Source organism: Parambassis ranga, chromosome 24 (assembly GCF_900634625.1).
Source record: "Parambassis ranga chromosome 24, fParRan2.1, whole genome shotgun sequence".
In the NCBI taxonomy this organism is placed as follows: Eukaryota; Metazoa; Chordata; class Actinopteri; family Ambassidae; genus Parambassis; species Parambassis ranga.
In genome coordinates, this window is record NC_041043.1 from 13,111,845 (window position 1) to 13,216,402 (window position 104,558).

The 104,558-nt window shown below is 39.6% G+C and overlaps 11 protein-coding genes across 11 annotated transcripts; all 11 read left to right on the top strand.

Moving 5' to 3' along the window:
• Positions 1 to 518: 518 nt before the first annotated feature.
• LOC114429093 (trace amine-associated receptor 1-like) lies at positions 519 to 1,493 on the top strand. The gene has a single exon (XM_028397941.1). It carries the CDS (start codon positions 519 to 521, stop codon positions 1,491 to 1,493), a length of 975 nt encoding a protein of 324 aa, XP_028253742.1.
• A 2,867-nt stretch (positions 1,494 to 4,360) lies between these two features.
• Positions 4,361 to 5,227, top strand: LOC114429094 (trace amine-associated receptor 1-like). The gene has a single exon (XM_028397942.1). It carries the CDS (start codon positions 4,361 to 4,363, stop codon positions 5,225 to 5,227), a length of 867 nt encoding a protein of 288 aa, XP_028253743.1.
• A 4,773-nt stretch (positions 5,228 to 10,000) lies between these two features.
• LOC114429095 (trace amine-associated receptor 1-like) lies at positions 10,001 to 11,834 on the top strand. Its single transcript, XM_028397943.1, has 3 exons — positions 10,001 to 10,051; positions 10,188 to 11,145; positions 11,773 to 11,834. The coding sequence occupies exons 1-3, from the start codon at positions 10,001 to 10,003 to the stop codon at positions 11,832 to 11,834; spliced, it is 1,071 nt and encodes a 356-aa protein (XP_028253744.1).
• A 1,413-nt stretch (positions 11,835 to 13,247) lies between these two features.
• On the top strand, positions 13,248 to 14,075 carry LOC114429096 (trace amine-associated receptor 1-like). The gene has a single exon (XM_028397944.1). The coding sequence runs from the start codon at positions 13,248 to 13,250 to the stop codon at positions 14,073 to 14,075; it is 828 nt and encodes a 275-aa protein (XP_028253745.1).
• Positions 14,076 to 18,038: 3,963 nt separating this feature from the next.
• Positions 18,039 to 19,231, top strand: LOC114429097 (trace amine-associated receptor 1-like). The gene is made up of 3 exons (XM_028397945.1): positions 18,039 to 18,089; positions 18,242 to 18,569; positions 18,642 to 19,231. The coding sequence occupies exons 1-3, from the start codon at positions 18,039 to 18,041 to the stop codon at positions 19,229 to 19,231; spliced, it is 969 nt and encodes a 322-aa protein (XP_028253746.1).
• A 4,903-nt stretch (positions 19,232 to 24,134) lies between these two features.
• Positions 24,135 to 25,109, top strand: LOC114428379 (trace amine-associated receptor 1-like). Its single transcript, XM_028396732.1, has one exon. The coding sequence runs from the start codon at positions 24,135 to 24,137 to the stop codon at positions 25,107 to 25,109; it is 975 nt and encodes a 324-aa protein (XP_028252533.1).
• Positions 25,110 to 28,526: 3,417 nt separating this feature from the next.
• On the top strand, positions 28,527 to 29,504 carry LOC114428378 (trace amine-associated receptor 1-like). The gene has a single exon (XM_028396731.1). The coding sequence runs from the start codon at positions 28,527 to 28,529 to the stop codon at positions 29,502 to 29,504; it is 978 nt and encodes a 325-aa protein (XP_028252532.1).
• A 2,557-nt stretch (positions 29,505 to 32,061) lies between these two features.
• Positions 32,062 to 33,060, top strand: LOC114429099 (trace amine-associated receptor 1-like). The gene is made up of 2 exons (XM_028397946.1): positions 32,062 to 32,386; positions 32,459 to 33,060. Exons 1-2 carry the CDS (start codon positions 32,062 to 32,064, stop codon positions 33,058 to 33,060), a joined length of 927 nt encoding a protein of 308 aa, XP_028253747.1.
• Positions 33,061 to 35,539: 2,479 nt separating this feature from the next.
• On the top strand, positions 35,540 to 36,541 carry LOC114429100 (trace amine-associated receptor 1-like). The gene is made up of 2 exons (XM_028397947.1): positions 35,540 to 35,864; positions 35,937 to 36,541. The coding sequence occupies exons 1-2, from the start codon at positions 35,540 to 35,542 to the stop codon at positions 36,539 to 36,541; spliced, it is 930 nt and encodes a 309-aa protein (XP_028253748.1).
• Positions 36,542 to 39,749: 3,208 nt separating this feature from the next.
• LOC114429101 (trace amine-associated receptor 1-like) lies at positions 39,750 to 57,444 on the top strand. The gene is made up of 5 exons (XM_028397948.1): positions 39,750 to 40,074; positions 40,147 to 40,719; positions 56,626 to 56,814; positions 56,916 to 57,100; positions 57,178 to 57,444. Exons 1-5 carry the CDS (start codon positions 39,750 to 39,752, stop codon positions 57,442 to 57,444), a joined length of 1,539 nt encoding a protein of 512 aa, XP_028253749.1.
• Positions 57,445 to 58,034: 590 nt separating this feature from the next.
• On the top strand, positions 58,035 to 58,868 carry LOC114428380 (platelet glycoprotein V-like). Its single transcript, XM_028396733.1, has 3 exons — positions 58,035 to 58,163; positions 58,331 to 58,466; positions 58,574 to 58,868. The coding sequence occupies exons 1-3, from the start codon at positions 58,092 to 58,094 to the stop codon at positions 58,762 to 58,764; spliced, it is 399 nt and encodes a 132-aa protein (XP_028252534.1). The 5' UTR covers positions 58,035 to 58,091; the 3' UTR covers positions 58,765 to 58,868.
• The last annotated feature ends 45,690 nt before the right edge of the window (positions 58,869 to 104,558 follow it).

Below are 104,558 nucleotides of genomic sequence, written 5' to 3' on the forward strand. Positions count from 1 at the left end.
AACTCTTAAGAGATGGTTGTGTAATCTGTTTCAGCCTGGTGAGCAGGAACAGCAGTTTTTAGGAGGTCCTCAGGAATGCTTATGATGCAGCAAAACAAGCCTAAGCCATGATACTAACAAAATCTAATACTGCTCTGCAAGTATAAGACTAACTTGTAAATTACATTTATTTGGGGGAGACTTTACACACACAGACTAATGCATAACGTACAGCATTGTTCTAGGTGTTGACCATGAAAAAAGTTTGTGCATTATTAGTCAGTAATGTCCCATCTGACCGGACGAGGGGTGTTTCTAATAATTCTGGGTGGGGTTTCTTCTTTAAAATTCTGAATGTTCCGCACAGTGAGGCCAGATGTCAATACTGACGACCCCAAACATATGGTATGACACTGGATATGAATGAACATGGTTACTGCTGTTGTTGCACATCCTGTATTTACATGACATATATATTGGTGTATGTATCTTGTGTTATAATGTAATGTTTAATTACTTGATTGCAGGAATCTACAGGCATGGAGTCAACTCTCAACAGGACTAACACTGACTTACATCCCTGTTATGAACTTCAGGATTTAACCTACATATTTACAAACAGCCCTTCTTTAATATGTGTATTATTATATATTTTCCTGGGCCTATTGGCTGTTATCACAACATGTGGAAACCTTCTTGTGATAATCTCCATCATTTACTTCAAACAGCTGCACACTCCTACTAACTACCTCATCCTCTCTCTAGGTGTGGCTGACCTGCTGGTTGGAGTTTTCATTTTTCCTTTCAGCATGACATTTACTGTGACCTCTTGTTGGTTTTATGAAAACTTGTTTTGCAAAGTACGAGGCAGCTTTGATGCCACACTGAGCACAGCTTCCATTCTGAACTTATGTTGCATTTCCATTGACAGATACCATGCAGTGTGTCAGCCTCTGACATACAGAACTAAGATAAATGACCGTGTGACAGGGATGATGATCCTGGTGATCTGGGGTTTCTCTGCTTTTATCGGAATTAGCATCGTAGTTGCAGGTTTTAATCAGGGAAAATGTGAAGAAAGCTGTTTGATTGATGCTTCAATATCAACAACGCTAGCATGTATTTTCGCCTTCTATATTCCAGTCCTAATTATGCTTAGCATCTACCTGAAGATTTTCCTTGTTGCACAGAAACAAGTAAAATGCATCCAGTGCTCAACAAAGAGTGGAGCAGCTGTCAGTAAGATGGAGAGGAAGGCCACCAAAACTCTGGCTATAGTAATGGGAGTGTTTCTCTTCTGCTGGACTCCTTACTTTCTTTGCATCAACTTCCAGCCGTTAATATACGATGTAACACCTATTGCTATAATAGAAACACTTAACTGGCTGGCTCTGTCAAATTCAATGCTGAATCCATTTATTTATGCTTTCTTCTACAGCTGGTTCAGATCAGCTTTCAGGATGATCATTACAGGGAAAATATTTCAAGGTGACTTTACAAATTCAAAATTATAAATCACCTGCTGATGTGCCATGTCTGTGACTTGTGGCACGGCTCATGTACATACTGAAATATCCCTTGTATATACAAACTGTGTAATATCATCTTTAAACATCTTTGTACAAGTTTTCTGTTAGATGAATTCACAATAAAATGTTCTGCAGTACACAAGCATTGCTTATTGTCCCTCTACACACACTTGTTGTGTTGTCAGCCTATACAAATCCACTAAAAAACTACAATCATGGTACATATTTGTCATATTGTGTCATACAAACGTAACTTTAGGATCACAATGATCCATTTATGTCTGGTGCAAAAACAAAACTAAATGTATTTTTAGATGAATTTCAGTAATTTTGTAAAACATTTATCATATGTAAATGAGATTCAGACAAGATACTAAAAATTAGATGAGCTCATGTCATTAATTAGTATATTACAAATGTACAGTTTCTGTCGAGCTGCTAAAGTGAGTCTGGACCTTGTGTTCTTAAAACAACTTCAAATGGCTGGTTCAAATAAAAAAAGAATGTTTCATAACTCATAAATGATAACATAGATTGAAAAAGATAAGCTCTTGTCTATGACATGTGCATATACATAACTCCACCGAGTAAAAGACTGAGATGTCAAACTGCCAAAAGCATGAGGCCTGTGCTTATTAGTAATACACCCCTTAACTCAACTAATTATTTTAAAAAAAAACATACACACACAAAGTACCGTACAACTTCAAATTATAGCCTAGTCCCAAAATGACATCAGGCCCGCTGGCAGGCCCAGTCTGATTATTGATTTGGACATATAAATGCTGGCCTGCCTGCTTGACAACCCTTCATTTGTTCAATTTAATGCCCCACACAATACCATCAAAGCCAAATGTGCGTTTTCTTCCATTAAAATATTCTCTGACACTGCTTGCTTATGTTATGCTGTCAGCAACAACAGAAAAACAGTTCATGACATCCCTTTGTTTAGTCTTTACCTCTTCTCAGAAGGCAAAGGCCACCATGGCTACAAAGAGAAACAAGTATGATTTGAAACCTAAACTATCAGTTGTCAAATATGCCCAAGAAAATTCAGGAGAAGCAGCAGCAAGATGTTTTTTTTTTTTTGATTGATGCAAAGAGGGTGAGTGGAAAGTCTGTCAGATAGGAGGAGGGCCAGACTGTGTGTGAGGAGGTAAAAGCAATGCGCCACTTCCAAAAATGGTTGGATGAATAAGGATCTAACCACAGACTGGCTGCAAAAGGTAGTGGGAAAACCAGGCGGCAACCTTCGGGGCTCAAACTTGAAGCGCATGCAGAAGTGTCAAAACTTGTAATTCATGCCGCAACCACTGGGGGCTGGCTCCAAAAGCGAGTCATTTCCCATAGACTGCCATGTTAACATGGCCGACTTCACAGCAGAAATGAACATGTTTACAGCCTGGTACACAAAAACATTCTGGTCTCAAATGATAGGTTCCCTTCTAGTTATTATATAATTAAGGGCGTTGCCTCTTGAACGACAGACGGCTGACGTATCACAGCGCGAGTTTCCTGCTTCCGATCGCCCGCCCCCCCCTAAACTCCGCTCATGCTCCCCCCTCTTTGTCCATATTTGGAGTTTTGGCGGACGTGATGCTGCCAACAGTGGCGGTCAGAGCGTCCCGGAGCCTCCCACCGAGCCTCAGAATGGCTCTTCAGAAACAAACGGGTGATGTTACACAAGCTCTGTCCATAGTTTTTACTGTCAAAGGGGAAAACTCAACTTTGTGCCATGTCTCCTAGCCTGGGAATTGTGTAGTTGTCACATTAGCACAGCAACCAAAGCTGAGCTCAAAAGAGGCCACAACATAACCATGTGCAGTGAGAGAAAACACAGACTTCGGGCTACATCTCTGCTTAAACTGTGCGATTCTCTCTCTTGAGGAGCAACAAAATTGCCAAAAACAAAAAACACCAGAAATTCAACTGATCATTCGATGGCCATTCATGCGATGTTAATCACCTCTCATGAGCCAGTGTACACTGCATGATTAAAGATGCACGATTAAGCTGCATTTCTTCACATAAGTAAAACATACATGTGTGTGGTCGCATTCATGACTCATTCGGGGAGCCAGCCCTCACATGGACACTTATGGAACAGCAGCTTTCTCCTGGTTTCAGTTTTTGGGTTTATGTGTGCTGTCATTAAAATCATATTTTGACAATTACATTGGGTCTCTTGTGGGGCATATGATTTAGTGATGGCCAGATCTCGGAGCCATAAAAAATGAATATGAATTGAAACTGGATAATGCAAACTGAGCACTACACCAACATTCATAATGTGTTATTTCACCCACCCAATCTGCAGGTTAACTGCCTGATCTGTAGAATAACTATGGGGCCTGTGTGTGTAGCCACTAATACCTGGTTGCCTTTGTTATTACCAGACAATTAAAAAATAATCAACACTAACTTCTAATTTCCTTTGTCATAGTCACTCCCACCATGAATATTCATCACTCTTCGGTATACATAAATATTCATCATATCAATTATGCCAGTTTCTCCATTTCTGATTGGTCAACAGCTTTGTAGTGTGATAGATATGTGAGCACAAAAGCTTACCAACCACACTATTGCAAGATGTATGAGTGCCTCATACTACGAATGGTAAGATGCTGCAAGTTCATTTAGGATGAGGTAAAATGTTCTTCACAAAAGTAATGCTGTTTGATATGTGCAATTCTGCTGAACTAACAAAATATTTGTTATTATATTTCATCATAAAGGAAAGTCTTTGTAAGAGAATGGATCCTGAATCAGCTGTTTACATTGGCATTTACATGCACACTTGCTACAAAATTCAAAATGTTTCAAACATACTGACAAAGACTCCTAATGCAATGTGTGTTTTATTGTACATGTTCCTTGGCTTGCTATCTGTTGTCATGGTATGTGGAAACCTACTTGTTATGATCTCCATCATTTACTTCAAACAGCTGCAGACTCCCACTAACTACCTTGTTCTCTCTCTGGCTGTGGCCGACCTGCTGGTCGGGACTCTCGTCTTTCCCTCTAGCATGGTGTTTTCTTTCAGCTCATGTATGAGTTATAAAAATGTATTCTGCAAAGTACGTGACAGTTTTAGCCTGATTCTGTCCACATCTTCTCTCATGAACTTGTGTTGTATTTCCATTGACAGGTATCATGCTGTGTGTGTGCCCCTGACATACAGAACTAAAATGAATCATCATGTTGTTGTGGTCATGATCCTGGTGAGCTGGACTGCTGCTCTTGTAGTAGGACTTGCCTTCTCTCTTTCAGAACAGGGAACATGTGTTGAAAACTGTATATCTGCTTTTGTAATTGCAAATGCTATGGGTATTATTTTTTACTTCCCAGTGATCACAATGCTGTGCATGTACCTAAAGATTTTCCTTGTTGCACAGAGACAGGCCCGCAGAATCCACAACATGACAAAGTGTGGAGCAGCTGTCAGTAGGATGGAGGGGAAGGCCACCAAAACTCTGGCTATAGTGATGGGAGTGTTTCTTTTCTGCTGGTCTCCTTTCTTTTTTTGTATCACTATTGTTTCCTTTCTCATTTCAGTGCCTGGCTCTGTGTTAGAAACACTGAACTGGCTCGTCTTGATTAATTCACTGCTCAATCCATTTATTTATGCTTTCTTCTACAGCTGGTTCAGATCAGCTTTCAGAATGATAATTTCTGGGAAAATATTTAAAGGTGATTTTACAAATTCAAAATTATAAATTACTTTCTGATGTGCCATGTCTGTGACTTGTGGCACGGCTCATGTACACACTGAAATAATCCCTTGTATATAAAAACTGTGTACTATCCTCTTTAAAAATCTTTGTACAAGTCTACTGTTAGGTGAATTCACAATAAAATGTTCTGAAGTACACAAGCAATGCTCATAATCCCTCTACACAAACTTGCTGTGTTGTCAGCTTATACAAATCCAAACAAACTTAACTTTAGGATCACAACGATGTTGTGCAAAAACAAAACTAAAGATATTTAGGGCCCGAGCACCGAATGGTGCAAGAGCCCTATTGAAACCCTTAGGATTATTATTTTTTTTTTTTTTTTTTTTTTTTTTTTCCCCCTCCGAGATCGCATTTTTGGAGGCCTTAACATGCCCAAAAACTCACCAAACTTGGTAGAAAAATTCATTCGCCCGAAAAATTTTGAAATTTGCTGACTTTTGAAATGCACATATAAAAATGGCTCTATAGCGCCCCCAACGCGTAGCCCCTCTGGCCGGTTTGACACAGGATTATGAAAATTGGCACACATATGTATCACCTCAAGACGCACAAAAAAGTCTCTTGGACCCCCCCTCCAAACCCAACAGGAAGTCCGCCATTTGAAGGTTTGTGGCCATTTTTGGCGATGTGTGACCCTGCTGCCAAACTTTTCACGCCTCGCATACTTCAACGGATTGAGCTGAAATTCGCCGTGTCCACTCAGGACACCATAGGGAATAGACGCATTCCAAAACTCTTACAAAAGTCTGACGGTGTGGCCGTTTGACCATTTCTGAGGACACAGAAAGTCTCTATAACTTCGTTTTCTGTCCGATCTGTACGAAATGTCACATGTATGATCAGAGTCTGACCCTAAACACATCTATACAACAATATTGAGGCTTTGACAGAGCGCCACCTACTGGCTACACAAAATGTTGTGTTTTCATAGGTTTTTCTGCCTGCCCCCCTGGCCTGTTTTGAGTAGGGTCATGAAAATTGGTACACATGTGTATCACCCCAAGATGCACAAAAAAGTCTCTTGGACCCCCCCTCCAAACCCAACAGGAAGTCCGCAATTTTGAAATTTCTGTTAATTTTTGGCGATTTGTGACCCTCCTACAAAACTTTTCACGCCTCGCATACTTCATCCAAATGAGCTAAAACTCACTGTGTCCACTCAGGACACCATAGGGAATAGACGCATTCAAAAACTCTTACAAAAGTCTGACGGTGTGGCGGGGGCGTGGCCTCAAAGTTGACCATTCGCCATTACAAAGGAACTCACTGTATTTATTGCCCTAATGCGTAGCCCCGCTGGCCAGTTTGACACAGGATCATGAGAATTAGCACACATGTGTATCACCCCAAGACGCACAAAAAAGTCTCTTGGACCCCCCCTCCAAACCCAACAGGAAGTCCACCACTTTGACTTTTGTGGCCATTTTTTGCCTATTTGTGACCCTGCTTCAAAACTTTTCACGCCTCACATACTTCATGCAATTGAGCTGAAATTCACTGTGTCCACTCAGGACACCATAGGGAATAGACGCATTCCAAAACTCTTTCAAAAGTATTACCGTGTGGCGGGGGAGTGGCCTCAAAGTTGACCATTCGCCATTACAAAGGAACTCGCTGTGTTTTATGCAGTACTACCCATATACTTTATGCAATGTGGACAAAATCTTACAGTACTGCCATGGAGCCGAGTCTAAACAGATATATATGCTAATAGGATGATACGGTCATAGCGCCACCTACTGGTAGCAGGAAAGTTTGGTTGTAAACATGTGTTTGTTGTATATCTGTGGAAATGAGAGGAGGAGAGCATAGCACAGGAGAATATAGGAGACGCGAGCATAGCAGAGAAGACTGCGATGACCCCACGGATCGCAAGGTGCGCGAGGGCCCGCAATGCTGCTTGCAGCTTTAATTTTTAGATGAATTTCAGTCATATTATAAAACACAAGATATTAAAAATGAGATCAGCTCATGTTATGAATGTACAAATGTAAAAATGTTTCTGTCAAGCAACCTCTTGAGCTGAAATTTGACGGTCATGCTGAAGTGAGTGTGGAACTTGTATTCTTAAAACAATTTCAAAGGGCTTTCATCACCCATAAATGATAACATAGATTGAAAAAGAACAGCTCTTGTCTATTACATGTGCATCATCATCCAACTGAACCCCTTTTATTTAAACCTGGGAGTCAGATATATATATTCTCCACTGTGTAGAGGACTGAGATGTAAAAAAAAGTTCCAGAAAAGCGTGAGGCCTGTGCTTATTAGCAATATACTCTTTAACTCAAGTAATAATTAAAACACACACACAGTACCGTAAAATTATAGCCTAGTCCCAAATTGATGTCAGGCCTGCTTGCAGGCCCAGTCTGATTATAGATTTGGAAATATACAGTGCATCCAGAAAGTATTCACAGCACTTCACTTCTGGCTCGATGAAGCCAACAGGACAACATCATCTGCAAAAAGTAGAGATGAAATCCTGTGGTTCCCGAACCAGATCCCCTCCGGTCCCTCGCTGCGCCTAGAAATTCTGTCCATAAAAGTTATGAACAGAACCGGTGACAAAGGGCAGCCCTGCCGGAGTCCAACATGCACCGGGAACAGGTCTGACTTACTGCCGACAATGCGAACCAAACTCCTGCTCCGGCCATACAGGGACCTAACAGCCCTCAGCAGAGGGCCACGGACCCCATACTCTCAGAGCACCTCCCACAAGATGCCACGAGGGACACGGTCGAACGCCTTCTCCAAATCCACAAAACACATGTGGAGTGGTTGGGCGAACTCCCACGAACCCTCCAGCACCCTGCGGAGGGTATAGAGCTGGTCCAGCGTTCCGCGGCCAGGACGAAAACCACATTGCTCTTCCTGAATCCGAGGTTCAACTACACGACGTTGCAGAGGCATGTCAGCCAAGACAGCCCCACAACATCCAGAGACTTAAGGTACCCGGGGCGAATCTCATCCAGCCCCGGTGCCTTGCCGCCGGGGAGCTTTTTGACTACCTCAGCAACTTCAGCACAGGTGATAAACAAGTCCACCACTGAGTCCTCAGCCTCGGCTTCCATAATGGAAGGCGTGTTGGTGGGATTGAGGAGACCCTCAAAGTACTCTTTCCACCATCCAACCACCCCCTCAGTTGAGGTCAACAGCTCCCCACCTCCACTGAATACAGTGTTGGCAGAGTACTGCTTCCCCCTCCTGAAGCGCCAGACGGTTTGCCAGAATCTCTTTGAGGCTGACCGATAGTCCTCCTCCATGGCCTCCCCGAACTCCTCCCAGGCCCAAGTTTTTGGCTCTCTTGTGTGGCATATGATTTAAAGATGGCCAGATCTCGGAGCCTTAAAAAAAACTGAAACTGGATAATGCAAACTGAGCACTACACCAGCATTCATAATGTGTTATTTCACCCACCCAATCTGCAGGTTAACTGCCTCTGTAGAATAACTATGGGGCTGTCAGCAATGGCTCCCTATGGAAGAGAAATGTCACATATCTGAGAAAGGAAATCATTTCTTTACACAAAAAGGTTAGGGGTTCCAGGAAGATCAGCAAAGCTTTACATATCAGTCAAAATACTGTAGCAAAGCCATCCAAAAATTTAAAAAAAGATGGAAGTGCAACCATCTTACAGAGACACCCAGGCCGTCCATGGAAGTTGAAGAGAAGGGTTGAAGAAAATCGCCATGCAAGGTTACTGCAGTTGGCTAAAGCAGTAGAAAGCCAAACTAGAGTGACCATTTCCTGTGACACCATACGGCGCACACTGCAGAGGAATGGTATGCATGGGTATCGTCCACAAAGGAAGCCTCTCCTAAAGCCCATGCACAAAAAAATCATGCCTAGAAGTTGCTAGGGCCTTTGCTGAAAAAGATGAAGACTACTGGGACTCTGTACTCTGGAGTGACGAGACAAAGATCACTGTTTATGGAACTAATGGTTTTAAACTGTATGGCTGCATTTTATTGATGGTATCACAAACCCAACAATGTACTGCTCTATACTGAAGGAGACGATGCTGCTATCACTCCGTGCACCAGGTCATCATGCACTTTTCAACACGACAATGATCCAAAACACACATCTAAAGCTACTGTTGCATTTCTGGAGAAAAACAGGGTGAAGCTGATTGAATTGCCAAGTATGTCTCCTGATCTGAACCCAATCGAACACCTGCAGGGAATTTTGAAGCGTCAAGTTGAGCTTCACTCTCCATCCAGCATCCAGGCTCTAAAAGAGGTTATTCTTGAAGAATGGAAAGATAGATGTTGCAATATGTCGCCAACTTGTTCCATGCCTAGAAGACTTGGTGCTGTCCTTAAAAATCACGGTGTTCATACAAAATACTAGATGTAGTAGTTTTTGTTGTGGGGTGTAATCATTGTTGCTTCAACGATTTTGAGTATAAATGAAGATTTTGTGATCTAAATTAAAATTATTAACCTTAATTTCATGTTATGGAGTAAGTGTTCAATAAAACTCAGCCTTGTGAAAAGTTTGGAAATTGTTCTTATATTCATTGAGCTACTGATTAAATGCGTACTATTTAAAGGGTGTGTACTTATTTACAATGAGCACTGTATATGCTAGAGACTTTAAACACACAGACCAATGCATAATGTACAGCATTGTTCTAGGTGCTGACCATGAAAAAAGTTTGTGCATTATTAGTCAGTAATGTCCCATCTGACCGGACGAGGGGTGTTTCTAATGATTCTGGGTGGGGTTTCTTCTTTAAAAGTCAGAATGTTCCGCACAGTGAGGCCAGATGTCAATACTGACGACCCCAAACATATGGTATGACACTGTAGGTATCCTTCATATTATTAACTGTTTTAATAGATAATGAACACTGTTACTGCTGTTGTTGTACATCCTGTATTTACATGACATATATCCATATTGGTGTATGTATCTTGTGTTATAATTGCAGGAATCTACAGGCTTGGAGTCAACTCTCAACAGGACTAACACTGACTTACATCTCTGTTACGAACTTCAGGATTTAACCTACGTATTTTCAAACAGCCCTTCTTTAATATGTGTATTATTATATATTTTCCTGGGCTTATTGGCTGTTATCACAACATGTGGAAACCTTCTTGTGATAATCTCCATTATTTACTTCAAACAGCTGCACACTCCTACTAACTACCTCATCCTCTCTCTAGGTGTGGCTGACCTGCTGGTTGGAGTTTTCATTTTTCCTTTCAGCATGACATTTACTGTGACCTCTTGTTGGTTTTATGAAAACTTGTTTTGCAAAGTACGAGGCAGCTTTGATGCCACACTGAGCACAGCTTCCATTCTGAACTTATGTTGCATTTCCATTGACAGATACTATGCAGTGTGTCAGCCTCTGAAATACAGAACTAAGATAAATGACCGTGTGACAGGGATGATGATCCTGGTGATCTGGGGTGTCTCTGCTTTCATTGGAATTACCATCATAGTTGCAGGTTTTAATCAGGGAAAATGTGAAGAAAGTTGTTTGATTGATGCTTCAATATCAACAACGCTAGCATGTATTTTTTCCTTCTATATTCCAGTCCTAATTATGCTTAGCATCTACCTGAAGATTTTCCTTGTTGCACAGAAACAAGTAAACAGCATCCACTGCTCAACAAAGAGTGGAGCAGCTGTCAGTAAGATGGAGAGGAAGGCCACCAAAACTCTGGCTATAGTAATGGGAGTGTTTCTCTTCTGCTGGACTCCTTACTTTCTTTGCATCAACTTCCAGCCTTTAATATACGATGTAACACCTATTGCTATAATAGAAACACTTAACTGGCTGGCTCTGTCAAATTCAATGCTGAATCCATTTATTTATGCTTTCTTCTACAGCTGGTTCAGATCAGCTTTCAGAATGATAATTTCTGGGAAAATATTTCAAGGTGATTTTACAAATTCAAAATTATAAATTACTTTCTGATGTGCTGTGTCTGTGACTTGTGGCACGGCTCATGTACACACTGAAATACTCCCTTGTATATAAAAACTGTGTACTATCTACTATCTACTATCTGTACTAATAAGTTTACTGTTAGGTGAATTCACAATAAAATGTTCTGAAGTACACAAGCAATGCTCATAATCCCTTTACACAAACTTGCTGTGTTGTCAGCCTATACAAATCCAAACAAACTTAACTTTAGGATCACAACGATGTCGTGCAAAAACAAAACTAAAGATATTTTTTAGATGAATTTCAGCCATATTATAAAACACAAGATATTAAAAATGAGATCAGCTCATGTTATGAATGTACAAATGTAAAAATGTTTCTGTCAAGCAACATCTTGAGCTGAAATTTGACGGTCATGCTGAAGTGAGTGTGGAACTTGCATTCTTAAAACAATTTCAGAGGGCTTTCATCACCCATAAATGATGACATAGATTGAAAAAGAACAGCTCTTGTCTATTACATGTGCATCATCAATCAACCAAACCCCTTTTATTTAAACCTGGGAGTCAGATATATATATTCTCCACTGTGTAGAGGACTGAGATGTCAAAGTGCCAGAAAAGCATGAGGCCTGTGCTTATTAGCAATATACTCTTTAACTCAACTAATGATTAAAACACACACACACACACACAAAGTACTGTAAAATTAACATAAGTATTCACAGCCTTTGCTTAATACTTTGTTGATCCACCTTTGGCAGCAATTACAGCCTCAAGTCTTTTTGAATAGGATGCCACAAGCTTAGCACACCTATCTTTAGGCAGTTTTTCCCATTCGTCTTTGCAGTAATTCTCACACTCCATCAGGTTACAAAGCTTTTTGTAACATTGTCCTAATGGGGTATTGTGTGTAGAATTTTGAGGTAAGAAATGAATTTTTTACAATTTGGTATGAGGCTGTAACATGACAAAATGTGGAAAAAGTGAAGCGCTGTGCACTGTAAATGCCGGTCTGCTTGCTTTACAACTCTTCAGAATTCATTTGTACAATTTAATGTCCCACACAATACCATCAAAGCCCAATATGCATTTTCTTCAATTAAAATATTCTGACACTGCTTGTTTGTTATGCTGTCAGCAACAACAACAACAATGGTTCACAACGTCCCTTTGTGTAATCTTTACCTCTTCTCAGAGGGCAAACTTAAATCAGTTCATCAAATACGCCCAAGAAAATTCAGGAGAAGCAGCAGCAAGACATTTTTTTTGGTTGATGGAAAGAGGGTGAGAGAATGGAGAACAATTGTCTTTGTTGTTTCAGTTTTTGGATTTATTTGTGTCATTATTAATATCATATTTTGACAATTACACTGGCTCTCTTGTGTGGCATATGATTTAGTGATAGCCACATCTCGGAGCCTTAAAACTGAAACTGGATAATTCAAATTGAGCACTACACCAACATTCATAATGTGTTATTTCACCCACCCAATCTGCAGGTTAACTGCCTGATCTGTAGATTAACTATAGGCCCTGTGTGTGTAGCCAGTGCTACCTGGTTGCCTTTGTTATTACCAGACAATTAAAAACTAATCAACACTTCAACTTCAATACATTTCCTTTGTCATAGTGACTCCCACCATGAATATCCATCACTCTTCAGTATACATAAATATTCATCATATCAATTATTCCAGTTTCTCCATTTCTGATTGGTCAACAGCTTTGTAGTGTGATAGATATGTGAGCGTAAAAGCTTACCAACCACACTATTGCAAGATGTATGAGTGCCTCATACTACGAATGGTAAGATGCTGCAAGTTCATTTAGGATGAGGTAAAAACTGTCTTCTTTACAAAAGTAATGCTTTAATATGTGCAATTCTGCTGAACTAACAAAATATTTGTTATTATATTTCATTATAAAGGAAAGTCTTTGTAAGAGAATGGATCCTGAATCAGCTGTTTACATTGGCATTTACATGCACACTTGCTACAAAATTCAAAATGTTTCAAACATACTGACAAAAACTCCGAATGCAATGTGTGTTTTATTGTACATGTTCCTTGGCTTGCTATCTGTTGTCATGGTATGTGGAAACCTACTTGTAATGATCTCCATCATTTACTTCAAACAGCTGCAGACTCCCACTAACTACCTTGTTCTCTCTCTGGCTGTGGCCGACCTGCTGGTCGGGACTCTCGTCTTTCCCTCTAGCATGGTGTTTTCTTTCAGCTCATGTATGAGTTATAAAAATGTATTCTGTAAAGTACGAAACAGTTTGGATATGATTCTGTGCACATCTTCTCTCATGAACTTGTGTTGTATTTCCATTGACAGGTATCACGCTGTGTGTGTGCCCCTGACATACAGAACTAAAATTAATCATCATGTTGTTGTGGTCATGATCCTGGTGAGCTGGACTGTTGCCGTTATAGTTGGACTTGCCTTCTCTCTTTCAGAACAGGGAACATGTGTTGAAAACTGTATATCTGCTTTTGTAATTGCAAATGCTGTAGGTACTGTTGTTTCTTTTTACCTCCCTGTGATCATAATGTTGTGTATCTACCTAAAGATTTTCCTTGTTGCACAGAAACAGGTGCGCAGCATCCACAACATGTCGAAATGTGGAGCAGCTGTCAGTAAGATGGAGAGGAAAGCCACCAAAACTCTGGCTATAGTGATGGGAGTGTTTCTTTTCTGCTGGTTACCTTTCTTTTTTTGTATCACTTTTGTTTCATCTATCATTTCAGTGCCAATGTCTGTGTTAGAAACATTGAACTGGCTCGTCTTGATGAATTCACTGCTGAACCCATTTATTTATGCTTTCTTCTACAGCTGGTTCAGATCAGCTTTCAGAATGATCATTTCTGGGAAAATATTTCAAGGAGATTTTACAAATTCAAAATTATAAATTAGTCTCATGTGCTGTGCCTGTGACATGTGGCACAGCTCACATACACACTGAAATACTCCCTTGTATATACAAGATGTGTAATATTGTTAAAAATTGTTGTACAAGTTTTCTTTAAATTCACAATAAAATGTTCTGAAGTACACAAGCATTGCTTATTATCCCTCTACACACACTAGTTGTGTTGTCAGCCTATACAAATCCACTAAAAAACTACAGTCATGGTACATATTTGTCATATTAAGACAGTACAAACCTAACTTTAGGATCGCAATGATCCATCTGGTGCAAAAATAAAGATATTTTTTAGATTCATCATATGTCAGACAAAATACTAAAAAATTAGTTTCATCAGCCATAATTGGTAACATAGATGACAAAACAGCTCGTCTATGTCATGTGCATCGTCATCCAACCAAACTCATTTTTTTATTTTTATTTTTTAAACCTGGGAGTCAGATATATAGTCCGCAAAATATTTTCCCAGCAGCCCTGTGGTTTGTCCACATGTTCCTTGTGGAGAGCAGTGACTTTCTCCTTGCAGTTCTGCCATCCACACCATGGTTGTTCAGTGTTCTACTGATGGTGGATTAGAGGTTACCCTTTGTGACCTTGCAGCCTGTTACATAGACCACTCCTGGGGAGGGTGACATCTCTATTTGTACAGATTATGTCTGTCTTTGGATTTGTGGGGCTCAAACTCTTGAGAGATAGTTGTGTAATCTTTTTTTTAGCCTGGTGAGCAGCAACAACAGTTTTTAGGAGGTCCTCAGGAATGCTTATGATGCAGCAAAACAAGCCTAAGCCATGATACTAACAAAATCTAATACTGGTCTGCAAGTATCAGACTAACTTGTAAATTATATTTACAGTGCTCAGCATAAATGAGTACACCCCACTACATTTGTCAGACAAAATACTCCCACAAATGCAGGCCATTGATTGAAAACAGGTCTTGGAGGGAGGGGAGAGGGAGCAGCCTCTCAGCTGCTCTCACTATGCGATGAAGCGTCTTCCTGCAGGTGGCGGTGCAGGCTCTGTACCACACAGTGATGCAGCTGGACAGGATGCTCTCAACAGCCCCTCTGTAGAAGGTGCACAGGATGGAGGGAGGGGCTCTGGCTCTTTTAAGCTTGCGGAGGAAGTAGAGGCGCTGCTGTGCCTTCTTGGTCAGGGATGCAGTGTTGTTAGTCCAGGAGAGGTCCTCAGTGATGTGCACACCCAGGAACTTAGTGCTGCTCACCTGCTCCACAGCAGCACCGTCGATGGTCAGAGGGGTGTGCCGACTGTGTTCTCTCCTGTAGTCCACAACCATCTCCTTTGTTTTCTCCACATTCAGGGAGAGGTTGTGGTCTCTGCACCACTCGGCCAGAAGGTGCACCTCATTCCTGTAGTTTGTTTCATCCCCACTGGAGATGAGACCCACCACAGTTGTGTCGTCCGCAAACTTCACAAAGATGTTGGAGTTGTGTGTTGGCATGCAGTCATGGGTCAGCAGAGTGAAGAGGAGGGGGCTCAGCACACATCCTTGGGGAGCCCCGGTGTTCATTGTGATGGTGCTGGATGAGGTCTCCCGGTGAGGAAGTCCAGCAGCCAGTTGCACAGCAAGGAGTTCAACCCCAGCTGGTCCAGTTTGTTGATGAGCTGCTGTGGGATAATGGTGTTGAATGCTGAGCTGAAGTCTATGAACAGCATTCGAACATATGAGTCTTTATTTTCCAGGTGGGTGAGAGCTGTGTGGGGTGCTGTGGAAACAGCATCACTGGTTGACTGGTTGGGCCGATATGCAAACTGGAATGGGTCCAGGGAGGGAGGGCCGTCCTGATGTGTTTCATGACTAACCGTTCAAAGCACTTCATGATGATGGGTGTGAGTGCTACTGGACGGTATTCACTGAAGCAGGCGGGGGTGGACTTCTTTGACACAGGGATGATCGTGGTGGCTTTGAAGCAGGTGGGGACAACCTGCCTGGCTCAGTGAAATGTTGAAGATGTCTGTAAACACTTCAGTGAGCTCCTCAGCACAGTCTCTGGGCACACGGCCAGGTATGTTTTCAGGACCAGGAGCTTTGCGTGCGTTGATCTGGCTGAGAGATGTCTTCATGCTGGCTCGGGACTGGGAAAATACCTGGTCAGTGGGAGAGGATGTGATTTTTTGTGCAGGAGTGCTGTTTAGTGCTTCAAAGCGTCCAAAGAAGTCATTCAGCTGGTTCAGCAGAGAGCTGTTGCTGCCACAGGTCTGTGATGGTCTGTATCCCCCGCCACAGGCTCCGGGTGTCCCTGCTGTCGCTGAAATGGTGGGCAACCCTCCTGATGCCACGGGACAGGTTGGCTCTGGCTAACCTTAGGCTGGTCTCATCGCCTCTTCTGAAGGCCCTCAGCAGCCAATAGACCTCCCCTGTCAGCCATGGTTTCTGACTGGCTCGAATGCTGACAGTCCTGGTTTCAGTTACATCATCAATACATTTGGTGATGTATGCAGTGACAGTCTCTGAGTACTCCTGGAGGTCAGTGCAGTTGTTGTGGGTTGCAGCCTGCTTAAACACATCCCAGTCTGTTGTGCTGAAACAGTCCTGTAAAGCTCCTGTGGCTCCCTCCGGCCACACTCACTTCTTTTCGGACCGGTTTGGCAACTTTTACCAGGGGTCTGTATGCTGGCATTAGCATAACAGTGATGTGAGGGGGAGGGCTTTGTAAGCGCATCTCTGGGTGGTGTGAACATTGTCCAGTGTGTTGTTACCACAAGTTGGAAAGTCTATGTGTTTGTGAAGTTTTGGAAACACATGGTTGAAATCACCCGCCAGGATGAGAAAAGCATCCGGGTGGGCTGTCTGCTGCTCACTGACCTGCAGGTAGAGCTCATTGAGTGCGTCGCTCCTGTTGTTGTTGCTGGAGCACGGCGGGATGTACGCAGCTACAAGCAGTATAGCTGTAAACTCCCGTGGCAGGTAAAATGGCCGGCACTTTATAATCATAAGCTCCGCAAGTGGCGAGCAGTGTTTGGAGACCACAGCAGCGTCCCGACACCAAGAGTCATTGATGTAAACACAGAGCCCGCCGCCGCGGGTCTTACCTCCTTCAACCAAGGCTCTGTCCCCTCTGAAACACGTTAGGCGGTCGAGCTGAATGGCGGAGTCTGGGATGCTGTCATTCAGCCATGTTTCCGTAAACACAAACACACAACACTCCCTTATAGTCCTCTGTGTAGCGCGAAGTAGCCGAATATAGTCCATTTTATTTTCCAAAGAGCGTACGCTGGCCAGTACGATGCTAGGGATGGCCGACTTATGTGGGTTAGCCGCTAGCCCGGTCCGTATCCCTCCGCACTTGCCCCTCTTCTGCTTCCTTTCACACTGTCTGTGGCGCTTCCACTACGGGCGAGATGGTGTTGCAGGGGCCGGTAGACGTGCCGGCAGGCGGAGTAGTCCACAGTCCCATAGCTCTTCAGCGAGTGCAGGGTCTAACTCAACAATTACACTTCTGCTGATGTTAAAAAGTAGCTCACGGCTGTATGTGCGCTTCCTGACAAACACGGCGATGACTTACTATAAGTCTGCGACACGTGCAACATAGAACAAGAAAACAACAAAGAATCGGGAGAGAGAGAAGCCGCTGCACGTGTCTGCGCCGCCATCTTGTGATCTAAATTAAAATTATTAACCTTAATTTCATGTTATGGAGTAACTGTTCAATAAAACTCAGCCTTGTGAAAAGTTTGGAAATTGTTCTCTTATTCATTGAGCTACTGATTAAATGCGTACTTTTTAAAGGGTGTGTACTTATTTACAATGAGCACTGTATATGCTAGAGACTTTAAACACACAGACCAATGCATAATGTACAGCATTGTTCTAGGTGCTGACCATGAAAAAAGTTTGTGCATTATTAGTCAGTAATGTCCCATCTGACCGGACGAGGGGTGTTTCTAATAATTCTGGGTGGAGTTTCTTTTTTAAAAGTCAGAATGTTCCGCACAGTGAGGTCAGATGTCAATACTGACGACCCCAAACATATGGTAAGACACTGGATATTCTACATATGTTTAACTGTTTTAATAGATAATGAACACTGTCACTGCTGTTGTTGTACATCCTGTATTTACATGACATATCCATATTGGTGTATGTATCTTGTGTTATAATGTAATGTTTAATTACTTAATTGCAGGAATTTACAAGCATGGAGTCAACTCTCAACAGGACTAACACTGACTTACATCCCTGTTACGAACTTCAGGATTTAACCTACATATTTATAAACAGCCCTTCTTTAATATGTGTATTATTATATATTTTCCTGGGCCTATTGGCTGTTATCACAACATGTGGAAACCTTCTTGTGATAATCTCCATCATTTACTTCAAACAGCTGCACACTCCTACTAACTACCTCATCCTCTCTCTAGGTGTGGCTGACCTGCTGGTTGGAGTGTTTGTTTTTCCTTTCAGCATGAGATTTACTGTGACTTCTTGTTGGTTTTATGAAAACTTGTTTTGCAAAGTACGAGGCAGCTTTGATGCCACACTGAGCACAGCTTCCATTCTGAACTTATGTTGCATTTCCATTGACAGATACTATGCAGTGTGTCAGCCTCTGAAATACAGAACTAAGATAAATGACCGTGTGACAGGGATGATGATCCTGGTGATCTGGGGTGTCTCTGCTTTCATTGGAATTACCATCATAGTTGCAGGTTTTAATCAGGGAAAATGTGAAGAAAGCTGTTTGCTTGATGCTGTAATATCAACAACGCTATCATGTATTTTTTCCTTCTATATCCCAGTCCTAATTATGCTTAGCATCTACCTGAAGATTTTCCTTGTTGCACAGAAACAAGTAAACAGCATCCAGTGCTCAACAAAGTGTGGAGCAGCTGTCAGTAAGATGGAGAGGAAGGCCACCAAAACTCTGGCTATAGTAATGGGAGTGTTTCTCTTCTGCTGGACTCCTTTCTTTCTTTGCATCGCCTTTCTGCCTCTTACTGGTGATTCAGTACCAGTCTCTGTGATAGAAGCAATTAACTGGCTGGCTCTCTCTAATTCAATGCTGAATCCATTTATTTATGCTTTCTTCTATAGCTGGTTCAGATCAGCTTTCAGAATGATCATTTCTGGGAAAATTTTTCAAGGTGATTTTGTTAACTGTAAACTGCACTAAATGAAGTGCAGAAATAAGTGCATTGAATAGACACAGGGCATGACAAACACATTGTTGCATGTTGAAAAGTATAATTCTTTCCAAAGGACACAAAGTTATGTTAGGTAAAAATGTCTGGTTCCAAAATTACTCCTTACTGTCTTTGTATCAACTTTCAGCCTTTAACAAGATGTAACATCTTTTGCTATAGAAACACTTAACTGGCTGGCTCTCTCAAATTCAATGCTGAATCCATTGATTTATGCTTTCTTCTACAGCTGGTTCAGATCAGCTTTCAGGATGATCATTTCTGGGAAAATATTTCAAGGTGATTTTACAAATTCAAAATTATAAATTACTTTCTGATGTGCTGTGTCTGTGACTTGTGGCACGGCTCATGTACACACTGAAATACTCCCTCGTATATACAAACTGTGTACTATCCTCATTAAAAATCTTTGTACAAGTTTTCTTTAAATTCACAATAAAATGTTCTGAAGTACACAAGCATTGCTTATTATCCCTCTACACACACTTGATGTGTTGTCAGCCTATACAAATCCACTGAAAAACTACAATCATGGTGCATATTTGTCATATTATGACAGTACAAACTTAACTTTAGGATCGCAATGATCCATTTATATCTGGAGCAAAAATAAAGATATTTTTTAGATTCATCGTATGTCAGACAAAATACTAAAAATTTGTTTCATCACCCATAATTTGTAACATAGATCAGTGGTCCCCAACCACCGGGCCGGGGACCGGTACCATTCCGGTCATTTGGTACCGGGCCGCACAGAACGACTGAGCAAAAAATATATTATTCATTATCTGAGTCTGAAAGCTGTTTCATTTATAAATCGATCAGATTCATCCGCTTGTGCCTTTAAGCACCTGCCCAGACGCTTGTCTCGGTCACAGGAGATAACCCCAAAATGAAGCCTAAAAGCTAGCAAAAATGAATAAAAAACAAACGTCTTTGGAGAGCTTCTTCGGAAAGGGGAAAAGGCCTAACGAGGAGACAGAAGAAGAGGAGCCTACCCCTTCAAAGAAAAAGAAACCTCCATTTAAAAGACTATATCAGGAGTCCTATACAGATTTATTGCAACAGGTGATTCTCACACAACAAGTCCGCTCTGAGTGATATGTGGCGAAGCCTTCAAAACTGCTTTGGCACTTAAGACCAAGCACCCTGCATTAAAAGACAAGCCATGGAGTTTTTTGAAAGAAGAAAACATGAACAAGAAGGACAGAAGCAATTAATGACGGCCAAAACAAAATTACGGAGTGGACAGGACATAAGAAACACGCTTCGGGTGTCATTGTCTCCCATTATCCCCAGATGGGACCGCCTCATTGCTGAGAAAGCTCAAAGGCCCCCACTAATTAAGCATAAGAGTAAGTTGTCATTGTATGCACTTTGTTTTTATTTTATATATTCTTTTCTGTGCCGGTCCGTAAAAATATTGTTTTACATGATACCGGTCCGTGGTGCAAAAAAGGTTGGGGACCGCTGACATAGATGACAAAACAGCTCTTGTCTATGTCATGTGCATCGTCATCCAACCAAACTCATTTTCATACTTTCCCAGCAGCCCTGTGGTTTGTCCACATGTTCCTTGTGGAGAGCAGTGACTTTCTCCTTGCAGTTCTGCCATCCACACCATGGTTGTTCAGTGATCTACTGATGGTGGATTAGAGGTAGGAATGTCCCGATCAGGTTTTTTTGCCTTTGAGTCCGAGTCCGAGTCATTTGATTTTGAGTATCTGCCGATACCGAGTCCCGATCCGATACTTTCAAGATTCTCCATAAGATCAATAAACTTTAATTTCTAAAGAACATTTAACACTGGAAAGGCCCCCAATCATCAACATTATTATTATTATTGTTATTATTAATGATATTAATATTAATGTTGATATTATTATTATTATGAGTAGTGGTAGGCCTATTACCATAGCTTATCTGAGCATAGTCAATGAAGTTAAGTCAAACCAACTAGCACGTCATGAGCAACAGAGAGCCAAACATCACGCACTTTCTGGGAGTGGGCTCACCTGTATGCACATGTGCTTGTGTGCGCACGCGTTTGCATGTGTGTATGCGCATCAGGCCACTGCAGTGAATTTTACAAACGCCACCATGTAGACAGAAACATGTAGAAACTGATAGCAGAGATGGCACAAGAGGACTGGGCAAGAGAACTAGAATGGGTGGCGCTGCAGCGAGTGCCGCCAGTGAGAAGGCAGAGAACTTCACTCGTACAACGCGGACTCTCTCTGATAGCAGGTTCTATACATGAGCATGTTTAGTGTCGTGGTGAATTGTGGCAAAGTGTTGAAACGGTGTTGAGCAGCTTCACAGCTCTCTGTGTTGCTGTAACGTCCAAGCCCTGCAGTGCTGTGACGCACCATGGCGACGCAGACAGCGAGCTGACCGTGGTCTGCTCAGAACATCCCGTAAACGTTACACAATGAGTTAAAAAAATAAGAACTACCTGTTGATTTGACACATTTTAAGACAGAAGCCGCGGGCCATATAAAGTCCGGCGGCCTTTATACGCTACGACGCACCGGAGTGACGCCTTTTGTCATCCAGTCTCTTTGGCAGCGAGAGGGAGAGAGAAAGAGAGGAACACAAACCAGCATGCAAATGTAATTTATCGCGGCCGAAAAACTTATCGACCCCATTTAATGTATCGTGCAATTAATTGATTTATTGTTTATCGCGACAGACCTAGTCATACCCCTACACTACAGGACACAGAGCCACCCTGCACAGAAGGCGTTAACTTTGAGAGCCCTAATAAATATATATCCGAGTCCTGATCGAGAGGTAACATCCAATTCCGATCGAGTCTGAAATCACGTAATCTGGCCCGATTTCCGATCACGTGATCGGATCGGGACATCCCTAATTAGAGGTTACCCTTTGTGACCTTGCGGCCTGTTACATAGACCACTCCTGGGGAGGGTGACAATTGACTTTCTCTATTTGTACAGATTATGTGTGTCTTTGGATTTGTGGGGCTCAAACTCTTGAGAGATAGTTGTGTAATATTTTGTCAGCCTGGTGAGCAGCAAGGAGGTCCTCGGGAATGCTTATGATGCAGCAAAACAAGCCTAAGCCATGATACTAACAAAATCTAATACTGGTCTGCAAAAATAAGGTTAACTTGTAAATTATATTTTCAGTGCTCAGCATAAATGAGTACACCCCACTAGATTTATCAGAAAACCTTGAGTTTCCTTTCAGGATCAACATTTTCTGAGAGGCTGTACTACAAAATACTCCCACAAATGCAGGCCATTGATTGAAAACAAGATTTGTTAATTTGCACACAAAAAAGGCAACAGGCAACTAATTAACAGGCATTCAACCACAGGTGAGTCTAATGATTCATTTTGGAGGTGTCCAGCAGACAGGTGACTATAAAAGGGCATTACTTAACAAAGAAAACCCCTTCTTATTTCATGCTGTCAGCAATGGCTCCCCATGGAAGAGAAATGTCACAAAATCTGAGAAAGGAAATCATTTCTTTACACAAAAAGGTTAGGGGTTCCAGGAAGATCAGCAAAGCTTTACATATCAGTCAAAATACTGTAGCAAAAGCGATCCAAAAATTTAAAAAAGATGGAAGTGCAACCATCTTATAGAGACGCCCAGGCCGTCCATGGAAGTTGAAGAGAAGGGTTGAAGAAAATCGCCATACAAGTTCACTGCAGTTGGCTAAAGCAGTAGAAAGCCAAACTAGAGTGACCATTTCCCGTGACACCATACGGCGCACACTGCAGAGGAATGGTATGCATTGGTATCGTTCACAAAGGAAGCCTCTCCTAAAGCCAATGCACAAAAAGCATGCCTAGAAGTTGCTAGGGCCTATGCTGAAAAAGATGAAGACTACTGGGACTGTATGGCTGCATTTTATTGATGGTATCACAAACTCAACAATGTACTGCTCTATACTGAAGGAGACGATGCTGCTATCACTCTGTGCACCAGGCCATCATGCACTTTTCAACACGACAATGATCAAAAACACACATCTAAAGCTACTGTTGCATTTCTGGAGAAAAACAGGGTGAAGCTGATTGAATGGCCATGTTTCCTGATCTGAACCCAATCGAACACCTGCAGGGAATTCTGAAGCAACAAGTTGAGCTTCACTCTCCATCCAGCATCCAGGCTCTAAAAGAGGTTATTCTTGAAGAATGGAAAGATGAAAGATAGATGTTGCAATATGTTGCCAACTTGTTCATTCCATGCCTAGAAGACTTGGTGCTGTCCTTAAAAATCACGGTGTTCATATAAAATACTATATGTAGTAGTTTTTGTTGTGGGGTGTAATCATTGTTGCTTCAATGATTTTGAGTATAAATGAAGATTTTGTGATCTAAATTAAAATTATTAACCTTAATTTCATGTTATGGAGTAAGTGTTCAATAAAAATGTGGAAATTGTTCTCTTATTCATTGAGCTACTGATTAAATGCGTACTTTTTAAAGGGTGTGTACTTATTTACAATGAGCACTGTATATGCTAGAGACTTTAAACACACAGACCAATGCATAATGTACAGCATTGTTCTAGGTGTTGACCATGAAAAAAGGTTTGTGCATTATTAGTCAGTAATGTCCCATCTGACCAGATGAGGGGTGTTTCTAATAATTCTGGGTGGAGTTTCTTTTTTAAAAGTCAGAATGTTCCGCACAGTGAGGCCAGATGTCAATACTGACGACCCCAAACATATGGTAAGACACTGGATATTCTACATATGTTTAACTGTTTTAATAGATAATGAACACTGTTACTGCTGTTGTTGTACATCCTGTATTTACATGAAATATATCCATATTGGTGTATGTATCTTGTTTTATAATGTAATGTTTAATTACTTGATTACAGGAATCTACAGGCATGGAGTCAACTCTCAACAGGACTAACACTGACTTACATCCCTGTTATGAACTTCAGGATTTAACCTACATATTTATAAACAGCCCTTCTTTAATATGTGTATTATTATATATTTTCCTGGCCTTATTGTCTGTTATCACAACATGTGGAAACCTGCTTGTGATAATCTCCATTATTTACTTTAAACAGCTGCACACTCCTACTAACTACCTCATCCTCTCTCTAGGTGTGGCTGACCTGCTGGTTGGAGTTTTAGTTTTTCCTTTCAACATGGCATTTACTGTGACTTCTTGTTGGTTTTATGAAAACTTGTTTTGCAAAGTACGAGGCAGCTTTGATGTCACACTGAGCACAGCTTCCATTCTGAACTTATGTTGCATTTCCATTGACAGATACTATGCAGTGTGTCAGCCTCTGACATACAGAACTAAGATAAATGACCGTGTGACATGTGTGATGATCCTGGTGATCTGGGGTGTCTCTGCTTTCATTGGAATTGGCATCGTAGTTGCAGGTTTTAATCAGGGAAAATGTGAAGAAAGCTGTTTACTTGATGCTTTAATATCAACAACGCTAGCATGTATTTTCGCCTTCTATATTCCAGTCCTAATTATGCTTAGCATCTACCTGAAGATTTTCCTTGTTGCACAGAAACAAGTAAAATGCATCCAGTGCTCAACAAAGAGTGGAGCAGCTGTCAGTAAGATGGAGAGGAAGGCCACCAAAACTCTGGCTATAGTAATGGGAGTGTTTCTCTTCTGCTGGACTCCTTACTTTCTTTGTATCGTCTTCCAGCCTTTAACATACGATGTAACACCAGTTGTTGTAATAGAAACACTTAACTGGCTGGCTCTCTCAAATTCAATGCTGAATCCATTGATTTATGCTTTCTTCTACAGCTGGTTCAGATCAGCTTTCAGGATGATCATTACAGGGAAAATATTTCAAGGTAATTTTACAAATTCAAAATTATAAATTACTTTCTGATGTGCTGTGTCTGTGACTTGTGGCACGGCTCATGTACACACTGAAATACTCCCTCGTATATACAAACTGTGTACTATCCTCATTAAAAATCTTTGTACAAGTTTTCTTTAAATTCACAATAAAATGTTCTGAAGTACACAAGCATTGCTTATTATCCCTCTACACACATTTGTTGTGTTGTCAGCCTATACAAATCCACTGAAAAACTACAATCATGGTGCATATTTTCATTTTTAAAGTCTAACACTGCTTACTAAAGTAAATAAAGCTTCTGATTTTAGAAGAAACACACATGAAATGTGCAACAGTTACTTGTTTGTAATTTTACAAAAGGAGTTGGTTTTATCAGTTTAAATGGCTGAGATATGAAATTGTACTATCCCACTTTAGAGTTTTAGACTTAAACACAAACACATAAACTTGTCTGTACACAACATTAACCAACTTTTAACCTGCTGGGTCCCAAATAATTAGTGCAGACCTGATTCTTACTAGCCTATGCATGTGCCTCTGTGCGCCGACAGCAGTGTCAACACACAACCATGCAGAGACATAAATGACATGCTGTCATGCAAATAAGATAAATAACATGAGGATATTTAGTTTGTTAATAAAAGAACATGGTGTAGACCTGTTCTATAAGAAGGGTTATCTCAAATGGATTCTGGTATAATCTGGCGCTATATATAGAAAATATAAAAAAATAAAATTGACTTGACCTTATTATATAATGATAGGGGAAACACTAAACTGATTCTTAAATATAGTGAATGTTGGATAATTAGGGTATGCAATGTATGCTCATCTATGTTATTTCCAGAGTGTTAAAAATAGAAAAAAACCTCAACAATGTAAACCCAACCGAACCGAAAACGGAACCGAAGTTACAGCTGCGACAGCTACTGTGAAACGCTACCATTTTAGTCAATGAGAGAATTTACACCACACACATAGCAGTGCTTCCCAGAACCATCCCAGAAGTGTTGCCCTGCGTTACTGTGCAAGAGATACGCACCGGTTCTATTTCGGTGCTGTGTCGCAGCAAAGACGCGTCAATTTGCACCAACCTCAACGAGCAGACAGTAGGTCAGTCACGAGAACAGAAGTGAGTTTCCAGTAGATCGTTCAAATAAAACACTGTGAGACTAAACTCTCGCTTGTTTAACAATGCAATCGGCAGAGAAACGCAGACACAGCCATGTACAAGCAGTGTTGGGAAGGATACTTTTAAAAAGTATTCAGTTACAGAATACAGATTACATGTCCTTAAATGTAATTTGTAATGTAGAGAAACAGAACATAATGATGTCAAAATAATATATTTTCCTTTAAACAATGCAACCTAAGGTCATTTTACACACAGAAACAATGTTTGAGTCTGAGTCTTGCTCTGTGTCCCATGCATCTCACAGCGCCACGGTTGTGGTGTCCCGCAGGTTGTTCAATGCCCTGCGCTGGTGGAGGGACCCGTCAAACATCAGGCAGAGCGATTAGGCTGACGGACCAGCTTTTTGTCTGCTTTGCCGCCGGAGGTCTGGGCCGGCCGCTGTCTAAGACCGGCTGTCCCACTGAATTTTGGACACTATCGAGGAGGCCTACACTCGCTCAGGGGTGCCTATTCCCCCTGGCCTCCGAGCTCACTCCACCCGGGAGGTTGCCTCTGCGTTATGCGGGGCCCTTTTGGACCCTCTAGTCAGCTTAGCGTCTTGCGGGCTGCTCGGGATTGGCCCTCTACTCCCCAGGCAGGTTTTGCGTCTGGCGGACATCGGCCTGGCGAGCCTGTATATAGGTTTTGGGTTGCACCGTCTCCTTGTGGGGTGTCTTAAAGAGCTACCCTGTACATATGGAATATGTAACGGAATGGAGAGATAGTCTCGAGACGATAGAGAACACTCGGATAATAGTATAACCAAGCGGCAACATTTGGGGCTCAAACTTGAAGCCCATGCGGAAGTGTCAAAACCTGTATGCCGCAACCGCTGGGGGCTAGCTCCAGAAGCGAGTCATTTCCCATAGAATGCCAACATGGCAGCGGTCAGAACATCCCAGGGCCTCCCACCGAGCCTCAAAACAGCTATTCAGAAACAGGGTGATGTCACAGAAGCTCTGTCCATAGATTTTACTGTCAATGTCAATGGGTATAACGGGTATAATGGGTATAACAATGGGTATAACCCTGGTTCTCTGAGTGAAGAGACTATCTCTCCAGCTCTGAGGCATTCGGAGACAAGTGTCGATCAAACTATCACTGATTGATGATGATGATGATGTCATTTTATAAAACATTTATCATATGTAAATGAGATTCAGACAAGATATTAAAAATTACAAATACGCTGAAATATGATGCTTATGCTGAAGTGAGTCTGGACTTTGTATTCTTAAAACAACTCCAAAAGGGCTGGTTCAAATCCAACAAAAGAAATTTTTATCACCCATAAACGATAACATAGATTGACAAAACAGCCGTTGTCTATGACATGTGCATCATCATCCAACCAAACTCCTATTATTAGCGTACCATGCGCCTTATAACACAGTGCACCTTATGTATGTGTCGAATACAGAAATATACCCTGTAATTGAGCCTTATAATGCGGTGCACCTTATGGTCGTGAAAATACAGTATTTAAACCTGGAAGGCAGCTCTGCCATCCTCACCATGGTTGTTCATTGTACTACTGATGGTGGATTCAGAAACAACATTAATGAATGTGAGAGATGTCTTTAGCTGGTTAGAGGTTACCCTTTGTGACCTTGCGGCCTGTCACATAGACCACTCCTTGGGAGGGTGATAATGGACTTTCTCCATTTGTACAGAATCTCTCTGTCTTGATTTGTGGATCTCTAACCCTTAAGAGATTGTTGTGTAATCTTTTTCAGCCTGTTGAGCAGCAACAGCAGTTTTTATGCTCAGGAATACTTATTCTGCAGCAAAAAAACCTAAGCCATGATACTAACAAAATCTGAATTGAGCCTCCTCCACTGGTCTGCAAGTATAAGACTAACTTATAAATTATATTTATTTAGTGGAGACATTACACATAGACCAATGCATAATGTACAGCATTGTTCCAGGTGTTGACCATGAAAAAAGGTTTGTGCATTATTAATCAGTAGTGTCCCATCTGACCGGACAAGGGGTGTTTGTAATAATTCTGGGTGGAGTTTCTTCTTTAAAAGTCCGAATGTTCCGCACAGTGAGGTCAGATGTCAATACTGACGACCCCAAACGTATGGTAAAACACTGGATATTCTACATATGTTTAACTGTTTTAATAGATAATGAACACTGTTACTGCTGTTGTTGTACATCCTGTATTTACATGACATATATCCATATTGGTGTATGTATCTTGTGTTATAATGTAATGTTTAATTACTTGATTACAGGAATCTACAGGCATGGAGTCAACTCTCAACAGGACTACCACTGACTTACATCCCTGTTACGAACTTCAGGATTTAACCTACGTATTTTCAAACAGCCCTTCTTTAATATGTGTATTATTATATATTTTCCTGGGCCTATTGGCTGTTATCACAACATGTGGAAACCTGCTTGTGATAATCTCCATTATTTACTTTAAACAGCTGCACACTCCTACTAACTACCTCATCCTCTCTCTAGGTGTGGCTGACCTGCTGGTTGGAGTTTTAGTTTTTCCTTTCAACATGGCATTTACTGTGACTTCTTGTTGGTTTTATGAAAACTTGTTTTGCAAAGTACGAGGCAGCTTTGATGTCACACTGAGCACAGCTTCCATTCTGAACTTATGTTGCATTTCCATTGACAGATACTATGCAGTGTGTCAGCCTCTGACATACAGAGCTAAGATAAATGACCGTGTGACAGGGATGATGATCCTGGTGATCTGGGGTGTCTCTGCTTTCATTGGAATTACCATCATAGTTGCAGGTTTTAATCAGGGAAAATGTGAAGAAAGCTGTTTACTTGATGCTTTAATATCAACAACGCTAGCATGTATTTTTTCCTTCTATATTCCAGTCCTAATTATGCTTAGCATCTACCTGAAGATTTTCCTTGTTGCACAGAAACAAGTAAACAGCATCCAGTGCTCAACAAAGAGTGGAGCAGCTGTCAGTAAGATGGAGAGGAAGGCCACCAAAACTCTGGCTATAGTAATGGGAGTGTTTCTCTTCTGCTGGACTCCTTACTTTCTTTGTATCATCTTCCAGCCTTTAACATACGATGTAACACCAGTTCTTGTAATAGAAACACTTAATTGGCTGACTCTCTCAAATTCAATGCTGAATCCATTTATTTATGCTTTCTTCTACAGCTGGTTTAGATCAGCTTTTAGAATGATCATTACAGGGAAAATATTTCGAGGGGATTTTGCCAACACAAAACTTGTCTGACATTTCTTTCTGACAGTCTAATACTGCTTACTAAAGTAAATAAAACTTCTGATTTTAGAACAAACACATGTGAAATGTGCAACAGTTACTTGTTTGTAATTTTACAAAAGGAGCTGGTTTTATCAGTTTAAATGGCTGAGATATGAAATTGATATGAAATCCCACTTTAGAGTTTTAGACTGTTACACTCTGGACACTGCATGGCTTTTTATGTAAACACAAACACACATAACTTGTCTGTACACAACATTAACCAACTTTTAACCTGCTGGGTACCAAATAACTAGTGCAGACCTGATTCTTACTAGAATCACTGCATCATGTTTGCAAAAAGTACTGTGCAGTAAGAATGAGTAGCGTAGCCAATAGAGTTCAGTCTATCCAACTAGCATGTCATGAGCAACGGTGGGCAAAACAACTCGTGCACTGTTGGAACAAGTATGTGTACACACGTTTGTCTATGCATGTGCCTCTGTGAGCCGACAGTGGTGTCAACACACAACCATGCAGAGACATAAATGACATGCTGTCATGCAAATAAGATAAATAACATGAGGCTATTTAGTTTGTTAATAAAAGAACATGGTGTAGATCTGTTCTATAAGAAGGGTTATCTCAAATGGCTTCTGTTACGATCTGGTGCTATATATAGAAAATATAAAAAAATAAAATTGACTTAATGATAGGGGAAACACTAAACTGATTCTTAAATATAGTGAATGTTGGATAATTAGGGTATGCAATTTATGCTCATCTATGTTATTTCCAGATTGTTAAAAGTAGAAAAAAACCTCAACAATGTAAACCGAACCGAAAACGGAACCGAAGTTACAGCTGCGACAGCTACTGTGAAACGCTAACATTTTAATAAATGAGAGAATTTACACCACACACATAGCAGTGCGTCCCAGAACCATCCCAGAAGTGTTGCCCTGCGCTACTGTGCAAGAGATACGCACCGGTTCTATTTCGGTGCTGTGTCGCACCAAAGACGCGTCAATTTGCACCAACCTCAACGAGCAGACAGTAGGTCAGTCACAAGAACACAAGTGAGTTTCCAGTAGATCATTCAAATAAAACACTGTGAGACTAAACTCTCGCATGTTTAACAATGCAATCGGCAGAGAAACACAGACACAGCCATGTACAAGCAGTGTTGGGAAGGATACTTTTAAAAAGTACAGATACAGTTACAGAATACAGATTACATGTCCTTAAATGTAATTTGTAATGTATACCATAACATACCTGAGTAACATTCTGAATACTTGGATTACACATTGAATACTGAATGCAGCCATCTCGCCCTGCTTACCACAAAGGACGGTATGAGACAATCAATAACAACTGTCCAGATTGTTCGGGCTGACTGCGTTCACATCAATGTTATTCTGTTTAGAGAAACAGAACATAATGATGTCAAAACAATTTTTTTTTTTAAACAATGCAACCAAAGGTCATGTTACACACAGAAACAATGTTTGAATCCCTACATGAAACAGAGGTTCTTCATTTTACCGTATAAAATTACCTGAGTGCAAGCAACATGTTCCTACTTAAATGTTAATCAGCCTCAGTTTTGGATAGAGTTAGCTAGCAGCTAATAGCTAACTAGTTCACTCATTCAAGTGATGCTAACAGTGTACCGGCATCATAAATGAGGAGCATTATATGCACGCAACCACTCTTCATCCTCATCCTCAGACTCTGAACCCCATCAGTCCCACACTATGCAGCTGTTTGTCTAGTTTGCTGACATTTGCTGGCCTTTAGCTTTGATCAAAGATTATGTGTTGATGGTAAGAACTCTTACTCCGATGACCATTTACTATCATACACATGTACATTACCACACAATGAGAGAAGCAATCAGGAGAAAGTCTGACATCTGCTGTAAACAAAACCTTTGTTGCAACAAAGACAATGATTTTAATGTGACTTGTTTCATCCAGCATGAATAAACACGTAAAAGTAACGTTGTGTAATCCACTGAGTTCAACAATGTAACTGTATTCTGATTACCATCTCTTTACACTAATTACGTAGTGTCGGTACATTTAATCCATTATTCCCCAACACTGTGTACAAGGAGAGGTTCACTTCATACCAGAAAACATGCTTTTTTATTCAGACAACATAAGAAAGGAAAAGGTAGGGAGAGAAGCAGAAACTGCTCTGTGTGTATGTGTTGAGGGAGGAAACAGAGGTTTGAGTAATGCTCTGTAACTACCCACCAACTTTCACAAAGGTTAAAAACTTTATTATTTCTTCTCTTTTTTTTGGCTATCCACTGCATCACACACACACACATCATCCAAACCCACATCCGATTGGATGAGCAGAGCTTGTGCTAATTATTGTTTATTACAATAATTATTTATTTATACAGTAAGGATATATATACATGCTTTATACACAGAGGTGCTCTAAGGACAGACAACATTGCTCTTGCGTGGACTGTAGGTAAGGAAAACAGTGTGCATTGACTTTGTACATTGACTACAAGCTAATGTACTTGAACTTTTTTTGAAGTTGCAGATTGATCACAGAACTCTAGATGGATTTGGAGACGACTGTCAACAGCAGCTATGTTACCAACATACATCCCTGCTATGATTTAGACAATGCGACTTACATATTTACCACTAACCCTTCAATAATATGTACAGTGTTATATATTTTCCTTGCTTTGTTGTCTGTTGTCACAATCTGTGGAAACCTTCTTGTGATAATCTTCATCATTTACTTCAAACAGCTGCACACTCCTACCAACTACTTTGTCCTATCTTTGGCTGTGGCTGACCTGCTGATTGGAGTTATAGTGTACCCTTTTAGCATGGCATTCACTTTGACCTCCTGTCTCTATCATGAAAACCTATTCTGTAAAATTCGTGACACCTTTGACGTAACACTGTGCACAGCCTCTATATTGAACTTGTGCTGTATCTCCATTGATCGATATTATGCAGTGTGTCAGCCTCTGACATACAGAACTAAGATAAACACACAAGTCACTGTGATTATGATCCTAGTGTGCTGGGGTGTTTCTGCTCTGATAGGAATCGGTATCACAACAGCAGGATACAGCCAAGGAACATGTGAAGGCATGTGCTCAGTTGATGTGGCGTTAGCAAACACTATGGGACCTGTTTTTGCTTTTTACTTTCCAGCTATCGTAATGCTCTGTATTTACTTGAAGATTTTCCTTGTTGCACAGAAACAAGTAAACAGCATCCAGAGCACAAACTGTCAGAGGGCAAAGTCTGGAGCAGCTCTCAGTAAGGTGGAGAGGAAGGCCACAAAAACTCTGGCTATAGTGATGGGAGTTTTCCTTTTATGCTTGATGCCATATTTTCTTTGTGTTGTCTTTCAGCCTTTAGCTTCTAACCCTCCTCCAGTCCCTTTGATTGAAGCACTCAACTGGCTAACTTTGTCAAATTCAATGCTGAATCCATTGATTTATGCTTTCTTCTACAGCTGGTTCAGATCAGCTTTCAGGATGATCATTTCTGGGAAAATATTTCAAGGTGATTCTGCAAATTCTAAATTGTTTTGATTAGCCACTGATAACCTTTCAAAACTGGCTTGTAAGTAGGTGTATTTTCAGAGAAACATGTTTACAAGAACTGATGCCTCCTCACTTTTCACAAGCCACTTTACAAGCACATAGCATGGCAACAAGGATTTGTGACCCAGCTGTCTCACTTGGTGACAGAAATCATGAGGCTCAGTAAACTAATCAAGTAAACTAAAGTGGTGGCATGGGTAGACTTTTTTCCAACCTTAGTCTGACAGGAGGCCCACAGTTTCTGACAAACTTTAGACTGACAGAAAAGCATATAATGAGTAATGAAGCTTTGCATTATTTTACTGCAAAAATTATCTCTCTATCCATCTGAAATCTGAAACATGACATTTTTCCCCTGGGTGACATGCTCCCTCATCACCATTGCAACAGCCAAGTATGAGCCAAGAACTACATGTATCAGAAACAGCTGGAGTAAAATGAACAATTCACCCTACAATCTAACACAAAACCAACAATGCTGTCAATTCAAAGGAAGAAATCAAGAATTCCAGGAGAGTCACAAGCAACATGTCATATGTATCACATGCAAAACATGACTTATATGCTTATAATGCTGTATCTATGTGTCCTCTACTCTAGTGCTTCCCAACTTTTAAACCACTGCACATATTTTACACTTAAAAAAACCCCACAGCATGATTTTGTCATCCTCTTTTGACACATGTACCAGCATATTTTTAAAAGGCAGGGAACATGACTGCTTTGTTTCTCCTGTATGTGGGCAGGACAGGGTCAACCAACACAACTGCTGAGGCCATTCAAGTCAGTAACAGCTAGACCTAATACTCATGGCCTTTACCTTTGATCAAAGATTTTATGTTGACGGTGAGAGCTCTCCCTTCAATGACTATTTGCTATCATACACATGTACATAACCACACAATGAGAGAAGCGATCAGGAGAAAGTCTGACATCTGCTGTAAACAAGACCTTTGTTGCAACAAAGACAATGATTGTAATGTGACTTTTATCCACCAGAGTGAATAAACATGTGAAAGTACTGTCGTGTAATCGATTGATTTCATCAATGTAACCTATTCTAATTACCATCTCTTTACACTAATTACATGACATCGGCACATGTAATCGGTTATTCCACAACACTGTGTATGAGGAGAGGTTCATTTTATACCAGAAAACATGCTTTTTATTCAGACAACATTAAAAAGGAAAAGGCAGGGTGAGAAGCAGCAACTGTTTTGAGAAGCTGCCCTGTGTGTACATGTGTTGATGGAGTAAACAGAGGTTTTAGTAAAATGCTCTGTAACCCAGCCTGATAAACATAGGGAGGACATTAGCCATCAGGTTAACAAGCGCATGTGTATAAATTACTGATTAATTCATTAATCGTTAGTTGAATGACCTTATCGATCAATTAACGATAAATTGATAAGCGGCGTTCCTTTTCCCTCAGTTTAACTAAGATTAAAAGCATTCTGATTAAAAAGAAAGAAAGAAATTCCAAGTATTTCATGAGACCTGCGTATTCACAGCGAGCACAAATGGAAATGCTGATTATCACGCGGCAATCTCCTAGTTTGATCTATTTTGGAACTATATTCTGACGGAGAACTGCTACATGCGCACAGAGATCACGCAGCACCTGAAAACAAATACCGTCAACATACCAGCAGCTAGGCTGCTAATAGCTTTCCAACAGAAAGCGCGTCACTTGAAACCATTTTCAATGCGCGCTCTCGGTCCGCTGGTGGGAGTGTGCTCACATGTGTGCGCGCACGCCTGTGTTTGTGTGTTGGGGCGGAACTCCTCTGTGCACAGTACAGAGAGCAGCAGAAAAATGCGCGAGCATGTAGAGACAGAAACGACACGCCAAGCAGAACTGAGGCTGCCACTCGTCGTAGCGTCTTCAAAAAAATCCAAAACTAAAATACTACCGGGGCAATTAATCGACAACTAATTTAATTCAATCGATCAAATTCTTATCGACAATTAATCTAAAGTCGATTAACGGTTTACATCCCTAATGTGTACTATGTTAGTTTGTGAATTGTGCGGGAGCTTGTAACATATGGAAACACTACACTTCAGAGTCTGGTGGGAATTGATGTCACTCTGGAGACGCGATAATAGTGATGTGCAACAGCAAATCCAGTACATTGTGTTTAGGGCTTCTTTTTAGTGTTTATTCATATAAAATACTTACAAAGGTTAAAAAAATCATTTTTTCTATTTTTTGGCTATCCACTAAATTCTCACACACACACATGATCCAAACCCACATCTGATTGGATGACCAGAGCTTGTGCTAATTTTAGTGATGCAGTAAGGATATATATACATGCTGTATACACAGAGGTGCTCTAAGGACAGACAAGATTGCCCTTGCATGGACTGTAGGTAAAGAAAACAGTGTGCATTGACTTTGTACATTGACTACAAGCTAATGTACTTGAACTTTTGTTGCAGATTGATCACAGAACTCTAGATGGATTTGGAGACGACTGTCAACAGCAGCTATGTTACCAACATACATCCCTGCTATGAGTTAGACAATGCGACTTACATATTTACCACTAACCCTTCAATAATATGTACAGTGTTATATATTTTCCTTGCTTTGTTGTCTGTTGTCACAATCTGTGGAAACCTTCTTGTGATAATCTCCATCATTTACTTCAAACAGCTGCACACTCCTACCAACTACCTTGTCCTCTCTCTGGCTGTAGCTGACCTGCTGATTGGAGTTATAGTGTACCCTTTTAGCATGGCATTCACTTTGACCTCCTGTCTCTATCATGAAAACCTATTCTGTAAAATTCGTGACACCTTTGACGTAACACTGTGCACAGCCTCTATATTGAACTTGTGCTGTATCTCCATTGATCGATATTATGCAGTGTGTCAGCCTCTGACATACAGAACTAAGATAAACACACAAGTCACTGTGATTATGATGCTAGTGTGCTGGGGTGTTTCTGCTCTGATAGGAATCGGTATCACAACAGCAGGATACAGCCAAGGAACATGTGAAGGCATGTGCTCAGTTGATGTGGCGTTAGCAAACACTATGGGACCTGTTTTCGGTTTTTACTTTCCAGCAATCGTAATGCTCTGTATTTACTTGAAGATTTTCCTTGTTGCACAGAAACAAGTAAACAGCATCCAGAGCACAAACTGTCAGAGGACAAAGTCTGGAGCAGCTCTCAGTAAGGTGGAGAGGAAGGCCACAAAAACTCTGGCTATAGTGATGGGAGTTTTCCTTTTATGCTTGATGCCATATTTCCTTTGTGTCGTCTTTCAGCCTTTAGCTTCTAACCCTCCTCCAGTCCCTTTGATTGAAGCACTCAACTGGCTAACTTTGTCAAATTCAATGCTGAATCCATTGATTTATGCTTTCTTCTACAGCTGGTTCAGATCAGCTTCCAGGATGATCATTTCTGGGAAAATATTTCAGGTGATTTTGCCAATTCTAAATTGTTTTGATTAGCCACTGATAACCTTTCAAAACTGGCTTGTAAGTAGGTGTATTTTCAGAGAAACATGTTTACAAGAACACATGCATCCTCACGTTACTTTTTCACAAGGCACCTTACAAGCACATACTTAGCATGGCAACAAGGACTTGTGTATATTTGTGACCCAGCTGCCTCACTTGGTGACAGAAATCATGAGGCTCAGGAAACCTAATCAAGTAAACTAAAGTTGGGTGCAATGGATAGACATTTTTCTAACCTTAGTCTGACAGGAGGCCCACAGTCTCTGACAAACTTTAGACTGACAGAAAGGCATATAACAAACAATGAAGCTTTGCATTATTTTACTGCAAAATTATCTCTCTATCCGTCTGATGTGTGAAACATGACATTTTTCCCCTGGGTGACATGCTCCCTCATCGCCATTGTGACAGCCAAGTATGAGCCAAGAACTACATGTATCAGAAACAGCTGGAGTAAAATGAACAATTCACCCTACAATCTAACACAAAACCAACAATGCTGTCAATTCTTAGAGCAAAGAAGGAAGAAGCAACAAGCAACAGGTCATATGTATCACATGTAAAACATGACTTATATGCTTATAATGCTGTATCTATGTGTCCTCTAGTCCAGTGGAGGCCATTCAAGTAGGGCTGGGCGATATGGCCAAAAAATGTATCACGATAATTTCTTTCCATATCAGTCGATATTGAAAATTACATAATATGTAAAATCTATATTTATTTAGATTTTATAGAGAAGAACAGTTAATTGCCATCTCAAGCTTCTCTTTATTTGTCAAAACATGACATGACCAATTCTTCAAAAAACAAGTATCTCAAAACCAAGGTCTATATCTCTTTATAAAATCTCCATAAAATCAATATTACAATATATCTTTGTACTAAAATGTACAACCATAACCCCCTCAAGTCTAAGGGTGTTTTTGGGGATTTTCCTCGCCTGGCATTCTTTGTGAATTTTTGCTCATAAAACACTCATATTGTAATGCACCATCAGGTAATATACATCTTTTTTTTCCCAGGAGAACCTGGGTTTTCATAATATCCAGGCTATAGAGGTGTCATATGACTGTACTAAAAATTCTAGCACCAGAAAAAGAAAGGGAAAAAAAAAGCAAAAAATAACCTTCATACATATCTATTAAAAACACACAGAAAACTGTAATAACTTCTCAGACATTATGAACATGTAGTTAAGGGTGTTAGGGATAAGTGTGTAAAAAAATAAAGGGTCTAGCTATAGTACAAATGTAATTTATTACACTATAAGTGAAAAAAGTGCCATTCGCTCTATTGACTTTGATGCCACTGCCTCACAGCTGGGCTGTCAGCCACTCTAGAAATATGCAGTGTGTCATTTGAGCTTTATTATCTTGACATTTTCTTGATATTTTTCTTCAACTTTGTCATTTGTCACTGCAATATTTGAAAAATGAATATGCGCTACATCAAAGGAGCGCCGTTTACTCTGAGCGTCTGAGAAAGATATCTCCCCATGTTCACCTGGAACGTCTTTGACATAACTTCCAGGTTAGCGTAACAAAACGTAGTTACGCAAATAAGTCAAATAAAACGTTTCCAGTAAGAAATAACAGTCTAACAGAGGTATACAGAACGACGCACATTCCAGCTGAGAAAACGGTCCGCTAAGCGTCTATTATTGCATTCAGAGCCGCTTTTCAGCCATGTAGATGACGCAGCTAGTCAGGGGTGATACGTCTCTTGTCTAATCAACCATCTTTGATATACCACAATTGGATTTTGAGCACTTGTGATCGTGTTTGATTGTCCGATTGGACACTGACTTTCCCATATATACTATGTCTGTGCCCTTCTTACTGCTCTGGGTTGCTGCCGCAGCATTTACTTCATTGCTTCTCTGTCCATTCATTTTTCTCTCACTACTCCTACAAGCCTCAGCTCCTCACAGTGACGGTACAGCTCCACATGAAGCACTTGAGACCCTGGCATGCAATGCGCATGTGCAGCGTCACACAACGCGTACACGTTCATTAAGCATTATCGAACTTTTGTCATGTTTTTATTGAAAAAAGTTATACCGCGATAATTATTGTTATCGTCTTTATCGCCCAGCTCTACATTCAAGTCAGTAACAGCTAATCCTATTACTCTTCTTAAACTTGTTGACACTCTGTGGGTCATGAAACTGACCATTATCATGCTACCAAGTCATGTCAATTCTGTGGTTAGTCAGCTGTTTTTGTTTTGTTTCAAATTCAGGAAAGTTTACACATGTAAACATTACATGTAAACAAACTTTTAATATTACTCATTAAAGTGATGATAACAGTGTAGCAGTGATACTCTTCATCATCATCCTCAGACTCTGAACCCCATCAGTCCCGCAATGATTTTATGTTGACGGTAGGAGCTCTCCCTTCAATGACTATTCGCTATTATACTCATGTGCATAACACAATGAGAGAAGCGATCAGGAGTAAGCGTGACATCTGCTGTAAACACGATCTTTGTTGTAAGAAGACAATAATTGTAATGTGACTTATTTTATCCACCAGAGTGAATAAACATGTGAAATTACTGTTGTGTAATCGACTGATTTCATCAATGTAACCTATTCTAATTAACATCTCTTTAAACTAATTACATGACATCGGTACATGTAATCGGTTATTCCACAACACTGTGTATGAGGTAAGGTTAATTTGTACTATGCGCGTTTGTGAATCTTGCGGGAGCTTGTAACGTATGGAAACACTACACTTCAGAGTCTGGTGGGAATTGATGTCGCTCTGGAGACAAAATCCAGTACATCGTGTTTAGGGCTACTTTTTAGTATTTATTCATATAAAATATTTTGCCAGATCATCTGGCTGTTGATGAGATGTATCACTGTCATCATTTTGCAATAATACCGACTTTCACAAAGGTTAAAAAAAACAAAACAATCACTTTTCTTTTTTTTTGGCTATTCACTACATCTCACACGCATCATCCAAACCCACATCTGATTGGATGACGAGAGCTTGTGCTGATTATAGTGATGCAGTAAGGATATATATACATGCTTTATACACAGAGGTGCTCTAAGGACAGACAACATTGCTCTTGCATGGACTGTAGGTAAGGAAAACAGTGTGCATTGACTTTGTACATTGACTACAAGCTAATGTACTTGAACTTTTTTTAAAATTGCAGATTGATCGCAGAACTCTAGATGGATTTGGAGACGAATGTCAACAGCAGCTATGTCACCAACATACATCCCTGCTATGAGTTAGACAATGCAACTTACATATTTACCACTAACCCTTCAATAATATGTACAGTGTTATATATTTTCCTTGCTTTGTTGTCTGTTGTCACAATCTGTGGAAACCTTCTTGTGATAATCTCCATCATTTACTTCAAACAGCTGCACACTCCTACCAACTACCTTGTCCTCTCTCTGGCTGTGGCTGACCTGCTGATTGGAGTTATAGTGTACCCTTTTAGCATGGCATTCACTTTGACCTCCTGTCTCTATCATGAAAACCTATTCTGTAAAATTCGTGACAGCTTTGACGTAACACTGTGCACATCCTCTATATTGAACTTGTGCTGTATCTCTATTGATCGATATTATGCAGTGTGTCAGCCTCTGACATACAGAACTAAGATAAACACACAAGCCACTGTGATTATGATCCTAGTGTGCTGGGGTGTTTCTGCTCTGATAGGAATCGGTATCATAACAGCAGGATTCAGTCAAGGAACATGTGAAGACATGTGCTCAGTTGATGTGGCATTAGCAAACACTATGGGACCTGTTTTCTCTTTTTACTTTCCAGCAATCGTAATGCTCTGTATTTACTTGAAGATTTTCCTTGTTGCACAGAAACAAGTAAACAGCATCCAGAGCACAAACTGTCAGAGGACAAAGTCTGGAGCAGCTCTCAGTAAGGTGGAGAGGAAGGCCACAAAAACTTTGGCTATAGTGATGGGAGTTTTCCTTTTATGCTTGATGCCATATTTCCTTTGTGTTGTCTTTCAGCCTTTAGCTTCTAACCCTCCTCCAGTCCCTTTGATTGAAGCACTCAACTGGCTAACTTTGTCAAATTCAATGCTGAATCCATTGATTTATGCTTTCTTCTACAGCTGGTTCAGATCAGCTTCCAGGATGATCATTTCTGGGAAAATATTTCAAGGTGATTTTGCCAATTCTAAACTGTTTTGATTATTTTATAGAATACTATAATACAGACGTGCAGTTTTAGGGCAACAGACAGGGTTTTGTGTGCACTTATTCTTAAGCTTTGTAATACTTTAGACCAGAGGATTCCTGTCATCGATGGGCTGCATCGGTATTATGTATTTAGAGTTATATTATGGTTTTGGATAATATTATATCTTTGTTTACTGGTCTCATACGGTTTGTTATATAAAACAAGCCACCGAGGATCTTTCAAAACTGGCTTGTAAGTAGGTGTATTTTCAGGGAAACATATGTGTACAAGAACTGATGCCTCCTCATGTTACTTTTTCAAAAGGCACTTTACAAACACAAACTTAGCATGGCAACAAGCATTTGTGTATATTTGTGACCCAGCTGCCTCACTTGGTAACAGAAATCATGAGGCTCAGGAAAAGTAATCGAGTAAAGTGGGGTGGCATGGGTAGACTTTTTCCTAACCTTAGTCTGACAGGAGGCCCACGGTCTCTGACGAACTTTAGACTGACAGAAAAGCATATAAGTAATGAAGCTTTGCATTATTTTACTGCAAAATTGTGTGTATATCTGTCTGAAACGCAACATTTTCCCTTTGGTGACATCAAGAAGTCCAGGAGAGTCACAAGCAACAGGTCATATGTATCACATGTAAAATATGATTTATATGCTGCACATATTTCACACTTACACAAAAACTCCCACAGCATGATTTTGTCATCCTCTTTTGACACATGTACCAGCATGTTATCAAAAGGCAGGGAACATGACTGCTTTGTTTCTCCTGTATGTGGGCAGGACAGGGTCAACCAACACAACAGTGGAGGCCATTCAAGTCACTAACAGCTAGACCTAATACTGTTCTTAAACTTGTTGACACTTTGTGGGTCATGAAACTGACCATTATCCTACTACCATGTCATGTCAATTCTGTAGTTAGTCAGCTGTTTCCACATGTAAACATTACATAATTGCCCAGTGATAGGTAGACAAAGCTCGCTCATAGCAGCACCTTAGCGAGAAAGCAGAGCACCTCAGGGAGCTTTCACACCTTTAATGAGAGAGGTGTTGGGTTGCATAATATGATTGCATCATAGTTGTGTAAGGTTTATTGTTTAAGGTGATTTAAAAAAAAATGTTAGGTAAATATCATGGTTGGCATGTCTAGAATTTGAAATTATGAAAATTGTGCAACAAAACCATGTAATGACACAATAGGCCATCTTCCAGTGAATTCCAGAGTAACATATTACAGTTCACATGTCCCGTGCAGCTGTTGGCCAATAGGTTTTACAAGTCAAGTTTTGTGTTTTTTTTCTACTCCTTGTAAAAATTAAAAATACCTAACAAACAAACCAAAACAAATAAATCAATAAAATGTACCACTGATTAGGGGCGACAAAGATAGAGATGATCGAACTGATCTAAGATGTTATAGCCACTGTGCCAATGGAAAAATACCTCAGTGTCAAACAGGCAGCATTCAAGATTCTCTCAACAGTCAGGGCAGCATACGTATGTGAGTCTGTGTTTTCCACCTTGAAGCTTGTGAAATTAGCACAACAGTAAAAGTTTTGGTTCTTAGAACATGAAAGTTTGGCTAGTAACAAAAGTAAATAAAATGAATAAGCGTAGTCCAAACTCTAATTCCAAAGGTTGGAATTCAACTATCGTTTGTATCCATTTGTTCCACATCGTTTGTTCCTGACTTACTGTTTGTTTAGGTTTATGGAACCTTTTACTCTGGGAAGATAAATCTTGTACTCCATAAACTGCTGTACCTGATATTTTGACTGACTGTGACTTCTGTACATAATAATAAAAAACATTAACATGATTGTTAGCCTCCATCCTGGTCTTTCAGTCAGTGCTGTAAATGAACTGCAGTATAAGGCTACAATACATAATACAATGCATATAAACAGTTCTACATGATATGAGCTGACAAACTGAATTAGACACAGAAACAACCCATATAAAGTTCTTTGTCCCCTCAGTATAGGAAAGAAACGGTGGATATTAAGGTCTAAATACACAGTATTACTTTGAACATCAACATTAGGCTATAGTATTTAAAATATGTTTGGACCTCACATACTTCATATTAGCTGAGAAAAACGTGTGAAAAAAAAACTGCTGGCCCACTGTTGAGGCACACTGATACATGTCTTTGTGGAGCATTAGGCCTTTCACCTCCACAGGAAGGTGGATGCAGCCATTCCTATGCTTCAACATGAAGAAAAATAAGAAAATACGATAAAAAATAAAATAGAGTAAGGTATCCAAATGAGTATTGTAATCATCATATTATCAGCATGAAATAAGAACAGAATAAAGGCAGGAGACTCTGTTCAACCTGGGTGGAAATATGTTCACAATTTCACAGAACCCCTGAACCTCAACAACAAACAGGGGTCAGATACATAAAGTAGGGCATCCCTTTTCAAGAAACAGCATTGCTTCACCTCTTCCAGAGATGCAAAGTAGAAGAAGCAACACATTTTAATATGAAAGCTATGCACATAGTACTATATCCTTACTAAAATATTTTGATATTGTATGCATACAGTGTGAGAAACATGCTGGTTATCAGTGACAAGATTATGATACTAGTTCTGTATATGCACAGAATCCAAACATCTCAAACTGTAAATGTGCTGGAAAGTCATGTTTTTCATAGCAGCCATCACACGCAGTTCACAGCAGCCTATTGAAGATTAAAATTCAATGAAATGATACAAAACCATCTTTACACTGTCTTCTAAAAATATTTTTTTTGCCATCCCAATGTCAGCAAATTAAGAACCTTGACCACACATATGCTGCTAATACTGAAAACACAACCTAATAGCGCAGTTTTTTCAGCCATCGTAGTATTCCATCTTCTGGGAAAAAGTTAAATTACACCATTCTATTCCTGTAAGCCTTCAATTTTTAAATGCTGCTTAATGGTCATGTGACAAGGCCCTGACCAGAGAGTGACTGATGGTGATTCTTAAAGAAGCCTACTGTAGTTGTGATACCAGTAGCACAAGTACCATGGAGGGTAGCCTGGTTTAACCTGATCCTTCAGAACAGGAGACAAAAGGATGAGTGCCATAGTTTGTAAACTTTTTACTGGCAACTCATTCCAAATGGTTTCTAACAAGAAGCCGACAATTACAGTTTAGGGGTCAGTTATAGTAGGAGGGATTATGAAGGAGTTGAGTCTGCTGTGGATGACATGATGCCTTTGAGAACTGACACTGGAAGTGCACTGTGTAAGCATGTAAACTTCATTAACTCAAGTGTTTCACAACTACAAAGGAATATTTTGTGTATCTCCTTGTAGTTATACTCAATTTCTTAGTGCTTGGTATTGACAGAGGGTCTCTGCTGGCCTGTTGAGGCCCAGTGTTGTATGTTTTCGGGAAACTAGGCCAGTCATCTCAGAATGAATGTGATGCAGCTCAAATATCAGGATGACCTAATACAGTGATCATGCCAACCTGTCATGCCAATTATTTGGTTAATCAGGTGCTCTTGTTTTGTTTGAAATGGTAACTTGGTAACATTCTCCATGTAAACATTACATAATTGCCCAGTGGCATGTGAGCAAAGTTTGCTCATCGCAGGACCATGGGGAGCAGTACAGCATCTCAGGGAGCATTCACACCTTTAATGGCAGAGGTGTTAGAAGCATAATATTATTGCATCAGTCCGTAAACAGAAAGCCAAACTGAACATACTGATTTTTATTTCTATATATTACGTTTACTATTACACAGTTAAAGATTAATCTATAGATTAAGAGAAAATACTGTCCCTAAAAAGCCTTCAATATGCAACCTCAATATGTACAGGCCAATAGCCCTAACATCCATAGCCATGTCAAGTCTCCTCCATTCTACCTTTGACCCTCAGTTTGTTTATAGAATAGAATAGAAATACTTTATTTATCTGAAGCTGGGCAATTTCGCAAAATTTATAATATAGAGCAGCAGAAGACGCCATCCCCACTTTCCTCCACTCAGCCCTAAACCACCTTGAACATCAAGGCAATTATGTCATGAGTTTCTTGACTGCCCTTCAGCATTTAACTCATTACTCAGAGATAGGCTTGAGCAAAATCATATCGTGTGCAATTAATCGTCAGAAAAACTGTCACTGATTAATATTTGCAATTGCGGCGATAAGTGCCTCGTCATGATGACGCATTTTTGTGTGCGACATACTCTTACCATCACCCGCAAGCGCGCACATGTGAGCCCCCAATAACAATAATGGTGGTATTCAATTAAAGGAAGTGGAGCAGCACATTCCTAAAAGAGGGTAAACACCTGTCACCGTAAGCCGGAGTACGAAGAAAGCTGAAGAAACCGCAATGAGGCCACAGCGGCAGCTACACAATGTACACAAAAAATTTCACTCAGCCGAGAATCCACGATACATTTAGTCATTGTGCTCCTTATGATGGTAAAGTAAGCGCTGGAAGAACGTAACGCAGGTTGATATGCACAGACATACATTTAAATGTGAAATTGTCCGGTTTGTTTGTAATGTTTTTTCTGCTGTTGTTCTACAGTATGAGTGAAAACATGCACTAGTGTGTGACATATTCCAGTCACAGCTTAATTTGCACAGACATTTTCTTTAAATAAAAATAATCACTGATGTGACTATTTTCTGAACATATTTGTCCTGTTTAATTTTAATGTTGATATGCACTCCTTTGTCATGTCCATTTGAAGGACAAAGTTTACATTTTTGCTTCATTATTATTTTGAAGCAGTTTGTGCATCGGTTATCAATACATATTTCAAACATGGCTGGTTGGTGACTAATCACTACTTACCAGTTTAACCTGTTAGAATGAAGTAGTTAGCTTGACTGATGATTTGTCAGTATCATTTTACAACAATGTGGCGATTTAGAGTCAAAAACATGGAAGTGCAATTGTTTTCAATGAATCGTTATCGGCTAAATACCATAAATAATCGTAATAAATAATTTTTGGCAATATCGCCCATGCTCACATGGCATATTCACAGCCTGATACAAAAACAGCCTGGGGGCAAATTATTGCCTGAACTGAATCATTTTAATTAGAATGTATTATTAAATGACAGCTAGGTCTTGTCTCAAATTGCAAGACATCCACCCACCTTTATTTGCCGTCCACCTCTTTTTTAGGCCAACATGATGATAGTCAGAACCTCTCACACAGACTAAAACTTATTGCCTATGGCATAGTTATATTCCCATCTAAGGCCAAACCAACACTTTCAGGTGACACATTCTCTGATAAACCTATATATATTGCTGACATTGTGAAACATTGTAATTAGCAAAACATTTCTCCCAGCATTCAACCCTTTCAGGGTAGAAACCAAAGCCTCAGATCTGGAGGTGCTAATATAGCGATTGGGGTGTTTCTTATATGCTGGCCTCGTTTCTTTCTTTGCATTACAGTAAACCCTGTAAGCAATTACACAGTATCTGTTGCTGTTGTGGAAACATTCAAGTGGGTCAGCTTTGATAATGATGGGAAAATGTTTAAACTTACTATAATGTTTGGCAGTGTTGTATGTATAACACATAATAATATACATCTCTCCAAGCTGTCACTGTACAGCATTTTTAATGCTATCTTAGTGACCCCTAGTGGCAAGCATGTGATGTTTAATGTCTGTAAATATATATGAAGATTTATAAATTGTGCCACACAGAGATGAAGCACACAGGCTGAGTGTGTGGTATGCAAATTTCTGTGTATGCCATCTGTAGACATCAAAAAGACCAAGGAGCTCTTTAGATTTACATGTGACAAGAACAAGCTACAGCCAGATGAAATAAAGGGAGGAGGAGAAGAGGGTATCCAGCTTTAAGTTCTAGGGTGGCCATATCAGAACCTCCAGTAGACTGTCATCTCTTTGACAATGCTAAGGATCTCTCTCTCTGCCTCTGCAAAACTGTTGGAGTCCTTCTACCACTGTTCAGCAGAAAGCACAGTTTTGTAGAAACTGCTCTGCAGATGACAGAGCACCTCTACAGAGAATCATATATACATCTCTTTGAACTCACAATAAGACATCTACAGGTCCGGTTGTCACACAAGGATCCATAACATTGTGAAGGACAATCATCATCATCCCTTTCATAACCATTTCCTACAACTGCCGAGCAATGACAATGAAAGCATAAGCTCTCCTTTTGCATTGAGGTTAACATTTAGACAGGTCACAAAACTAATGGTGGGCATCTGATTGATTAAGACAACTTTAGATATTAAACACAAATTTATCTGTGAAGCTTTGACTATTAAGTCATTTTCTGAATGACCTATCAATAATGATTTTAGCGATTAACAGATGGACAGACTGATCATAAAAGAGCTCAGGGCAAAGACAGTGCAAACCTGTAGGCTAACTGAACCAGCAAACACAGTTTCCCTTATCTCACTGAACCCTTGCCACAATACTATTACTTGAGGCTAAAGCAGTGATCTTTATCTTCACACACATACACAACTTTCTTGTTTTCGGTAGAAATATTTAACAACCACAAACCTTTGAAGTCAACAGAAAAAACATGTCTGAAGGCCCCTATAAATATTATATCCTCCCTGTGCATGCAGGGCAGAGTAGATCCTAGGTCAGATCCTCCTGATCACAGTGTTACTGATGATTTATGCATAGAGAATTCTTTGTCAACAAGACAGAGAACAAACATTTCTGTAATGAATCATAAATAAACCGGTTGGGCCTTTCAGCACAATACTGACTATCAGGTCATGCTGGTATCGAAAAGATCTACTCTACAAGGTACGGGGCAGCTTTGACATGCTGCTGTGTACTTTCTCCATTTTGAACTTGTTTCATAATCTCTGTTGACAGGTATTCTGACATACAGAAATAAAATGAACGTCCGTATCATGATCCTGGTAGACTGGATTGGTATCTGTGTGCATGTTGATAAGTTCTCATTATTGTGCATATGGTTTAATCAGAAAAGAACAAAATTAACTTATGGAGCTCTGTCATAGTTTGCCTGACCCACGAAAGATGATTTTGGTGATTTACAGATGGACAGATTGATTATAAAGGGCTCAAACACATATGTAGGTCGACTGGACGAGAAAACACAGTTTTCTTTTTTTCCATAGTCTACAATAAACCCTCGGCAAAACGACACTACTTCAGGCCAAGGCAACAATTTCCCCTTTACACACATCCAATCCTCTGCAAAAAAATAAATAAAAATCAGTAAGGCCCAACTACTACTACATTCTCCTTATAAGGTAACATAGTTACATAACATAATTGTGACCTCAGTAGGCACAAATATATAGTGTTGCTCGATGTAAAACCCTGTAGACGTTTGGGAGTTTTGTTTAATTTGTTTGATTGGGTTCCGTTTTCCACTCTCAGTACTTCCTTAAAAATATATAAAATCCCACAGAGTTTACAAACTTTTGAGCAGCACTGTATGTAGAATTTCTTCACGCAAGTATAAAATATACTATAATAATAAGGTGTTTCCAACTACAATGTACAGGGTTCTGCTTGCTTTATGTTCATTTGTGGCAGGATTGGTTTGATTACTCTGTTTTGTGTGGTTTCTTTCAAAAAGTGTGCAGCCTGCCATCTGAAGGTCAAATGAGATGCTGCAGGGACCACACCCACCCAAATAAATTAAAACCTTGATGTGATGTCACAAGATGCAAGATATATGTGTAAGAAGACTGTACACAGTCAACTTAAAGTCTGGAGCAGCAAAGACCCAGGCTGCCTCTTGACATCCAAAGAGAAAGAGTGGAGATCAGAAAAAGAAACAGCATGAACTACAATGCCTCAGTTAAAAAAGTAACACAAGTAACTCTAACTGTTGGTCTGACCAACTTGTACATTGTGTAGTGCAGTCTTTCCTGCCCTCTAGTGGACTTTGTTGGTACAAAGTGTATCAGTGGAAACACAGACATCTTTTTAAATCCCTTTATGTCTGATCCCAATCATCAATATTATTATTATTATTATTATTATCATCATACTGGTGAAACAGTATTAAAGTAATGAAGAAGATAAACACAAGAAACAACACAGGAAAAACAAGTTCATACCGTATACAAAAAAAATATTCTAAAACAAAGATCACTGAATTCTCTCTTCTTTGACATTGTATATTCCATCTGAACCATTAACGACAATATTGAGTAGCCCAGCTTTGACACCCCAATTATTACTTCAGCACAGACACTCTGAGTCGGACTCAGGACGAAGAAAGGAGCTAGGAAGATTTTTTTTTTGTCATCAGTCATGCATGCTCTAAATATGTCAGGTAAATGGGACAGTTTATGGTGCTTATGCAAATAGAAGAGAATATCCAATTACCTCCTGAGGACAGAGGTGCTGCCTCAGGTAAACTATCAATTTGTTCCCATGGCAATGCACATTAACTGGGACTGACAGGCTGCACGGCACACACACATGTACCCTAATCTTCCCTGCACAAAGCCTGAGAATTTTTTTTGTTTTTGAATTAATACAGCCAGATTATTCGGCAAAGGTCAGCGCAAGTCTCATTATGCAGCACAATAGTCACTTTAATCAGACATCAAAGAGAAGCTGCACTACCACTGCTGCTACTGAGCCTGCTTCTGCCTGTGTTTGTAGTTTATCAGAACATTCAGGTTAAGGTCTGTGAATATTTTTGAGAGAGCGTGGGGAGAGAGATAGATGGCTGGTGGGGTGGGTATGACAAGGCTAATTGATTTTGAAGTCCCTTTGAAGTCAGAATGTGTGAAGCTTAAAATTGCTTGGCGATTTATTTTTTTGTATTCACACACACAAACTAGCACAGTTTCATTTCACCCAGTCAGTCCAACAGAACACAGGTTTGCTTCACAGGCTTTTTGACATTGTATCTAAATTTGCCCTTCGAATACCTGCCAAAGTGAAACAGCACAAAGGAAAGCAGTTCTCTGCTATATACAATACAACCCAAATTGCCAACTATTATATATGTGTATAACAACACTTAACACTTTCTGGTTAGTGCACTGTAGTGTTACTAAAAAACAGTGCAATTATGCAGTGGAAGTGACATCAAATCAAAATAAGTCACAAATACCCCAGTATATTTCAAATTTGTCAGCTTAATGTACACAGAGTTTGAAAAGTTTTTAACAGGCCAGAACTATCATTCTGATCGGAATACTACATTAGCATTTAACTCAAAGCACTGCCGTCTCAAAGAGCTGCTGGTAGGGCTGAAACTTTTAAACGTTTTTAACCTTTTTAGGGTTTAAACTGTCTCTTGCAAATACTTATTAAGACTTATATATAAATGTAATGTTGGATATATTGACTCTATAAATCCTTCCTGCTCCACACTGATCAACAAAGCCACAATGCTGCTAACAGGTCAACAAGGCAAAACTTTCATCAGCACCTGTGCAAACATTTTAAAAAGATGAGCTTTAGCAATTGTTCGGCAGCAAGATGAGTCAGTAGGCAGACTGAGGCCAAGTCAGCATTCAGCTCACAGATGTGTGCATGGCTTTCTTTTACTGACATGCACTGCAAGCAAACAGCTTAGACAGGATGCAAAAAGGTCTTTCCGGGTTTTAAACACACACGCGCACACACACACAGATACAGTCAATTGCATACACACAGACTCACCTCATGCACATTCAGTCCTGTAGCAGATGGCACAATCAGCCTTGCTAGTCACTAGCACTTTTTGAACATATGAGGTGTCAGCACGATAGATTGTGCTGAATAATTTCACAGCAATGATTCATACAATAATGAGGTGTTTGATGGGCACATTTGGTACATTAGATGAAATATGACCTGATTTTCCTTCTTTTTTTTTTATTCGAGAGAATACCTGCTATGTGAGCAAGTAGCAACCATACAGAGACTAATAATAAAATAATAATAATCCTTCAAATCCCTGTGAATTATTCTTTCAAATTTTCAGTGGTCAGCCGAAACCCCAGCGGAGACTGTGATTAGCACAACAACTATATCTTCTACTGTGTTTTTATTATTGTATTGTAACATAATTGTTACATTATTAACTGTAATTATTAATTGTTAAATTAGTTGCTTCTTTTCTTATTTTAAGCACTAAGCTGCTTCACAAATCAAATAATTTTCTGGTCTTTAACATTAAGAATAAATATATTTTTTTTTAACAATGGTTAATTACTTGTAGTATAGTTATGAGCATTGCATATTCAGTTAATTGTCATAATAAAAAGGTCATATATGTGAGCAAATGCCCCATATTACAAGCATTGCAAGCATCGTTCAACACTTGGAGGAGCACCAAACATCTTTTACCAGTAGGTGATGCTGGAGAACCATGTTGAACAGAGTACTTTCCATTACCATGGTAATGATGTGTATTCATTGTGGTCCCCTACAGACTCACAGTTCCCATACTTAACCTGGGGCAGAGGAGGACAGAGCAAGGAGGTCTAAGATGTGATGAGCCACTGACCTGCAGGGAGCAATCAAAGTCCTTCTCTAAATGGACAATGGTTGATTTGACTCAGCCTGCTTGAACTGGTACATGTGGGGGGTGGGAGGTAGATAGGTGCTTGGTTCGGCCACGCTTCTCTGAGCATCATTACAGACGACATCTGTCCACCGAAAACCAGACCAGAAGGGCTGTTGTTAGTACCCAAAGCATCTTATATTATATAGCTCCAAAACCTTGAAGAATTTCAGGTGTAAAACATAATGCCATTTCAGGATAAAGGCCAAAAACCTCTTGTCCTCATACTCTACAGGTTCTTTTTATCGTTCACAGTGAAGAAGAGGTTATGAAATCATGGTGAATCTACAGATAAATAGCAGCAAATCCAATGAGCTCTGACCTCTTGCAATTCATGATTCGCCTGATAATGAATCTGAAGTGTTTTCAAACAGAAGTAGCACAAATAGCTCAAAAACTAAATTTCAAGAAAATTAGAATAAAAACCTATTTAAAAATTAATTCAAAAAAGCTGGTAGTAGGAAATGTACACTGCAGAAAAGAAGCGTGCAATTAAATAAGGAACAGTCAAATAACTGGTTTCCCTGCACAATTATATTCTTACTTTGCTGCTCACAATGCTCACGAATGCCAGGTAAGGTACCACAAAAATAGAATAATTTACAAAAAGAGCAATTTGAAGTGCAAAAATGCAAATAAGTACACATAAAACAAATATAAACTATGGAAGTAAGTGGAGCTATCTACATATAAATGTGTGCTACATCAGCTGTTATGCAAATTGAGCAGAGAATGAATCATTGTGCAAAACTGTCAGAAGGTAAACGGCATGGTACATGTGCAGTTAATGGATTGAATATTAAGATGCATAGAACTATAAATAAATAAACAACACTGCAGTTACTGTGTTACTGCATGTAAACAGTCAGTATGGCCAGGGTACAGTCCAATGTTACAGACTCCTGTCCGCTGTACAGAGTCTGATGGTGGAGGAAAAGAAAGACTTCCTGAGTCTGCTGGTTCACAATAGTGATACAAATAAAAGAATGGCTAAAAGTGTCACCTTGACCACTAGCCAGTTGCTATTTTTTACTTCCATTCATCACGGGGCAGAACAGTAGTGATTATCCTGAAGCTTGAAATATTGATTAAAGTTGATTATAGGCTTACACCTTCCCTTATATCCTATGACAACATGCTTTCCTTTTCCTTTTCCCTCTGTTTCTATCTTACCGTATGCTGTTCTGTCTCTTTGAGCCCTCAATTGCTGACTTCTTGCATTATCCATTAATCTCAGTGCCAGTCCTGACCTTGCTGCATATTCTATGAATATACTGGTTTAAAAAAACAAACAAAAAAGGGACTGATATATGACTACAGAACGTTTTAAATCTTGTACAGTCCTGGTAAACAGTCACATAAACAGTCACAGTCACATCATTTACAATACTGCCTTGGTTTTCAGACACCTGAGCGTTAACTTCTGAATTCATAAACTACACCTCTTTGAAGCTGAGGAGTGCACTCTAGTGCACCAGAAGGCAATTACTTACTGTCACCATTTGCAATGTATTGACTTCCTGTAAAGTCAAGTCTTTTCATCAATAAGCACTTGGTACATACATCCCTCTTATAGCAGCCATTTATTGACAGTCGGGCTTTTGGGAGACACCGCAAATGACGGTCTCTTCCATAAAAATGCCATCTGATCACTATTAGCTTTGATCTGATGGCATCGGGCCATTGTTAACAAAGGCTTCCATTGGAAGCGCGCCATACAAAATGAATAGCCATCTGCTGTGGACTGAGTGGCTGTAAACAGCTTCAGATGGCTGTGTAGAGAGAGAGAGAGAGAGAGAGGGAGGCATTTATCAGCCAGTCATCATCAGTTCTGTTCACTCTTCCCTATAGTTCTGTAAAGTGAGCTGGTTCAATCTCAAACCGAGCAACTCAAAAATTGCTATCAGCTAGCCAGGGCATTCTCTTCCTGTTTACTTTCTTGCTTTGGTCAAGTTCTGTCAAAAGGCATTGTTTTGGATTTCCAGTGCAGTTGGTTCTGATGCTAATGTTTGCAACAGACAGACAGAACGGACAGACAGACCTGTTTTAATTGTCTTCTCTCATCTGTTTTCCTATCTCTCTCTTCTAGTCTATCTCTGTGTAGGCTGGCTAATGACTCTTCCAGATGACTTGCCCACTGTGTGTATGTGTGTGCGCTCATGTGTGTGTGTGTGTGTGTTTGTTGGCCAGGTTTAAAAAGGATCTTTCATCTTCTTCCTCTGACAAAAGAATCAGTCCAGTCAGCACAGCTGTCTATCTGCCGCCTCTTTTTCCAAGCACGTCTCGATTAATCCCAACGTTGTGTTGCACAGCTCAGTCTTGGCCTGCGCTCTCCCCCACCACCACTGTTTATTTTTGCTTTCTGAACCTATCTTTCTCTTGCACCGTTTCTCACAGTCACATTCTCTTCTCCGTTCTCCTCCCACTCCATTTCTGGCTTGCTCTCTTGCCTCCAAATCCCCACCCTTCTGCTCCACCATTGTTTTCTAACATTTTTTTTTATCCTTCCCTCCTCAGCTTCTATCCGTCTCTCTCCTTCTCTGTCACTCCTCACCCCCTTCTCTCTTCTACCCTTTTCATTGATGTGTAACAGAGTGACATATTTGGCAGTTCCTTTGCTCTCTCTTCTCATAAGGAATTACTGTCCTGACCCACTTCCACATGCACCCACTTGTTATTTCTTTAATGGCAGTTATGTGTGCAGCACTTCACTCCAAGATAAAATTTCATATTCAGTCACTACTTACTACTAAGACCTGCGTTATACCAGATCCATAGGCAGTTCAAATACCATAACCGAAACCGGCAGGTACCCAAAAGCATAAACATTAACCTTAAGATATCCTAGTCACACTCACTGTACAAGTAGAAAGATGTAAACAGAAGCCAGATGAAGATGTTGGAAATTTCATTACTGCATATCTGATTTGTGACCCTTGGCAGCATTACATCTTTAACTGTGATGAAAACCAGAAAAGACCCTTGTGGCTACAGTTATTAAAATATTTCAATTACCTTTCTCATTACTCATACAGAGTACTTCATTATAGAGTGATCGTGTAACTCATTTATATGGTGATGAATGGAACTTTTTAATTAGTTTTTGCCATTGCCTTGAAGACAAAGCACAGCTGAAAAGCTTCTCGTGACCACTGCAAACAAATTGATGATTTTTCTTCACCCTGATATGGATATAATAAGACATGTTATTATACCAAACATTCATATAATTATCAGGTAGATCAATAATTATTTCTAAAGTTTATGTGTTATTATAAGTTATAGGTGTTATTACTGAGGGTGTAGAAGCTTACGAAGAAGGCACGGCTCACCCTCAGCTTTCTTAGCAGAACTGAGAAAGCCACTCAGGGGAGTGATGAAATTAAAAAAAAAAAATATATATATATCCATGAGTCCAGGTGCCTCAATTTAAACTCTTGGACACAACTGTTAGAGGCTATACAATAATATAACACTGAGGGTATACAACGGTATATATACCACAGATATATATTAACGTGTTTCTCTATGTTTACTGTATGTAATTGTGATATATTGAGGGGTTATAACTGAGGGTGTAAAATGGTATGTAAGTGTTACACAATCAACATCTGTCATAGCTTGATATCACAATCAGAATCGGGGATAAATAAAGGTATTTATCCCCCGAGGGGAAATTTTTTTTTTTGTTACAGACAAATAGAAATCAAAGATGAAATTGAAATATATAATAAATATCTAAATACCTAGATAGCATTTAAATCCCTGAGTTGTATTCAAAGAAGAAGAACATATTTACTATTGTATAAAAACCTTTACATAGTAAAGAGCATGACATGAATGTACATATAACTACTTTTCATTGAAATGAGATCAAACAAGTTTTATATTTGGGCTATATAACTGAGAAGATTAAACAGTACTTATTATTACTGAGGGTATATAAAAATATTTGTTTTTTGAGGAGTATATAACAGAGTAAAAAACGGTTTTAACTGTGATTTACCAAGGGTATATAATTGTATAATATATATGGAGTGAGTTTGTACCAAGGAAAGTTTTTAGTAAAGAAGAAGTGTTATTGAAATTGTATAACTAAAAGTATGTAACATGGTATAGAACAGCCTAAAACGTTTTACTTATGAAGCGTAAATGATGGTATATAAACTCCCATGTAATGCTTTGTTAGTGTATTGCATTTTCTTTGGACATTGTCATGTTTTTCCTCAGTTTACAAAGATGTCCTCACTTTTAATGTCAATAGTTTTTTCCCCCCCATAAAGACACACACACACTACAGACCAGGCTGTGTAAAATGGATTGGTGCCATAATCTGTGCATGCCACATTTCTCTGAGCCCTGTGACATTGCAGAACTTGCGGCTTCAGGAGTTTCACACCCTGCTTTCACTGTCTGCTGAGGCTCAGGTTGTGTTCTCACACTGCCACACTGGCAACTATTTCATAGCTGCTTTTATATCTGGGTTGACTGAGTATTTCATTTGCTGCATAGTTTCGTGTACCTGTTTTAGAGCACAGGGAGGGCTGAGAATTCTGCAATGGTCTCTCTGATGAAATTACAAGTATAATTTGTGGAAAATCAGATTTTAAAGCCCAGTGGAAGACAGGCAGCAGAGACCTAGGGTAATTCTTACTAGCTGGTAGTCAGGGCATTCAGAACAACTGAGGCTTTTAAGGGGAAATTATTCTGTTAGAGAGGTGAAGACAAAGTGGACATCTGCTGAATTGAGTGCTGTTTAGAAGGGATGACAGCCTGTACAGGTAAGTGGCATCCAGCAGGATTAAATCAGCGACTTTGTTGTTAATCCTGCTGTTCAAAGAGATTCTTTTCCAGTGTGGATCCACTTTCAAGTTTCGGTGGGTCAAACTCACCTCTGCCAGTTATTTTAAGTGATGATAATCAGACATTAATGTTCTTTTGGTGATGGAAAGCTGCTCTTTGCTGCAATGTGTTGGTTCTATGTATGGGTTCTATGTATGGGTTTACTTTTAATGATGTTTAAATGTTGCATAAAGTGAACTTAAAATGCTATTAGTCTTAGTTAACAAAATCATCCAGGGGTATAACTATACTAGTATGGATGATCAGTAGAATAGTTAACATTTCACAGGAGCAAGTCAGGCATCAACTGACATGGAATAAAATTAGCTACAAAATTAAACAAAGCTCAAAGCAGTTCAGCATCAAGAACAGTTGCACTCTGTGCCAGTTTCATCTGGTATTATTTCTTTTCTGTATAATCATTATATTGATATGTCACTGTTCACACTGGAAAACTTATACCTTAAATAAATGTTTCACATCCTCCCTTTTGCAGGGAAGATGCAGCAGATAGCATGGTTTATGCTGGCAATGCTATGGATTGTTCAATGTGTGCTGGGCTGCCCTGATACTTGTAAATGCTCAAGGAAGTCAGGGCCAGAAAAGTCAGAAGTCAACTGTCATAAGAAGGGGCTTCGTGCCTTTCCATCCCAACTACCATCAGATGCTTGGATCATTAAGCTGGGTAATGTTTTGGTTAATTCAACATTACGGTCTGTAATAGCATGTAATAACACTGTAGAACATCACTGTGTGCCAATAACCTAAATTTTTTTTACAAAAAAGGTGAGAATGGTATTACAGACCTGAAGGCCAACATGCTGAGATCAATTCCAAGGATTGAGAGCATCAATCTGGAGCGTAATGCCATCAAATCCATTCACCCCCAGGCCTTCTCTGGAGCAAAGCAACTAATGCTTCTCAATCTTTACGGCAACCACATCGTTAGCCTTCCACCAAGGGGCTTCCAGGTAAAGAGCTTTAAAAGACATGCGCTGCAACCCTATTGCAATAATCTGAGTACAAAACATTGTTATTTTCCTCATAGGACCTCCTGAACCTTCGCTTTCTCATGCTTGGGCGGAACCAAATTGGAATCCTGAAACCTGAGATGTTTGCCGGCATGAGGAACCTGTCAGATCTGGACCTTCCACTCAATGCACTGACAATGCTCCCCTCTAATGCCTTTAAACCTCTGATCGCCCTAAAAGTTTTGGACCTTTCTTTGAACCGCATCCAAAGGATCTCTCCTAAGGCCTTCACTGGACTCAGACAACTTTTGTTCCTCAACTTAGGCAATAACAGGTCACAATGAGATTCTCAATGATCCTAGTCAAGTGATATCTATGATTTAAGGAAGGGTACTGGCTGTGTTAGTTTCTTGAATAGATTTTGCCACTTCTGTAGGTGGCTTCTTCAGTTCCAACTATAAGGCTCAGAGATTTTGAATGGAGGAACAGCTTTAGCATATAGGTTTTGAAAGGATTCACAAAGAGGAGCAGCCATTGGTTACAAAACTAGTGCGACTACCAAGAAAGGTACCAAATTAATTTGGTTCCTCTGATGGATCTATTGTTAAATGTGAGATCAGCAATACATTACTGCCATAGGTGCCTCTACTTAGATCCATTTAATTTAAAATGCATGGATAGCAAGTATTTAATGAGAGAACACTGACAGCATAATGTATAAGATAAGATAGCATAAAATACTCTACCTAACACACAAGTACTGGATTTTCATGGTCTCTAAAAAGGCAGTAGAATGCCCTTGGATGAGATGATTTAAATGCCAGGAGAGTATGAGTCTGATATGACATCCACATACAAAAAGGACAGCCTAGGCCTTTTTGTAAATAACTATAATATCTATAATAAATAAAAAATTCTAATTAACTGTCTCTCCAAATCCAGTCTAAAAACTGTTCCTGCTGGAGCACTCAGGCCGCTGCGTTCTCTGGAGATGCTGGTTTTGGACAACAACCTTTTATCTGCACTGAGTTTGTCTGCATTGGAAGGCCTGGGCAACTTGCAGGTGACACCATGTTCCTGAATCATTTTTATTTCATGTTTAATTTGAAAAACTGGTTATGTGGCCTACTAAGGCTAAATGCCTATTTTTTATTCACATGAATGTTTTGATACAATGCACTGCACTTCTTGTGACTAAACCAGCATTAAAATATGCCAATGTTTCATTAGGAACTCTACCTGAGGAATAATGAGCTAGAGCAGCTCCCTTCTGATGTGTTCAGCAACATGCCCAAGCTTTCTCAGCTGGCACTCAGTGGAAACCGCTTAAAGATGGTGGATGGAAACATGTTCAACCATATGCCTGGTAAGATGATCACCTGCTTCCCCATAATAAGACAATTCTGACAAAAAAGATGGGGGATTCAGGAGGGTTGACTTTCAGTCCTAATCTTTCTTTTCTGGCTGTCTCAGAGTTAAAGAAGCTGTACCTCCACGACAACCCATGGCAGTGTGATTGCAACATTATCTCCCTGGTGCAGTGGATGGGACAAACCAAAGCTACCCTGTCGCCTCGGGATTCACTGAAGTGTGAGGGCCCTCCAGAGCTCCGAAAGAAAATCCTGAGCAGGCTCCTAGCTGAAAATCTGCCCTGTCGTGCCTAATGCATGAAAATCCAGAGAAAGTTTATAGCATGTGTTTCACCTCAGAGATGATATACTTTTGGATAAAGTAAATCTTTTTTTGCTCTGTAGATTGAGCCAGTGTATGTAGGATACCTAATATCACCTTTAGACACTTTTCTAGAACCCACACTGGAGCAAGAAACATTTATAGACCACATGATGATTATCAAAGCTGCTGTTTTTTTAGACAGATTGTGTAAATCACTGTATTTTCCACCAGCAAAGAACAAGCACTGTCCCTTATCTCCCAATTCAACACTGAGATTAACATTTATAATCTCATATTGCTTGTCAAAAGGAGACTATGCAGGTTTGGAGAGTGATGGATTACATGTAATGGGATTACATTAATCCGATTCCAGGAAGGGTTTCTTTAATCTTGTATAGTTAATGTAAAAAATAAATATATAATAAAATAAATCAAGGCGTGGATAGCAAGATGATAGACGGTGCCAAGATACAGCACAGCTGAAACTAAAAGTGCAAACAGCAGTACTGTAGATTATGTTAAGTCATTGAATTTGTCTTTTTAAAATATCATTAAACTGAAATGAAACAGTGTTGCCTCACATTATAGTAGTACAACAGTGACCAATAATATGTGAATAATTGGTATTTTTATACCACTTTCCATGCAGCCATTAAAGTCTCATATCTAACAGTTTATAGTCAGCATTCCAGTTCATCCTGTGCAAGGCTGAGGTCAGTTACGGTGGCTATGGTATGGTTTAATATTATTAATTTGTGTGTTTTAAGACATCTAACCTTACCCTTTTTATTGCCTAATCCTAATCAGTAATCTTTAATGCCTAGTTTTAACCTTAAGTGAAAACAAAACAGTTTGCAGTGTCAGGCAACACAAAGCCCAAACTCCAGAGTAATGGTCTTATCAAATGACATCAGGCATTATGATCATGTGTTCCGTTCTGTCCTCCCCAACTTTGGGGAAGCTACGCTGGTTCATCAGAAGAAATTTTACGTTTTTCTTTTGTTAAGGTTTTGTTTTCTTACCTCTTATTATCAAATCAGTGTGTTCCCTTCTTCAGTTATTACTGCAATATTTTATTATAATCCACTCTTATTTTTTCTTTTCTGTATAGTTATTGGTGAATGTACCTAGCAGTCACTAGATTTCGATTTTGTGAGAGCCTTCCAGGTCATGACCAAAAAAAGAGAGAAACACAATGCTAAGTATGTTTTTTAGACACCCAGAGCTACAGAAAATGGTGGCCAGATATTATAGGATGTACTTACTGTAAGTCATTGATAGTGTGTCAGGGGCTATTGACAATTAGGCTTCCAAATTAAGTGATTAAAAAAACACCAAAATACCTTGGTTGTATAGGTGGGATAAGAGTTTGGTTAGATAAAGGGACTGAAACAGACCACACTGTCCTGCAGTTTCTCTTTCCACTACCATCTGCCCATCAGTTCACCTGCCTCTTACTTCCCACTATCATTTTAACTTGTTGGGGAATTCAACCTTCCCTGTCACTGCTGCTGTCAACCTCCAGGTTCCATCGACAGAAGAGAGAGAAACAGAGCAGGCAGGGACAATGACAGTTCATAAACAAAAGAATATGAGAGATAGGTTGGTGAGGTTGAGGTCTGGTATGGAGGGGTGGTGTTAGCAGACCATCATATTCTGCCCTCAGCTTTCAGTAATTGACAAGGTGACTCTCATCGACCCCCTCGCACAATGACTTTGACATGAAAATGCCAGCATCTCGCACTGCAGAGGGGGAGATAATCGCCATAATTTCCATCTGCATTAAACCTGTTATTATAGAAGAGTGGCAAAGAACAATGTAATAGCTAGGCTTTGTTCAGAGCCAAAGTCAAATAGATTTTCCCCATCAGTGTTTCTTTTGCTGTGTGCTTCTTTTAATTGGCTGCTGCTAAACCTATCATCTTTAAAGAAGGATCACTTTGATCACTGCAAGCATACAACAACATCTCTCACAAAAAGGAAATATTTCACTCTTATATTTCTGATGATGTGATTTTTAGATCGGAGTGTAAAATTATAGCAGGAAGCGCCTGCTGCCTGTTTGTATAATTGTGGATGTATCCATTAATTATTAGTAATTAGTTTTCACATTCAGTTTTCAACCATGTCTGTCCAGAGTCATAATAGATGTAGGCTTTCAAGCAAATAAATATATTCAGTGTATTTTTTTGTAAGTATTTCTGATTATTATGATGGAATGCAATCATATGCAAAATTATGGCAAGCAATAAAATCTAGTGGCGGTCAAGGGCACAGTAATCTTGGCAAATAATAATAATAACTGTGTGAATGTTTCAAAAGGAAAATCTTTAGGCATTTGTGGTATAAAACCAGAGTCAAGTGTCTATGTTCTACGTTTCTTCCACGACAAAGCTGTATACATTCCGTGTGTTCTCAATCCTTTGTGAGATGCATTAAATAATATATTATAATAATGTGCATAGTTACCACATACAAGCCATGCTGTCTTTCCTTTAATTATTGAAGCATTTACACATGTTAGACTTGTATACATCTATGATAATGTAGCTACAGGCTGTTAACCCCTTAGACCTACTTTACATGTACGCTCCTGACTTAAAATGCCAGATGGTTTGTTATACAGAGCCATCCAGGAGGTAAATGTTATAGGATGTTTAAAAAGATAAGAGGCAATAGAATGAAACAAATCAAGCAAGTAGTCAAATACTACCTATACTATTTAATTACTGGTTGAAATTGTAGATATAAATCAGGAATCAGAGTCACTTTGCTAAATGTGTATACCTTCCCACACATGCAACTGTTAAGAGCCAGAGAAAATTGACATTGATAGGGGATGACCTGGGCAGAAAGCCATTTTAACACAAAGAATGAAAGAAAATTACTCTTTCACTCTCTTTCACACCTCACCTCATACCAACAGGGATACAATTCCCAACAGGTAGATTTTCTCCCCTGACCCAATTTTGTGCACAAAATATGCTTCTTTGTCTATAAGCGATACAAAACTGACAAGATAAGGATTTAGAGAATAATAGCACAGTTATAGATTTATTCATGATCTGTCTGACTAGTGTGTAGTGTGGAACACTTTCCAAAAGTATTGTGCTTTGTGTTTAGTCTGCTGAGTCTGTCCACAAAAATATCTCCTCAGCTGCTTAGTGGATCAACTATCTGGGACACTCAGTGGGACCTTTGTGGGACAAAGCAGCTTTCTTCTTGACCCAGAAAACAAGACACTTACAAGACTCATTTTGTGTTTTTTGCTAGCAAACTGATGACTTTCATGTTTTCGCAAAGCATTTTTTTTAATAAATCATTCCATGTTGGCTGACAAAGGATGATCTTTACAATCAAAAACTTAGATCCACTCTTGGCCCCATTAGCTGGTTTATTTGTTAAGCTCTGCAAGGCTAAAGGGCAACTTGAGTGGTGGTAACTGAGGACCAATTTATAAAAAAAAGGTTTAATGAACTATCCTGTGACTGCCCACAGTTTCTAAACAGGTCAGTACCAGGAATATTCTATAACCTCAATTTCTGGCCTTATTTCACAGTTATCAGACCAAAACAGTTGTGTTCTAGTGTTTCCAAGGTCAACTCTACATAAGGGGCAGAGATAATGGATCTATGTACTATATTACAGGGATGGTCTTGTTTGAGGTGGCAATTAGTCATGTGGTTAATGAGGTATTTTGATTTAGTTTAGATAATCACAGAAAGCTAAATTTATTAGTGTCTTGCAAATATTTAACTTTTTTTTTTAAAGATCTGGCAGCATAGGGGGACAGTGTGTACAGAGAGATGTGTTGTACAAATAATGTTTAGAATTTAGACAACACTGCATCAGTGACGTAAAGAGAGAGAATTTTCACTCAAGGACAAATAAAAAAAAAATCTGTGAATCCAGCAAGAAAGATGAGTTTCATCAACCCTGCTCTCAGAGTTTAGGTAAGTCTTTATCAGCGTCAGAGAGGAGTAGGTGGATGAGGATTAAGAGGGGGTCAGAAGGTGGTGAATAGCTTTCCTAGCGTTGGAGAAAAAGAATGGGATTTGAAGTGATAGGGGTTATTTTTGGCAGCTGAACTGGTGGATAAACTTAGGGCTCCACAATGCTGTTTATCAGAGATTAATCCCCTCTCCATTTCCCACATTTCCTAGAACATATATTTATTTTCTACTGGCCATGGTAGTGATAAAGCATTACTACATAATGTATATATCAACCTGTTCAGTGCCAGAGTGACTGACCATGCAACAAAGTGTGAGATGCATCGCGCTGCACTACCTGTCAGACTGCAGAGAAGAGTCCACAGTGGTGGGCCAACGTCTGGTCAGGAATTCCAGCACTGCGGTTTAGCACCATCATGCTGCTGTGGTACGGCTACAGTCAATCACTGCAGTCTGCGTTTGCATTCATCTCTCAGTCTGCATGCCTGTGGGTTAAGCCATACAAGAAATACATTTCAGTTGAAGTCACAGGCTGTTATGTGATCATACTTGGTATGTCTGAATTAGAATGCAAATATAAGCAACGAGAACTTATGGCCACAGCTCTAGAATTTTCAGTGGACTCCTGAACCATCGAAGAAATCCACCTTTATATTGGTTTTAAATTTCACCAGTAGCAGGATGTTAGATTTATTTATGAACTGAAGGACTTTCTAAGCAAAAGGATCACGCAGGCGTCACAACTGACCTCACAGTCAAAAGATAATAGTTGGTGGCTCTATTGGAAATTGACCGACTGGTTCTGCAGCTAACTTTGCTGGACTGGCCCCAGCCCACATGTTCCTTCAATGCGGCCTGTGGACCGGTCCAGCCTGTAAATGACTATCCATATAAAAATTAATAAAAGGCAGCAAAATTCAGCTGTTGAGCATGACACCCTCCCAACCCTCCCTGCCTCTTCCTTGCGGCAGTACTGCAGGCATACCATCTACTCGTCGGAAAGACAGTTGCACCGTTTGCTCATTAAAAATGCACTGAAATGTATGGTAAAACATGCAGAAACTCCACAGCAAATTCAGGTGTGACCACAGTATAAAAAAAAAGGTAAATAAATCAGTGGCCCTACTAGGTGACTGTCTAAACAAGCAGGTAATGATTTTAAACTTTAAACCTTAAAATAGGTGGCCTTCATAGAGGAGTCCATCCAGTGGCCATTCACAGAACTAAAAAGAACTACTTCTTTACACATTCACTTTCTGACAACAACAACAGAGGTTGATTCTTTACACACAGTCCACATGAATCTATGATACATGCTGCTAAAGCTCATGCTACACATATCTGTTATAGTGTGCGGCAACGACAAAGTGACAGATGACTTTGAGCAGGCTCAAAGACTAGTTGTGCCAGCTCACTACCACTACCTGCCCGCTGTTGCCATGGTAACCTCTTGCTAATGTTATATTCCCACAAATGTGTATATGCCTTCTTTATGTGTTTCCCACCAAGCTGGCAATCATATGCTTCACTGTTAATGTACACCAACAAAAAAACAAATCATTGTTTCATTGAAAGCAGAGCTCCAGAGCAGGTTGCTGTTATTGGACGTACACACACTGTAGCCTCCTTCATTTTTGTGTACATCTGTAAGGGGTCTTTCCCAATTTTATGAAACTAGGCAGCATCAACAAAATGATATCACCACCACAGAGCAGTCACACACAGAGACACCAGGGACTTTCACCCATGCCCACACAGCAGTTCACACCTTTGGCAGCTGCAGCATTACACCTGCTGGATGCTGACGGGCTGCGACTGAGGCAGAGGGGAAAACTCATAAGAGGCAATAAACAAACTAACTCGATCAGAGGGAAGCTGCAGATGTCCAGGATTCAATTTGTGGACATCAGTTGACGGTATGTGGGCACTTACAGCGGATGTGGTGATGCATACACATGCACATGCACACACATGATTTTGCCACCACCCTCGCAGCTGGTTTATGAATAACAGTAAGGTCAGGGTGTTGGAGAAATAACATCAACGTGCCATTTAACAGTTCCAGTACACTGGGTCTCTGTACAGATCAGGAAGTTTACTGTTGTAATGTCTGTGGGTCATGGTGCGATGATGTCAGGGATGTTTATTTGCCGACCTTTAGATCCTACTCTTTCACTCTCATTAGCTGTCTCTCTATAGGGTTTGTCCAGGAGCTACTACGGGAGCAAATCGGATTATTAAAAACTGATTGTGGACGGAGACACCCTGCATCTTGCCAAGCACTTAATACCAAGCTGAAGGCATAGTCAAGTCTATGTGTCCAAATGTAGCTAGATGGCTAAACACCTAGTAGTTAGTTCTAGTTTTTGTGTTGCCTATTACATTTAATTACACATATGAATGTATGCATATGTAGGCACCCTCCCAAGGTATTACCTTGTGTTCTTTTATCTTTGGCTCTCTGTTATGTGACCTTTCCTCTGTTTTTGTTCATAAATAGTTTCTTTCACATTCACTTAGCATTTGCATTAATGCTCTTCCCCTAAGGGCTTAGTTTTAATGACCGCAACAACAAAAACATGAATTAATGATCTTTAATGAGTAAGGGTTCTCCTGTCGTGAGGCACCCTTGCTTGAACAGCAATGTCCTGCACCATGCTGATACTTTTCACCCTAAGGTAGCTGAAACCATATGCTGCACTATTTGGTATGGTACAAGTAGACCAATAACATTCTCACTGTCTCTTCAAGGGTAACCTATCTCATCCTAGTTTTTACTCCTTGAACCAAAAATAAACCAACATAAGTTTAAGTGCATCAGAACTGTGAGGTCATACATTAAGCTGTAATAAAAGTTGATAGTTCTTTTATATCTTCATTTTATCTAGTATAGAAATCATCTAACTACGATGTATGTATGATTGAATGAGGTACATCACCCCTTGACTGATGCTCTCCTATTCTCTAGCCTTGCGACTAGCCTACTGATATTGTGGACTAGGAATGCTACTCACCTTCATTCCTAAGAGGTGGTGACTAACCTTAGTAGATATAACAATGATGTTATACTTTATTGTTGTATATGCTGTCAAGTCTACATGGTAGAAACGCTACTTTGATATATAGGATGCTGACAAAGTGCACCTAATTGACAAGCAAAACAAGCTACAACCAAATGGTCTTGAAAAATAAGGGAAAGGGCTACAACCAAAATAAAGTGGGGACTTGCAAGACAAACTAAAGTGTCATCTCAATTATTTTCCAAAAGACGTTATATATATAACATTTTTGATCAGCTGAAGCAGCAACGTGTCCAAAGCCTTTTGGTTGGCCTGTGCATCTTAACACTGCAAGCTATAGACAAATTCAGAAGTGATAAAAAAAAAAGAAGTAAAGCTTCTTTTTGCCCACTCTGCCTGTGACTTCTGTCCTTAGATTTGGCCACAGAGCAGCTTTCTGCTTGCCATGTGGCTGGGCTGTAGAGGAGTGAGCCAAACAATGTGGGCCAAAGGGATTGGGGCTGGAGTAGGGAGTTGAAACGGTTCCACAATCAATACTCTGAGCACCGATAATGAGCTTCTACAGGCACTAGGGAGAGCTGCTAATGAGAGAGAGAGAAAGAGGGGTGGATAGTGAGGTTAAGAATGATGCTTTTATTAAATAAGGCTGACAGCAGCAAAGTTTTGGAATTTAAACCATGAGGTCTAACATATGGGTCATCTAAACTCCTGCAAACTTGGGTAAATTGTTTACCTTATTTGCTTGCATCTCTTTGGAGACCATAGAGTCCTGATAGTTTTTAAGCAGGGCCTCACTTGCTGTATCTATATATTACTACTTCTACTCAACACAACATTTCAAAGGAAAAAAGTAAAAAAAAAAAATATTGACTGTAACAGTCAATAATAAAGTATTTTTGAAACAAGCTTTGCAATCAACATATAACTTATTTCAGCTGATATTATGGACTGAATTTGAGTAATTGGTCTGTGATGCATCCTGTTGATGAGAAGCATGAAGTCTTACTTGTTACCAGTAAAACACAGAATTAGTTGATTCCTAAACTCAGGATTACATCTGCCCAAGCTGTTCATCTATCATAAAGATACTCACTCATCACAGACATCATCTCATCTGCTTTCACATGTGTTATAAACTAACATTTAACTTAGGAAATGCTCTTGTAAAACTGGGACTTTTGAGGGGGAAATGGAAAGCAATGTTAATGAGGTGGGGAGAATTTTGGTCTCAAAGCTAACTATTAGCCATATCAGCCGTTGTCAGCAGTTTCCAGGCCTTATCTTTGACTAGGTTTTCTGGAGCAACACTGAAGTAATTAACACTATCTGGAGGTTATCCACAGAGGAGGACTCACAAGGAAAATGAGGAGCAAAACATACTTTGTGATGTTGCTGTTGTTGAGCCATGAAAATGTTACAAAACTGCACACATCAACAAAACTACCAGTTAGACTGTATAACATACTTAATGTACTGACCAAACATGTTTAAGTCTCATGATATTTACGTGTTTAAATGCTTTTTTATCCATTAGGCTGTACAGCCTGCATGCATGTGTTAATGTTTTTAGAATCAGCTGCCCAGAATGTCACTGATGTGCAATGAGTGTCTTAACTGTCTGGCTACAAAGGATTTAGGCATGTACTGTGAACTGTGCGTAGAAAAACCAAAGACAAATAAAGTATACTATGTATTACACTAGAGCCAAAACACAGCTATCATGAGTAAATTTTTTTCTAGCATTAATTCCCAAAATATCTTTTAGTTTAATGAGTTTAACAGTTACGTACGTCTGGTGTTGTTTTTCCCAACATAAAGGTACGTAAGGTTTTGTAGTGCTCGGCAATAAAAAAAAAAGGTTCTTAAGACTCCTGTGGAGCCTCAGTGAAGACCGAGTAAGATGGAGTGGGTTATTTTGCTTAGATGGAACGATCTTTATCTCCACTTAGGCTGCACAGCATTTCACTACATGCTGAGGTATCACATATTCCCTTGATTTTTTTACCACAGAGATGCCTGTGTGCTTGACTTGTTTTAAAAATATGTCATCAAGATATTCCAGCAGGGGATATTTGCTCTTTTAGTTTCTCTAAGTGACTGGTTGGCCAGTGGGATTTTTCACAAGGAAAAGCCATTTCAGAGACATGCCTGTCAGCACAAATAAGAGTAGGAAAGGAAGAATTTAAAGGATGGAGGGGCTAGGCATACGATGGTAAGAAGGTTGGAGGAAATAACTGACAAGCAGCGATGGTGCGTGAGGTTCTGATGGAAGAATGAGGAGGCAGTGGAGTGAGACATGGACACATTTACAAGACAGGCAGGACAGACAGACAGAGGCAGAGCAGAGGAGGAAAGGCAAACGATGGAAAACACTGGTGGAATGCCTCTTATAATGACACAAGTGGGAGGTGATTACAGGGTAGGAAATAAAGTACAGGTGTCTCCTGCTGATCATTAGAGTCTTGTCCAGGTCAAACATTAAATTCCTATGTGCTCCATTAGTGAGGATCCACATTTCTTTGCAATTAATACACTAATATATTCCATTTGTTCCGAAATAACTAAGTTGTTTGGAAACCACTGAGTTTTGCACACTATTCATCATCAAGAGCTGAAAAGACAGAGACCTTGAGGTGGGGGCCTCAGTGAGGGAAAACAGACAAGCTGTTTTTAGATCCTTAAGCTGAAGTGACAGCCCCCTTCTTCCAAGGGTCCACTTGTGAATGATGTACAGCCACACTATAGTCCTGTGATAACTGAAAAACAGAATAAGCTAATAAGCTGAAGGCAGACCAGACACTAGAAAGAAAAGGTAAAGGCAGAGAATGGAGTAAAGAGAATATAGATAGATGATTTGAAAAATGAAAGCTACTGTTTATTTCTGCTCACAAACCATTTAGATTTTACCTCATATGTCCCCACTAAATGGCTTTCTCCCTTTGTTCCAGTAGATTCTATCTGATATAGCTCAGAAGGGTATTAGCCAGTAACTTCAAATGCTGGCAATTACAAAGTTTCAATAGTTTTACACCTTTCTATAAGAACAATATTCCCAATGGAGAGCAATCTCCTTGCAAAATAGACAGTAACTGAACTAGGGCTTTAATCTCCCAGTCGACTGGTCGATTTATTAGTCGACACATTCTGACTCAACCAAGATTCTGATTGGTCGTTTTTTTTGCAGCGTTAATTTCATCAGGAGGAAAGTACTAAGTGAGTACCAGGCCCGGTGATTTTCTGAATATTTATTTAGTTTTGACCGTGTCATTTACAGTCAGTCCTCCTCTACCATGTCAAAGACATCTGCAGTGTGGCAGCATTTCATGAAAACAGATATCGGAAAAAGTCTAACAGAACAAAAGTCTAAGTTTGTACAGTACACTCCTCAGTTTAAGTCTAAAGCAAACAGTGTATCTTTTATTAGGGTGAATATATGTCAGGTGTTAGGCTCTCCGATTGCCTTTGCCCATAAGTTCTCTTAATAGGCCTGCATTCATTAATCAGATTTTGATCAATGCAACAGCATGTCTTGTTAACTGCAATTACTGCTCTTTTCACAGAGGATATAAAATCTTTATCCATTCAGCAAAACCAACAAATGGAGGAACACCAAGTGGAGAAAAAGCTGCCTTGAACGTTCCTGTTCACCATCTCCACATTACTTCTGTACTTAAATCACGTGGGAACAAATGTCAGAATAACTTGACAGATTAAAGCTAAGACTTGAACGTTGACGATTTGTTTGATCACCCAACAGCGTCTTTAAAGTTTTCTGTGCTCTTTGATTGCTTTTGATCAGTGTTTTCACCCTTAATATGGGCACTCGTGGAGGAGTCATTGTTTACAAATGAGATGATGATGACCACAATAAATCTATGCAGCAGGTAGCCGTCGTTGGAATTAGCAGCGTTTGCGTCTTTTATATGAATTATCCAACTGCTAACCGGTAAATGACCTGAGAAGCCAAATATCAATTCATTCCGAGTTATTTTATCACTGACAGTCATAGCTTGATGAAAGATCTTGATAAGGGTAGCATCAGTATAATACAAAGCAATTCGAATTAAATCCTCCTTTCTAAATTTATCAAGAACTTTTATCGAAGGAGCAACAAAGAAATGCTCTAGCTCAGTTGTGGCCATTTTCTCAGCAAAGTTTATCAGTTGCACCTGCACTCACTCAACTCACGCTCCCGCTCTCATTCATTCATTCATTCAATTATCCAATTATCTTACAAGAAAACAGGAAAAATGGAAATTGAGTATAGCCAACAATTGCTTTAGCTTAACTTTTACTGTTTCAGAAAAAAAAATGTGTGTTTTTTTTTTTTTTTTTTTTTTTTTTTTTTTTTATATATAAGGGAACAATACTCCAAAATTAATACTCCAAGATTAATTATCCCGGACGAGCCCCCATTAATGTTACGTCCCCAGCTCTCTAGGGGTTGAGGAAGGACGTAAACATTAGGTTAAAGATAAAATAAAGCAAAGGAAGGCCAAACTCAAATGTCTATTTCTTTACTGGCAGATTCAAACTACAAACGAAGCACACAGGTTTTCAACAAAACCTCACAACGGTTTCATAAAATGAGAACAATAGTATAAAAAAAATAAGATACAAGCAGGAACCCTGCTGGGGATTATCGAGACAGCGAAGTATAAAAAGAAAACTAAAGCCACTGCTTCTACTGCAGTAGTAAAACAACAAATAACCCAAAACAACTCTAGGAGCGAAAAACACACAGGTCAAACAACGAAATTAAATCTACTCAAAACTGAGCGAAACTCACCCTCACACACACAGGAGGAACAGCACACAAAATCCCAACAACGAAAGAAAACCCAAATTTTCACAGACACAGTCGTTGCAAGTTTGTTAACCCCTTCACATCTACCTATTTTTTGCTATCCTCGCCTAATTTGCATACCCAAAAGAAAAACCTTATAACAGGAGAACTGTAAGACCAATCTGCCTGTGAGAGACATCTTTTGAAAGATAATTCATTCTAGTTTCTGACAAAAATAATTATAAAAGTGTGAGTAGAGCACATCTTAAACTGCATCTGTTCAAAAAGTGATATTTTTTCATTTTTTGGTGCTCGAAAATAATGTAATATATTTGAAAAAGCCTGACAAAGACATGCTTGACAGTTGTCAGTTGAAATTATACACAGGTCTTCTACATCTTGTCAACCACACCTGTACAAAATTTCACACCTCTAAACCAAACTGTATGGAAGCTGTGGGCTGTTTTGTCTGTGGTGTCACTGGCGTCTCCAAAATGTGTCCAAATGGCCAAATTGTGCCAAATGCGGTTTCTCACTTCTATGACCCTGAAACTCACAATGAAGCATTTTGATTACTAAAAAAACCTTGCATTGGCTTTTTTTCCTCATATGTCTATATCAAGCTTGACCGCTGTGGTCACCATACATTTACCGGGTGGTCAATTTAGGCACATATAACATGTATAATATTTGAAAGAACATGGAAAAACAGTTTTCATATAAATTTCAAATATGTTTTTTTATTACAAAGCAAAACTATCTGTCTGAAATGAGCAATTAGCAACAAATAAAAAGTGCAACTTTAGTGCTTTGTACTGTTCTTTGAGTCACGGTCATCATGGAGCCCGCGGAGCCCGTCAGCAAACATTTCTTTTCTGTCCGAGTCATATTCGCTGTCATCACTGTCCTAAAATGAGCTCCAAAGCCTCTGCAGTCGAATATGTCGTCATTTTTGCAGCTAACATGATTCTTTTAGCACCTGGCATTATCAAAGTCTGGCTGAGTGACAAAGACGGCAAGTGAACGCGAGTTTCACCTCTCGCTTCGTGCGTAACAAAGACGGAGGGGGGTTGCTTCTTCTCTTTATGCTTTGAAATGTGCTACCATTGCTACAAACAAACATTGCATGCATACCCTCTTTTGAAAGCTAATGTGATTGGCTACACGCTGACGAACCCTCATATCGTTGGCCAATAACAGCAGCCGTTACTAGTGCAGGGAATCTCACGAGGTTATACACAAATCTCGTTTCGAATTGGGGGCGCTTGTTATGTTTCAGGGGGTGTCCTGAAGTCAAACCTGAACAGAAAACATTGCGAAAGGTTTTGTTTTACAGGTAACAAAGTTATAAAAACGAACGCACCCAACACAGACCTAAACATACGCTGGAAAATAGCGGCTATATGCTAATAGCTCAGTGATGTTTGGACGATCAAAATTTTTATGCCGCAAAAATATGATTATTACAACAATATTTTCATAACGTGGAATACTTTTATGGAAACAAGCTTTTATTTTCTTTATCTGTGGATTCATACGATGAAAAGGAATATAAATAGTTGTGGATTGGATTCATAATAAGACTTCAGGACCTCTCCAAAGGTAGGAATGCAATATTATTATTAATATTAATACGTATGAATATTACTGAATTATGTTTTAGTGCTCATTGTGTGCACATAATGAGCTTAATAGTTGAATTCTAGATAAACTAAGCTTTCTAGCAATGTATAACATGCCTATAGTGACAAAGATATAACAGAGGTATATGTTGTGCACACTGACAAGAACTCTGTAAAAGTGTGACCAGAGCGTCGGCGCTCCGGTCGTTGAGAACAGGTTAACACAGAGAAACCTCTCTAACTCACAGCACACGGACGCTACAATATTAAATAGTAGCGCGGGGAGAACTGAAGCCACACAGTTGTGCTCTCTCACGCAGTCTCCCAAAGAATTTCAGCCGGCGCGGGCCTTTTACGTCATCACGGTCCAGGAGAGGAGAACCCCCATTGGTGCAGGCATTTCAACGTGCCACTCCTGATGAAGCTCCGGAGGTGTGGCAATCTGCATACCTAATCCGTCCCATTCATAGGATAACCTCATTCACACACACAGGCTCGGGGAGAACGTCACTCTCTCCCATACGGACCTCGGGGGCCGTAACAAGGTTATCCAGCTGTTTGACAGTCTAATTTATAAAGACGATAGTGCACCTTCTTTGCAAAACTCTTTTTCTAGGTACCACATCATCTGCACACCTTAGCTTTAAATAATGGCTTATTAGCTATAACTGAATTGCTGTCCACATTTTTGCACCTACAGATAAAACATATGCCTTTAATCCTCTGTGCTCTTAAGCAATCAGATCATAAAGCTGCTGTCTTTTGAAGAGCAGGTAAGGGGAGAAACCCTGTGCATTCTCATGGGAATGTATAGACTCACGAACACAATGCAACTGCCTCCGGTTCCCCGACGGCTGCCTTCATGGCCCAAATAAGTAAAAGATTTTTTCCAGTGTACTTATGTCTTCATCTTTCATTCTACGCCTCTTCTTGTCCACCATCTTTCCTTCCATCCCTCTGTCTCGTTCACTTCATCAGTACTCTACCTCTCTTTGTTCTCTTTGCTCACCCCTGTGGCCGTGCTTTGAGGACAGCACATCAAACACATCAAAAGGTATTGTAGCATGAGCTTCTCTGTATGCACATGTGTGTGCTTCTGTCATGCCATCCATGTATACCGATATGGGCTCTCCCTCATATACAGAGCTTGTTATTCTCTTCGTATCCGTTTGTTGGAAGCTATTCCCCTGAGGACACCATCCTGTAGCACATCCATGCCTCTCTCTACATTAAGAGGGGTCAGCATGCAATATTCCCAGTGTGCACAGTACCCAGAGTGTATTTCTAATGGTCCCAACATATGCTCATGATGCTGTGGCCTCGCTTGTTATGCCTTTTGGCTGTTTCCAGTCTTTCCCTTTGTTTCTCTCTCTCTCTCTCATGCTCATGTGTCCATATCTCTTTCTGTCGTTTGCTCTCATGCTGTCGTTCCCAATCTCTGTCTTTGTTTGTTCTTGGTAGCTTTGTTCCCCCGGTGCGAACACATGTATCCGAGTTGCAGAGCTCCTCACAGAGGCAGTGGGGTAATTTGACATCGCTGTAGGTGGTTGTTTGCATCTGGCACACTTTCTCTGGGTGCATTTGCTTCTTTGTCTTCCTCTATCAATCTGTTTTGTTAACTGTGTTATTGGCACAGTACGCTTCTCGGTTTCTTTTAGTAGTAATGGCTCTTTGCGACTTCAAAACCTACTTCTAAACTTTAAGTTTGAGAGTTTGTGAGTTTGTCACACATCTTTCATAAAAGCTAACTTTTCACTTTTCACTTTGTTGGTTAGGATAAGATCATGATGGGTTAAAACAGAATCTTTAACAGCCTGAAACAAAAGCTAACACGATCTGCACAAAACAAGATACTTGACAAGACATATAGAATAAGACCATAGGAGGGCCCTAATGGTTAGTACAATCCAAGTCATTGTCATATTGTAAGAGAAAACAACAGCCAAGACCTGATTATGATCAGTCCTCTTTGTTACATTTTTTAATTTTCTTTCACCCTGATTCCTGATTCCCAGCAGCTGATGCCCCACACTATTTTACTGCCACCATGTTTGACTCTGGAACTTGTATTCTTTGGGTTACACTTCTCTCCTTTCTTTCTCCAAACAAAGGCAAAATCTCTATAATGAAAGAGCTGAGTGTCTTTTCTGCAGAAGTGGAGTTTTTGTTGGTCTGCTGCCTCACAGCCCTTTCCTGTGCAGAACTCTAATGCCTATCTTCTCTGACACTTCAATTCCAGACTTGGCTAAAATCATTCACCAGTGTCTTGGCAGTTGCTCCAGGGTCATGCTTTGACAAACTTGACAAACTTTGATATCTTTTCTTTGTCTTTGTAGGCATGAACAATCCTTTGTTGTCTTCAGGCAAAACATTACAGTTGTTATACGATATGTGTAGCACGATATACTGATTTACTTTTTCAAGTGCAAATCAAATGTTTACAATAGGACATTTTTCAGCACCAAACCAACAAGCAAAACTTTAACTGCTATATAGCTCATTAGTGAATGATCTGTGTTGGTTATTTAAGATAAGCTGCCAAGGCTCCTGGTGTCAACATTGGCCATTTGCGATCTTTTCTTACATGGTCCTTTCATGTTTTCCATCATGTACGCTGTCTATCATAGCATCTTCCTTCACATTAATATTTACCATCCAAACTCCCCACTGTACTGGCTGTCCTAGCTGGCAGGGCTAGCAGATTTAAAAATGCTCTTTCTGAATAGTGTATAAGATTATTTCCACAGTGATCCTCAGCCAGCCTGTCCTTAATCCTTTGCTTACTGGTTTACCTTACAACAGCACAGTCCATCCCAATCACTGTGCATAGAATATAATATTTCAAAGAAAAACAAAGAAAAACAAAAAAACAAGTACTTTAAGAACCTAAAATAATTTTTGGCACTGGTAGAAATCTAACACGGACCTAAAAGAAGGTATAAACAGGTTGTACATTTATCCTTTTTCCTACGGTTTTAGTTACTAATAGTTCTGCAAAAGGGTGAGGGTTGCACTGGTAACTGTAAACTTTTGATCAAGAATGAACCTGGGTAGATTGATTCTGTTATGAAATAGCACGAATTGCCAACTGACTGGTTAATATTCTTCCAAAATGTCCACCCTTTATAAGCAGATCTGTTCGCTGTGCAGTGATGAATTATAAAAGCAACTGCCTCATAAAAATGAAGCACTGCAGGTGCGCTTAATTCATGTACAATTATGAAATACAACATGACAACAAGGTACACAGCACCTTGGAAAACAACATGTGCTGGGACTGCATTACAGGCAGTGATCACAGCTGCTCAATTATGCTCATCCTAAAGCTTCTTTCAGTCTTCTGCCTCATGCTGTCTCACCTACCATCTCATTATCCCATCATCTGTCTTATTGCTGTCTTGTTAAAGGCAGATCATACCAATGAGCAGGAGTGATACATTTTTCTCAGTGTGGGCAGGAGCCAGATGCATGTGCATGGTGAAGATGCACAGAAAATGGTAGGTTCTATATAAAATATCACTGAGGAGTAAGCCAAATTACACTCTCATGCAAATGGTGTTAACTCCTGTCCACTGCTGACACAAGTCATTAACATCCTGTAAGCATTTAGAATTAATCCCAGGCTGCCTCTCCTTTCTGGCCACGTCTCATTCTCTGGTACCAATGGTTGGGTCCACAAGCTCAACACCTTATATTCCCATTTCCCCCTCTCACTCTATGTGTAGTTATTCACCTTTAGGCAGCCATTATTCAAGTGACAGAAGCAATGCTATCCTGAGAAGTCCCCACCTAATGTACTGCATACATATATGCTATACCTATGTATTCATTCATTTATGACAATTTATGATAATTTGTGCTTCTTAATTTACATTTGGTGTCAGGGTGTCACTGTTAGAGTAACATCAGCAATTTCACACAGACTGAGTACAACAGAAAAGTGCATTTGAGGACAGATCTGCATGGCAGCTGGATGACAGGTTGAGTCAGACACACTACATAAGATCGTAAGAGCTCAAGTGACTCCACTGTACCCTAAATTCAGGTTATATACTACACCACTGTTTGGCTCATTTAAAGAGGTCAGGGCTGAGACAATTTTGATGTTTGACACAAAATGCCCCTAATATCTTTGTATTTTTGAAAAGCTTCCTTTGCACCTTCCCTCCAAACCATGGTAAAACCGGGGAACATGTGCGCCCCCACAACTTCTTTTGAGTTCCTTGTGTGGGATCTCCACTTGCTCCCACAAATGGTACATTCACCCAGGCCCAATCAGTTGGCCAGATACCATTTCCACCATAGCAACAAAATCACGGAAAACGCAAACAAAACAAGAGAAAAGACACAAACACAGCTTTACTCCAGATGTACAGGGGCATGTACAACAAAGCATGTTCCACAAAATCTCACAGGGAACCTGGTAATCTCTCTCCAAGTCAAATGTTTGGTACTTAATTATCATTATTATTATTGCTAAACACAGTAGTTAAATTGCATTTATACTTAGTTCAGTAAGGTATAGTATACTTTGGGAAAATGTTACACCCAGTATTGATCTGGTCTTCTAAAAAAAAAAAAAAAAAGCCAGTGACCTTTCTTTTATCCTCAGAAGGTCAGAAACTCTTTGACAACAATGGGGAGGCTGTCTGTTTGCTGCTCTGAAGCTAAATCGTAGATCATCCACTGTAAGTTACGTGTAGAATCACTTTTAGGAGTCTGCTGTGGTATTTTGTCATAAAAAGTGTGTCATACAGCGTAGATTTACATGAAGCAGGTTGCTTTTCAGGCAGATTGTTTCATTAACTTGACTGAGTCCATAAGCGAAAAAGCCTCATTAGATTTGTTCATTAGCCTCTCACTGTGTTCATGTCACCAGCAAATAATTAGAGCGGAGCTCAGTTGCATCTAAAGTAATTTGAAGATAGTTAGAAAATTCTTAAGTGGTTCTGTAAGAGTTTCAAGTTACCAGTTAAATATCAGAGGCCCTTAATTCACTTCTATGTTAGAATATTTAGTCTTTAGTTGATCATGACTTACATTCTCAGTGATACTGCAGTACATTCATAAAAGATAGGGTTTTTATTTTTATGAATGATCATTTTCCTTTTGATTTCCATCATTTATAAAAACACCTGGAAGTGTTTTACAGTGCTACATTATGTGAAACAAATGAATTTACGTTCACATATTTTGTAGAACCAAATGTTATTTTTACTTTATATTCTGCAGCTAGAAATAAAGAATCAGTGTCATGCTTAGGTAATTGGCCCTTAAGTCACACACAAGAAAGAACTAAGTAAAGAAAGGTAAAATCAGACAGTATTTACATGTAATAATCCTAAATACCAGTTTCAAGACAAACTTCCGTCTCATCTACAACAAGCTTCTCTGCCATTTTCATGACCACTTCCACCCTGACGAGCAAATGCGCATGCCGTTATACACCAGTCTTCCTAATCCTGTTAAAATCTTCACCACTCCTGCTGTTTGTTTCTGATGAGGACAGAGTTGTTTCATTACTGCACAACCTGATTAAAAATGAAGCTGACCTATTGACCAGAAACAAGTCTGTAAATACATGTAGCTAGGCTTTGAAAACTGACCTTTCAGATCCATCTGACCTTTTAAAGGGTGCTAAATCTGTGTGAATGAAGCTCTATAAACTGATCCTGGTGACTTTCACTTGCAATTGAACAAGCAAACAAAAAAGAAGAAAATCACACATTTAAAAGGACCAACCTTGGCAGTTTCTTTGCCTCACAACCAGGCTGCCGTTATCTCCGTTTTACATACATTTATCTATAGAATGGTAAACTGAGGGTTACAGAGATACACTGGAAACTCAGTTCCTTGAAATTAGACACCAGATCAAACCTTCAAACCCTATAATAAGAATCTCAGGAACCTGAGAGCAGTGGTCAGAGTGAACATACATTGATGGTAAGCAAACAAGTAACATAATACTAAAGCTAAAAGCAGCAGGCTGATGCAATGCACTGTTTATCAAGGTCAACTGGACCAACCAACAAAAAAGAGCAGCTTGAGAAGATTGCTATAGAAGTGGGCATGGAACTAAAATCACTGGATCAAATTTGTCAAATCAGTACTAGACTACTAGATTTTAATCATGAAAAAAAAAGTTGTTGGGAGCACTGTATGGCACTGCTAATCTATGCTACTGTGGTTAGGTGAGAACAAAGTGGAAACCATTTGGGAATCCCAGTGATAGAAAATAAGACATGAGACAGGAATCACTGATAAAAAATAAATGATAAAATTGTCAAAAAAAAGACCATATTATAGAATGCAATGCACAAGGATTACTACATTTAATCAACACTGAAATTATGCAATAAATTCATTTTTTTTTCTCCAGTAAAAGACTATTACATTGTCATCCCTGTGACAGTTACTTATCAAATCGAGGCTTCATTCTGCATAAAGGTCCACTTTTCTGGGTTATATTTTGGGTTCTGAGGAGAAATTTTTTAATTTACCTAGCAACCGTGTCCCTAGGTGTCCCCACCACTTGGATGCACAGGTTGCCTGCTTGTTTGGGAGCGAACAGTGAGCCTACAAATCCTCATATGCACACGGAGGGATGGAAATCACAAGAGTATATACACCAAGTACAAAAAGCAACTCGGGTATCTGCATACACACCTGCAGCAAACTGTCACAGAGCCCTCTGACCTTGCTTTTTGTTGTGCTTCCAGATGGCTGCTGACTTGCGGACACCCCTCCCCTCCTTTGCCCACAATACTTCCTGTTTAGATTTAAAATGCCGCCTGCTGACTTTTTCTGTAAAATTTCCGTTATCTCCAGAAAGCAGAGCAGCAGTGGAGTGACTTATTTTTTCTGCATCAGTGTAAAGCTGTGCAGCTTGTTGATCTCAGTCTGACTAAAAGAAACCTCTTCATCCAAACTTATGAAGTTTGAAATGCTCGTCTGGCTCTAGCAGCTGCATGAACTTCTCCCCTGGACCCCCTCTTGGCTCAGCTAAGCCTGGGAAATTAGAAAAGTGTAAAAGAGGAAAAAAGAAACACATCAAGCCACAGTCAGCTGCCAGAAGAAATGATGGGATAATTTCATATGGAAATGAGAATGCTCATCCAAGGAAGAAAATTTGAAAACAGCACCAAAGGGTCCACAGTAATTGAATGTCAGTCACAGAAGCTGGTGTGGTTTGACTCACAGTATAATTGCACCATGGGGTGTTCACATCTTTCTCAGAGAAATTACTAGAGCAGAAGCCAGTAACTTTGTGCTGAGTCACGTCCTGTGGGATAGGACTCCTGACTTCTCTCACTTTGTCACCCACTGCTGCGTCACGCAAGTTGGAATGCCAGCCAGTAGTTCCCTTTGGTCTGTTAACTGCAGTTGGCAGCAAGTTTGTCCATGTCATTTTGACATCAACCTTTTTTTAACAATAAATGAAACAGTCATTAAAACAAAGAATAAGCTGCATATTGCAGGAACATATGGGGCCAGTGTCAGTCAATAAGGATTGTCAGTCAGGTTTTTTTTTTTGGCCACAATTCGACGCAATCAGCTTGGAGCTTGAAGATGGATCATCATGTGATCTTCTGAATGTTGTAAAAATCCAGCCGCTTCAATGGCACAAATGAAATGAAGTAGCGCCACCAAAAGGATCACATCTGAATAATAGTCAATACTGTCTTTTCCAAATTTCATAGAGGTTGCAAGAAAAGTTGCTAATGCTTAGGTGACACTAACTAAGGCCCTTTTAATCCTGGCAGGGATATATGCACCTTAGGTAAATCACAAGCAGACAAGCAGACATATTCAAGAATACTGCTTCACACCTAGAAGTTCTCCACATGCCTCCTAAGTGATCACTCAGACCATTACAAAAATATATGTAACATAATTTACCTCAGTTCATGAAATGCATGATGGCTTGCCTGTCTGAAGTGACAAGTTTATGATTTCCTGATTAATCCTTTCTCCATGTCTAGAACTATTTTATTATTTAAGTAATTTGTACAGTAAAAACATGACCATTCAGTAGAGACAAACTGCAGCTTACTTGAGAAGCATTCAGTCGAAGCTGAGAATAAATACCATTTCCAACTCTCATACCAATTCTAAAATTCTAAAAAATTACAAAATTCAAACCCTCTTTGGTACACAATGTAACTTTCAGTCATGTAATGTCTTATTTTATGTTTTTTTTTTAAAGTTTTATAAATATTTTATTTTATACAAGTCTTATTTTACATGATAGTATAAGGCATCACTGTGATACAAACAGTGTACCCTAGGTATTACAGGATCATTGGAAATGCCCATCATTTATACATTATGTGTGCATCTACACATAGGGATATTTCATTAGATGAATATTATATGACATCCTATTAACATTAGATACAGCCATGTTTTTTAAACTGGGTTTCTACATCATCCGGTCGATGGTGGTGGTGAGATGATCCATGTCCGACTCCGGCACATTTGTGAACATTGGGATCATTCAGATAACCTGTGGCTATATTCTGTAAGAGCAGCTCATGGCACATAGCTATACTGAACTTTTCAGCTATAGGAATTATTTTAATCCTATTATAGCATAATGTCAGGATGCAGAGTTAAACTGTTCTGTCAAATGTGCTCCATGAATAGCCACAATATGGGTCATGTTAGCTTAGTAAGAGCCCTGGGGGTGGATATAGTTGTTTTTCTTTTGTCAGAATAATAAAGTTTTTGTCATTTCATCAACTTGCATCTGATGTGATTAGTCCGATTATATCAAATTCCCAACTGTTGGAATAGACTGCTACTACTAGTCTACAGAGCACTAGGTGTCCTGTCTGTCTACGCCCTCTTACACACCCAGTAAACCATGGCTTTATGCAGTGTTGTGTAATGTTGTGTTCCAATATTGCTAGCCTCCATTCTGCAATTTGTTTTGTTTTTTTCTTATCCTCTCCTCGCAGACCAATAAAACTTTATTGATATTTTCAGGCATGGGGACATGTTCCTCTTGGGCTCTCTGAATACACAGAGCTGAGAACACAAGTTAATTAGGCCAGAGGATAGGTGTGTAAAGCAGAGGGACGAGGATTTGTGAAGTGCAAATCATTGTGCAGTAAAAATAAAAAAGAACTGTACAGTGTGTAGTCTGCAAATAAAAATGGTGCCTGTTAAAAAATTAGTTAGTAGGAGAATCTACTATTATTAACATGTTCACAAGTAGAATGCATTACTGGTCAACAGGGACTTATTTTTGCATATTAAGGATACATAAAACATAACATCCCCACATTTTTAAGCCCTTGGCGCTTGATAAGAACTGACACGTATTGACAAGGATTATGTTGTCAGCTAAACTTTTTGCTCATTCACACATAAGCCCCCTTTTTAAACTAGCAAAGCACTTAGAACTCATGATCCTCACCATTTTGTGTTTTATCAACTCCCCTATATACTCTTTGAAAAGTTACTTACACTGCATTTGGCTATGGTGCATACATTTTATATTACATGAAATGCTGAGTTGTGCTGCCAACTCTTCTCTGCATTAGTAGCTATTTTCTGCTAAAAAAAAAAATCACTAGATGTCTCCAGATGATACAATTTTCACATCTACAAGTTAATATTTGCTTCAGCCTGCACATATCATTAGGCAATACTGTGTGGGGCAGCCTTCATTTCATTAAATTATTTTGTTTTTCAAAGCATCTTCAGCAGTGACTTAATTGCTTTGGCAGGGGGAAAAAGCAAAAATAAAAATAATAAAAATAAAATAAAAAATACTACTACTACAAACAGGAAAACCAGAATTTCTTGGATTCTTTTCGGGACTAAATCCAAATCCTTGAAAAGAACAAAACTAGAAAAACAGCATATTGTCCTGGAATATAATTTTTAACATTCTTAAATTGTAAGTTCCATACATTCACAGCCTAGAAGCATTTAAAAAAAAAACATATACATCATCAGTCTTTTACGATAAAAGCAGAATATGCATGCATTTCTCGCATGTCAACATATGGATAGGAACAAAAAAAAACATTGGCTTGTAGACACAATCATTGGCAACCCTGGCCCATGCCTGCCTCCTCCCTCCATAAACAAATATAATAGTGGCAACAATGAACCAAAACAAGTCGCAGGGATGGTGACTTAACATATAACACCCAAGAGACAGTGCAGAATTAGCTGTTTGTAATCACTGCCAAGACTGCCATCACTGCTATCACATTGTCAGTGGACACCGTTATATTAAACGGTGCCAATGTAATTGTGAGAAGAGAACAGCAAATCAAAACATATTAGTTCTTCTTTAAAAAACACTTTTACACTTGTCTCAGTGGCTGAGGATTATACAAGTATGAAAGTGAACCAACTCAATGATGGTCAAGCTGCAGACCTAAACCTTTTTTAATCAGATACTCCTGTCAACATTGAGTATTCCTTGAGATCATTCACCAATGTAACAGGCAACACTGTAGTGTACCACTTACAAGCATTAAATGCAGTGTTAAAGCCTACATGTCAGAAAGGTGCTGGTTTACACTAACACTAGTCATTTTTTACTCTGGAATTAGGGTTTACACTAAAAAAAACAACCATACACCATACTGTTAAGGTGTATGTTTTTTGTCTTTTTTATTATTATTAAATTATTCTTTCTGGCACAAGACAAAAATTACAAATTTGACCTCTTCTGCTACAATTAATCCCATCTGGACAGGCCTTTATATAACCCTTGGTATTTCACAGAGTCATTCATTGCTCAGGGCTGTAGTGTAAATGTCAAACTAGCCGTAAGCGAAGCAGTTTTATGCACACTTTGCCATGCAATTCAATATCTTACACCTACTCTCATTAGATCTAACTTTGTTTTGTCCAGAAAGGTGAACTCTCAATCATAATACTGGACCATGTTCTATATACATTTTTTGTCTGCTTGCAAAATACTTTTCCATCACCTAAACTGAAGATAAGGATCAAACCCTAATACAGAATCTGCCCAACAATAACTTAACATTCAGAGGGGGGTGGCTATTGTTACGGCCCCCGGGCCGTATGTGTGATTTATGGACTGTATGTGTGGGTGAACTTATTAATGGACACTGATCAGGCTGAGCCGGAGCTGCAGCGATTGGCGGACCGAAGACCAGCCGCTGCGTGATTGGTTCGCTCCTCAGCCAATCACCTTCAGGAAGCCCATTGAAAAGGCGAAGGCCAACTACAACCAGACAGGAAAGACTTGTAGCCATGTGTGGCGTGAACTCTCTCCCCCTCTCTCTGGCTTGTGAAGGAACTTGTTTGTGGTTTGCCCCGTGTTTAAATTGAATGTTCATTTGTAACCCGTACTGTGAGAACCGCCCTGTGTGATCCTTTGGTAAGCGGTCTTTTGCGTTTGTTAGTGAGAAACCATAGTAGTTAGACTCCAACCTCGTGGTTGTGATCCTTAGTTCCCTTTTTATTTCTTTGGAGTACGGTTGTACTATTTGAGTTCATTTATCTCCACGGCCTTGTTGGACTGTATTTAATTTATCCTTTGCTCGGCCGATTATTAGTGGCCTGTTTTGAGTTACACCTGTTGCCGTAATAATACTTCTAGTGACGCTGCGTCAAGCACGTCTTTTGTTTGTTTTCCGCATACGGTTTTGGCAGGGTTCCTGTTCACTTTTCGTTTCCTTTTCGTTTTAAATTGTTGTAAAGCTTTGGTTCTTGGTTGTTGTAATCACCTGCTGATCAATCAGTAAAATAACTTCAACCCAATCTCTTTTGTTCAGATTGGTCAATGTTCTCAACCTTCTCCCCCCCAGTGGAGGGTTGTAACACTATAAATATTGTTACTATTTTTTATTTTTTATTTTTTTTTTAAAGGAGATATTTCACCTAGCTATTAATTATTCTGCAATACATAACTGTGCCAGCTATGCCATATGCACACTGACAAACTTGATATAAGCCTTTATAGAATGCCTGTGCTGTAACTAAAACCTGTCTGACAGAGCAGTTCCTCAAGCACACAATCTGTTGACTGCCAGATTCTTATTACTGTAACGCACGATATAAGAGAAGACAGCAATCATTTCAGAAATCAAATAGGACACCTGGTCTAAATGTTCTCCAAGCTAAGTGATCACTGCTTTCAGACAGATGCTAAATGTTGCTGCTGCAGGCAAAAACATGCTGACAGACACAGACAACAATAACGACAAGATATAGCTCAGAAAAATGCATCCGCATAACTAACTAAATGGAAGCAAGCAAGACACAAGACAGGAAATGCACACACCCGCACTATATGATAATTATCATAATTGACACTGCACTTTTGTAGCTGAGAAGCACAACATTACATCCAAGTATAAACATAGTCTAACTTGAGCAAAAATAGGGGAAAAAAATCATAATACTTGTATTTTCCACTATAATACAGCTTTTACTGCCAAAACATTGGTTATGAGCTAGCAGTGTGTGATGCTCATTGTATAAGTAGCTGATACAAGGATGGTGGGCATGGGTATCACTACTGCAGGACAACATGGGGTATGTACAAACAACAGTTATTTAACAATACATTTACTAAAGGACTTTCATCTTACTTTTATCCCAATAGATCCCCATCATCTTTCCATGACTAGGCTGGAGTCTAGCTCATTTAAGCGTTCCATTTGATGAAAGTCTTACGCAAGGTATCACAATGCATTGTGTGGAAGGGCACCTCAAGAACGTATTCAGAGTGTTAGGAAGGAGATAGTTACATGAATAACAAATACAGCCATGAGGGACATTACAGTTACGATTCATGAGCTGCATGGCACCCATACCTCTTTGTGCATCGATAATTCCTCTCTTTGACAGAAATGACATCACATCAAAATCTACATTTAATCTCCAGGCACTCCCCAACTTTTAGGTTTGTGTGAGAAATACTTTGTCAAACTTGCTGTTGAAGGTTGCTTCTCTCAAGGGCAAAACTAAATAGAAAAGGAGGGACTTCCTGATGGGCTGTGTTCCTGCTTCAATGCTCAACTCAATTATTCTAAAAGGAAGATCCCCTCATTCATTAAAGCTGCTTCGGCGATCACTTCACATAATTAGGCCACCACAGCGAAACATTTAAACGATACCTGTTCACTAATGATAGATACTCAAGCAATGGAAATAATGAACTGAACAAAGAATTTGGCGAGAAAGTACAGCAGTTATGCATGATTGTCTAGATTTATTCTGGAGTCCATGTTTTACAGAGCTTGAGCATAGTAAGATCAAAGCAGCAATTGGTCAAAGACCTCAACGTATTTATCCACAAAGGGTTTCTATGAAGACAAGTGAACTGGTCAAGCAACAAACTCCTGGGGTAAGAAATTTGTTCCCTATGTGGTCTATGGAGGTTGGCTCCAAAAGAAAGTCATTACCCATAAACCTCTGTGCTACAATGTCCAACTTACATCATTACAGTCTTGTACAAGGGCAGTCTACTTCCTCAATCAGACTGTTTGCCATGGTCATTTTTCTCTTAATAATTATATAAGGCGAGAAGAGATAGAAACCCGTTTGTTTTCTGGGTTTCTATGGTTTCGCACATTAAATTGGTTAGTCGAATGTACTACAGTAATGACAGAAACATCTTACAGAAATTAAGTGTCTTTGCGTTGAGTTTGAGTTAAACTGCAACCACCAACTTAAAATACTACCACACAAGGACTGGCCACTATGTCATATCCTTCCATTCTGAAGCCTGGGATGAGAGCCAATCCAACTTTTCAGTTATGGTATTTAAACAAAACGTGATTGACCTTGATGATCTGGATGCCAAGCTGAAGACAAGGGGTGATTCCAGTCTCTGTCAGGGTGTATTGATTACTTGTGTATTATCACTCAGGATAAAAAAAAGAGGGCATGCGTAAATGTAACATTTGTTTTACTTCCCCGGATATGAGTAATGTGCAACATGCATGCAAAAATGACCTTATAGAATTCATTCTATTTTTAGGTGTATGTTCCCTTTATTATCATAAAACCTCTATGAATTCCAAGGCTCTCACCTCAGGGGGGTCTTATTTAAAAAAAAATACCAGTGACGCACCTTATGACTCAGACTTAATTGTTATTCTCACTATAAAAATACCACACACAATGGACCCTGGAGTTGATATTTTGTTAGAAAGGTCAGTCTTTGATATGCTTTTGGAGACCTTGACTTACTGAGTGAAAGCTAATGGTATAGTACAACGTAAGCCCCATGCTCAGACTGTGCAGACACTAAACAGATACTAAAATTTGCTTATTACAATGTGTACCTATGATTTAAAATTACCATCTCATTCAATGACACCACTTGAAAACTGAACAACAAGGCACCAATCATTTGTCTCATTTAGCTTATGGATAATAAAAAGGGACTGAAAGCACGTTAATTCTAAAGACAAACTATTGCCCTTTTAAGCTTTAGAAAGCAATATATTCTCAGCAGCAAACATCTGTTAATACAACCAGAACAGTGCTCATTAACCTGGCAGCATTTAATCAAAAGACTCATCAGCAAAACACAAATTTTGCTTGCTGAAACATGTCACTCAATATTATGAGCAAAGGAGGCCCTCTGATAACTAAATAATAAATAACTGGGATAAATTAAACCCTTCACTTCCTCTTTTCCTTCCTAATCATGTATCATCCTTTCATCACTTACTTCCTTTCCCCCTGCTAATTTACAATATGCGATGACTGATGGTTTATTATTATTATGGTTTAACAAAGCATTCTGAAATAAAGACCCTCCTGACATTCCTGAAGTATAACTTGCATCTCCTCTGTGTTGAACTCCCCTCACTTATTTCTCATGCCTGTCATCCATTTATTCTATGTCATTACAGCTCCTGATCGCCTCTTAAATTGCACACTACTATGCTGTTCCTTTTCAGTGAGTCAACACTCTCTGACCTTGAGGTGGGCATGAGGACATACAGTGTAGAAGTAGCTATACACACACACACACACACTTCCTGACCAGTGAGGTAGATGATCACCCTTGAGAGGTCAGTATTGGCAAGCTTATGCTTGGCTACACTCTTGGCATTAGTAATACAAAAGCCAGTGATGTACAGTAGGGTCACATGTCTCAAATGGGAATCACAGCTGGCTGCGAAGATGAAACTGCACCACTGTGTGACTCAGATCATTTTTTTTCTTCTATGGTCAATATGTATTACAAAGAGGAGGAAATAAATGGAAGAAGGGTAAGACTAAAAGCTAAATGCAAGACAAAAAAGATTTATTTTTGATCTAATCTTTTTTTTTTTTTTTAAAATACAATAAAGTAAAAACTATGATGGTAGTTACATTGTCCTTTTTACTTGCTTTTTGCATTTTATTACAGCATTTTCTACACTTTCAATTGGCCAGACGCCTACTACAATATGGTAGCAGCTGTGACACATTTCACAAACCAGTATGTAGTACCCATGTGTCGTATTATTAGAGCAAAAATGCATAACGCATTTATTAGAACTGAAAAACAAAGGTCAAAACCAGGTTGTAATTTCTGTTTCTCACCCTCCTTCTATTTTTTCCTCATAAACTCACCCACCCCTTTTTTTTTCTCCCCTCCTCAATCTCTGCCTGTTTTCCAGTCATCTTTGAAATGAGGACAGATACTATAGAGCATAGAGATGCACCAGTGAGCTCCATAGAAAATGCATTTGCAGCTCTAATGTTGACCAGCCAAAACCATGATTGCTTAAGCACTTTTTCATGGTGAGATGTCAAATGGATGGGTCATGCTTGATGAAAATAATTTATACTCAGTTTCCCATCACTCACTGTTCCTGTTACCAGCTGTGTGTAAGTTACTAAGCCATCTGTGTTTCTATGACAAATATTGTTGTATACTCGTGACTGGGTGCCTTGAATCTAATCACACTTAACTGTGTGACATTTGTGTAACCTAGTAACCATCAAACATTGGAATGTGCCACAGTTTCACATTCACCAACAAGGAACCACCAAGCAAATAGGGGACATTTTACATTTGTACTTCCACTACATGATGCCATCTACCACACACTACAAACATCTAATGTATAGGGGTGGGATGGTCCAGGAAATAAATCTGAACCGTTCGGTACACGTGTTTCGGTTCGGGGCGCATGTGCATCAATTAATACAGGGAGGAGTTTTTACCACAGAATATAGACGAGTGTTGGCAACTTGGCGTCTCTCTTGCTACATTTGGCGGCTTTACAAACCTTTTTTAATCTAAAGCAACTAGTGACTCTCCTTTTGGAGACTGACGTGAAATCATTCTGCAGTCAGGCTACTGTCCTCGACAAGCAACGCCCGTGAGCTCCTCCCCCGCCTCAACACATTCACAGCCGGTCACTCTCACTGTAGCTTCACGCAGCAGGTTCAGCTGCAGGCAGAGCAGAGAGACCCACACGACTCTGCGTCCAACCGTGGGCAAAAGCTGCCGAAGGTCCCGTCATGGTTTACAGAGAGGGATATAAATGGCATATTCCATTGACAAAAATAAAATAAAAACACGGACATCAGCACCGTTAGCTTAACCTAGCGTAGTCATAGAGTTCAGTCTATCCAACTAGCATGTAATGAGCAACGGTGGACAAAGCAACACACGTTCTCGGTCTGACGGTGTGTGTCTGTGTTGTGTGTGTGTGTTTGTCTGTACACACACATCGTGCCTCTGTGCGCAGACGGCAGCAGAGAGGAAAATGTCATGCTGCCCCACAAATAAGATTTGTTTAATAAAAGGAACAAGGTGTAGACCTGTTGTATAGGAAAGGTTATCTTAAATGGCTTCTGTTATGATCTGGATATAGAAATGAAAAAGAAATAAAATTGACTTGACCTGATATAATGATATGGGAAACACTGAACTGATTCTTAAATATGTTGAATGTTGGATAAATACAGTGCCTTGCGAAAGTATTTGGCCCCCTTGAACTTTGTGACCTTTTGCCACATTTCAGGCTTCAAACATAAAGATATAAAACTGTAATTTTTTGTGAAGAATCAACAACAAGTGGGACACAATCATGAAGTGGAACGAAATTTATTGGATATTTCAAACCTTTTTAACAAATAAAAAACAGAAAAGTTGGGCGTGCAAAATTATTCAGCCCCCTTAAGTTGCCTTAAGGCAAAAGGTCACAAAGTTCAAGGGGGCCAAATACTTTCGCAAGGCACTGTAGGCTATGTATTTTATGCTCATCTGGTATTTCCAGAGTGTTAAAAGTAGAAAATACCTCAACAATGTAAACCGAACCGAAAACCGTGACCTCAGAACCGTGATACGAACCGAACCGTGGATTTAGTGAACCGTTCCACCCCTACTAATGTATCATGCTTACATACATACACACTTTGACAGAGTATTACAGCCTAACACAACTAATAGGAACACCTACACATCTGAAAGCAAAGTGCAATATTGCCTCTCCTAGTAGGGATGCATAGAGTGAATTCATAGAGTAATTCAGAATCTTTTGTGACAAGAACTATGTAACAAAACAATAACATAAAGTAAAAATGCGATTGTTTCCTGTTTGACTGGAATACATTGGTTAGGGTTACTATGGCAATCGAAGAAAAAAATTAAATGTGTCCAATTTTCAGTTGCTTATACGTAATGACCAAAAACTGTGGTCCACTCTAGGCTGTATCAATATAATGGCCCTCTGACAGTTAAGTAGGTTTGTGTGTGTGTGGGGGGGATTGCAGAGGGCAGCTCTCCTCCATTTCTCTCTAATGAACTGTGAAAAGTCCACAAATGATTTCAACAGACATAGTTAGAGAAGAGTGTAAAATTAGCTGTATTTCTTAGCAAGTGTAAAAAAAAAAAAAAAAGAGGCACAGGGTAGCCAGTGATAAGAACAACTGTTATATGATCATTAACTCTAGCAGAAGCATGGTGAAAGTAGATTTAATGACCATGTTGGTAGTTCCTGCAGCTACTATGCCACCAGCTGAGCTGACGTAAACAGTAGTGTGCCAATATTTTGGAGTGCCACTCATATCAGATCATTATTGTTTTTAACAAAAAACTGACTAAAAGTCATTACATAAAGTGTTGTTTCTATTGTGTGTCTTTGGGTAATTCTTTGATGAAAACATCCATTTACACGTATTTGCAAATTACTTTGGCTACAGATTAAATCGAAGTAGCAGGCAAACATGAGCTAATTGGCTAAATTGACCTCAGACAAACCTTTTCACAGTAGCCTGTAGCTTCTGGACCACCCGAGTAGCTACCTCTCACTTAGGTTTAACGCTCTCTGCTACTGTGATTATATGCTTTGGGTATGACATGTGCATCATATCCGATAAGAGAAAAGAAACTGATTTTTTTTTCTTTATATCATTAGCACTTTTGTGCATGCTTCTATGCCATTGTTATACATTTAATAAATAAAGTCATTCATACACAACTTAAAATATTTCTGCACATCTATCCTCAATATGTATGTTAAATAATTAACATAATGAATTTGGCTTTATTCTTGCTTAACTCAGCCTAATGCCTGCAGGTAGTGAGCTCATATTCAACTAAAAAAAAAAGAAATTAAAAAACAGATGTCAGTGTCAAGAATATTATCAAAGTGAAAAAGACTATGCAGTAGAAACATGTGTGAAATGTAGCTGTATCTTTGTAACTGTAGCTCTGTATTCATGCTGCCTCACTGCCTCAGCAGTCTGCTATTAGAGCCGTGAGTCACTGGATGGAGACTGAGACTGAGGGACACACACACACACACACAAATCCTCTTGATAAGAGTATGCAAAAATAGCATCTATCCTCTTCCTTTTCCTTATTTTGTGTGTCACTTCATGCCTTCTTTGACAAATGACAGTGCAGAGAAGCTTAAGGAAGAGAAGGGGAGCCAGATGATATTTGATGGAGATCCTGAGACACTGTGACATGCTGTGATTGCATCATGTGTTTCCTGTCCTAACTCAGCCACCAGGAGGACCATGTTTTCTCAGGTCAAGTGAAGAAATTACTGGATTGTATTGAAGTTGTGAACTGAACTGTGTGTGTCACTCTTCCCTTCAGTGTTTCCCCTACAATTATTTAAGAGGGTCATAGACTTCAGTCATGTAGCCCCTGTTTATTAATGTTCTTGGTGGAGAGAGTGACATCATATCAGTGTTAATTTTGGCAGCAATTTTTGATTTAGTTTTTATTTTAGTCTTGTGACTAAAATGTCATTTGATTTTAGTCACATTTTAGTCATCAACATTTTTGAACTTTTAGTCTAGTTTTAGTCGACTAAATATCAAAGAATTTTAGTCGACTAAATCTGCCATGGATTTAGTCGACTAAAATTCTATGATATATATTTTTTAATGAAATAATTAAGGTTTTATTGTGCAATAAAACAGGCACAGCTTTAACGTTATTTGAAACAAACACCTCTTTATTTAATTGCTATGATATTTTCACAAAAGAACCAGTGAACAGTGAGCTGCTCTCCCTGAATACACTGTTCAGTCATGACCTTCTTCATGAATACTCCATAACTACAGCAAAACACTTCAGTGACAACTTAGAAACAGGTCGCATGCTGTGAAACCATCAGCAGCGGTGTCTTCATTTATAGATTTTGTCACGTGCATCTCTGAACGAAAGTTAAGACGACTCGTCTGCAAATGTCGCTTCAGGTTTGTTGTGTTTTTACCGCTGATAGTCGCTCCGCACGGTTTGGACCATCTTGTTTGTCTTGACATCAAACGTGTCTGTGTGTCTGTTCTTCTCCTGTGTTGTGTTACCATGCACGAGTACGCCTTCTTCCAGCATCGTGGGGTAACGTCCTTACACAGAGAGACCACTTCTGATTGGCTCTCTGCCGCCGTCTCCTGATTCGTCCCTCCCTTCCACAAACAAAATTTGCTCTGACTGGATCTCGTCTCCATCAATAATTTCGTCTCGTTTTTATTCGTTGACGGAAAAGTCAATACATTTTGTCTTCGTTTTGGAACCGTGCGTTTTTATTTAGTTATCGTCTCATTTTTATCAGGAAAAAAAGGTCGTTAACGAAAACTATGACGAAAATGATTCGTCAACAAAATTAACACTGCATCATATGTAAAATCTGCTTGTGTCCTATTGCTGCTCCAAAGAGAGCATACTGACTTACAGCACGTGTGTGATTTGCCAGCTGCCCAGTGGCAGAGAAAGGTGCTCCAGAGTATTGGACAATAAAGACTCGTACGTTCTGATAGTTAGTAAGCCAATATCAAAAACCAATACAGCATTTCAACTGAGAGACTAGGATGTGAATAACATTTATTAGTTCAGTATTTTAAAAGACATATGTACATGTAAGTTGAACCTGACTTTTTTCTCCTGTGTCATATCGCATTTAATCTTCAAGGATTTCTGGCAAGTGAACTGATCTGACTTTTCACAAAACACTTGACATCCCCCTCGTGTTTTTGAACAAATTCATACAGTAAAGAGGGGTCTGCAGCATCTTGTTCTTGATTGACTGGTGTTTCGGGTACCTCTTTAATTGGTTGCATTTGCTCTTGGTTCTGAGCCCTATTCTTCCACCCACAGCTTTTCTAAATGTAGGTTGCCTGGCTCCAAACACATGCTACGATGATGGTAATTATTTAGACTAACTTTTGTAACTTTGCCTTAGAAATGTCACAGCGCTCACTTTATATTTTATTTGCATGTGACTTGCATTAAAAATTGGACATAAGGCAGCATAGCCTGATCCTAATATCTGTATTCTAAATCTAATAAATTAAGATCTTTAAATAATGAACATCTTTATATTTGAACAAAAGTCCCACTGACCATAAAAGCGGCTCTTGCTATTAACAGCAAGGCCATTAAATCAATGTATGATGTGATCAAACCTCCATTAATCTCTGTCTTTGGAGTATAGCTGTTGAGGATAGAGGTGAAATTAATGCCCGAGTGGGCTTAAAAGTAAGGCACTAAATCCTTGAATAGACGCAGAGATTCACCACAGACGAGGAGGAAAATGCCTTTGATCTGCAGTAAATGGATTTCCATTCTTTTATTTCCACCAGGACGTAATTGGACTGCTGGTTTGCTGTGGTTTAACTTTCAGCTAATGGTTTAATAACCGTTTTTTATAAACAGGATTTTTTTCCCTTATGGGTTAGCACCTCATGCTAATAAAAATCTTAATTCCTGATCCAAATGTAAACAAAATACATTTACCTTTAAAATGAACATAAACAGAGAAGGACCATGCACTGCCAAAAAGACCTAACCTCGTTCTGCACTTGGCAACAATTTGCACTCATAGGCCCCGTTCACACTGGAGAAAGTCATTCCAGCTAGAGTAGGATTGAGCCCAGACAGCCTTTAAGCTGGATGCGTTCAGACCTATTTTCAAATCTGGCTAGCACACAGTTGTGTCCGCACTCAATCCGGCTTCATCCAGCGTGTTTGCTGTTCTCCAAACCACTAGGTGGCGCCTCGTAATATGGCTAATAATGTGGCTAGCCACATTTGCGTTCACACCTGAGCCACATTTGAGCCAATCCTGCTAGATCCACCTCTCGAGGGTGGATCTAGCCGGCTTGAAATCAAACTGGATTCAGCCGGATTGGAGGTGTTCACACTCGGAAAAAAACACATCTGGATTGATCTGGATGTGGCCAAATCCTGCTTAAGCCACATTTTTTTCCCCAGTGTGAACGGGGCCTTAGAGCCATTGACTCTTCTGTCTATCAGCATATTTGATATACAAAGGACATTGATAAGTGCATATAGTTTCATCTGTAGAAAAAAATCAGTATACTTTTGTTAAGAGTGGGCTGAAAATGTATAGTAGTAACCTGGATACAGTATACTGGTATACTTTAAATAAAATTAAATATAACACAGTGGTAATCTGTTACTGTCTATCTGCCAATATTCCCATCTAAATTTTAGGGCCAATGTTTGCCAACACTGATGTCTTGATGATGATATCATGCATCCCTAAAACTATACTCTTTGTAATAGAGAACAAAATCCAGAAAAGCTAACCTTTCAAATGGCTGCAACCATAACCATACAATCGCACAAAAACACTCACACTACCACACACTTCAGGAACAAAAGTCCCTTCCGGGCAAACTGAATTACAACCAGCTTCTAATCTTGCCATCACCCTTGATTTGAATTCATCATCCAAGCGACTATGATTAATTTCTAGAGGGACTACCTCGCCCTGTGTACTGATAACGCTGCAGCGATATTCACAGGCATCTGCTCTGGCCTTATCTTATTTAGCTAGAGGCCGTATGACACACAGACTTTCGGAAAAAGAACACAGCCAATATGAAAAGCCTTTAGTGCATCATTTAAAATGCAGCAGATGGTGCATGGTGATGCAACAGCAGCTGAGCTGAAGGTGTAAAGGGGCTTTGGAACTGACTAGATGTTCCAGTGATGCATCCTTGCTGCCATGAAGATCGCATAGAAACAGATTCCTGTCTGGCTACTAAAAAGTTAATCCAAACCTCATCTGCTGATCAAACAGAAGAAAAAAAATAAATTATAATAACAGTCTTCATGAAAACACAGTGCCTGTGTATGTCAGTCACACTGCTCATGCTGAGGTTGTTAATATTTACGAGCTGAAACCATGGGGCGCCGGTTTAAAGCAAATCTAAAGGTCTTCCTGCAGCACCGGAGATGCACACCAGGAGAAAAATGAAAAACATGCTGAGACATATACAGTACACACTCACACGGGGACACATACACATATTTTATTATCCCAGTGGATGTGAGGTAACAGCTACTAAATAGGAGTCATGTGGAGTTGTTGGGAAAAGAACCTTTGCCTCGAATGATCCGTTTAGAGGTAGAAGTAAACAGTCTCTGTAGTGTTTAGTGTTTTGGTCCTTGGGTGCATTCAGTCCCCTATTGTATTTATTTCCTAATATGTGACGCATATGTCTCAGATTACTTGCCTTTAGGATTACAAGGCATGAACTTTGAATATGTAATTACATATTCGTTGCAGGCACACACACACACACAATCCTAGATCCCAGAGGGAAGGTTAAGAATATAACAGAGTAGCTAGAATGTTAAAATTATAAAAGGGATCCAGGACACACAATGCATATTTTCATTTTCTGTCAGTCGCAGAGAATTAATGACCAATAACAGATATTTAGTCTAGGCGTTAAATGATCTTATTAATGTAAATTGTAAACAAATAGTTGGTCTTCACAGATGCATGTTGATTATGTGCCAAGCTGCTTTTAACAGAACACTTAATCATGTAAGTATTTTTCTTCCTTCTTAGGTCCTCCATGATTGTCTGTTTTCCGCTGCTTTTAGTGAATACATACTATCATGTAATGCTGATATAATGGTCAATAATCTACATGGGTTTTTATGTGACTGGAAGCATTACTGAGTGTATGTTCATGGGTTTGCTTTTTAGTGTGTTTCTTCTAAACTAAAATCAAATGCGTAATAGTAGGATAAGGAGGCTTGAAGAAAGGACTCCCACCTCTTATCTCACATCTGTGACAGAATGTGGACATACTGTGATTCATTTATTGTACCTCTGGCAATGTGTCATTTTTCACGTATGCTGTTGAGCAAGTGCACCAAGCTTGACATTTCCAATACCTGCATAGCAACACCTGCATTAGCCCAGCTTGGCTACCTAATCTCCTCCCTAAACTAGCACTAGCCTTTGGTTATTAATATAACTATAATACATTTTACATACACCGGGGAGTTGACACGAACATCTCAACCTTATGGCCACTGAGCAGCTTAACTTGAGGTTAAAAGTCAGTCTCTGCAGCTGTTAAGGAACAACCAAATACTACTCATTAACCCTGCCCGCCTAGGTTATTAATAGGGCTGTTAGGATATATTATCTCCCTTACAGCTGAAGAAACTCTCATTACTAAAGAGTAATTCCACCATCGCAACAATGCTTTGTTTAATTGAACGTGTCAGAGGATGGAGTCACAAGTGAGCGATTAGGGAGTGCTGGGCAATGCGATAGCTTCCAGTAAAGCGTTTGGTCGAGCAGCAGAAGAAGAGAGGTTTCTGACTGTGATGCATTACCCCAACACAAAGACACTATTCAATACTAGAGAGCAGAGAAATTGATCTGCAACTCTCTCTGCAGAGCCATTGTTGCTGCCTTCCTTGTATTAAATGACAGAGAAAATGGGAAGATGGGATGGGGATGGGGATGGGAGGGGCGAATAAGGGAGGAAATTTGAAAGCAGAGGGAGATAAGGAAAAAAATAGGAAAGAGAACATGCTTGAGGTTGGAGAAATAAGAAGATGCTCAGATCTAAGCAAGATGAGCACAGGATGAGGTGAGAACTGTACAAAGCACTGTACATTCAAATTGGTTCTTGCAGTAGTGTTTTATGCTGCTTATAAGACCAACACACCTGTTACAGGTCTTGAAATGCAGGCACATCTATATTGTATGTCCTCAGCATTGCAATGGTGTCTTGGACCAAAAGTATTTGGTAACGTTTTATTATGCAATATTATGTCACCTATTTACCCAGCATGCTACAGCACAGTCATGTAAGCAGAGGTAGCAAACAGAAGGTGATACTGTGCTGAGCGTCACCTCAAATCAGCTGAGCTTGCACACTGCCATCACCATTTGGGTGGCCCCATTTAAGCCGTCGAACACATTTGCTCATTATGTGCTGCTGCCTATGCATTTCTCACCTCATCATCACCACATCTACTTGTTCCCTGTGGCGAAATAAATTCATAACCATCAGTAATGAATTATAGAGGAAGAGATGCAAAAGCTAGATGCAACAAAGACAAAAAAAAATAGTAATTTACCAATTAATTGCAGCAACTGTGCCTCTAGATGGAACCTCAGGTGTGTTTGTTAGCTCCATGTAAGGTTGAGCAAATTGCAAAAAACATTCCTGCCACTTGGCTAAAGTGCTATGGTTAAACACTGTTTGTGTTTGGCCTCTACTACAGTCTAGGATCAAAGATAACAGTTATAAGAATTCATCAGTTATGCAGGTAGGCTGTACACAAAGACACAATGACACTCCTTGGTAATACAAGTCCACCAACGCACACACATGGAAATGACACAATGCAGTCTAAGCAGTTTCTTCCCAAAGAGCTGTCCAGGCTTTGTTGTCACCCAGCTATTTCTGTACATGCGTTTGTGTGTGTGTGTGTGTGTGTGTGTGTACAGACAGTACAAGTCTGGATGTTCTTGTTATCTTAGTCTTCCCGGAGGCAAAGTACTTCACACTCTGCCCAACATAGTAGCATGCACACTGTAGATGTACACACACTTGCGATGTGTATACCAGTAGAGAACTACACGCACATCACACATAAAGACACAATGTAAATATTGAGTTTCCTTGTCTTCTCTGGATCTGAGCCAAACAATAACTCAATAAATTCAGTGATCCCTGATGTTTCAGCAAACAATACTCTGGGAACCCAGCAGCAAATCTTCAATGCAAACATCACAGCTATACAAAATGTAGCTAATAAACACTGTCACACAAGAAGCACACTTCTAATAATAAATCCACTCCTCATGGTAATTCATGGCCTCCTTCATGCGTGTGGGTGAATGTCTATGACTGTGTTTAACTTTAATTAAACATTACCAAAGTAAATGTATCTATTGCAACTGAAAACTTTTATTCAAAATGTATTTAACGGGATATTGTTGTGTTAACATGAATCACATTGATTACCATTTAAATATATGTAGAATCACAATTGTATATCCCACTTTAAATTTTATTGTAGGGCTGTAATCAATCTTCAATCAATCTGTCTCTAGTGGGTCGGGCTAAACCAAAGTAGTGAAAACAAGGGGGGCGTTCAAAGATTGTTACCTGTGAAACAGGTGGGCTGAAAACACCGCCTTTAGCACAACAGGTTAGCAGACATTCAGTAGCTGTTGTTGTTGTTGTATTGTCTTCCTCATTACACCTTGCTGTAAAGCAATCAGATATTAGAAGGTGAGAAAGGCTGTGACTAAATATTTGCAATCAAAAATGTGATGAACTGCAATGAGATATTCGAACAGTACAAATAGGTGATATTTACTGTGTTAAGCAAGCAGCAAGCACACAAGGGCTAGAAAACATCTGTATTTAGATTACTGTATTCCCTCATGAAAGACTACAAGATACACACTGCAGGAATGCTGAAATCTGGCTTGCGATGTAAACATTCAGTAAAAGTCATTCAGTCATTATACACACAGATCCAAATCCATCAAATATAGGTTACCTAAGAACAGATGCAAAGCTCAAAGGAAACACTTTTGCCACTGACGATTTCCTCCCGAGACTGTGTGTTTGCATGTTTATTTCACTATGCACGCATGCATGTAAATGTGCCTGTGTGTGTCTATGTCATATACTAGATTTTTATTAGTTATGGTGTCCTTATCCTGCATATAAACAGATGAAGGGCTGGCATGCTAGGCACACAGCCAGTGAGGGATCAGGAATTCATGTGTGAATGCAAGTTTAAAAGAGTGAAGAATTAACAAGTGATACTGAAATATTGGTTTCAATCCTTTCAATAATCATATTTATGTTCTAGGAACCTATTACAATACATCAATCCCGAAGGGGGTGCAGGTTGATCACGTGTCATTCAGAAAATGTTAGTGCTCCAAAGATCTTTTATGACACAGATGCTCCCATTTTCTCCTGAGGAGCGTGAAAAATCAAAAGGAGAGTTCTTACCGTTAATACAAGATTGTTAAACACAAGTTTTTGGGCCATGTCAACAAACCGGACAGACAGCTGAATGCTGCAGGCCGACAGAGAGGATGTCGGTGCAATGGCTCGTTAGTTAGCAAACTAGTTAGCTACCGTCTGCTAACATAAGTCTATCCATCAATGATGGGCTGGTTAACATTAAACAAGAATACTTTGCTTGCTGTCAGCTAGTTTTATGAGTTCAAATGGCTAATGCCACAGCCTGCCCCATGACACACAGACTTGACTAGTAAGAAACATTTGAAACAAATGGAAAGCACCAACAGAGACAAAAATACAGTGGGGGAGGGAGGTTAGAAAATGCTTGGCCTGGTGGTAAATTTGGCATGTCTGTGTTCACACAATTCAACGCTCTAGATATTTGAATAAGCTATGTCTGCATCAATGCGTTTTCTGGGTTCATGGGGTTGAATATCGCACTACTCAACACATTGTTGTATAATGTGTTGGTATATAATAACTGAACATAGTCCAGAGTTTTTTTAGTTCTTGGGCCTGATGTTCTAAGGCCTTCAAGGCCCGTAACATTGTAAACTACAGCAGTCTACCTCTGTGTATCCACCTCATCGGCTCTGCAGGAAACACACAGGCACCAGAACATACATGCACATGCGCACACACACACACACAAAAAGGAGGTGCTGTTACAGTCTGAGTTGTAGATTCTATTTTAGGAACCCTGCTGTCTGATTCAGCCCCAGGACTCTTTGTTAACAAGTAAACACAACCTACACAACACTCCTGCCCAGGTCCACAGTCATCTATGTGAAAGAAGGAGAGAGGGAGGGAGAGAGAGAGAGAGAGAGAGAGAGACAAGTGAAGTTTTAGCATAGCTTTATATTTTTCAAAGTAAACTTTTGGGAGGAAAAGGTTATGCATCCTTCATTATCACTACTGCCAAAAAGAGTGGCAAGAAAAACATTACTGGACATTTGCCAAGATAATAGATAAGAATGCAAAAGCCTTTCATATTATATCATACACCACATTCTGTGCAGTGCTGAATTGTGTTAGTGTTTTTTGTCTGAGATATTTTTCTTTTATGACCCCATATTGAATAACGGAATTACTAGTTAGGTTTTACTACCTCAGAGACCGGGATTAGACGTAAGAAGAAGTTTTAAAGGGTGCATCTGAACCATCTGATGCAGAAATATAAACCAAACTAAAAATTAAAGAATTTCAGTCCACTTAAGACAGACCTGAAGAATGTGTATTTTGTACCTTTTTATACTACGCATTTCATAACAGCGATCAGCTAATAGGCATATGTCATGATTAGCATTGTTCACAATTTGCATTTACCATTTTATTTTTCACCCATTTTCTCCACAAGTCCACATTCATCTTTTAGCCTTAAAAAAAGATGGAGTGGAAGGACCTCATGACTAAAGCTGTTTCTATGTTAAAGGCCATGGGCATCTCTATAGTGGGAGTGTATCAGAATTTCTCAGCAGAGAGAGAGAGAGAGAGAGTGTGCAAGCTTGTGTGAGCTCCACCAGCCTTGTGGTTAATGCAACAGTGTTGAAGGTCAGCACAGCGTCAAGGAGAGGAACATATCTTTGGTAATTAGCACTCCCACAGAGAGCCCAGCATCTGTGTCTCACTGAGCTACATGAACCATCATGGGCACAGCTCATACTCACTACACACATTAGGCTAGTAGAGGTTTCATTGGGTGTTCAAGTCAAACGTTATCACTATGATTATATTTCTAGAGGAGGTAAAACAAGAAGAAGAAGAAGTGGAAACTAGAAACGCTGGAAAGCAGTGTTTCTTTGCCATATAATACCATGAAACACTGTCAAGAAGACCTTAACACCCTTAGTGTTAAGTAAACAAATAGGGTCCTAGTACTTCCCTCTTTAGGGAACAGATGGAGCACCACTGTCCCTGATGGAAAACTGTGGTCAATCCAAGATGTTCCACACATTTCAATGTTTTAGTTCTAAGAATCTCTTCAGGGAGAAAGGAGAGGATTCGTACAAATGGCAGTAAAGGCTGATTTTTCTGTATCACTGGAGTCTTTGCCAGAGGCTGCAAAGGTACAAGTGATCTTTAAAGATGGGTTCATTCCTTCTCTAACATTACAGCGGAAAAAGCTATAAACATTAACTGGCCTTATATCACTGTGTTATTCTTATGTAATATTCAGTATATGCATACTAATACCGTAGTGTGGTGTAAATCTAATAGAGTAAAAGTTGAAAAGAGAGGACAGGTGCTTCAAAATAATACATAGTAGGTGATAGAAGAAACCATATATACCTGACATGATTACAAAAGAAGAAACACAATGACCATCTATGAATCTATTACGAATGTGTAGTCTCTGTTAGGAAAGCATGCATGTGCTTCTCACCACTTATAAGGAGCCATCGTCACACCTAAAACCCACCAGTACTTGCTGCAAGCATGTAGCTAGAAACTGCAGGGCTCTAGAATGCGACCATTTTGGTCGCACGCGTAACCTAATTTCTCAATGGTGCAACCAAAAAATATCAGAGGACACACATTAGGCCCATATCGTGGTCTAAACCAGAGACAGTGAAGGGCGGGACCCTTGTGTGTGTATGTTTGAAATTGTGTCTGCTGCAGTCAGCCCGAGACCGCAGGAAATTCAGAAGAAGAAGACGAATCTGCGCAGAGCTGATGCTGTGTGCTAAAGCTTGTTCCATACGCCACGAGAACAGAGAAATCAGTCCATGTTCCCGAGGTGGTGAGAACAAGAACAAAGTTCGTTTTGGCTTTTTTGATACTTCACAAGAAGTGTGTGTGTGTACGGCCCTCTCACTGCAGCGCGCACACAGACGGACAGAACAGCAGAAACCACAGTTTACGAGGGTTTGTTGCTACTATGCGGGTTTTGCCAATTTGCTGTTTACCTGAATGACGCACGATAACGAGCTGGTAATGTTCAGGGAGGGGGCGTGACATGCTTGTAGCATTATAATAAAGTGAACAGCAGGTCTGACAGTATTATTTGACCTGTGAGGTTCTATCCATGAAGGCTGATTAACTCTGACAGCAGTCAGCTAGTTTTAAGGAGTTATACCATTTAAAAAGTATTGTTATTACCCTGCTATAGCGGACCATTGTCTGCATAAAAGTGTTTCTCCTGTAACAGACAGAATGAAAAGTCTGTCAGCTGGAGCTCAGCTTTAGAAAGAGAGGAGAGATGAGAAGAGAATACTGTAGCTACACTAGAAACGTGTTGAAGAAAACAAAATATATATCTTAGTCACAAGTACTAAATAAATAATGGTGTATATGATTTTAATATTTTTTTAAGTCACATCGGCAGATAGATAAGTGAGGAGCGACAGCCAGAAAATACAGAGAAAGCAAACAGGGAAATGAAGAACGCTGTATTAACTTTGAATCTTCTAAATTATATATGAAATTGATATGGAGATCAATTTTTGGACCTCAGTATTTCTAAAACTTTGACTACAGCCCTGCGAGGCCCGTCGAGTAAACAGTATAGCTGTAGATGATGAGAGAAGATGTCAAGTGAAGGCCTGATTTGTACAAAAATATATGGACAGCGATTGAAAAACAAACTACGATATTGAGTGTGATGCGGTGCACCAAATGTGTGCCGGTGCACCTAAGAAAAAAAAGTTAGATGATGCTTGTAAGATGATTTAACTCAGCAACAGGATATCAGGGATCTCCCAATTTACAGGATTCACTGTCTTAATTTCTTAATTACTAATGGGTTTCTTTGGAGGACTTCTAAAATTATTCTCTGATCAGCGCTCTGGCCCTCATGTGTCTAAAAAAGGAACACATTAAACACATGAAGCCTTTCAGAAAGTAGAAATGCTAGGCAAAATGACTATTGTAATACAGTCAGTCTGTCCTTATGCTGTTAAATTTTGCCATAAAAACAGTTTGGATAAACGGTTACAATTAGTGGGTTTCTACCAAGAGGAACTGGCTGTGAAAGGGTTCAGAACCTATTTCAGTGAGAACGTTCACAGGCCAGGCAAATAAACAGCATTTACATCTTTCTAACTAATTCATGAAAAAAAAATACTACTCTTTCTATATCTGCTGGTAAATTAATCTCTATGCTTCCACACACTGTTATTAAATGAACCACAGCAAATTTAAAAAGCCATTATCTACCAATGCTTATTAGGATTTAGCAGAGCCAGCAGTCTAGTCTAAGTATCTCATAATTCCTCCAACGTAATCTAGGGCTGCCCCGTAGTCAGCTGTTGGCAGAAAATATGTAGGTAGCTACAATGGTGGCATCCAGGTGAGATGCTTTAAATCCCTTTCGATGCAAACTAGAAGGTTCCTAAAGGCAGACCTGAGAGGGGAGCTCCCAGGATGCCCACAGTAATCAGCCCCAAGAAAAGCAGGTGTTTTGGTAGTTAGCCTGATCAGGCTACCAGTGAGCAACCAATAATATAATAATAAAAACGGTTGTAATTACACTTATGAATGAATTTCAGCTCAGAGACTTGGAGCCTGGAGACAACCTGAACACACCACTGTCAGTAACTCACATTAACATGCATCCCTGTCAGTAAAGAGTCTCTAGGCTATTTAACTTAGGTGAGACACGCTTGAAACCACCAAAGGAACCAGTGTGCCAACAGCATCCTTGTATCCCAGTACCTGCAATGCCCTGAATACACTTATGATGAAAATTAGGTCCTTGAGGAGGCAACAAGGTATGAACAGGAGAAAATCATTTCTGAAGGCGGTGGCTAATCTTGCCAATGCAGAGAAAAAAAATTGGCTGCGATGACAAAATAAAGGCTGTAAAACATCAGTGATTATTATTTAGTGGTTGCATTCCAGATATTCCAGGCTATAATAGAAAACACCTGCTACCAAATGTCATGATGCTCATTTTTCTTCCTCTTGTTTTTGGCAGGCAGATTCATTGTGTTGTAAAGGGATTTATAATGAATTAACTATCCTCTAGTATTATACTCTAATCAATCCACTTTTGTAATAGCACATCTGGAAGACAGAATTTAATTAGAAAGCAGTTCTTAAAGTGTGAGCTGAATATATCAGTGGACATCTAACACAAATATAGGTAAGCTAAGATTAAATAGGTTTTTATCATTTGCGGGAATATATCACACTTTAAACATGATCCTGCCTCTGTTTTCATGGCATTGGCAATATAAGAGTACATACAAGGGAAAAAACACCACTGTAGTATAGTAGTGAATGGAAGCTGATAAAAATATTGCTTGTGTTTGTTGAACAGACAAGTAAAGTACTATTAGATTTTTCTTGCACACATTAATGGGAAGAGGTAGGGGTGTGCGATTTGACGATAAATGATCGTGAAGGATGTTAAAGTATCGGCGATCTACCAGAACGGACAGATCGCAGTGGAAGGGCCGCGTGTATACGAATGTATCATAATGCTACGAGCACGTACGCGCCCACCTGAACATTACCAGCTCGTTATATTCAGGTTCGCTGCTGTTTCTGTCCTCAGCAGCTCTTCTACACTTGTGTGTGTGTGTGTGTGTGCAGTGGGAGGGCCGCATGTACATCAGATGCAGACAGAGGCAACAGCTAATGACGTCACCAAAACAATAACGCAGGCATTTGATGAAGAGGCTCCATGAGGACTCTAGTAAACGGTGGACAGAG

Excerpts from the sequence above, each read along its gene's own strand:
- LOC114428380 (XM_028396733.1), top strand. The coding sequence starts at position 58,092 with ATGCTGGTTTTGGACAACAACCTTTTATCTGCACTGAGTTTGTCTGCA. Across the intron at positions 58,164-58,330 it reads AAGGCCTGGGCAACTTGCAG|GAACTCTACCTGAGGAATAA; the intron begins GTGACACCATGT and ends ATGTTTCATTAG. Across the intron at positions 58,467-58,573 it reads CATGTTCAACCATATGCCTG|AGTTAAAGAAGCTGTACCTC; the intron begins GTAAGATGATCA and ends TGGCTGTCTCAG.
- LOC114429099 (XM_028397946.1), top strand. The coding sequence starts at position 32,062 with ATGGATTTGGAGACGACTGTCAACAGCAGCTATGTTACCAACATACAT. Across the intron at positions 32,387-32,458 it reads CTATCATGAAAACCTATTCT|ATCGATATTATGCAGTGTGT; the intron begins GTAAAATTCGTG and ends GTATCTCCATTG.
- LOC114428379 (XM_028396732.1), top strand. The coding sequence starts at position 24,135 with ATGGAGTCAACTCTCAACAGGACTAACACTGACTTACATCCCTGTTAT.
- LOC114429095 (XM_028397943.1), top strand. The coding sequence starts at position 10,001 with ATGTTCCGCACAGTGAGGCCAGATGTCAATACTGACGACCCCAAACAT. Across the intron at positions 10,052-10,187 it reads CTGACGACCCCAAACATATG|GAATCTACAGGCTTGGAGTC; the intron begins GTATGACACTGT and ends TTATAATTGCAG. Across the intron at positions 11,146-11,772 it reads AATTTCTGGGAAAATATTTC|GCCAGAAAAGCATGAGGCCT; the intron begins AAGGTGATTTTA and ends AGATGTCAAAGT.
- LOC114429097 (XM_028397945.1), top strand. The coding sequence starts at position 18,039 with ATGTTCCGCACAGTGAGGTCAGATGTCAATACTGACGACCCCAAACAT. Across the intron at positions 18,090-18,241 it reads CTGACGACCCCAAACATATG|GAATTTACAAGCATGGAGTC; the intron begins GTAAGACACTGG and ends ACTTAATTGCAG. Across the intron at positions 18,570-18,641 it reads GTTTTATGAAAACTTGTTTT|ACAGATACTATGCAGTGTGT; the intron begins GCAAAGTACGAG and ends GCATTTCCATTG.
- LOC114429100 (XM_028397947.1), top strand. The coding sequence starts at position 35,540 with ATGGATTTGGAGACGACTGTCAACAGCAGCTATGTTACCAACATACAT. Across the intron at positions 35,865-35,936 it reads CTATCATGAAAACCTATTCT|ATCGATATTATGCAGTGTGT; the intron begins GTAAAATTCGTG and ends GTATCTCCATTG.
- LOC114429101 (XM_028397948.1), top strand. The coding sequence starts at position 39,750 with ATGGATTTGGAGACGAATGTCAACAGCAGCTATGTCACCAACATACAT. Across the intron at positions 56,815-56,915 it reads TGCTTGGATCATTAAGCTGG|GTGAGAATGGTATTACAGAC; the intron begins GTAATGTTTTGG and ends TTTACAAAAAAG. Across the intron at positions 57,101-57,177 it reads TTCCACCAAGGGGCTTCCAG|GACCTCCTGAACCTTCGCTT; the intron begins GTAAAGAGCTTT and ends TTTTCCTCATAG.
- LOC114429093 (XM_028397941.1), top strand. The coding sequence starts at position 519 with ATGGAGTCAACTCTCAACAGGACTAACACTGACTTACATCCCTGTTAT.
- LOC114429096 (XM_028397944.1), top strand. The coding sequence starts at position 13,248 with ATGGTATGTGGAAACCTACTTGTAATGATCTCCATCATTTACTTCAAA.
- LOC114429094 (XM_028397942.1), top strand. The coding sequence starts at position 4,361 with ATGTGTGTTTTATTGTACATGTTCCTTGGCTTGCTATCTGTTGTCATG.
- LOC114428378 (XM_028396731.1), top strand. The coding sequence starts at position 28,527 with ATGGAGTCAACTCTCAACAGGACTACCACTGACTTACATCCCTGTTAC.